Here is a 123,948-nt window from a genome sequence, read left to right on the forward strand (position 1 = left end):
ATGCTAAGACGTTATATCATTAATACCCAAGTCTGTCTCTCTCTCTCCCTCTCTCCCTTTCTCTCACGTGTGAAGTTCTAAGCATCATGAATTGTATGTTTCAGGATCAGCAAAATGCTTTTGGTAACTATGTCTCAATTCCTGGGAGTGAAATTCCATAATGGTTTTGCCACCAAAATGTGGGGGCTTAAGTGAATTTGCAAGTGCCCTCAAATTCATTAGGTAACAAATTGATGGGAATAGCTGTGTGCGCTGTTGTTGTATTCCGCCAGCATCATCCACTTCATCAACTTCATATTCAAGATTATGGACACATGATAGGTACGCATAAACTTTGGTGTTCTGTTGGTAGATCTAGATTGATGGGCCTTATTTTATCCCAGGAATTTGGTAAGACTGAATCGTACCAGCTGTTGTTGAGATGTAGAGGGCGTTTGGATTGTGCGTTTGTGCGTCCACATCCATGTTTTTTCCTTTTTTTTTTTTTTTACCCAGCTGCATGTTTTGACTTTTCAGTAGTGAACAGTGCACGGATGCACTGTTCATAGGTCCCACAAATTTCATAGCAACTTTTTCATTAAAAATGGGTCTCACGGTACTATTCACACATTTAAAAATTATTTTGATACAGTGTTTTCAGTTTTCAATTTTTCGCTTTAGCAAAATAAATTCTATCCAAACGGAGCGAAATGGAAAGAAATATTGAATAAAGTCGACGCTAACGGATTCAGCCAGATTGAAGTTAAATTTGAACCCGAAGGTCTAGGCTTGGAGGTTACAAAATGCAGGGCCTATCTGGTATTCCAGCAAGACATTGAAGACCTAATAAACCAAACTAAGGCTGGGCCTAGCGACTGCATCATCACTCCTTATGATGAGGAAGGTTTTGACGATTCAGAAAAAGATGCCGAAATTAAGCGAAGTTGTCGTGATGACTTTGATGGGGTAGGGGCTAGACCTAGTGCAGAAGCTACCTCTAATGATGTAGACGATTAATCCCACGTTTGGGAAATTGGCTTGGGAATTCAAGCACACAAGAACAAGGTGACTCTGATTGCGAGGAAGAGAAATCCCAGTGAAATTGGTAGCTTTGATGAAATTGGCTGATCAACTTTCTTGTCTTTTGACTTTTTGTAAGTCAATATCTTTTCTCCCTCTTACGGAGCTTGTTGGTAGCTGTATATTTCTTTTTTAAAATTCGTTGAATTTCTTTTCTTTTTATTCTATGACAAGGTTCGTTTTAGTTTGGTAATTTGTTTTCTCATTTCTGCCAGCTACCTCTTACTGGATACGAAGAAGTATTTATTTGGACTTTGTTGAAAAGGAGAAACTATCACGTTGCTAGCTGACGAAAAAGTATGTGGAACTAATTGTATGGTAGTCATTTTTGTTCAATTGTTGGATGGTCATTTTTGTGCAATAGATGCATGGTACTCCAGTGTTGTAAAATCACAGAGAATGAAGAAAATTTGGGCCTCTGTTTCCAAGTGAAGTTAAATTGCAGCAAAGTAGATAAATGATTTGCAAAGCTTTCTTGTCGTGTACAATAGAACTAATGCAACTATTTTATCATTTAGAAGTAGGACAACTATTTTAAAACTTAAAGGACCCTTCTTTTCTCTTTTTTTATTTTGACTTCACACCACACCGCCCATTGTTTGGTTGATTGGAAAGCTGTGGAAATTTTCCTTTTTGGTATTTGTATTTTGTGCTGAGTTTGTCCTTGAATTAGGCCTGAAATAGTTGAATTAGGTTCCTGAGTTCTAACTTGTTTTTCTGGGTCCCAATATAACAAACCTACATAATATCATTATTTTCTGTTTTTATTTTAACAATTTGATTTAAGGACAAAATTTTGTCTAGAAATCCTGATGTGCATGTGTCTATATGACAAGTTAGCTCTGTTGAGTTAATAGAGTAAAGCTATAATATTGATTTCTTTATTTAGAATATTTGCAGTAGATGGATACTATGCTATCAATTATATCATTTGTTCAATTATTGCTGGTCAAAATCATAATTTTAATGTACTCAGTACAAAACTTTTATTTTATTTGTTTTTCCCTGTTATCTATTCACTTCTTTATCAGACTACGATCATCCAACTACCATCCTTGTCAACTCGAAATAAGAAACTTCTCATCGTCTTATTTGTCATTTGGAAACTGATGTCAAGTTGTTCCATCTAGGTGCATTGATGTGGCTGTCCTATATATTGTGTGGATCACGTCCAGATTGGTTGAATCAATACAATTGCATGGAAGCTTGTATTGCTAGCAACTGCCAAAGCTTGAGTGTGTAGAAGTGTGGGCTTTGTCACTGCTACATGACTTCTTATCTGATAATTGGGGTCTCATTTGTCAATTGATGGTTGATAATGGAGAAAGATATAAGCAAAATTGTAATTGTGAAGTAAGACCCTATAGATTTAGAAGCTATGTTGAAGAAGTTCAGCCTAAAAGACTCAGATTACACATTGATTTCATGCTTAAGGACGAGGGGAAAACGAGATGTACAATATCCTCTTGCATTGCTGCCTTCATTACTTTTGAGCTTTTCCTTCTAAGCTACTAGTATGCATCCACCCCCTTGTTTTCTGATTTATTTCAAATAGCTCATTTATTTCCTCTTTTCTTTGTGATTTGATTAAATATTACTTCCCCATGGTGTAACTTCAACTCACAAGTCACATCAGTACTGCCTCATTTGGATTCTTTCAAAATTTCTGTGGATGAATATTTCAACAGTGAGCAGAAATTTATACCAAACTAGTGTATTTCCTATATTTAGCTTTCCTGTCTATCAAATTTTCCAAGGTTGCATACCTACATGAACTTGGGCCTAGTCTTTTTTTTTTTGGATGAATGAAAAATATTATTAAGAAAACACTCAGTACAAAGCCATACGTAGCATAACAATAGCAACAACAGAACAACTAGACATGATATAGACATATTTGAATCAGAGCAAAACTCTCTCTAAAGAAACACTTTCTGGATTTTCTGAATGCAATATTGACTCTTACTAGGACGCCAAATTCAATCACAACACCACCTAGCGTAAAAATTATAGATGTAGTGGGAAACACATTGGTAGGAAACAATTCAGCACGACTGTGCAGGATTCCCTGGCTTCATTTTGAGAAATGAGGGAGAAATTAAGGGCTTCTCCCTCAATTGTCTTTCCTTGGAAAGCTATATGGAGAGCAAAGGCCCCTAGGTGAGTTTTTTTTTTTTGTTGGTGTGTAGCTTGGAATAAGATCCTAACGGCTGATAAGTTGAGATTAAGGGGATTGGATTTTGTGGACTGGTGCATTATGTGCCGACATTGTAGAGAGACGGTGGATCACTTACTTCTTCATTGTGAGATAGCTTATCAGTTATGGAGCTTTGTCTTTAAAACTTTTGGCTTGTCTTGGTTTATACCTAGATTGATCCCAGATTTGCTTTTTGGTTAGTGGAATTGGTTGGGGAAGCATTCGTCTCAGATTTGGAACTTAGCTCCGTCATGCATCCTATAGTGCATTTGGAAGGAATGGAATCGACGGACTTTTGAGGATTTGGATAGTTCCGATGATCAGATGCTTGCTTCTTTTAGTGGGACTCTTTTTGATTGGTCTCGGGCATGGGGACTCACGACTAGTGATTCTCTCCTTTCTTTTCTTAGCTCTCTTTATCTTTTGTAATTATTCTATTGATTGGTTTTCTTTTATGTTTTTTTCCCCTGTTTTCTTCTTCTTGTATTTTCTGAGTTTGCTCTATGTTCTTCATGCATAAAGTAGCCATTCGTATATATAACATTCTTACTTATCAAAAAAAAAAAATTGAGAAATGATAGTGGAATATTCCAACTTTCACATAGAGATATATTCATGCTAGTCTTTGCTAGTCTATGAAATTCCCTCTGGCTGCCATCTTTACACCAATCTCGCATTTCTTCAACTGCTCCTCACTTTAAATATTCCCTCCATGAATTTTGGCATTTCTATGACTCCATAAATGGTGTGTTAAAAATCAAACACCGCCTCTCTCTCTTTCTCTCTCTCTCTCTCTCTCTCTCTGGAATTTTCTTTCTACAAGACTCTCTTGCACAATTAAAGTCCAGCAACAACTTTAGGATGTCGCATAGAGAGAGCAATTTACTGTTACTGGGCTAGAAATATCAAAGTCAGTAACTTAACTGACTTGAACCAAGTATAAATGGGAAGTGATGGTGCTTATTTGGTGTGTGAAGTGTAAGCATTAATTCCTAGTGTGAGTATATATGTCCTTACAAGAGTGAGTGTGGTAAAGTACATTGCATGTGTCTATTGCGCGGAGCAAGTGCAAGTGAGTTGGTGTGTGCATTATAAGAATTTAGTTTTGGAAAAGTGTAAAAGGCAAAAGTTGATGTGTGTGTCTATTGTGTAAGCAAAGTGTGGCGTGTGTCTATGCAGAAGTGTCTTGTCTTTAATTTGAAATCAGAATTTGTTTTGTTCTTCATTACTTCTTGTGGTCTTTCCTCAACATGGTATATAACACCTGCCATGCTAACTTACATAAGGACTAACTTATATAAGGAAGCTTTAAGACTCTTACCTTTTAAACTTTCCAACCCCCATTCAGCAACCTTAGTTCAGTTTGTTTCAGGAGAGTCTATGATGAATCTGTTCATAACTTCACTCCACAATCTTTTTGAGAAACTGCATTCAGAATATAGTTGGTCTCAACATCTGATACTAGGGAACTTACGGTACTGTTAACATCACATTTTTTACTTAGTGAACTAGCTTTCTGAAGGGAGACACCCATCAATCTAGGTACAGCTACTGCTTCTGCCCAAGATGAATAATCACAAACCAGAATAAGATTTATAAGTAAAGGAAAAATAATAAAATAACTTCTCTGTCCAATAAAAACATTTTCCAAATAATAGGTGGTTTCAGAATTTTTCTTGTAGATGAATTCAAAGATTGTTGACTACAACGGATTGATTAGTTTCCACAGAAAGCAATGGATTCTTGGAGATGAAAAGTTTATTTTATCTTACATTAAGTTGCAAAGGTTTAATTTACTGAATGATTAGTCTAAGGCCATTGTCTTGTGAGGTCAATGATAGGGAAGAAGGACCATGGCATGCCTCATTACCTTATCAAGGTGAGAAGGGAAGTCTAAAAATTAGTAGCTCTTGAGCATGTTTACTTGGGTGATAGCTGAGTGTAAGAAGCTTATTATCATTTTCTCATTTTTATTTTTAAGTTTCAAATGATAAAATGGGAAATACTACCTTCTGCTCAATTCTACATACAACATAAGCGACCCATTACATAGTTCCGACATGTATGATATGTTGACAGGATATCATGGATGCATCTGGTGTGACACTGGTTAAATTGGACCTTACAACATTGTATAAATGCCCCTTGGCCTTAATAGGTCTATCTATTTCTCCAATGTCCTGCAGAGGAGGTTTGCTCTTGGGTGATAGCTGAGTGTAAGAAGCTTATTATCATTTTCTCATTTTTATTTTTAAGTTTCAAATGATAAAATGGGAAATACTACCTTCTGCTCAATTCTACATACAACATAAGCGTCCCATTACATAGTTCCGACATGTATGATATGTTGACAGGATATCATGGATGCATCTGGTGTGACACTGGTTAAATTGGACCTTACAGCATTGTATAAATGCCCCTTGGCCTTAATAGGTCTATCTATTTCTCCAATGTCCTCCAGAGGAGGTTTGCTCTGTGTAGAAACCAGAGAATTGGACCTAAGTGGATTCCAGACAAGTGTTTTCCTTCAATACACTTAAAATTTTTTATGAGTGATGTTATGATCATATATATAATATTAAGTAGATTTACTAATTTAATTAAGATTTATTTGGTAGATGATTCTTGATGGTGTTCAAATATTCATGTGTTATTAGATGAAAGTAATTATTTGATACAAATCTATATAATATCTAAAAATTGAAGCGTATCATTTATTACTTCTACGCTCTTGTTGAGCTACATCAGTGTAGCATTTTTGTGCAATTCAGTTCATTTTGGTCCACATTGGCCCTGTTTGGTCCACTTTGGTCTATTCGATCCATTTCGGTACACATACAAATCCATATGACTAAAGTAATGGTTGAAAACCCAAGTTGAATATATTAAATGAACTTATAATTTATCATTTATTCTTTAATTGTGTTATTACCAAGGTTGTCAAAATCGGGATTCTACATCTCTTCGGTCCATTTCAGTACACATACAAATCCATATGACTAAAGTAATGGTTGAATACCTAAGTTGAATATATTGAATGAACTTATAGTTTATCCTTTATTCTTTAATTGTGTTATTACTTATTACTAATCAGAATCATCTTTATTGATGTACTCAGCTCAAACTTTTATTTTATTTATTTAGTTTTACTTGTTAACTATGCAACTGTTTATAGTCTACTAGTGCATCCAAACATGATTCTTGACAATTTGGAATTAGAAACTTCTCATCGTCTAATTTGTCATTCAGAAACCAAGATCAAATAAATGGGCCATGGGATGCTTGTCAGCAGAGATGATTGTCCTACTGCCAATAGTACAGGTTTTGGTGCTACTACCACCACTACACGGTCTTTGGGTGTCTCTGGGATTGAGGCTGATGATGATGATGGAGTGGAACTGGTTTTAGAAACTCAAAAGATCAAAAAAGATCTCACAAAGATCACCTGAAAGCATGTGTGTGTATACATATTCATCTAAACATTTGTTTTTGTGTGTGACTATTTCTCTGTTTGGCTGCAAGGAAACTTGAGGAAAATTAATGTAGAAAGGTTACAAAGCTTTGAATATTATCTTGTTTTGATGTTTTAGTTTTGGGGAATCATATGGGCTTGTTTGGTTTAGTATTTCAAACTTACATTTTTACATTTTAGATAACATTACACACATTTCTACACACTTTTTCACTCACATGTATTTCAAAAAACTACAAAAATCTCATCTCAAACTACTCTACCAAACACCCCCATAATGCTTGACTAACATAGGCTGAAACAGTGGTGCTGGGCTTAGTTCTTGAGTTCTCAACTTTCTGGGTTTCTTTTGAAACATATAAATTTTGTTTTCTTATCCTGTATTTTTCATAGAAACTGGACAAGTGACAAAATTCTAGGGTTTATACTTTCTTATGGTTTTGTTTTCAGAACACATAAGCACAGCTCCAGCAAGCCAGTTGTGTTTGGCTTTGCTAGAAATTTCTTTCCCTAACATAAAATGCAATTTTTTTTTAACTAAGAAAGTATAGCTTATTGTAGGTTATGTTGTTTTTTATATATGTTTTCTGATGGTACCAGTTGGAGCAATGCCAGAAACCTTTGGAGTAGAATATAATTGTTTATTTGGGGACAGTTTGTGGGAAGACCCACATTGTTGTATTGCTTATACACAAGTTGAGTCACTTGATAGGGAAGCACAGGAAGAAGATATGCATCTTTTTGCCCCTGCGGTGGCTCTGGTTCAGCAGGGAAGCTACTATTTACCATGTTGGTTTTGTAATTTGATGTTCAGTTTTGGGCTGTATTTAAGTTTGAGGCAATTTTTCTAGTTTTTATGGATTGTACGTTGCACAGTAATGAAGTTGTGTGCTCCTTGGCTTGGCTGAGGTGGAGGGTCTTCAGGCGGTGAGAAGGGAGCTGGGCTATTGGTTGTTAGTGCTTATGTATGCAATTTCTTATTGTGATTCTAGATTTTGATTAGGGGCTTTCTGATTCTAATTGGTTCAATTTCACCTTGGAAGGGAGTTTGGCATTTAATAAATTGGATCATGATTATATTGTGAGCTCATTACTCCTTGAAAAATATTAACAAAAAAAAAAAAAGGCTGGACAATCAGAAAATACATAAGCATCAATTTCTAGCGTTGAGGTTTCAATTGCTAGAAATTAGTCAACCTTGATTGTGCAAAAGCGTGGGCTTACTCTTCTAACAACATGGTGATATGTAGAGTTTAAGAAAATAATAAGGCATTGTGTGGTCTCTTTATCTGATAATTGGGGTCTCATTCGTCAATTGATGATTGATAATAGCCAAAAAAAAAAAAATGCAAAACTGTAATTATGCAAGACCTAGTAGAACTAAAAGCTCTAAAGAGGAATTTGACCTTTAGAGACTGAGACAACCCCTTGATCCCATTCTTGAAAATGAGGGAAAACAAGTTTTAGAATAACGTTTGCACTACTCACACTGCTGCCTTCATTACTTCTGTGCTCTTCCGTCATAAATTTATATAAAAGATCTCAATTATTTTTTACTTTTCTTTGTGATTTGGTGAGAAATTACTTTTCCATCCCTTTTACCCACATTAACACTGCCTCATTTTTCAAAAATATTTATTTGTTTTAAATTCCTTGTAAATCAATTTTTTCCAAACTTGGATCTGTCCTACATGATTTGTCATTTATTTTTTTATTTGATTTTAGATTTGTGCACTTCTGTTAAGGCTATCACAATTTGATTTTAGATCATATATAGTTTTTGGCCAGTCAAATTTTCTTTGGCATTCTAGCTTACTGATTAATTATTGGTGGGATGTGATGTTCATTATTGAAGATTTGAAGTTTAAGAAATTTTTAAACATGGGAAATTTTTATTGCAAAATGGGCAACCTTACTTCAGAAATAGATAGATTAACATTGCCATATGTATATGCTTTCTATTCTATTGGATAAACATCATAAACACTTAAAACTTATGAGGTTCGTGATGATTGTTGTTTGTAGGTTATAGTTGAATTAGATTGGCACAGATAGAAAAGAAAAATAAATTAGAATATGTGATTGCCAACACTTCACATCGTTTAAGTGGTCATGGCAGTAACATATGAGAGAATCATACTGCTTGTATATATGATCTGTGTGGGATTGGGTACAATGCCGGTGTCTGCTGAAATTTTAATGGGACAATGTCTTGATTTGGGATAGTGTTGATAGATCTCATGCGCATGATTTGACCTATTCTCTATATCTCAACTTGCACTATAAAATAAATTTTCAAAAGTTATATGAGCCCTTATGTATTATTTATTTTTCTTAAACTTAAACAATGGTTTTTTAATTAAGGAAAAATGATAGAATGAGAAGCTTTATACAAACCTCAATGCTAGCAAACCACAGTTTTGGACATTCTTAATGTTCTGGTTCTCTGGTGGGTTTTTAAACACACCTTAGTAAATGAAACAACAAGAGAAACTTTGTTCATAGATGCCCTGACTTTCAATTAATTCCCAAGCATCTTTGTGTTTTCTAGTTTGGTGCTCCCTTTTACTAGACATCAATTAGTTCTTCTTACAGTCATTAAGGATGTCCTTGCTGTAAATTAGAGTTATGCTGATATATTGGCTCTCAAGCTGTCAATTTTTTTGTTTGGGGGGCGAGGGTTGTGCAGATTGTTGTTTACACTGCGTCTCCTGCAGATCATGATTCATGCTCATGTATATGGGCAAATGCCAGTGAATTGAGTGTTATCTTCTGGAGGTGAAGAGGACTTGTTGATGACTGCAGAAATGGTGGTTGGTTCTGCTTCTGCTGATGACTGTGCTGTCCTTTGATGAGTTCAGCTTCTAAGTGGGGAAAGAGGCTTTTCATAGGATGTATTCCAATTGAAGCTACTATTGATAATATGCAGTTGCATTTCAGTCAGTTTGGCCACGCTTTGGACTTGTATCTTCCCATGGTAAAAGTAGTGGATTTGCATCTAGGTTAATTGAGAATGGTGTTGAGGGTTTGCTGATGAATATTACTTACTGCATCTTTTTTCTTGACAACTATTTCAAAATGCTTAAACCATGGCCATGCAGCATGTAATTGGATGTGTTGTTAAACCTTCTTGGGTTTGTTAAGGTTTTATATGGGCTTGCTTGCCGAGAGATACTTTTACCACCTTATCTATATAGCAAAAATTCAAAATTGCACAAGACTATTAATGGCTAAAATCAAGATGTTGAGATGTGACTACAAGGCGGAAAATGAATACATGATTGAACACTTAAAGGTAGCACTATATGGAAAACAAATGAAAAATATTCTGCAAAATTCATCCTGGGATGCAAATTGAAATTTAGTAACTCTTTAGAGGCTTTTCCTGGTGCTAATTGATTGCATGGTTTTTTTGCGTTGCTATTTGCACATCATGTAAATTGATTTTGTACTGTAATTGCGTATGCTTTGTAGTATGTATCACATCCTTTTGGGTGTTGCCCATATGTTTTTGGCTAGACTAATATCATGATGCATTTTTCTTCAGGATGAAAAGAATGACATGTCATAGGGGATTTTGATTTTGTGACATTTGCTGATGAAATTTTAGCTGAGTATGCTTCTCAAAAAGTACATTGGATAATTGGGCAGAGGAGTGTCCTAGATGTCATCATGATATGCCTCTTGTCGGCATTGGGATGTGCTTGGGCCTAATAGGCATTGGGACGTGGGTAGCCGGAGTATCAAAGGAAAGAGCCTCAGAAATTCCTTATTATCTCAGAGAAACTCAAGAATTCTTGGAGAGGTCAAAATAGAGGAAAGCATATGAAGAGTTTGAGAAAAGATGTCAAGTTTAGGTTGATGTTTAAAGGAAGTGGCTACAACTTTATCCTAAATAGAGTTCTCCATTGTAACTGGTTTGTGCCTCGTTTCATCCTTCATGACCTCTGGTTAAAAGTTTGCTAGTGGCTGGGTTTGTGATTGTTTTGTTTGTAAAAACACGATGTTGGGTATGATTAGCACCAATTAGTGCTGTAGTTTAGTCTAAAGACTCGCATGTCTGTGTAGAACTGGGTTGGGATGATATAACACTGTTTTCATGCTGAGAAAGGAGTTTATGTCAGGGTAAATGCCTTTGTTGTAGTGGACTAGCTAAAGTCTCAGTGTTTCAAGTGTTTCTGTTTGTATTGGTGTGTCTCATATGAATAATAATTTCTGAATTATCCAAAATGATAAAAAAACAGGAGTCGTTCACATTTCTTTTGTGTAGATGCAACAATTTTTGAGTCTTGAGGAGTAAGGAGATGCACCTAGACTAGGCGCTTAACACTATAATGTCTTAATATGCTTGATGGTTGCATTTGTCATTGGCTTCCCACTTTAGCACCTTTGTATTTCATCCCTCTTTTGTCATTGTATTTCCCATTTTAGACTAGGAATATAGCTTCTGATGTGCCACACATCAAACCTTGTTCACATGAAAGTCACCATTAAAATGAGGCCATTAGCACTAGGCAATGATTATGAGAGTAGTATATACGAGTTAAGTTTTTCAAGGAATTGCAAACTTCAACAATTCAAAGAACATATGATGCAGGCCAAAAATAAAAGTAACAAGGAAAGTAAAGATAAACCTAAGAATTAGCACTTAGGGTCACTTGGAATCAGCACTTAAGCCGTTAGGAATCAACACCCAACTATTGGAAAATATCCAATCTGAATTTCATTAATCATGTCTATCTTCCGATAAAAATAAACTAGGCTCTTATATAGAGCTAGAGCTCTCAAGAAATAAAGAGATAGTAAAAGATAACAACCAATGAAAACTAATCTTAACTGAACTCAAATACTAATCCCTGTCTAATCTCAAATCTAATCCCTATCCGAATAAAAGTTTACAATTATCCAATTTTCTATGAGATAAATACAAAAATCTGAAAATGTAAATTCTAAAATAACTTTGGTTTTGCTCTTGCGTTAACATAGTTGCATTCTATGTGAGAAAGATTAAATAGCCTATTGGCATTTGAGTGCATATTAATGTTGCATCTTGTGCGTTTGTCATTGTGTTTCCACTTTAGCATGTATGCTCTTCACATCTAAATTTGTTGAAGTTGCTGATGGACACACATTCTCATATCAAATTTCATAATTTTGTAGACTTGTGCAATTATGAGTGGTCAATGAAAAGTGGTGGGTAGAAAAATTAACAATTATGAAATTAGGGTGCAAGTAGGTGTGTCCCTAGAATTTTTCAAATTTGTTTTCTTGGAAGTTACTGTTTGGACCTGATGGAGTTATGGAAGATTAAAATGCTATTACTTTGCAAATTCACCTATTCAAGAATTATTTTATTGGGTTCTCGTGTGAAATCCAATTGAAGTGAAAGGCGTGCCCTTTTAATGGTCTAAGTATGAGTTTTTTGGGTTAAAACAATTTTTAATTTGGGTATTTATTTTATTAGGAGGGGAAAATCTGTAATTTTTGCGAATTAAGGGTATTTTGGCAATTTAGTTGAGTCTAGAATCTTCTAAGGTATTCTAAGTATCTTAGGTTTGTTTACTTTGGGTCCAAGTTAGTATTTACTAACTTGTATTTGTAGTCCTAATACTAGTACGAATCCTATTACTACTAGTACAAGTAAGAGTCTTTATATATATTATGTTCAATTTATTCAAGGAATAGAATGAGTTGATTAATAAAATTTAGTGTTTTGAGCAATAGGCATTTTGGCCTTGTTGTTTCTTTCTCCATCTCTCTATCTCTTCTTTCTTTCTAAGGTTACTATTCATGGGTACTGTTCAAAGCCCCTAAAAAGCCCTAACTTTTCTCTAATTCTTGTTCTTTCTTAACCCTAGACCCACCGCAACTAAACGTAGACAAATTCCTAATTTGTCCTACATCAAGACCACTTTTCCATACTGTGAGAAGAGAGAGAGAAGAAAAACAATTTAGTAGTGAAAAGAGAGAAAAGAAACTGATGGAGATAAAGAAAAGAGCCGTCACTCAATTAGACTATAAATATAGCTTGTGACATGCCACATCAAACATTGTTCACAAGAGAGTCACCTTTAACCATTATCTTCCAAGAAATTGCTCAATTAGTCTAGGAAAATTGACTCATCAAAAAAATTAGTTTAGGAAAATTGCTTCTAACATGCCACATCAAACCTTGTTTACGAGAAAGTCATCAATAAATACAAGGCCATCAACCCTAGGCAATTATTATAAGAGCCGTGATACATGTGGTTAAGATTTTCAAGGAATTTTTCTTAAACTTTTAAAGGACATATGTAGTTGCATCCTATATGAGACAGATTAAGTACGCCTAAGTCTATTGCGCATGTGAATGCAAATTGATGTTTCATTTAGAGTTCTTTCAATAAATAAAGAACTAAAGAACAATCATTTGCCTCAATAATAATACTAATGTTGACTAAATAATTTTTTTTCTTCATGAAAATAAAGTGCAAATAAAATGCTACGAGAGGGTATCTCATGCGCTAGGCGCATACAAGATTTTTTCAAATGCTACATGATGTTATGAGTCCAATTTAAGTATTTAAAAATAAAGGCAAAAATAATAAATGGCTAAACTTTAAGTATGTAAATGGTTTTAACAAAAAGAAAAAAAAAAAAAGAGAATGTAAATGATATATATATTTTTTAGAATAATGTAAATGGTAATTTAATGGAAAGGAAGACTGCTTTGTTGACTTGACAAACCACACATTTTACAAATTTTGAAGTAGTGAATTAAAAAAAGGAAAAAAAAAGAAAAAGAAAAAGCGCGCCAACTCCGACAATTTCTTTTGAGAAATCCTTCAGTCAGGTACTGGTGTAAAGAAGGCATTTTACACCACTAATGATGTGCTGCCACGTCATATATCCATTGACCTTACAATACACTCTTGCACACACAAGTATAACTCAATTAAACCAAAAAAAAAAAATTCTCAACAAACCATCAGACCTGAGAAGCTCCAACGCCTCTCCTCTACCCCGCCGTTGGAGCCGCCGCACACATTGGTCAAGAGCTAGCGTCGCCGCACCGGATTCTCATCAAGGTATCACAAATTTAATGGAATTTTGGGTCCGGCTTCCTTCTCATTCTCTCCTTTTTTTTTTTTTTTTTCGAGACGTGGGTTTGTGATTTTAAGCTCAAAAGAGAGAGTCTTTAAGGTTTTTTCAATAAACCCATTTGATTTTAAGCACAAGGAAGAAAGAGAAATTGAAACAAGCCCATTAGATTTTTTTCTCTCTCTCTCTCTCTTTATTGTTTCCACAGAATTTTTAAGACATGGGTTTTGTGATTTTAAGCACAAAAAAAACAAAGTTCTTGAAGCTTTTGCTGCAAACCCACATCCGTGTCATTTTTTTTTTCTTAATCTTCTTTTCCTTAAATGTGATAGTCATTATCATTAATACGTATTCGAAATCCCAATGTTTCAGTGTTCTTGCTTTTCAATTTAACACCCAATGTTTCACTGTCCTTCATCAAACACATCCCTACAGAAACTATCAGCCACTAAAGAACCATCTCCAGCAAGAACTCTTTTAGGAGCTCAAACATTTGACGTGGAGTGGAAAAATGAATTGGGTTTCAAAGCTCCAACCTTGACCGACGGGGAGGAACCAGTGCGACGGTGCCAGCTCTCGACCGATGTGTGCGGCAGCTCCAGCAGTGGGGTGGAGATGAGAGGCGTTGGAGCTTCTCAGGTCTGATGGGTGTTTGATAATTTTGTGTTTAATTGAGTTATACTTGTGCGTGCAAGAGTGTATTGTAAGATCAATGGAAATATGACGTGGCGGCACTTCATTGGTGGCGTAAAGTGCCCTTCTTTACGCCAGGACCTGACTGAAGGTTCTCTCTCTCGCACTGCAAGTCTGCAATGTCATATTCCTCATGCTAACCTCACCTTTATCTTTATTCTTATTCCCTTTCTTTGCAGCTCAACGCTAAGCTAACCCAATTCTCAATTTTCAACCTCACTTGCTTTCATCTTCTAAGATTTTCCCGTCAGCAACTTTTCAGTTTACGCACAGAAATATAGTTCTTGTTTCTTTTTTTCAAGTGACTGAAATTTTTGGTCATTGATCCAATTTCTTGCATATCCTTCTATGTCCACTCTAACAGCTTCCTCCTCCTTCTCCTCCTCCTCCTCTTCTTCTTCTTCTTCTTCTTTGAAATACGATGTGTTCCTTAGTTTTTGCAGTGTTGACACCTGCAAGAATTTTACAGACCATCTCTACATTGCTTTGAGACAAAAGGGTATTATCACCTTCAGGAATGATGATGAGATACTTGAGCAAGGAAAATATATTTCTTCAGGGCTCTTGAAGGTAATAGAAGAGTCCAAGTATGCAATCATCTTTCTCTCAACAAACTATGCTTCTTCAAGGAGGTGCTTGATTGAACTAGCTAAGATTGTTGAATGCATAGAAGAGACCAAGTTGACAGTTTTGCCCATCTTTTACCACGTTGATGTCTATGATTTACGGAACCAGACAGGTACTCTTGCTGAAGCCTTTGAGAAGCATGAAAAAGATTCCAAGGCTAACAAAGAGGATGTGCAAGCATGGAAAGCTGCTTTGAAAGAAGTGGGCAATATCTCTGGATGGGATTTACATGATAGGTAACATTTGTCTTTCGCTAGAGTACTTTTTGTTCACATTATTATCAATATGGTAATTTTTCTACACTAATAGCTTGTTTGGATGGATGGGGAGTAGAGGGGAGTAGAGCAGAGGGTAAAGCTTTGCTGACATTCCCGTGGAATAACATGACCGATGTTATTTGCTTTTTCTAATCTGATTAACTAGAGAAAATTTCTGTTTGTCCCTTGTATATATATTATGAATTAGGAAATTATAAGCTCAAATTCGACTTTGGTTGAACAGCCTTTGCATTGCATGAGGCATGGTAGTCTATTACTGAATTACTCAATATGAACAAAAAAGAAAAAAAAAAGACTTGGTAATCCACATTATATAAATGATTTGTTGAGTAAATGAAGCTTTGCTTTTTTATAGTTTGCCTCAATTCAAATGCTTTCCTTCTTTTAGCTTAGAATGTCTAATACCTTTCGCACAAAAAAAAAAAAAAAAAAAAAATCACAAAATGGCTTATTCATGTGTAAACAAATTCCTAGTAGATAAACACATTATAACAAATATGTTATTGTTATATTTTGTGTGTGTGCGCATGTGCGTCACTTATACATTTTGCCCCCCTAAACTAAAATCTTGGCTTTGCTAGTTAATAACTATTATCTTGTAACAGGACTCAAGCTAAGTCCTGATCGCGACAGTAGTGTTTTGACATATGCTTAATCATTATGCTTGTAATTTCCAAAGTTTGTAATATGCATGGTCTAATCCCATATAATTCTTCTTTTCGTAGTAGATTTCTCATGTGGTCATACCCATATCATTTTGCATTTGGCTTGCCTCCCATTTAAAACCCTCCCATTCTCTCCCATTTTTATTTTGATGGATGACACATGGCAAATAAATGATATAAAGGTTAAAAAAATGCCATGTCAAACGTAATTTATTTCTCACTACATTCTCCTCTTCTTTGCCTTTCTTTCTTGAGATTACCAAATTTTAATTATGGTAATGATTTAGACCCCAAGTTGTAATTATGGCTAATTCCAATTTTAAGCTAGTCTACCAATTTATAGGCCAATGGTATACATCATTAGCCAATTAACAATATAGCAAGAGCAAGCATGAATAATCAATTGAAAAAATCAATCACTACAAAATAAAGAGCACAATACCACATGATAACACTGCATTTTCATCTAATTCTTGTTTCTTGTAGAATTTCTTCTTTGAGCAGTTAAAATGTTCTGGGCAAATAAATAGGCCAGAAGCATAAATATATAGTAAATAGTTAAATACTTCAATTGGTCTATCTGTTATACCTTTTTCTTATTGTGAAGATAAAAGAAATAGAAAAAAGAAGTATGAAAATTAAAATCTGAGAAACTTACAAAAAATGACATTCAAATTTGTCACACTCTAACTATCAGCTTATCAAAAAAAAAAAAAAAAGGCACACTCTTAGCTCATTAAACTATTACAATTAGAAGGAAACACATGGTTCTCACATAGACTATCCGACATGACAAACAAGTCAAATCTCAATTAGGATGCTATATTATGCACTTTTTAGATTCCCCTTTTGCTCAATGAATTTAGGATTGTATTTTGAATATTTTGTCTCCTATATTTATGCTATATGTTATACAGTCATCAAAACTATTGTTTTGCTATCTTCTTTGCAGGCATGAATCAATAATTATCCAAGAAATCCTTGAAAGGATATCTAGTGAATTGAATCTTATATTTCAAAGTACCATTTCCAAGGAACTTGTAGGAATAGAATCCCCTGTTATGGAAATGTTGGATTTATATTTAGTTGAAGGGTTGGGTGGTGTTCGTTTTGTTGGGATTTGTGGGATGGGTGGAATGGGTAAAACAACTCTTGCACTAGAAATTTACGAAAGAATTTCTGGTAGCTTTGAAGCTAGCAGCTTTATAGCTAATGTAAGAGAAAAAACTAAAAATCATCTTCTAGTTTCTTTACAAGAACAACTTCTTTCTAACATCCTTAAGGGAAGTAGAAAAAATATATCGAATGTTTTTGAGGGGATCAATGTTATAGGGAATAGACTACGTGACAAAAAGGTTCTTATTGTTCTTGACGATGTGGATGGAGATGAACAACTAGAAGCATTAGTTGGGAACCATGATTGGTTTGGTTCAGGGAGTAGAATCATTGTAACAAGTAGAGATAAGCACTTGTTAAAAAGACGTGGTATGAATGATATATATACAGTCAAGGGATTGAATGACAACGATGCTTTGCAGCTTTTTAGTTGGAGAGCTTTCAAGAAACCCTATCCTGAAGAAAATTATGTGGAATTGTCTAAGGACTTGGTGAATTATGCCAATGGCCTTCCTTTGGCTCTTAAGGTTTTAGGTTCTTTGTTGTTTGGAAAAAGAATAGATGAATGGAAAAGTGCCTTATATAAACTAAAACAAGAACCTGATAGAAACATTCTAAATGTACTTCAAATAAGTTTTGATGGTCTCATGTATACCCAAAAGGAATTGTTTTTGGATATTGCATGTTTTTTCAAAGGAAAGAACAAAGATGACATAAGAGATATACTACAAAGTTTTGGTTACTATCCAAACTACAATATTGATGTTCTTATAGACAAATCACTCATAACCATTGATAGAGAGAGAAGTTTGTTGATGCATGAATCTTTGTGGATGCATGATTTGCTACAAGAAATGGGTCAAGAAATTGTTCGTCGTGAATCCCCTGAAGAGCCTGGTCGTCGAAGTAGGTTATGGCTTTATGAGGATGTCCTTCATATATTAAGGAATAATACTGTAAGTTGTCCATTCTAGACCTAAACGTATATAATTATATATATTTTAACAATTTCTTCTAAAGATTTGTCAATTACTCTAATTTCATTGTTCTTGGTTATTAGGGAACAGAGGTAGTTGAAGGCATAGTGCTAAACATGCCTATTGAAGCAAAGGAACACTTGAGTGCTCAAGCCTTCTCAAAGATGAAAAATTTGAGATTTCTTGAAATTGGTTATGTGCATCCTCCACAAGACCTCATTGGAGGTCCTATCCAACTTCCACAGGGCCTTAATTATCTTTCTAACGAGTTACGTGTAATTGATTGGCATGGATATCCTTTAAAATCCATGCCGACCAATTTCCAACCAAATAAACTTGTTGAACTAAGAATGCATTGCAGTGACATCAAACAACTATGGAAAGGAATTATAGTAAGATTTTCACTTATACTGATTCGTATTTCCTGGTTTTTCATTAATGCTTGAGTTAGTCTAATTATTTATTGGTTTATGGTAGATTTTAAACGAGTTAAAACTCATTGACTTGAGTGACTCTCGAAACTTGATTGAGATCCCGGACCTAAGTGGAGCCCCAAATCTTAAGCAATTAATTCTTCGACGTTGTACAAGACTATATAAGATTCATGCATCTATCGGAGATCTCAAACGGCTTATTCGATTGGATTTGAATGGTTGCAAACTTCTCGAAAGCCTTCCTCACAAGATCAGCTTGGAAGCTCTTGAATATTTCGACCTTGGCGGTTGTTCAAAATTGAAGAAGTTTCCAGAGATTGTGGAAAATATGTCATGTTTGTCAAAACTTTGTTTGAGTGAGACTGCTATAAAAGATCCATCATTATTAGTGGAACGCTCAACGGGCCTTATAGACTTGGATTTAAGAGATTGCAAAAACCTTTCTAGTCTCCCTATTGCAATTTGTAGTTTGACGTCTCTAAAAACTCTTAATATATCTGACTGCTCAAAACTTGACAAATTGCCAGAGAACTTGGGAAATATTGAAGGCCTAGAGGAGCTAGATGGGAGTAGGACTGCTATAAAAGAGTTACCTTCGTCTATGGTTCTCTTAAAAAATCTCCAAAATCTCTCTCTCCGTGGATGTAATTTTCTATCATCTAAACCATCAAATGAACTCCTCAATTTTCCTTTATTGCAAAGAAGAAGTCTAGATTCCATGGGCATGTCAATGCTTGCTCTATCAGGCTTGTCCTCTTTGACCAATATGAATCTAAGTTATTGCAATCTACAGGCAGTCCCTGATGTTATTGGTTGTTTGTCCTCTTTAAAAAATTTGAATCTGAAGGGAAATAATTTTGTTTCCCTTCCTGAAGATATCGTTCGACTATCTAAACTAGAAGATCTTTATTTGAGTGGTTGCACTAATCTACGATCACTGCCACAGCTTCCATTAAGTGTTGAATATTTGGGGGCAGAAGGTTGTACCTCACTCGAAACATTACCCTTAAGACCAGAAGAAGATTTTCATCCACATCTTTATCTTCTAAACTGCTTCAAATTAAATGACAATCAGGATTACAGTGGCATGTTCTTAACAATGCTGAGACATTACATTCAGGTCTCTCTCTCTCTCTCTCTCTCTCTCTCTCTCTTTCTCTCTCTCTCAATTCTAATATCTTGATTTGTGTGTTTCAGAGACCAGATTTAGGTCTCCAAAATATTCTTATACCTGGAAGTAGAATTCCGAAATGGTTTAGCCATCAGAGTGAGGGGGTTTCATTGAATCTGCAAGAGCCTCCAGGTTTTATAGGAATTGCTCTATGTGTTGTTTTTGTACTCTGCGAGCATCATCCACTCCAACATCCGGAAAGTTCAGAAAATCATCCAGTTACGCATTTTATTAGTTTTCTCTGTAATGTCAATGGATATAAAGTTCCAGATTTCTTAAGCTTTGGTTTTTCCGAGCAATCTTGCCAGATTGATTCAAATCACCTTTGGATAAAATATTTTTCTATGGAAGGGCTATGGGGCAAGATATTGAGTCAAGTCTATGCTAATGATCAATTGAGTCAGGTTGATGTTGGAATTGAAATTGAAGTTGAAGGTACAGGCTTGGAGGTGAGGAGATGCGGGGCCCGTTTGGTATATGAGCAAGACATTGAAGATCTCAAACAAAATATGGCTGGTTCCTGCAGCTGCAGCATCACTCCTTATGAGGATGATTTAGATGATTCAGCAAAAGATACCATAATTAAGCGAAGTCATGATGACCATGATGGGGATGGGGATGGACCTAGTGGAGAAGTTACCTATAATGAGGTAGATGTACCACACCCAAAGAGGATTCGGCTCCCTAATTTAATTGAAAGATTCATTCCACGTTTGGGAAATTGGATTGGGAATTCAAGCACAAAAGAACAAGGTGACTGATTGCGAGGAAGAGAAATCCAGTGAAATTGGTAGCTTTGATGAATCTGCAAGGCTGATACACTATTTTTCTCTGATTTTCTTTGTAAGTCGCGTCGTCTTTCTTGCTATTCTCTAAACAGAACTTGTTTCTGGCTGTGTATATATTTTTTCTTTTTAATTCCTTGGCATTTCTTTTCTTAAATAGGCCCTGAGTTATTTTTTGTTGTTAATCCAGCAACAAAACTTACTTCATAGCTTGAAGGACTTGCATAAGGGTTTTGTTCTCAGGTATGTGTGTGGGATGTTAACTCTGTATATTTGGCGTGATAGTATTTATCATTTGAAGTTGCTCAGGGCCCAAATTTATCAGGGCCTTCTTAATAGGCATTGAGAATTAGTAATAAATATGATGATGACCCAATGAGTACTGAATATACTTACATACCCAGTTCAAATGGCGTTTTATATACCTTTCAGTTTGCCATGCATGTGGCATTCTCTTCATTATTTCTAAGCCTAGCTGTGTTTTGAATTATCTCATTTTTTGTCAGCAGCCTTAACATTCTATAATATCTTTAACAACTTACATTTTTTTGGTAAAATTCTTCCATACAAATGGGAACTATTTACTTAAGTTTCTACCTCTCTTATATGGTATACATTCCCTGTGTTTCTGCATTAAACTGTATTGGATGGTGGGTTTCTGCAGCTTTGTGACTAATTGGTTTGACTATGTTTCTTAAGGATTCTTATGTATTAAGCTGCTGGACAATTATAATATTTAATCAAGGTAGATTGAGCAAGTGGACATTCTTGCCAATTAAATTATCTGATATTCATGCTGTCAGACTCAAAAATGCTTGTGGCTCAACATACCCTTAATGGAAGGACACTTGTGGTTTGAGTTGCTACCCCAAAGGCAAGTTTGGTTCCTATCTTATAAGAATTCTTTCTTTTCATGGATTACCCTCTTTATGGTATCTCCTATATTGTTCCAAATCTTTGGTTATGATTTTTCTGTTTCCATTGTCTTGTTATAAAATTTTATGCAAAAAAGAAAAAAAAAAAGAACCTGAATACACCATTGTCTTGAAAATTATGTTGCTTGGTGCTTGTGACCAAGTGTTAAGACTAATATCTATGTGGATGAAGTGTTGCCTAATGTCTTCACTTTCAGTATGTTGATCATATAGTGTAACTTGTAAGGAGCTCTTACATGTCTTTCAAATATAGTTATTTTGGCAAAACAACCTGAATACACCCTGTTAACTTATAAATTCACCCTCCATGCTCTTGAAGTTTACTCATTGCTATCAATCATGACCAATTTGTTACAAATATCAATTAAGTTGCCTCTTACCAGAGAACTTTCTTTAATTGTTTTTTAATATTACTATATACTATGTCCATGACAGTGAGTTTATTCAAAAGAGAGTATAAAACATATAATGCTAAAGAAAAGCTAGCCATGAGTGTTCCCCCATTAAGAATACAATAATAAACACAACTTATAAAGAAAAAAGCAGCACAAAATACCAAAATAGTACCACGACCTATGAAGGCATATAATCCCCATGAAGCATCTTAGCAGTAAGTGCACTGCTCTTGGCCAGAAAATCCACCTGCCCTTTACAATAGATTGGACAAATTATGTCCACACTGGCCTGCTTGAAATGTGAATCCATTAAGCCCAAGAGTATAAGCTCAGTATGTTTCTATGCTGAAACTCTGTACTAAGTGATGATCATATTCATTGAAATGTTTCTTTGTCTCATAGGAAACTGGGTTATCACAATATAATTTGTAAGGTTTTATGGCAGACATTCCCTGGGAGTTTCAAGAAAAAACTCCAATTCTCACTTGATAGCCTTTACTGACATCTACACGTTCTCTATAGCAGATCTCCTGTGTCTATTCAAAGCTCAGCGTACAAATGGCTATTTTTCCCGTGGGAGTATCAAGAAAACTCCAATTTTCACTTGATAGTCTTTACTGACATCTACATGTTCTCTTTGGGAGAAATCCTGTGACTATTTTTTTTTTTTTGATAAATAACTTAAGAATTTTATTAAAAATTGAAAGATTGCCAAACCAAGTACATTGGGGATGTACTATGGGGGCACAAATCAGGAAACAAAAGAACAACGGTCAAGAAAAAAAGAAAAGGAAGAACAAGAAAAATGAGTAAAAACCACACTCCATTCAAAGAGAGTGTAAGAAAAAAGACTTAATCTCCAGCAAAGAACGTTCGCAACCTTCAAAGCTTTTAGCATTCATTTCATGCCAAATGCACCAAATCAAGCAATGCGGCACTAATCTCCAAACATCAATGTGACGATGTCGCGCAAACTTTCCTTGCCAAGCCTCAAACAACTCAAGAACAGTATGAGGCATAACCCATTGAATACCAAACAAGCAGAAAACCAAGGACCACAACTCCCAAGCTATGGAGCAATGAAGTAGAAGATAATCCACCGACTCCCCACACCTCTTACACATATAGCACCAGTCAAGCACTATATTCTTCTTTTACGAAGGTTGTCTATTGTTAAGATCTTACCTAAGGAGGCAGACCAAGAAAAGAAAGCCACCCTTGGAGGAACCTTCGATTGCCACCCTGTGACTATTCAAAGCTCAGAGTATAGATGGCTATTTTTCCATTCTAAAACTCAGTCTTGTGGAGGATTATTTTCACACGAGGTCTATTTGATGAAGAATTCCATGCATATATTTCCACAAAACATTTCCTTTTCAGGTTTAATAAGTACCTACACTAATTATCGTAATGATCAGTCCCATGTCATATAATTCGATAATATCTTTTTAAGTTTCTTGATTTTATATTGCCCTACATTGAACTGCATTCTCACTTTTTTATTTTTTTTTATTTTTTTATTTTACATTGAAATGTAGAAATTTGAAGTTGCTTGCAATGAGGAAGGCTTTTACTTTCTAAATTTTCTAACCCCCCATTCAACCAACCTTATTCCAATTTGTTTCAGGATAGTCTCTTAGGCATCTCTTCATAACTTCCCTCCCTAATCTTTTTGACAAACTGCATTTGAAAAATAAATGGTCTGGACTTCCTATGCTTCTGCAGAAAGCACACAGATTATCACCTTGTTCTCCCACTATAAGCTTTTATCCCAAGTATGTAATTTGTTTTTCTTAGCAAGCCAAGTGATGAAGCATGTCTAGGAATGGTGGTACAAAACCAGATTAGCTTCCACCAATCAACCTCAGACAACCTCAATTGAAATTTGATTCTAGGTTTCTTAGCTGGCATAAATGCCCCCCTTGGCAGGAATCCAAATGGGTCTTTCTATGTCTCCAATGTCCACCAGAGGAAGCTTTCTTTGTATAGAAACCAGAGAATTAGACCTAAGTGGCTTCCAGACATAGCTTTTTTCCTTCAATAGACTTGAAACTTTTGCCTTAAGACTACTTTCAACATCATATACCTGCAACCATACCCACAAGATAATATTTTTTTCCATCCTCCACAGTAGATCATATAAACTGTCTTGTTAACTCTTTAAGGTAGAGGAGTTTCCTCGATCCCCAAGAGAATTTTTGAGGGAGTTTATAATCCAAAAGGATAGATCTCAGGAGATTTTTCTCTTGTCCAAGCCACCCCAATTGAGCCAGTTTGAGCAAAAACATTCCATGTATGCGTCATCATTTTGCCTTGTTATAGTCTGCAACTCTCCTGCACCCCAAACCTCCATCACTCTTTGTCGGTATATTGAATTCCAAGCTACTTACTTCATGAGTTATCACTTCAACTCCATAGAATCTGCTAAATTGCTGCTTTATCAGCATAATGACTTTTTTAGGCAGTAAGAAGATGTTAGATCACTTAGATCAGTATATTTATTGTTTATAAAGCACTAAGTATAGCAATTGCAGCCTCCCAGCAAAGGAAAGTTTCTTAGCTCCTCAGAAATTGATTTTTGCATCTCAGATGTAGTTTTCATTGTTTGATTTCATATATTTGTCATTTTATTTAACAAGAAGAGTGATTCTAGCTGAGTCAATATGCATGCATTTGAATTTAGAACAATCTAAACATGATGTTGTAATTACATTTAAGTGCATTTCTAGAACCACTTTTGTCTAATTAGTGTTTTTTTTGGTTTCTAATAGGGAGGACTGAACACTGATGACATAGCAGTTATTGGTGTTGTTGGACTGTGATTGGATTGATAGGACACAAGGATAGCATTTTCATCGATTATGAACTTTAATCCCGGTAATCTTACAAGTATACTTTTAATATGTTGGATATGAACGAATTAAATGTCTAATTTTTTTTTTTCCATAATTGAAAATAAGATAAATATACTGTAATCTAGGAAGTATAGACATGGATACGAATATTGGTATGTGTACGACACAGAGACAGCAATATTTGAAAAATTAGGACACGACATGGAGGTTTTGAATTACCCTAAAAAAATCAAATCCCATGAAGTTTGTACTCAAAACCTTCATAGAGCTTGAAATAATTAGGCTATTAATGAATAAATCAGACTCAGCTAAAAAAGAACCCATATATTTCTATAATTCTAAATCTTTTATTTCCTAGAAGATTCCGGGAAAATGGAGAGGCCTTGCAAAGTGATTGATTATGTAGAAAAAATGAATACTTGAGACGTGAAAGCCGGAGCATCTGTTTCACTTTTTTTCTCTATTCTACTTTTAACTTTTTGAAAAAACATGTAACATTAATCATGTTAACTTTTGATTTTTGATTGAGCTTGTCAGCTGCACATTATATGAGGACTTTTGTTGCTGTTCATTGCTTTCCTCCAAAACGTGGTTGGAGTTAATTTTTGTCCATTTTTTCCCTTAATATAATATGTTTGGATTACAACACACTCACCCTATTGCAATGATCAGGTTAAAGGTTTCCTTAATTACAATTAAAATTTTCCCCAAAGATATGATTGCTCTTGCATCTTTAAACTCTATCCAAGAATCTATTTAATCCTTTTCTTAAATATTCTGTTTCCTCACCTTTGAGCTGAACAATTTTTCATCTAATTGGCATTAGGTATAATACCAACTGATAATCATTTAAACAAAAATTAGGGACTTCAAATCAAGTAAATTATTTTTCTATAAAAATATATACTTTTGATCCATAAAATTTAGCTCATGCTATATACTTATAAGTTCTTACATAGTATGCACATGCACATAATTTTATTATAGATTTCTCTACATGCTGTGTTAGTTTCTTGTACTTGGGCACTAGTCCGGTTTGGTAAAATTCCTCAAAACCAGTAAAAATCAGTCAAAAAACTAAGGTCAATTGGGAACCGAGCACAAACCGATTCTTTGACCGTACCAAATTTTAAAACCGTGGCTATTTCATTGACAATTATGTCACATTCTTAGTGTAATATTGATAGGTTTTTGATAAAATTGGTTGTTTCTTATGTTATTAAATTTTTTTTTTAATTTTTTTTATTTAATATAAGTGATGAATTTTTTTATATGTGCTTTGTCTTTATAGATAACTTAATTTAGAAATTTTAATATGCTATATCAAGTATTAACTATACTTTGAACTTCAGATCTCTTATTGGACGATAAAAGACTTTATTAATTGAGTTAACTAGAACTCACTTGTATCAATTACTAGTCTCATCCACCATTTTCATTTTTCACTTAACTAAAAAAAAAAAAATCATCAAATTTTTTACCCATCATGCAAGTGTACGACTGGTTATTACAAATTCATTGGTCCAAAAATTGAGTCACTTTATTATAAATTAGTCGACCTGAAATTTTTGTGATTAAGGCTTGGTTGTTGTTGTATGGTTTAAGAAAACAGTAATGTTATCTATGACAGGTTGGAAGTGATGCCGGAGGTTGGAGTTCAACTCACAGCAAGTCAAGGAATGAGGACTCTGCTGAAACAATAGCCTTCCTGTTTGGTGATATGGGAACTGCAATACCATACAATACGTTTTTCCGTACACAAGAAGAAAGCATAGCGACGATGAAGTGGATACTCCGTGATATTGAGGCTTTGGGTGACAAGCCAGCTTTTAATATCACATGTTGGGGACATCAGCTATGCAAGAGGATATTCATGGTTTTGGGATCATTTTTTTTTTACTCAGATTGAACATGTTGCATCTAAAGTAGCACACCATGTGTGAATTGGTAATCACGAGTATGACTGGCCTTCACAGCCTTGGAGACCAGAGTGGTCTGGGAATTTATGGGAAGGATGGGGGTGGTGAATGCTGCTTACCCTTCAGCTTTAGGAGAAATTATAAGGTCTTCATGGTGGACAAATGACGTAGTTTATCATTTCATTAAAAGACTTCCACCTATTTAAAATTGTTGAGTTAAAATTTTATTTTAAACAAAAACTAATTACTGACTTAGCAATTTTAAATAAGTGAGAGTCTTTTAATGAAATGATGAACGAGTGACGTGGTGGTTCTGGATAATTTCTCCAGCTATAGGTTCAGAATGCCTGGAAACTCTCTAGAGCCAACTAGAACTTGAGCACCGGACACTAGGAACCTTTACTACTCCTTTGATATAGGGGCAGTACATTTTGTATACGCGTCAACTGAGACCAATTTGCTTTATTTGATACTTGTATTTCGAAACATCTTTCGTAATAAAGGCGGCAATGCTGCTACAGTGCTTTCTTACTGTGTTCAGCGTATTGATACTGTGCTTCAACCCTTTTGTTTATTGAATGGGTATTGTAGCTACGGTGCCTAAAGTGTTTTTTATTTTATTTTATTTTTTTCAGTAATCAGTTTGTGTTTTTTTTTTTCCTTTTAAATATTGATGTAAGCTGACATTTATATTATTATACAGATATAACAAATTTTACAATATTTTTAAAATTATTGACGTGTCAATTTCTTACAAGTCAAAATAAAATAATAAAATAAGATATGAGATTGGGTTTTTTTTTTTTTTTTTCCTTCAGTAATCGGTTTGTGTTTTTTTTTTCTTTTAAATATTGATGTAAGCTGAAATTTATATTGTTATACTGACACAATAAATTTCACAATATTTTCACAATTATTGACGTGCCAATTTCTTACAAGTCGAAATAAAATAATAAGATATGAAACTGTAGTCAACCACAACTGAAAATAAATATTTTAAAAAATGTTACAATACTTATTGTTATCACAATACACTATAACACTGTAGCTACAATAGTGTTTTGGTTTAATTTTCACAATTACTGACGTGTCAATTTTTTACAAGTTGAAACAAAATAATAAAATAAAAATCAGTGTCCATTCGAAGCTTTTTCATATTTGCTTATTTACTTTTTCTTTTTGTCTCAATTTAAAAAATAAAATAAGTGTAAGTTTGTTGTCACATCTTTAATATAAAAATTATATTTTTTTTTAATCTTATATTTAGCAAAAAGCTTTGGGCTTGTTTTGTGTTATTTAAACAATAGTTTTCGTTGTTTAAATAATAGTACACTTATTTTTACAATATTTTTTCACCCACACATTTTTACAATACTTAAATAATGTTACTAAAAATCTCTTACGAAATAGATCTTTTATTGCCAAATGGACATTCAATAATGTGATGATACACAATAAATTTCACAATTGAAAATAAATATTTTTTTAAAAAATGCTACAACACTTATTGTAATTACAATACACTGTAGCACTGTAGCTACAACAGTGCTTTGGTTTAGTTAGTCACTTTTTTTTTTTTTTTCAATAATCAATTTGTGTTTTTTTTTCCTTTTAAATATTGATGTAAGTTGACATTTATATTGTTATACTGACACAACAAATTTCATAATATTTATCACAATTATTGACGTGTCAATTTCTTACAAGTTGAAATAAAATAATAAAAGATGAGACTATAGCCAACTACAACTGAAAAGAAATGTTTAAAAAAAATGTTACAACACTTATTGTTATCACAATATTTTCACAATTTTTGAGATATGAGTTTCTTATAGATAAAAAAAAAAAAAAAAATTTGCTAAGTCCACAACATTTTAACATTAATTTCTACAGTGCCTAAAGTTTTTTTTTCCTAGTAATCGATTTGTGTTTTTTCTTTCTTTTAAATATTTATATAAACTAGCATATATATTGTTATACTGACACAACAAATTTTACAATATTTTTACAATTATTGAGGTATCAATTTCTTACAAGTTGAAAAAAAAAATGATACTGTGACCAACCACAATTGAAAATAAATGTTTTGAGAAAATGTTACAACACTTATTGTTATCACAATATTTTCATAATTGTTGAGATTTCAGCTTCTTATATATCAAATAAAAAATTGCTAAATCCACAACATTTTAACATTAATTTCACAACAAATTATAGGTAAGCTATTATTGATGGATAACACTAAAGCTACAGTGCTTTTGGTTTATTCAACTAGTACTATAGCTACAGTGCCTAAAGTTTTTTATTTAAAATTTTTTTCCCAGTAATTGGTTGGTGTTTTTTTTTCTTTGAAATATTTATGTAAGCTGGCATATATATTGTTATACTAACACAAAAAATTTCACAATATTTTCACAATTATTGATGTGTCAATTTCTTACAAATCAAAATAAAATAATAAAATATGAGACTGTGACTAACCACAACTTAAAATGAATGTTTTGAGAAAATGTTACAACACTTATTATTATCATAATTGTTGAGATCTCAGTTTCTTATAGATCAAATAAAAAAAAAATGCTAAATCCACAACATTTTAACATTAATGTCTACCGTGCCTAAAACTTTTTTTTTCCCAGTAATCAGTTTGTGTTTTTTTTTTTCTTTTAAATATTTATGTAAGCTGGCATATATATTCTTATACAGATACAACAAATTTCACAATATTTTTACAAATATTGAATTATCAATTTCTTACAAGTCGAAATAAAATAATAAAATATGAAACTGTGACCAACCACAACTAAAAATAAATGTTTTGAGAATAACAATGATAATGTTATAAGTTTAAAACCAATAATAACTTGTTATTTAGAATTCGTTCTAAAACTGTTATGAATGTAGCATTTCTCTTAAATAAAATAATAAATATATATATATATATATATATATCTATTCAGATCCTAAAAATGAAAATATTATGATATTTTGTTGTATTCTTATACTTCTTTTTTAATATAATCAAATTGGGTAAGTTAAAATTCACGGTTTCACACACAAAATCTATATTAATTTTCTTACTATTGGGGCAGCACCGCCTTGCACGTGCAGCCAACACTAGTAATGTCTAAAGTATTAATAATTCTTTCTAGGGTGTTGTGTCAATAAAGCTAACTTTTGATGTTCCGTTTGTTACTTCAGTAATATTTTCAGCCCTCTTATCAACTTATACTAATTTTTAATAGATGGACCCTATAATAAATCATTCTTAACAAACATCTTACGGTTACAGTGCCCATACCATTTTCCTTCTTCTAAAGAGGAAAAGGGATTAATAATTCAAATTTGAAATGTTCGGTAGACTAAATTGGCATTTATATTTAAGATACATGAACTAAACTATCACACAAAACATAATGTCTAAAGTATTCATGATTCTTTCAAAAAAGAAAAAGGATTAATGATTCAAAAATTAGAAATGTTCAGTGGACTATATTGGCGTTTATATATAAGATACATGAACTAAACTAACACACAAAACATAATGTCTAAAGTATTAAATATTAATAATTCTTTCAGGAAGAAAAAAAGGATTAATGATTCAAATTAGAAATGTTTAGCAGACTAAATTGGCAATTAATTAAGGGATTAACATATATCTATATATATGTATATAATAATAGGTAAAACTGAGAGAAAATTCAATTAAATATCAAATTGGAATTCAACTAGAGTCCAACTTTGCGCAACGTATCCCATCTAATCTAAATTTTTAAATTTTTGTGCCAAGTGAGTTAATTCAATGTAAAAATTGGATTTCAATTAGATTTTAATTTTGCGACATGTATCCTATCTAATCTAAGTTTTTAAATTTTTGTACAAAATAAGTTAATTTAGTGTAAAAAAAGAGGAGTCTAATATACGTAAACCATAAAAAATAAAATTTTTGAATGACTTTATATTTATGAACCTTTTTCTTTTGTAGAACTAAAAACAATTAAAGTTTATAAGTCAGATATATATATATATATATATATATTAATAAGTAAAACTAAAAAAAAATCCAATTATATTTTAAATTGGAATTCAATTAGAGTATAATTTTGCACTACGTATCCCGTCTAATCAAAATTTTAAAATTTTTGAACCAAGTTAGTTAGTTCAGTGTAATAATTTTATTTCAATTAGAGTTTAATTTACGAAACGTGTTTCATCTAATCGCAATTTTTTTATTTTTGAGCCAAATGAGTTAATTTAGAGTAAAAAACGAGGAGTCCAATATAAATAATTCATAAAAAAAAAAATCATATATCTAACACTATATATAAAATTAGAGGAAGAGAGAGTTTGAATGATTTTATATTTATGAGCCTTTTTTTTTTATAACTAAAAACAATTCATTTGGCACAAAAATCATATATATATATATATATATATATATATATATATATATATATATATTAATAGGTAAACCTTAGAGAAAATCCAATTATATTTTACAATTGAAGTCCAATTTTGCGCCATATGTCTTAAATTATTTATTTTTAGAAAGAGCTTTATTTCTTAATTTTTGAATAAATGTGAGACCATATCATATATATCCATTCAAGTGAGTTAATGTGTACAAAAACCAAAGAGTCTAGACTTATATTTCAATTAGAGTTTAATTTACGAAACGTGTTCCATCGAATCGAAAATTTTTAATTTTTGTGCCAAATGAGTTAATTTAGAGTAAAAAAAAGAGGAGTCCAATATAAATAAATTATAAAAAAATAATCATATATTTAACACTATATATAAAATTAGAGGAAGAGAGAGTTTGAATGATTTAATTATATGAGCCTTTTTTTTTATAACTAAAAACAATTTATTCGGCACAAAAATCATATATATATATATATATTAATAGGTAAACCATAGAGAAAATCCGATTAAATTTTATAATTGAAGTCTAATTTTGCGCCATATGTCCTAAATTATTTATCTTTAGAGAGAGTTTTATTTCTTAATTTTTGAATCAAATGTGGGACCATATCATAAATATCCATTCAAGTGAGTTATTGTGTACAAAAACCAATGAGTCTAGAATTAATGAACATAAAAATATTAAAAAATTTATAATTTACATTTTCTACCTAATAACATTCTTACAAGACTTTTTTAAGGAGTTAAAAAAAAATATAAGAATGACTATCAATAATATTTAAATTATATATGTAAGATTATTATATATACATCTTAATGTGTATCTTTTAGGTATATCCATGCATATGCATGAGGTTATAAGCTAGTTAATAGAGTGACCACAATTCACGCTAGTTGACGCCTCCTGGTATCAGTGGTATCTCCATGATTCAAAGCCTCCCTCCTTTGTTATAACTATAGAATTATCCAAAAAAACTTCAAAACATGTGGTTCTGTTAGAAGACTTTAATCCTAATTACATTGAACGAGTCTTTGGTTAAAGTTCAAAAATTCAATTTAGACTTGCAAAGTAATGGCATCATGGTTTAGCTATTAACTAGCATCACTTTTAGACTATATAACTATTTGCTAAAGACTCATGCTAGATTGAACTAGGAGAAATTGTGTTAATTATCTTGGTAAGTTTCAAATTAGTGTTTTAATAAGATATCTATGGTGAGCCAGACACGATACTTTCTTTGAAGGGGGAAACTAACACTAATCTCATTCTTCTTCTGGTAGTTTTTCGTAATGAATTAATTTCTAACAGGTTTAATCCATCTGGAGACCATAACCACAATTATCAACCACAATTCTAATCCCTAGGGTTTGTTTGAATACTGTTTATTTTGCTAAAACTGAAAACTTATTACTGAAAACACTTTAGCAAAATATTTTTTAAAAGGCAAAACACAGTTCAAGCGTTTTTCAGGTGTTGGCTGGTTCATGAATAGTGCCGTGGGACCAGCAAAAAAAAAATGCAAAATGTAGAAACATCTCTACGCAAACGCATGCCTAGTGTTAGCGTACTTTATGGGTTGGGGGCATTAATTATCTTTACCTAATCAGCTCTCATTATCTTAGAAAAGTCTTTAAGCCAGTAAAATGTTTCAAAAAGTCTTTGGCCCATGACATGGAAAATTAAGGTCTCGTGTCTCCTTAAAAAGAAAAAAAAATTAACGTCTTGTGGGTCGCTCTATTAACTACCGTGAATTGTGGTCTGTGGAACTGTTGTCACTTGTCAAAGGCATGGAAAATTTAATCTATTAACTAGCGTGAATTGTGGTCACTTTATTAACTAACTTATAACCTCATGCATATGCATGGATATACTTAAAAGATACACATTAAGATGCATAATATAATAATCTTACATATATAATTTAAATATTATTGATTGTCATTCTTATACATATTTTTTTAACTCTTTAAAAATTCTTGTAAGAATGTTATTAGGTAGAAAATGTAAATTGTCAATTTTAAAAATACTTTTATGTTCATTAATTCTAGACTCTTTGGTTTTTGTACACAATAATTCACTTCAAAGGATATTTATGATATCCATTCATAAATATCCAAAGACTCATTCAACTTACTAGAATTTCTCCTAGTTCAATCTGGCATGAATCTTTAGCAAATATTTATATAGTCTAAAAGTGATGCAAGTCAATAGCTGAACCATGATGCCATTACTTTACAAGTCTAAATTGAATTTCTGAACTTTAACCAAAGACTCATTCAATGTAATTAGGATTAAAGTCTTCTAACAGAACCACGTGTTTTGAATTTTTTTTGTATAATTCAAGTGCACATTTGGATTGCACTGAAAGGGAAAGCAAATGCACGTCTGCGTTTTTTGTGTGGATCCCGTGCACTGTTTACGGAATCCGCAAGTACTTTTTTTAGCAAAAACAACTTTAAAACTAGTTCACACGGAACTATTCACACATTTAAAAATTATTTTGCTACAGTGTTTTCAGTTTTCAGTAATAAAGCAGTATCCAAATAGACCCCAATAGTTATAACAAAGGAGGGAGGCTTTGAATTATGGAGATACCATTAATACCAGGAGGTGTCAACTAATTGCACTACAAAAATCTTGGCACAGGTTTTGAAGTATATTCGCCTTCAATACAAGTTTTTAAGTTTGAATGAGTTTAGAGAATCAATGATTTTTTTTTTTTTGAAACACATAGAATCAATGACTTGAAAAGAGTAGTGGTATATCATCAAACAATTATATAGCTCAAATGTCACGCTAGTCAATCGTGGTACCATGTGGCCATTACTTTCCAAGTCTAAATTTATTTTACGAACACCAACCAAAGACTCATTGCAACATTATTAGGATTAAAGTCTTCTCTAATAGTACCACACATTTTGAAGTTTGTTTGTGTTTTTTAATTTGATAGTTATAACGCCAGAAAGAAGATTGAAATCCGTAATGTCTCCATTGATAGTTATATCTAACTAATATGTAACCTGTGCTTACGCACATGAATGATGAATTGCAATAGTGCTATTGATGTTAGCTTGGGTTATAAAACATATAAAATATTAGTTCGATCAGGAGATTTGGAAGTACTAAAATAGTTTTATCTTGTAATTTTCATGATATTGGCTACACCAAGTTTCTCATTACACTACTATTATATATATAATTTTGAAAATCACTATTGAATACTACATATACAATATCAATTCACAATCATTGTTTATGAAATTCTACTAAATACAACACAAAAATAAAAGAATAAATTGGATCAAATAATATCTCCTAAATTGAATGGGAATATGTGTATGGGATCGTTCAACTCAATGATAATTTGTTACATTCAGGATCCTAGCATACAAAATATCTAAATAGAAATAGTATAAAAAATATGCACATTAGTTCAAAGAAAAAATAACAGTAAAGATATAAATAATTTAATTTGTATGGAAAACTAACAAAAGCAAAATTCAATTTTGAATCTAATTAAATTTTCTCTAAGTATTGGTTATATATATATATATATATATATATATATATATATATATATATATATATATTAACTAGTTAGTAATGGACTGTATATAGTCATGGTATATATATGTGATTAGGTTTTTTATGGTTTATTTATATTGAACTCCTCATTTTCAACATTGAATTAAATCATTTGGCACAAAAATTAAAAAACTTACATTAGATGAGACATGTGGCTCAAAATTAAACTCTAATTGAATTTCAATTTTTAGACTGAATTAATTATCCAATTAAATTTCAAACTGGAATTCAATTTGAGTTTAATTTTACGTCATGTGTCCTATCTAATCTAACTTTTTAGTTGACACCTCTTGGTATCAGTGGTATCTCCATAATTCAAAGCCTCCCTCCTTTGTTATAACTATTGGGGTCTGTTTGGATACTGCTTTATTACTGAAAACTGAAAACACTGTAGCAAAATAATTTTTAAATGTATGAATAGTGTTGTGTGACCTAGTTTTAAAGTTGTTTTTGCTAAAAAAAGTACTTGCGGGTCCCGCGAACAGTGCACGGGACCCACACAAAAAACGCAAACGTGCATTTGCTTTCCCTTTCAATGTAATCCAAACGTGCACTTGAATTATCCAAAAAAAAAAATTCAAAACATGTGGTTCTGTTAAAAGACTTTAATCCTAATTACATTGAATGAGTCTTTGGTTAAAGTTCAGAAATTCAATTTAGACTTGTAAAGTAATGGCATCATGGTTCAACTATTGACTTGCATCACTTTTAGACTATATAAATATTTGCTAAAGATTCATGCCAGATTGAACTAGGAGAAATTCTAGTAAGTTGAATGAGTCTTTGGATATTTATGAATGGATATCATAAATATCCATTCAAGTGAGTTATTGTGTACAAAAACTAAAGAGTCTAGAATTTTAATTAATATGTATAATCTACTCTAGAAGGTTTCTAATTGACTTTTTATTTATTAACACTTATTAAACGAAGGCTAAATTAAAAATTACACCTCTAGATTTCCTAGGGTACTTTACCAAATATATTTCCTTAAATCGTAACTCTTTTTTAATGATTTAATGGTCTAAATTTTTCCATGTTAACATTCCACTAACAATAATCTTAATTGTTTTGTTTATAATATTATTTTATTATATTAAGAGTATTGTTAGTGGAATGCTGACATGTCAGAATCTAGACCTTTAAATCATAAAAGAGTGGCTAGGATATAAGGAAATTTATTGGTAGAGTATCCTAAGAAATCTAGAAGATATGGATCCAAAAATATATCTCAAATTCCACATAAAATTTCTAAAAAATAGGACACTCTCCTACTAATCCAAGTATTCAAAACAAACTTATCTAAAAAATAAAACTTTTAAAAAAACTTCTCAGTCCACTTTATATTTCCCTTAAGACCACATTTCAACTTTTTTTTTTTTGCTTACTTTATCATGACTCATCGGTTTCTTTTATTTATTTATTTATTTTTGGGAAAATTACAACTTACCCACCTATGGTTTGATCAAAATTTAAGTTGCCTACTTGTAGTTTGAAATTTGACACTTTACCCACCCGAGGTTAACTTAATTAAAGTTTTGTAAACCACTTTTGTCAAAAACATGTAATTTTACTCTACTTTTATGTGTCTCTCCTCCAAAAACACAAAAAAAAAAAACATACAAATACAATATCAAATAAGATAAAAAAGAATCCAGCAGAACACTTACGTCATGAGATTTAAAACCAAAGGTAGGCAACTTAAATTTTGGTCAAACCTTGAGTGGTAAAATGTCAAATTTCAAATCACAAGTAGGTAACTTAAATTTTGATTAAACCATAAGTGGGTAAGTTATAATTTACCTTTTTTTTTGAATTTCCGGTTTCCTTATTTTATTAATCTTACATACACTAGACAAAAGGAAAACCTTTAATATCATTAAGCTAAAATAAAATCTGGGATTAAATTTTAAAAAATTAAGAAACAAACGTCAATTTGACAATAGAATATTGAAAAAAGAATATGCCTAATTATTTATTCAATTCAAAGAAAATCCAATTCTACATAAATGAATAGAGCAACAAAAGAAACCTTCAACTTCTCTCTCTTTTCATTCTTCACTGACTTGAAAAATCCCAAAAGAGAAGAAGAAGAATTCTCTCACACCTTTCATTCTCTTCATCACAACAATCGTTTCTCTCTTTAACCCATCAACCCAATCCGAAGTGTCTCTCTCTCTATAACCCCAACCATTTTAGCCAAATCGGGCGACCCGATCTGAATCCAATGGTCTGAAATCACCTCACCATCCAAGCTCGACTGGCTTGGCATCTACTCTCCCCTGGACACCGGTCACGAAAAATTCATATGCTACGTGATTCTCAACTCCTCCACCACGTGGCAATCTGGGTCGGGTTCTAGTTCCCTCCCTCTCATCAACCTCCGGTCCAACTACTCATTTTGGGTCTTCCAATGGGTGGAGTCCGAAATCGACCCGAAAAAGCATGACCTTGATCACAATTCGTTGCTGGGCATGGCCCATCTGTTGGCGAAGTCGGGTTCAGGTCAACTCGGGTGCCGGAGCAAATCTATCTAGGGTTCACGGAGAATATGGATGAGATGAGGGTGATGTTCTTGACAAGGGATTGCGAGGAGAGGTGAGTGAGGTATGGGGTGAGAGAGGGTAAGCTCAACCACGTGGCGGTGGTCCGTGTGGAGAGGTATGAGAGGGAGAACATGTGCGAGGAGCTGGTGAATTCGAGTGTCGGGTGGAGAGACCCGGGTTGGATTCATGATGGGGTTATGAAGAATTTGAAGAAATGAGTCAAGTATTATTATCAGGTAATTTTTTGTTTTAATTGGGTTTTTAGTTTAGTAAATGATATTTGTAATTTGTCATTAATTTTGGAGCATTGTTAATTGCAAATTTTGGTACTTTAGATTGATCAAAATGATTGTGACTCAATAACTTGACTAAAAGCTACTATCAATTTTGTTATAAATGGAACAAAATCGACTTACAAACTGACGTGACAATGAATGTGATCAATGTCACATCAAGTCATCAACAACATAATGAATATATGGCTTTTGTTGTGGATATGTGTCCAGAAGGAAGCATTGTTGAAGGTGGCATCATCCACAGATTCTTTCTCCTTAGGTTTATATAGACCAATCAGGTATTTGTCGAAAGACTAAATTCCATGTGATAGGATTTGCAATGGATCGGCTTCATTCTCAAAGAGTATCAAGACTGTGTTTACTCCAAGGTCAAGAACCTTAAAATTCTAGACCGAGCGCCATATACTTTGAAGTGTGCGTGACTGGCTTCCACATTGATTCTACACCTGGAGAAGAGTTTTGCCACAAGAACCCTACTGTTGTTCTCTATTTTTGGGTTAAGATTGACTAGTTTTTGTTTGTTGAGTTTAGAGACAGAAGAGCCCATTTCCTAGTAATATCATCCATGGTCAAGTGCTAGGGAGAGAGTAGGAAAAAGAGGGAAGGGGTGGCAAGAAAAAAGTTTCCACCAAAGAGGGGAAAGAGAAGCCAACACCAAGGTGGGCACTAGGGTCTCATCATGCTTATTACCATGCCCATAAATAGGCCTAGGCTTAGCTTGTTTTTTTATCGAGTCCTATTGTTCATGAACCTATTAATGAATATATTTTTAAGGGCTCATCTTATTTGTTAAACAAGATTAAAACTCAAGTATGGTTTGTTTGTACTCAAGACTAAAACTCAATTGCGGTGTCTCCCTGACCGACCGTGAATTCCTTCAAATGTCCCGCCTTCACAAGCTGCTCCAAGTGATCTTTGAATACTCTGCACTGCTCGGTAGTGTGGCCATTTTCTCGATGGTAAGCCACCAAACATATGGCTCGCTCTTTATACATTCAAGGATTTTATGAACCAACTCCTTGAACGTCACATTCACCCCTCTATCTCGGATTTCAGGCTCTTTCGTCTTGGGTTCCCTCCTTGGCCTCTATTGGATGCCCTCGGAATATGGGTCCCTGTTATATTGTGAGGTCGCTGATGCCTTTCCCTTAATTTGCTACCTATCATCCTTTAACCTCTTGTGCTCTTCAATCGTCCTCATAAGTTGATGCATGTTCTTGGGGGGTCGCATTGTTAGGGATTCCCTCAATTCTGACTCCTAAGGGAGTCCCAATCTAAATGTACTTGCTGCAACCTGCTCATTTCCCCTGCCTATCTCATTATATAACTCCCAATACCGATTGGTGTAGGATTGGAACGTCTCTCCGTTACCCATCCTCATAGACAGCAAAGCATCGATAGGCTGAGGGACCTAACTACAAGTGATGAATCGGGCTTCGAATGCCTGGATCAACTTTTCAAAGTTATGTATGGACCCTTTCCTCAGTCCGTTGAACCATCTCATCGCCATGGGCCCGAGGCTGGATAGGAATACCGTACACATCAAATAGTCATTTCAGGAGTACAAGGCCATCATCTGCATATTGTAGCTCACATGTTCCACCGGGTCGGTTTTACCATCGTAGCAAGTAAAAGGCAGTTAGTTGAAACTTCTAGGCATCTTGATGTGCTCTATATCATCGAAGAAGGGTGATCGAGCTGCTCTTCGGAGTGCTTAGCTCATCGCGTCCAAGGCTGCAATGGTTGCCTGCACCTATTCCTACCATGATGCTGCTCCATAGTTTCGTTATACCTCTCTCTTGAGCGTTGTGAATTGATCCGGTGAGATGATTTAGCCAGGTTGCCAACCTTATAGTCGGGGTCGTTGGACGACCCTTCACAGTCCCTCCTCTGACGTTTGCCCCTGATTTCAATCTTCAAACCCCTGACCTGCTTCCGTAAGTTCTCTATCTCGCGGTTCCACTCACTACAATGCGAGTGCCGAGGGACGTTTGACACAGACCTTTCCCCTTGCGACCACCCTGCATCCGAATCAAGTCTCGTCTCATGCCCATCTTGCAAGCGATCCTGTTCACTCTTAGTTCCTTCTCTAGCCTCCTTTAGCCCCTGAACGAGGCCCTAGAATGATTTCCTCCATGGCCTGTTGATCCCTTTACATGTGGCTTCTCTATCTTGGGTGGCAATATACTGGCTTTGGGTCTTCAACTAAGTAGGCGACCTTCACAAATGACGCCAATTGTACAGCCCTGGCCCAAAATCACCTGGTGGACTTTAAGGTCAAGCCCCAAATTTACTTGTATGATGTGGGTAAAAAGTTTTCTACAATGGGAAGTCCTTTTAAGACCAACCTAACAACCCAAGTGAGGGAGCTTGAAACTTAGCCCATTATTCACTACCCTGTATATTTTTCCCAAGGAGGCTCAAGCTTAGAAATGAGCTTCTCCTATCTAGTTGTTCCTGCCAGTTTTCTCTCGTGTATCTCTTTTACCCAACTTTTGCCAACCCCCTTTCTCACTCTTTCACTCTCTATTTATAGACTTCTCTTAGTGGGGCTGTCATGATGATAAATATGGTTTTTCATGTTGGTGGGGCCCTTCTAGAATATATTCCTGGCTAGATGGGGCCCACCTTTTGCGATAGATGTGACTATTTTGAAACTTGTTCTCTATGTTGATTAGTTCTTGACATGCGATCTCCCCCAAGGCACTACCATGCCGAGCAGCGTCCATTTTCAAATATGAGGCCAACTTCTGGGCCGACTCAATGTGTAGCCCATTATCAAGCTCGAGGTTCTCGGTCTATTGAAATTGAGGGGTTAAGCCTCTATGTCATGCCCGTTCATTGTGCTAGGCCCGAATACCATGTTCGTACAGTATATATATCTATAAGGTCATAACCCTTCATGAAAGGGTACATGGATGTCTATAAATTAACCATTTCTGCATATGGTTTCTATCCTCAAGAGATTTCTTCTCTTTGGGACCTATAAATCTGAAGTTATGTGGAGATAAATGTTTCTTGTACTACACATACAAAATTACAAATAGATCACTTGCTTATACAACTAGGCTTTTACAAAATTCTTCAAAAAACCTCCATTTGACTAAGCATTGGATTTGAGTCCAATCTGTCTAAGGCTAGCAACTTTAGGATTTAGATTAAGGTTGCCTTTGAGATAGCTTATATTAGGTATTTTCTTTTACTATATAGCTTATTTTTGGTACTATTCATAGGTCTCATGCACTTTTTGGTACTATTCATGGGCTCCACTATACTATTTTAGCTAACTTTTAGCTTTATTTACAATACTTTTAGTAAAAAATTTTCAGTTTCAGCTAAATAAATTGTTTTCAAACGGGCCCTAATTTTTTTTTTTTTTTTGAAGTGACAAAATTTGTTTTAGCAATAAAGCTACCCCTATAGATTAAGGAAATAGAATTCTTGTAAACAGTTTTTTGAGTATTTATTTATTGGGTAAGTACATATTTAGTCTCTATCTTTTATGCCATATTTTAGTTTTGTCCTTAACTTTTTAAATGTGTGTGTGGGTTCTTTTTATTATTATTATAAAATAGCACAAGGCCCAAGTAAAAAAAGGACAAAGATCTTGGGCCTAATGCTTTATGTTTTAAGGGACTGGGCTTAGTTCACCACAGCTAAGTTGGGTTGATTCCGAACCAAATGGTGCACAAAGGGGATCCTACAACAGATACATACTAACATACAAAGTATAAATACACATTGAGCAGTGAGGAATAGTAAAGGATGATATACGAGGAAGAAAAGTAAAATAAAACATTAGAGATCCTTAGGGTGATATGGGATATTTCATTATTTTCTTAAGTTTTTCATACATCATGCTCACTAGGATGTGTCACAAGGTCCAAATAAGTTCAATAATCACAACCTTAAATTGCTCTTCAGGCCTCTAAGATTTGTGAGGTTTAAATCCTTTTGAATCCAAGTGTATTCTCTAGTGACTATTTAAGGATCCCGGATGGTGTTTTCCCTCCTTTTTCTCCTTTTGAATTCTCACAAAGTTTTCTCAATGATATTTTCCTTCTAATTCACTGTTGCTGAATATCTTCACTATTGGCTGCCCCTCCTTTTATAGTGTCATCCTAGGGTTTTTAGGGTACCATTGATTCCCTCTAATTGCTCCCATGGGTACTAGAACCAATGTTGTGTCAATATTAGTGGCTAGTCCTTTCCTCATTCTTCACTATTTCCCTCTTTTGAGGTTCCCTCTTCAAAAACCCCTAGCTGACTTTCCCGTTCTGGGGGGCTATAGAGGGCTGACCTTTGATCTTTCCTTTTTCAAGGCTTCTAGATTCCACCTTTTCAGGCACACCTTTTGGCTGCTTTCCTTTTTGTTATTTTTTCCAAATGGGTTGATTCCTTTCTATCAAGCTGAAAGATTTCCGGCCACCTTCCTTCATGGTCCATCTTCCTGGTTTCCTCGAGGTACTAGACCCTTATTCATGAGTTATTGGTTCCCAAGTCTTCTGATAATTTTCTGCATCATTAGGTGGCTGATGGGACATATCTGCCTTCGTTCTTCATGTTTTTGGGCATGCCCCCTTGAACTGTCTCAATCCCAACCTGGCCTTGCTGCACATCCTGAGGATCCTAGGCTTTTAGGAATCCCCAAGTATCTTGGTTCAGTTTTCTCCCTAAGCTCCTCAATGATTTTTTTTTTCACCTTTGAGGGCTGGGCTGGACTTCTATCTTTCATTTGTTTTGTGAGGTCCAAAACTTGCCCATTCATAGGCTTGGGTCCCTTCCTATGGACTCTTAATGGTTTTGGGCCCTTTTTATTGAAAGCTCGAATGGTTTCTAGATTTCAATCATTTATATTGTTTTAGGCTTTGATACAACATTGTGATATTTTGGACCTTAACAATGTGTTAATTTGGTCTCTAACCTATTGATATTGTATCAAAATGGTCCTTACCGTTAAGTGATGGATGAAAAATATTAACGTGGCTAACAATTGTGGGTTTTTTTTTTTTTTTTTTGTACAGTACCCAAGCCCAGGTAGAAACAAAGATCCTAAGCCTTATACCTATGGTTTGGTGGACTAGGCTTGGTTCATTGCAGCAGTGTTGGGCTGATCAAGAAGCAAGTTGTGCACAAAACATAATTCCTACAATACACACACATTTATTCATACAAAATTTATACGTATTGTACAGTAAGGAACAATAAAGGAATAATAAAAAGGTAAATAAGAAGCCAGGGATCCTCAGAAAATAAAATGATATTTCATTATATTGAGTTTTAGTACATTGGACCCTTCTTTTCATTGGGATATGTCACAAAGTTCAAATAAGTTCAATAGTCACAGATTTGGATAGCTCTCTATAAACTTCTAAGACCTGTGAGGTTTGAATCCTCTTGAATCCAAGTGTATCCTCTTGTGCCCATCTCGGGATCTCTCACAGTGTTTTTCCCTTTTTCACTTTTTTTGAGATTTAAAGGAGTTTTTCAAAGAGTCTTTGTGCTTTGATGCCTTATTGCTGAATGGTTTTTACTGATGGCTTCACCCCCTTTTATAGTTCATTCCTAGGGTTTTTGGTGTACCATTGATTCCTTCCATTTGCTGCTCTAGGTACCAGAATCAATGTTGTGTTAGTAATATTAGTGGCTGGTCCCTTCCTTATTTTCTCACTATTTTCCCCTTTTGAGGTTTCTCCCCAAAAAGTCCACAGCTGACCTTCCTTTCTTGGGGGGTCCTCGAGCTAACTTTCAATCTTTTCTTCCTAAAGCTTCTAGATGCTCCTTTTCAGACCCATCTTTTTGGCTGCTTCACCTTTTGCCATTTTCTCTAAATGGGCAAATTCCTCTCTATCAGGTGAAAGATCCCCAACCACCTTCCTGCGTTCCCTGAGGTACCAAGCTTCTTTTCATGAAGTGTTGTTTCCTAAGTCATCATTGCTTTTTTGAACCTTAGGCAATTGATGGGACATGTCTATCTTCATTCCTTGTGTCCATGATCATGCTTCCTTGAGCTGTCCTAATCCTAGTTGATCCTTTTTTGCATTTCTCGAGGATCCCAGGTTTCTGGGAGTCCCAAGGTATCCTGGTCTAGTCCTTTTTTGGGCTCCCCAAGAAATTTTTCTCACAAAGGCTGGGCTGAGCTTCCTTTTTCCTTTTCCTTTCTTTTCTAAGGTCCAAAGCTTGCCCATTCATGGGTTTGGGCCTCCTCCTGCTTATTTTAAATGGGCCTTAGTTTGCGGATTAGACCTTGCCTTTCTTTGAGGCCCCCATTAGGTTTTAGATTTCAATATATGTGGTGTTTTGGACCTTAACAAAATACTTGTGATATTTTGAACCTCAACATTTAGCCTTCTGAGCTCGTGGGTTACCTGCAACCCACGCGTGAGTAAACAAGATTATTGCTTTCTTAAGACTCTGTGGTTGGTACTTTTATTTCCTTCGGGGTCCCTTTTTTCCTTCTTATTCTAGGATCCTAGCCCTTCACATTGTCCTCTGGTGTCTTGATTCCATGTATCCCACTTCTTTTGTAACTTCTCATCTTTTCAAGGAACATGGTAGTTGAGGATTAAGTGTCTGGGTAAGCCTCTTCCTCCTCTTTTTACGTTTCCCATAACTCTCATTAATAACCGACAAATAACCTTCCTATAAAATTGAATTTTGGCAACTGGTGAGTATTTCTATGTTTCATCTTCTTCAACTATTTACTTTATGCCATTATTGCCATCACCTCAATCCTTTCCTCTAAGCACCTTTTCATTTTTTGTTTCAAAAAAAAAAAAAAAAAAAACTTTACCGGTACACTCTTTCTTTCTGCTTCCTCTTTCTATTATCTTCTTTTGTTTCCAATCCCTTTGTTTTCTGCTACATTGTTCTTTCATGGCTTTCTTCTCTTCTTCACGAAAAAGGAAGAAGCGTTCACTTACTCCTTCTAAAGGTGAGTGCTCCTCGGCAGGGTCAGTGCAGGGTGAGGTGTAGGAAGTCTCAGATCGCCCAACCTTTTCCTTATGAGACCCTTAGTATACTCCCAGTTTGTTCTTCCCTCAGGTTACTCACAGTGATGCTCCTCCTTCCCCACATGCCTGCGTGTTTTCTGGTCAACTCGGGTTTGCTAGTTTTGCCCAAGTTCCAGACCCAAGGGAAATCCTGAACCTTCAAATCAAGCGAGGATCCCAAGAGGTGGTCACCATCTTCTTTCATTCCTGGGAAGATTATTGGTTGGTCCAGTTGGGTGGATAAGGAGCTATCTAATGGGGGCTTTACCAATTGCTTGGAACGCACTGGGATCCTTAAGTCAGTGGCAATTTCTAGGAACTTGGAAGGTTTTAGGGATGCCAAAGGTCTAAAACATCTGGTGCGCCTTTGGTCTCCCTTTTTTAATACATTTTTCCTTTCTGTTGGTGAACTCACCATTACTTTGGAGGATGTCGTCAATAATTTCCTCCTCCTAGTGTTTGGTGATGAGAACCCCTTTGACATCCAACTCTCCGCCGAGGATTTTAAGGTTGAGAAGCGACACTTCAAGCATTTTGGTGGGCGTATCGCTTCTTTCGGAGGTAAACCAGCCAAGATGGGTAAATGGGTAGTAACCCTTTCTCAAGAAAAGGACAAAACTGTTAACTGTGGTTGAGTAAATTTCTCTTCAGTGAATTTCCTGGCTATAGAATCAAGTCTACATTCTTCCCTTTAGCTATCAAGTTGGCCCAAGGTACCAGGTATCCCTAGCTTTCATGTTCTTAGGTCACGTTTATTCCCAGTTAGACTTGCTCCATGGTGATGAAGTTGAAGGTAATTCTTGCTATGCCATAACTTCGTCTTTTCACTACGCCATTCTCCAAGTGTTTGTGTGGGATCATTCCTCTATCACTTTGGCGAAGTGTAGGAATCTGAAGGTCGTGAAGGATAAGTTCCAAGGATCCCCAGATGTCCTCAAGGGCTTGTGTGACAGTTCTACTGATGGCCACCATATCATTTTTCGTGGGTCTAATCTGAAGGGTGGTAATGTCAATCTCATGGAGTTTTTTGACCAAATGGGGCATTTGCTTGTGATTTTGTCTTATCTTCCTTCTGAAACTCTCTAGGGCACACTTTTGATCTTTGCTGAGGAGATGAAAGCAGCTTCAAGTACTTGGCTTACACCAGCCCTTCATGGCTTCCGGTTCCTTTAATGAGTGGCCCTAAGTGCACTCATTATTCTGCGCATTAGGTGCTTAGGTAGTTCGGCTTTGATCAGGATATCCCACCGGTGTTTAAAGAGGTGGTGTTTTTTCTTCCATCTTTGGATCCATTCCGAAGGCTTTAAGCCTTTTCTTACTGGTCATGGAAGAGCCTTTAGTTTGTGGTGCCAAATTCCTAGGAGACAGTCTTTGCGTCGAGTGACTTTACTGTTTATTGGAGGAAGGTTCAAAAGTCCTTTTTAAACTTTGTTGGTTTAGGTACGATTGGAAGGGTTATTAACCCTGATCTCTTCTCTGCTCACTCTTACAACAAGCATTTATCTCTTCCTACTGTTGGTGTTGTGTCTACTGCTTAAGACTGGTTTTATTTAGTGGCACGCTGCTAGGGGTGGCTGGGTGTCCTATGTCAATGATTTCCCTGCTTATTGGCCAGGGTGTGACCTGATTGTAGGCTCTTCCTTCGGTGTGCCTACTAAAAGAGGGATAGTTAAGGAAATCGGTGTTGTAACTCTTGTGGGTAAGGGTAAGGAGAAAAAGATCAAAAAGAAAACTAGCAAGAGATCCAAAGTTGAGGAGAGTGTTGAAGGTACTAAGGCTGGCCAAGGAACCAAAAGGAGAAAAATTGCTTCAGCTCGCAAGCAGCTTACTATTTCTGAGGACCTTGGGGAAGTGGACCCTTTTATTGTTGGAAAGGAGGTCAGCCATCCTCCCATCCCAAAGATCAGAGTGAAAACTAAGGTAGGGTCTTTTATCCTTTAGATCCCTGTGGGTTCCCTTAAAGGAACTTCTTCTGTAGTTGTTACTTCTTCAGCCCAAGGTTCTTTGGGGTCCCCTGCCATTTTTCCTTAATCTCCCCAAGGACCTTCTGGGCGTACCCATAGTAAGCAAAAGACTGTTGAAGAACCTGTAGAGAGAGAGAGAGAGAGAGAGAGAATGGCAAGGCCTCATTCCTTCTTCTTTCATCCTTTGTTATTTAGTTGCTTGTTGCCTTCTTATTTTATTTCATGGTTTGTTGCTTTGCTGCATTTCTCTTTCTCTTTTCTTGTATTGATGAGTGGTTTCTGTCTTTGTAGTCTAAGCACAAATCCAACCCTAAAGGAGTAACAAGCCCTTCATTTGGTGATGATGTGGTATGATACTTTCCATCTCTCCTTTCTTCTTTCTCTACTTGTCTTTCCTTTTGGGCTTGCCCATTCCTGCTATTGAGTTGCCAATTGTCCCCCCTTTCTTTCCTTTCCTTTGCAAATGGAGGTGCCTCCCCCTATGACTGGTGGTACCTCGCTAGAGGGAGTGGTGGTAACTCAGCTCCCAACTGTCTCTAGTGTGAAGAAGGGACCCCCTAGTGGTGAAGTGGTTGGGGAAGCCAAGCAGGTAGTCAAGGATATCGAATCTATGCAAGTTCCTATCTATTCCGTTGTTTAGGATCCTGAAGCTACTCAGACCCCCATCCCCAAAGATCCCAAATCTAGGCAAACCCCTACCCTAGCTAAAACTGTGATTGCTGAGCAAACTGTTGAACTCATGGTAGCAAAGGAATCCTTTAGGGCCACAACCTCATCTACAAGAACAGGTAGGCCTTATCTTCCCCTTCATTCTTTTCTGAATATATTAGCATCTGCGTTATTCATTTTTCTTGTTTTCTTCCTTTTTAAAGACATTGCTACCCTTTTCTCAGGCAAAACTAGTACCCAGATTGCCCTTAAAGTTGATCCCACCTTGGAGACAGAGGCCTTTGAAGGAGTGTTTTTTTTTTTTTTTTTTTTTTGCTTCAATCACGGGTCAGCCCTTTGTGCCCCTCCCCTCCTTTAGCAATTTTGCCAAAATTTCCTCTCCTTTCTTTCAATGTGAGATGTGTTCTTCTACAGAGTCCTTTGTTGAGTCAAAGGGGTAGAAGGACGAACCCCCCATGATGGCTGAGCTAGCGACTCAAATTTAGGAGGAAGTCTCGCCACGAGAGACTGGTACTTGCTATTTACCCTTTCTTTTTTCTCTCCTTCCCTTTTTTGCTAGCGCCTCTTCCTATTTCATGACCTTATTAATTTTACAGATGTTGAAATGGGCACCAAGGAATTCAAGCTTGTGACTGCTGAGGAAGCTAAAGGACCTCTCCCTGCTGTCTAGGCTGTTGAGGCTCATCCAGGGATCTCCCAGATCACACCGAGGCATGAGGGTCTCTAACTTCCTTAAGAAAAGGACACAACGATGGAGGAAGCCCTAGAGATGACCGTTTCAAATCCCATCTTAGGGCTTCCTACCTTCTTGACCCGTTTTTACTCCCTAGAATTCAACAACCTTCCTGTAAGCCACTTTCATCATTTTGGGCCACCTTTCGTCAACTTCTTGCAATTCTCCGTGCTTGCTGACGGCTTGCCGCTCCTAGAGGGATTGCTTAGAGTTCATGGGGACTTTACTAGTGGGTTTAGGGGAGGTGTGTTCTTGGGGAATATCCTAATGGAGCTCCTCTCTACTGTGCTTGTTTCCTTAAAGGATACGTCTCTCGATTCCTTGTCTGAAGGGAGACTTTTGGAGTGTAGGCGGGATGGTGCAGGATCTCATAGAGGGAAGACTTAATCTATCTTTTTGTTGGAGTACCTTTGGTCTTTGGCTCATGCACTTTTTCAGAGGAAGGCCTTTAGGGACCTTGATGTTGAGATTACTGCTGCTGAGGAAGCTTTGGCCCGTGCTCACAAGGTGTTGTAAACTTGAAGATCAGAAAGCAATAGGCCCTTTCCTCTCTAGCTACTCCCTCTACTTCTGCAGTTCCTTGAGAGGGTTCTTTGCTAGCTGGTCTCATGCCTTAGCTTTTTTGTTGTTGTTGTTGTTTTTTTTAAAGAAATATAGACTGTGTAAGTTGCTTTCCTTTTTTCTAGGTACTTTGTTAATATATATATATATATATATATATATATATATATATATATATATATATATATATATATATTAATGAGAACTTCGATAACTTCTTGCTTCTAGTGATGTGTATTTTCTTTTCTTTTCATGTGCTATCTCCCCTCCCCCCTCCCCCCTTTTCCTTTTGTTTTTTTTTTTGTTTTTTTTTTTTTTTGAGAACTAAGTCCTGAGCCATGGTTCCTGGGGACTCACTTTGTGGCAGGTCCTGGGCCAGGTACTTAAGTGATTGTGCTCCTACATAGGTCCTAGGCTAGGTACTTTGGATACTTATCCTCATCCAAGTCCTAGATCATGGACTAAGTGGGCCCTTTTGTGATAAGTATTGGGATAGGTACTTAGGAGGCTTATTTTCCATCCCAAGTCTTGGTTCATGTACTCAGATTGACTTTGGTGCAAGTCTTGAGCTATGTACTAGAAAAAACATTTTCTCTTCCCTTTTTTTTTTGAATCGAGTATTGACCTAAGTACCCAGCTAGGATCTTGGCCAAACTCAAGCCATGTCATATGTTGCCTTATTTAAGTATGATTGTATAGCTTAATCAAACTTTTGAAAGAAGATTTCAGTGAAATTCCTCATAATAACTTAAAGACATAAGATGAAAGTGGGCCTAGCATTGAGTGGCATTTTCACATGGATTGTAAAGAAAAAGTTGCTGAATAGAGTTCTTAGCAAAACAAACATATGACAAAAGATAATGCCTAATAACTTAAAGGGTGATGAAACAATTAGAGGAATGAAGGATAACAAAAAGGGTCCCTAGTGTACCCAGAATCTTCACGCATAGTACTGCTTCAACCATTTTCCATTTATGGGATCTGCTAGGGAGGTCCCATGCACCTTTGCAAGGTAATAATACCCACTGTTGTGGGCTTCCTTGACAATGTAGGGGCCTTCCCACTTTGGGGCGAACTTGGAAGGTCCTAGGATATTCATTCTTACATGTTCTGCTGCTCTTAGTACCAGCTGTCCCTTTGCGAAGATCCTTGAGCGTACTGCCTGACCATATGCCTTGGCCAATTTCTACTGGTACCTTTGACTTTTCCTCCTTGCCACTTTTCATCTTTCTTCTAGTCCTTCTAAGTCTGCCAGCCTTCCTTTGGCATGTGTGTCATCCGTATCTCCTTGGATCTCTTCGAGTACCATCCTTGGTGTGGGGACAGTTAAATCTACTGGGCTGATCACCTCTGTCCCATAAACAAGGGAGAATGGTGAAAATCTTGTAACTGTCTTCAGGGAGCTCCTATAGGCTTAGAGTACATTTGTTAGGTGATAGCTCCACTTCCCTCCATACTCATGCTTTATTTTCTTCAGGATTTTCAGTATCACCCTATTAGTTGCCTCGGCTTGGCCATTTCCCTGTGGGCAATACAGCGTGGATCTCTTGTGTTTAATGTGGTATGCCTCTATTAGGCTCCTCACATCCTTGTTTACAAACAGGGTACCATTGTCACTGATCAGCCTCTTAAGTATCCCAAATCGTATGATAATGTGCTCACGAATGAAGTTTGAAACTGTTGCTTCGGTTGCCTTCTTTAGAAGGATGACCTCTACCCATTTTGTAAAGTGCTCAGTGGCTGTTAAGATCCATATGTGGGAAGGTGGATTTATAGGCCTTATATGGTTAAGCTCCCAAGTGTGGAAAGGCCATGGGGTAGTCATATCTTGTAGCATATTTGGATGAGTATGTATTGCATCCCCTAATACTTGGCACGCATGACATGCCTTAACCAACTCCTCAAGGTCTTTCTTCATGGTGGGCCAATAATATCCTAATTGCAATAGTTGCCTATAAAGCCTTCTCTTCCTCCCACATTCCCCCAGACGAACTTCCTTTGCTGCGTCCCTGGCTCCCTTGGCCCAAGCATCTCAAAGGATCCCCGTTATACCCTCTTTTGAACAAGATACCATTCTATAGAAATTTCCGGACAACTAGCTTCTTGAGCTGGTAAGCCAACTTCTTGTCAGCTGGTAGGATCCCCTATGTTAGGTATCCTACAAATGGGGTCCTCCAATCTTTTGCAACAAATACAACATAGCTTTCCTCATTTTCTACCGAGAATTAGCAATTTTGACACTTTTCTTGTACAGTTACAGCTTCTTTGTTCATGTTGGGCCAATAATACCCCATACACTGTATTCTCTTGTATAGACTGATTTTCTCTATGACCCCATAGACCTGGTTAAATAATTCCTCTAACTTCAACTTTCCTTCCTTTTCACTGATGCATCTGGACAAGTTCCCTTCGAGTAGCCTTCTGTATAGCTCCCCTTCTATCAAGGCGTAATCCTTCAATTCTTTAATACTTCCCTCACGCTTAGCTTTCCTACTCCTTTCTTTATCTCACTCCTCCAATATTCTTTATCTGGTTCCTCTGGAAACATCCTTCTAAGGGTCTCTATGATAGAATTTTGCAGCTTGCTTACCTTTATCAAGGTGCTTTCTTCCTTAAAAGGTATCTGGGATCCTAGGGTGGCTAGTGCGTCAGCAAACCAGTTTTCACTTCTCTGGGCATACTTCACACTAAAGGTTTAAAATTTCCCTTCTACTTGCTGTGCCCAAGTCCGATAAGATGCTAGCCTTTACTCCCTTAATGCAAAGTCTCCTTTGACTTGGGAGACTACAAGATTGAAATCTCCTAGTACCCTCATGTGCTTGATTCCCATACTGAGTACTATGGCCAGCCTAGTCAAGTATGCCTCGCACTCAGCAGCAATATTCTAGCATGGGAACTCGAGTTTGAAAGATAATGGCACAGTGTCCCCATCATCACAGCTCAGCATGACTTTTATGCCATTCGAGGCTACCGTTGCTGACCCATTAAATCTTGTGGTCCACTTCCTTCCTGGGAGTTCTGCCACTGCCACTTCTCTTGGGATCTCCTCGTTCAGCGGGCACTTTTCTTCTCCGGGGAACTAGGCCAACAGATTTGCTATAACCTGGCTTTTGACAGTCTTGGGGGTTCCTAGACCAATGTCTTATGAAGAGAGTAATACCAGCCTTTATTCTATCCTTCTGGTCAATAAGAGCTGATGGAGGAGTGCCTTTATAGGATAAGACTTGGTCACTAGGAGGATTTGGTGGACTGAAAAGTAATGTTTCAGCCTTTAGGATTTGTAAATAATCACTAAGCATGCTCTCTCTATCTTGGAATACCTGGTTTCTATATCTTTTAAAGCCCTGCTCACATAATAAATGGGCTGCTTATTTCCTTCGTCATCTTCCTAGCCTGAGAGTTTGATGTTAAATATAGCAACAAAGGCCGCCCACTTACTGACGCTTGTAGGGTAGGTAGATGGTTCATGATCTATTGGATTTTTTTGGAAGGCTTCTCGCTGTTCAGGCCCCCAAGTGAACTTAGCTCCCTTTTGCAACAATTTGGATAACTCGTTTGTGACTGAGGCCAAGCTTGGCATGAACCTTTTGATGTAAGAGAGCCTTCCTAAAAACTTTTCAGCTTTCTGATTGTCGTAGGCCTTTTCATGGTTGCAATGGCAATGGCCTTGGCTGGATCCACACTAATACCTCTGTGATGTACTAGGAACCCAAGGAACTTCCCACCAGATACCTCGAAGGTGCATTTCAGGGGGTTCATGTGCAGCTTGTACATCCGACATCTTTCAAAGGCTTGTTTAAGTACTTGGAAGTGTCTTGCCCTGGTCTTTGATTTCACCATAATATCATCTACATAATCTTCAGTTTCTTATGCATTAGATCATGGAAGATGGCCGTCATGGTGTGTTGGTACGTGGCTCCTGCGTTTTTAAGGCCAAAAGGCATCAAGGTGTAATAGAAGTTCCCAATCAGGGTCCTAAATGCTGTCTTTTCTGCATCCTTGGTAGCCATACAGATATGATTATATTTGCTATACCCATCCATAAATGGGAACATAGAACTTCCCATAGTTGAGTCTACAAGGAGATCAATGTTAGGTAAAGGAAATTCATCCTTTGGGCATGCTTTGTTTAAGTTATGAAAATCCATGCAACATCGGATTTGGCCGTTCTTTTTCATCACGGGAACTATATTGGAGAGCCATTTAGGATGCTGGATAGGCTTAATGAACCCTACTGCCAGCAACTTCTTGACTTTTTGAGTGATTTGAGCCTTTATCTTAGTGTGGAAGACCTTAGCTGGTTGGACTATTGGCTTGGTTTCTAGATCTACATTGAGAGAGTGGACTACCAGCCCGGGATCCAAGCCAAGAATCTCATTATATGTCCACGCAAACACATCCACATATCTCTTTAGTAATTCCACTAATTGCTTCTTTTCCCGTGCTGATAGCTGGTTGCTGATAAAAACGGGTTTTGGGGGTCCTAAACCAGCCCCCAGGTTTACTTCTTCCAACTCTTCTTTGGGCTAAATCTATGCTTCATTATCCTGATCCTCCAAGATCTCCTCTTAAGCCAGCATGCAATCTGATGGTCTAGGACCTTTCTGCAAAGCGCATTCAGGTCCTACGCACCTTCATAAGTGATATATCAACCTACCCTCAGGTTCCTGGACTATCACACATTCCCATGATCTTGAGGAGTTGGCTTTCTTCTTTTGCCTGTTTCTGTCCAGGAGGTCCCTCAGGTTCATGGGTACCCCCTTAGGTGCACCTAGGGTTCCTGGTGTGGGACACTCATCATCTGGTGCTAACTCATCATAAAACACTATCACTACAAATTTCACTTCTCCTTTACTGTAGGGATCCTTATGGGCCTCCCATTTAGTCTCCCTTTGACACACTGGTGGTACGTTGAGGGAATGAGGCGATGCTTATAGAGCTAGGGTCGTCCCAACAAAATATGATAAGAGACTTCTGAGTTGATCACATGAAACCGAGTTAGGGCTACTATTAGGCCTACCATTAAGGCCAATTGTAAGTACCCCTCAGTGGACTCTATGGCCCCTCCAAATCCTGTTATTTCCACAAGAGCCCCCAAGATCCTCTTGCCATCCATACTAACATTCTCCAGGGTACTTAGGGCAATGAGGTTGAGTGAAGCCCCTGTGTCTACTAGTGCTTTCCTGATTTGAACACCATTTATGGTGGCTGTCAAATAAAGGGGTCATCAATGATCTGGGTACTTAACCTCTATATCTTCATCCGTGAAATTTATCCTATTAGTTGTTTCCAAGAAAGCCCAACTGGCGTGAGATTCTACCGTGAAACACTCCACCCCTGAGTCTACTGCTATACTCATGAGGGACTTTGTTGTGATCCTCCTTGCCTCTGGTCCATATTTCAGTTGGTTAAATAGTGACCTAAACTTGGGGTTCTTCTGGAGGGTCCTGACTGTGTTTGGATGGAAGGATCCTTTTGACTCTTCTGCCTCCACATCAACCAGTTCCCATGAATTACCATAGCCACTACCCCCTTTCCTCTGTGATTGGCCAAAGGTTTCCTTTGCACCTCTAGTTCCTATTGGGTAAGCTCTAGGGTTCCCTTCCTGAGTTTCTTATGAAAAAGCCTTTGGAAGGTCCAACAATCCTTGGTGGAATGTTTGACATAGTTATGAATTCTGCAATACAAGGGGTTCTTCCTTTCTTCTTCAGTGGGTGCCCAAGACATGGTGAATGGCCTAACGACCCCATCCCCAATCTATTTATCTAGGACATGGTTCAACTCCTCCACAATACATGGGATTACAGGTGGTTCCTTAGTCACTTTTCCTTCAGGCCTCTTCCTCTTTTCTCCCACCGATGCTGTCATGGCCTGGGAAACTAGTACTTTTTTTTATTTATATTTTTATGGTTAATGCTGTCCTTTTGGCTCTCTGTAGTAGGTTGGCGAATTGTGTTATGCATAAGTTCTCCAAATTAAGTTTGTAATCAAAGAGCATGTTGGATATACAGGTCTCTACGAGCTCCTTTTCTTTATGGTCTCCATAACAGTTTAGAGAGACATTCTTGAATCTCTTGATAAACTAGATGGGATCCTCCACTTGCCTTTGCTTCACCATCTAAAGGCTCTGGAAAGTGACTTTGTCCTCACCAGGGTAGTACTTCACATAGAATCTTTCCATCATCTCATCCCAAGTCTTGATGGACCCGGGCCTTAAGGTAGTGTACCATGTATATGCTCTGTCCACTAACGACTTAGCGAATTCTCTCAAACATAGCTCTTTATCCCTTGCATAAGGACCCATCATGTGAATAAATTTGCTCATGTGCTCTATAGCACTCTCGTTCCTTCCATCAAATGGGTGGAATTTTGGGGGTTCCTATTCTTTGGGGTAAAGCTTGTCGAGAAGCTTTGGTGGGAACGAGGGATCCCAAGAAAATGGCTTAAGGACCCCCGAGAGCTTCTCCCTTTCTTATTCAAGAAGGGCATTCACATTTGCTAAAGTGAGATATTGGGGATTGGGTCCCCCTCCTTTTGCTGACCTTCCTTTTGGCTGGACCCTCTCTTGGTTGACTAGGGAAGGAGTGTTGTCTCTAATCTCTTGAGTTCTTCCTTCTTTAAGGAGACGGATCTCTTGCTAGAGGTCCTTCATCATCTCTGCCATTTGGACCATAGGATTTGTCTCTTGCAACTCGCGCCTTTGCCCTCAGACATGCTCGTGTTCTACTAAGGGTACCTCATTCCTTTGCTTGGAAGCCACTTCATTTTCTCACACTGGCTCTGATGTCGCGAGTGGCATGTTGGCACCCTTGCTATTCCTTGGCCTTGGAGCCATGTTTTGTGAAGAGACTGCTTCTTCTCTCTTCTTTTCCTAGTCCCCAACGGAGTTGCCTTAAAATGTGGGTTCTTTTTTTGGACAGTACCCAGGCCCAAGTAGAAACAAGGATCCTGGGCCTTGTGATTTGGTGAACTAGGCTTGGTTCACCGCAACTGTGTTGGGTTGATTACAAACCAAGTTGTGCACAAAACACGATTCCTACAACACATGCACATTTATACATACAAATTATATATATGTATTGTATAGTAAGGAATAGTAAAGGAATAATAAAAAGGTAAATAAGACGTTAGGGATCCTCAAAAAATAAAATGATATTTCATTATATTGAGTTTTAGTACATTGGACCATTCTTTTCACTAGGATGTGTCACAATGTTCAAATAAGTTTAAGAGTCACAGACTTGGATAGCTCTCTATAGACTTCCAAGACTTGTAAGATTTGAATCCCCTTAAATCCAAGTGTATCCTCTAGTACTTGTCTCAGGATCCTTCACAGTGTTTTTCCCTTTCTCTATTTTTTTTGAGATTTAAAGGAGTTTTTTAGAGGGTCTTTGTGCTCTGATTCCTTATTGCTAAATGGTTTTTGCTGATGGCTTCACCCCTTTTATAGTTCATTCCTAGGGTTTTTGGTGTACCACTGATTCCTTTCATTTGCTGCACTAGGTACTAGAACCAATATTGTGTTAGCAACATTGGTGGCTGGTCCTTTCTTTATTTTTTCATTATTTTTCCCTTTTGAGGTTTCCCCCCAAATAGTCCCGAGTTGACCTTCCTTTTTTCTAGGGGGGGGGGGGTTTCCTAGAAGCTGACTTTCAAACTTCTCTTCCCAAAGTTTCTAGATACTCCTTTTTAGACCCACCCTTTTGGCTGCTTCACCTTTTGTCATTTTTTTCAAATGGGCAAATTCCTCTTTGTTAGGTTGAAAGATCCTCAGCCCTTTTCTGAATCATAGGCAACTGATGGGACATGCCTATCTTTGTTCCTTATGTCCATGAGCATGCTCTCTTGAGCTGTCCCAATCCCAACTAATCCTTTTTTTTCATTTCCCGAGGATCCCAGGTTTCTAAAAGTCCCAAGGTATCCTGGTCCAATCCATTTCTGGGCTCCTCAAGAAATTTTTCTCATAAAGGCTGGGCTAAGCTTCCTTTTCCTTTCTTTTCTAAGGCCCAAAGCTTGCCCATTCACGGGTTTGGGTCTCCTCTTGCTTATTTTAAGTGGGCCTTGATTGGCGGATTGGACCTTGCCTTTCTTTAAGGCCTCCCTTAGGTTTTAGATTTCAATATTTGTGATGTTTTGGGCCTTAACACAATACTTGTGATATTTTGGACCTCAACAATAGTCAAAATAAAATATAATTTTCTTAACACATAGATTACCACTTGGATTGCCATGTGGCCTAAATTTAATATTAAAAAAAAAAAAAAAAACAAGTGCACGTGTAAACATATGCTTCAATCTACTTTTTCTTTTCACACTTTCTCATCTTTCGTGCAAATTTTCCTTCGAAATAAAGACATCCAAAAAAAAAAAAAAAATTAAACCAAAGATTAATTCATCTACCAATAAAAAATGTCATTTTCTTCACATTCCAACAACAACCAAGAATCAAATATTGTCAATGCTCATTTCTCAAACTCCTCTCCGGTATTGACTCTTCACCACTTCCCTTAAATCCCAAACCTAGACTCTCTACTCCCAAAAAATGGCACCGATAGAACCAAAAAATGATCCTAATACCACCCACATATCCCTCTCTCTCTCTCTACCTAGACTTCCTATCCTCCACCATTCTTGGGTTTCTGACATGATTTTTCTTGTTAACTTATTTGTTAGCCCACATATATTTGGAAATGGAATGAGTGATAGATACATTGAAGAGGTTTTCTTTTCCCTGTCATTTTGGAATATGGCTGAAAACTTGAATCATGCACGAACATCAAAATATGTGTGCTTATAAATCTCAATGTTGAATACTTTTTTTTTGTCATTCTTTTGTTTTTTAATTGTTGCATTTCTTTATCCTAGACAAATGTTCAAAATTCTTTTCTGCCATATTCCTTTCTTTCTTTAATTTTTTAGTTTTATTTAAGGGGAGAGCCATTGGCATGCGGGGGAGGATGATGAGGAAGGAGGAATGGTTGGAGAGAGAGAGAGAGAGAGAGAGAGAGAGAGAGAGAGGGTGAGGTGGCGGCCTTTGATTAGGTCTTCTTTGGGTGATGACGCTTAAATATTTGGTTTTTTAAATTTTTGTGTCTGTTTGTTTCCAAAGAAAGTGTAAGGAAAGAAGAGAGAAACTATGTTGATGCCCACTTTGGCAAGGAGGCCCAATAACAGGAAAAAGCCTAACGATATGGGAGAAAGGGAGTTAGTAAATTAAGGAAAAAACCATTAAGCTCTAATGACAGGAAAGATGGACCATAGGCCTAAAAAAAAAGAGCAAAAGGGCCTCAAAGAAAGCAAGTGGGCTCAAAAAAGCCCAGAGAAAGAAGTAGTAAACCTATAGGCACTATGAGAGATAGAAAGTAAGCAAGAATGGGCCAAAGAGGCCCAAAGTAAAGAATTAAGTAAGTAAGGCATTGGTGGAAAAGCCCATAAACCTCGAAGGTAAAAGATATGATAATTTGGGCTAGGGAAGCCCAAAAGACTTAACAAAAGCCAATGAGAATGAAGAATTGGAATGGGCCAAAGGAGCCCGAAAGCAATGAAACGGGCCAAGGGAGCCCAAAACAGCATAAGTATCAGCCCAAGGATGATGCTGGGCTACTGGAATTGAGCAAAAGGAAAGCATACAGCAGGCCCAAAAGAGGTCCAGCAAGCACGAGCCAAATAATAGCATGACAGGAATAACAGAATGGCACGACAGAAGTGCTAATTGACTTGCAAAAAGAGCGAGGGATGGATTAGAAAAGGAAAAGCCCGCAATCAAGAAAGGCCCAGCCCAGAAAAGAAGTAAGACATAAAGAATAAAGGCTCAGAGACTCATTCACTTCACAAGAGGTCAAGAACGAGTAGCAGAATGTGTAGATAGGCCCTCAGGTTATGGCAAACGCATGAACAACAGATAAGCCATGGACACACATGGAAGTGGAGCACGTATAAGGCTTAGGTACCACCAACCTGTACCCAATCAATACAAGAGTGGTGGGCCATGGGTCAGAGGTAAGAGAGGGTATGGTTTGGCGGTGGGGGAGAAAAGGAAAGCCTATTCTAGGGTTCCAGCTCAAACTCTTTTGGGGGGAAATGTCCTACTAGGATGACATACCACCAAAAAGAGGGAAAGACGAGTTGGAATCACTAAGTGCATGCCATGAGGGATAGTGAGAGAGAATGCCCACCCTTATCCGAATGGGAATGCCACGGTGAGCAAACAAACAAAATAAGCAAACAAACAAGTAAGTGATGATGGCTGGGCAGCCGACAAACCAATAGGTGGTCTGGGAAGGACACCCACGCCAAGACAATAGCATTTAAGGGATAAAATAGTAAAAACTCAATCATAGCAGGCAGTACAAAAGGGGCCTCAGCTATGCACCACAACAACAGCCATACAGAGCAAGAGAGAATAGAGAGAAAAGAAAGTAAGAAAGGGAGTGAAAGAGCAGAAAACTCAGAAGGAAAAAGAAAGGAATTAGAGAGAAAAAAATGGTGAGTAAACAAGAGAGATGATAGTGGGCATGCACTAATAGGCTATTCCCTTCTCTCCCTCTAAAAGCCTACCATCTAGTAAGGATTAATAAATTTAAGGATAAGCCATTTAGGTCTATTCTCTCAAAGTGGGTAATTTCCGTGGCAGGATCCTCTTGTGAGATTGCCCACATTGAAGAGGGGTTCCCTTCCTGGACTTAACTCCGTAGGAAAATCAAGTATGGTAGATTGACCATTCTTCCCTTTATTTTATTGATTAAGCATTAGTGTGTTTACTTTTCTTTTTCATTATCATCTTATTCACGTGGCATTTATATTTGTTGCATTGCTTCTTCCTCTATTGAGATCATCATTTAGTATTTTTCTATTTTCTGGCTGACAGTAAACATATTTCTTTGTTGCTGTTATATTACACTTGTCTACCATAGTTTGCTACACACACCACGCTATTTCTCTCTTGCTATTTACCTTACATTTGTTGAACTATCACACAAGAACACTTCTTGCTAGATTGGGTACAATGCTTCTATTATATATTGGATGTCTTGATACAACCGTAGCTAGCCTTATATAGAACTTACAAAAGAGACAACAAAACAAAGCATTAAATGCTTCCACCGAAAAGCTATTCTACAAAGTTGCAATTGTTGAAATAATGGAGAAGAAAAGTCAAAGAAAGAAGATATTTACTTCTTAGAACTTAGCCTCTAACGTTATTAATTAGCATTCTTCACAATTTCTCCATACCTTGGTTGTAGTCACACGTGCAAACATTTCTCCGTCCTTGCTTAAAAGCATGTCTTTAATTAAAACGATGTATTATATATATGAAAAATTATTAAGTATTCTCGGAATACCATAAATACGTACTTCTTTTTCTCATATGAATAGTGGGTTCCACCATAAATTTAATTAGTGGGACCTATCATTCATGTGAGAGGAAGGAGTACACATTCATGATATTTCGGGAGTACACAATAATTTCCCTATATATATATATATATATATATATATATATATTGTTTCTTCATATATAAGAAAAATTCGTGAAGTCCATTTTATATAAACCAAGAAAAATATTTTCTTTTATTAGGTCATGTACAATTATTCTTTAAATTATATTAATCATAATTAATATTAATTTCTTAAAGATTTTAAATCAATGTTTTCTGTTAAATAAACTAAAAATTACATATTAGAGTATAACAATAGTTTTAGATAAAATAAAAGATAAAATAAAATGTGTACAAATGAATTAATTTTAGATGGATCAATTAATTAAATAATAAATGTACTTTTTTTTTAAGAATTAAACCCTCGAAGAAATTTATTAAATCATCCAAAGTTGGTTAAAAAAACATAATGAAGTTGTAGTGAAACATCTTTTATTCATACTGTGAGAGCATTAATATATTTTGCGTACTAAGCTAAATTATGGATTAGAGAGTTACCCAACCTACGGGTGTGCAAAAAAGAAATACAAGAAAAAGCTTCTAAGTTTTGCTTAACTAAGGAAATCAAGTGGCCAAAGGAAGAAAATGACTCCTCCTCCCTTCGTAAGGCTGAAATAATCATCTCTGAATCTATCAACAATAACAGAGGGTAGATGGAGTTCAAGAGCGAAAGAGATAGCTCTAACAGCTGCCATCACTTTCATTTCATCTAAGGAAGATGGTAACCTGGTTTTTTCGGACATGGAGGCCATAACCCTTCCCTGGTGGTCACGAACGACTACTCCCAGTCTAGCTTCGTTTGTCTCACGGAACACGGCACCATCAAAGTTGATCTTGAGGATCGTCGGCGGTGGTGGAGTCCAGCTGACCCGCTGTTTTGGCAAAGCACCTGACTGCATTTTTGGGATTGGAAAGGCTTGGGTAAAATTCTGAAGGGTTTGTGAGGCTGAAAGGGACACTTGAGAGAGTGGGAATGGCTTGTTGCTGGTCCGAAGTATATTTCGACGAGACCAAATAGTCCATACCAAGGTAACAAATAGATCTGGTTTTTTCTTCTCCTCTAACACGTAACTTACCAGCTCAAAGAAATTCGAAAATTTCTTTGTCCTTCGAAACAACCACATCGAGTCAGCCTCCCAAATGGCCGAAAGTTCTTGGCAGTCCCACAATGCATGATGGACATCTTCAGTGGCCACTCGACAATGACCGCTTACATCCTCGGCAATTACCTTTCGAGCAACCAGGTTCTTCTTTACAGGAATCACTTCTCTACTTGCTCTCCACATGAAGTTTTTAACCTTATTTGGCACTAAGAGGCTCGAGAGTTTTTTCCATATACTTCGACCATCACCTTGATGAGAGAAAGTCGACGAATAGGCACCATTTGCCGTATGAGGCCAAACAAGCTTTTCTTCGACATAGTTGGAGCTAAGTGGAATCTTGAGAATAAGGTCTACCTCCAACGGGGCAAAAAAGCCTTTTAAGGATATCTATATCCCAGGATCTGGGTTGCTGGTCAATAAGGGTGTCCACTGTAGCTTCATGCATGCCTTCAAGAATAGGGGACAAAATATTTGGGTGGTTTAGCGAAGGGAGCCACGGGGTATCCCAAATTTTAATTGAATCACTCCACCCTACTGTCCAACGTGCACCTTGTCTGAGGACCTCCCTACCTTGGAGTATACTTCGCCATGCATACGACACACTAGAACACTCCGGGGCATCCATGAATGAACATGTAGGGAAAAACCTACTCTTGAATATTGTGAAAGAGGGACGGCTTATTTTGTAAAAGACGCCAAGGCTTGCTTGGCTAGAAGTGCATCATTAAAAATAGCCAAGTCTTTAAATCCCACACTTCCATTAGCCTTTGATTGATAAAGAGAGTCTCATTTCACCTAATGAATCTTACATCTCTCTCCTTGTTGTCCCCATCAAAACTTTTGAATAAGGCTTTCAATATCATTGCACAAACCCAAGGGAAGTTTGAAATAACTCATCGTATAAGTGGGGATTGCTTAAACCACAGTTTTGATTAAAATCCTCCTTCCGGCTTGTAATAATAATTTTTCCTCCCACCCTTGCATCTTCCTCCACACTTTTTCCTTTATGAAATTAAAGCTTGCTTTTTTCCTCCTCCCCACAAAAGATGGCAAACCCAAATACTTTTCATATTGCTTTATTTCTGGCACCCCCAAAGCTTGTTTAATGTGTTCTCTTTTTGCCTCAAAGGTATTCTTGTTAAAGAAAAATGGTGGTTTTGTTTCCGTTGATATGTTGTTTGGAACAACCGCCATAGACTTCTAAGATATCAAGAATTTTCTGACATTTCTCTTCCATGGCCCTACAAAATAAAAGACTATCATCTACAAAAAGAAGATGCATTAGTCTTGGGCTATTTCTACAAAGAGCATAACCCTTAATATCACCCCGACTAGCTGCTTGTGAAATATGGTCATGAAGCCCTTCAGTACATAACAAGAAGAGAAAGGGAGATAAAGGGTCTCCTTATCTAATACCGCGAGATGGTGTGGTCATGCCTATTGGTTCTCCATTGATTAAAATGGAGTAAGATACTGTTGTAACACAAGTCATCATCAATCTCACCCATCGATCATCAAAACCCATCTTCCTCATAACGGCTTCCAAATATGGCCACTCTACTTTGTCATAAGCTTTACTCATATCAAGCTTAATAGCCATATAATCATCTTTTCCTGTATGCCTCTACATATTGTGTAAGGATTCGAAAGTTACCAAAATATTATTTGAGATTAGGCTACTTTTAGTAAAAGCACTTTGATGTTCAGTAATAATATTTGGTAAAATCCTTTTAAGCCTATTTGCTAATACCTTAGAAAAATTTTTGTACAACACATTATAAAGGCTAATAGGCCGGAACTCTGAAACATACTCCGGATTTTTGACCTTAGGAATGAGAGTAACAAAAGTATGATTAAGGTTAGCAGGCAAAGAGGCAGAATTGAGGAAGTGTTGGACCAAAGAAGTTACCTCATCACCAACCAAATCCCAATAATTCTGGTAAAACGGGGGGGGGGGGGGGGGGGGGGGCATTTGCTTGATAGCTTCCTGGACTTCCCAAGAATTAAAGGCAGCAACCAACTGGGAATTCATCTCCTCATTGATGGTGGTACTAATAAATGTACTTCATATGCCTTAACGTATATAGAATAATGTAACTGATCAAGAAACAACACATGTAATGTCATGTATAAGATAAATATATAATGGTAAATATAAATGAAAAACTTTTCTTTTGTTTACGGAGGAATAAAGTAGAGTCTATCCCACGGTTTGAACCATAAAAATCATAGCTTCTTTGCTTTATATGGAAAAAACAAATCCGTATATTCATACACTTTCTAGCTCTCTAGACGCATAATGAAAAATAGTTTCTTTTGGGGGAAAAAAGGAGTTTTATTACATGGATTTACTTATATATTTTTATGAACATATATATAAATGCTTCTGAAGTTAGAGTTATATATGACAAAAAATTAAAAATTAATGAAAATAAAAGAGACAAAAATACTTTAAATGAGTGTTTGTACATTTCTTTATATGAAGGGGGTCCTTTAATAATATTAATATATAATTTAAAAGTTTTATTAATAAAAAATAGGGGGAGGGTAAGAAATTGCCCCTGGCACGCCTTCCTTTTACCCAGTGACAATCACTGAATGCAGGTACAAAGAAATGGATATGGGTTGGTATAGCCATAGGTGTCATTCCTCTAGTTGTAATTTTCTTCTGCATCTTGTGCCACCTATCAAGAAGGAGAAATGTAATTCTTCAAGGTAAATGCTTCACATAGTAACATTCAGAATTTCGAAAGTATTCAGAATTTCGAGATGATCTCTAAAGCTCTGTATTGATCTAAATAGCGGAGAAGGATGCAAAGAGTGACGTGGAATGCTTGAGTTTATGAACTCTGATACGTTGACCACTGTCAATGAGCTTCAAAATGATAGAAAGCAGGGGAATGATTTGAGAATATTCAGTTATAAATGCATCATGTCTGCGACAAATAACTTCTCATTAGAAAACAAGCTTGGAGAGGGAGGCTTTGGACTTGTTTATAAGGTTAGGTCTACAAACCTATTTGATGAAAGATGTTTTGATTGAATTGTTCAACATTGGTATGATGACTTATTGATTCTTTCATCAGGGAATATTTTCACAAGGGCAAGAAATAGCTATAAAGAGACTTTCAACAAATTCAGGACAAGGAATGTTAGAGTTCAAAAATCAGTTGATACTTATATCTGAACTCCAACATATGAATCTTGTTCAACTTCTAGGTTTCTGCATTCATGGAGAAGAGAGAATGTTAATCTATGAATACATGCCAAACAAAAGCTTGGATTACTTTCTCTTTGGTTAGGAAGACGTTCACTTTTAACACTTGATTTTCTTTTTTTCTTTTTTCCATCAAGTAATTTGTTGATGTATATGATTTTGCTCGAAGCAAATTACTAGTCTTATTCTACAATTTATATCTTATAGATTCAACCAAAAGCAAAATGTTAGATTGGCCTACACGTTTTAGCATAATTGAAGGAATTGCTCAAGGATTGCTTTACCTCCACAAGTACTCAAGATTGAGAGTAATCCATAGAGATTTGAAAGCTAGTAATATTCTCCAAGATGAAAATATGAACCCCAAAATATCTGATTTTGGTATGGCAAGAATTTTCCAACAAAATGAATTGGAAGCAAATACTAGGAGGGTTGTGGGGACATAGTAAGTAAACTAATTCATACCTTCTTATATTTGTTTCACTTTCTATGCTAAATATTATTGTTTCCATATAATGATGTTAGACTTAAAACTTGTTTTATGATTTGATGTTAGTGGATATATGTCTCCTGAGTACGCCATGGAAGGAGTTTTCTCTATAAAATTCGATGTCTACAGTTTTGGAGTTCTATTGCTGGAAATCGTGAGTGGTAGGAAAAGCAACAATTTCTACCACACTAAGCACTTGGTCAATCTTGTTGGATATGTACGTGAAAAATTAATCAACTTGGATGATTTTGTGATATTTATTGTGAGTATCTCTAACACTCTGTTATCTTGTTTCAGGCGTGGGAATTATGGAAAGAAGATGCCATGTTAGACTTAATGGATCCAACACTTAGTGATTCATTCATCATGGATCAGATGCTTCAATGCATCCATGTTGGTCTCCTATGCGTAGGAGATAGTGCAATTGATCGACCAACAATGTCAGATGTTATAGCTATATTGGCAAATGATAGTTTGACACTACCTTCCCCTGAAAAACCCATATTTTCTATTGCTAGAAAAGCAATTGAAGCACATATATGTGAGAAAGAATCAGAAAATTATTCAATAAATGGTTTATCCATTTCCAATATGGTTGCACGATAAAGGCATTATTGTATAATAACTATATACTTATGAGGAAGTCTTCAAGGTGCGCTTCTTTCCAAATTGTACCTTTATGGAGACTAAACATTCTAGTAGTGGCTCTCATGCATGGAATAGCATCTTGCATGGAAGGGAGGTATTACTTGGGGGCTGCCAATGGAGAATTGGGAATGGGAAGGCAATGGGTATATGGCAAGATAATTGGCTACCAAGAAAAAATATGCCATAAGTTCAATCCCCTTGTGTGGAATCAATGGCTGATGCTGAGGTGGAGGTTTTGATTAAGGAAAACATAAGGCAGTGGGATCATGGTCTGATTGAAGGTTTGTTCACTCATGAGGAAGCTGAATTAATCAAATCAATTCCACTCTCTAGATGTGAGGCAGAGGATACCTTATTTTGGCCTTTCACTAGCAGTGGAGTCTATTCTAGTAAGTCGGGTTACAGATTTTTGAAAGCTGAAGAACAGACTGTGTGGGATGAAGAACAAAGAGAGCTTGATAAGGTATTGTGGCGGACACTTTGGTCCCTTCAGGTGCCAAACAAAATCAAGAATTTGGTGTGGAGGGCTTGCAGGAACTCTTTACCAACTAAGGATGATTTGGTGAGGCGAACTATCATCAAAAGTTCGATATGTGACCGCTGCAAACAGGTAACCGAATCAGCTTTGCATGCTCTCTGGTCTTGTGGTGAACTGGACGTGGTGTGGGAAGAAGAACCGTTTCAACATTGTCGGAGAAGACACACCTTTGTGGATTTTAAGAAGTTGCTTTCATGGCTCATTACAACTGATCACAACTTGGAGTTGTTCTCAACTTCGGTGTGGTTAATCTGGACACAAAGGATCCAGGTGCGCATGAGCCAACAAAACATAAATCTCCATCAGATTCCGTCGTCGGCAAAGGAGCATGTGGCTGAGTTTGCAAGGTCCCAACCTACGCCTATCATCACTTGGCCAAGTCTCACTTCAGTTCGGGCTTTGTGGCATCCACCAAATCCAACTGTGATGAAGATCAATTGTGATGGCGCTATTTTTAAGGAGCAGAAAACATCAGGTATTGGTGTCGTGATCAGGGACAGCAACGGTTCAATCATGGCTTCAATGTCTAAACTTTTGCCACAGCGGTACGCACCCCTGGAGATTGAAGCTTTGGCCGCCTCAACAGCATTGGAGTTTGCAGCTGAGTTGGGCTTTAGTCAAGCAGTTCTGGAATCAGACTCGCAGGTGTTGATAAATGCCTTGAAGAACAAACATCCCTTACCTGTCATCCTTTGGTCTTTTAATTGAGGACATTGGATGTAATGCTAGCTTGTTTAATCAATTACTCTACTCTCATGTAAAGAGAGAGGGTAATAAAGTAGCGCATAATTTAGTGAGACATTCAATAAGTATCTCTGATTTTTCGATGTGGATGGAGTCTATTCCACCACCCATTGTTTCTTTTGTGTTAGCTGATATGACTGGTGTTTCTTAATAAAGTTAACTGTATTTCCTTCTAAAAAAAATTATATACTTATGAGTATGTTAATGCTGGTTTTTTGATAATTATCCATTAAATAGTTCCAATGAACTAATTTTTTTATTAAATATTTATTACAATACATACTCAAATCCAAATAAATAATTACTGAAATTTCTATTTTATCACATAGATTCCCTTAATACAGACACAAAGGAATTTTTATTAAATTTGATTGTGAAAGTTGACATTAAACTTTGTATGAATTTTCCAATTTCTCATTTCCCAATTCCATACCAAAAAAAAAAAAAAATCCCTTTAATTACACAACTTTTGTGAGGGTTGCACAAAGCCGTCACCAAAATATCTTTTTGAGAATAAAAGATTGCCATCAAATGTGGATCTGAAAAAATTATATCTAGACAACTAGACCCGTTACCTCACCCGAACAAAAAAAAAAAAGGTATCGATTGTATTTTTTTTGGATCATAAAAAATGGGTTGACTTGAACCCGAGTAAGTTGGATCGGGTCAAGACCTATGTGTTGACCAAATTTTCAGCACACTTTTCATTTTGAGTTATTATTATTATCAATTCTAAATTTATACTAACTTCATTTTTTATTTTCTTGTTTTTTTTCCTCAACTAAACAAATAAGTTTTTCATCATTCTACTTTCCAACCCTCCCAACCAATTAGACCTCTTTTATTATTCCCTTTTTTTATTCCTTCGCCATTTTTTAAATGTTAAAGTCAGATAAAGAAGACAGAAAGAAAGACAGTACAAGATAGAGAATAAAAAAAAAAAATATATATATATATATATATATATATATATATATATATATATATATATATATATGCATGTTGCTAGCAAATATACGTAAGCACTACTCAAGTGACATGATTTTTTTTTTTTTTTTTTTTTGGGTTGCATTTTAGCTCACAGGATGTTGGTGTTTTTTGTGCATTTTTGGCGAGTAGTGATACGTATTTTGCATTTTGAGCCCTTCAAGATGGCCCTTTAATGTGACGGAATGAACCCGGAATGAAGCTAGGACTTGAGATTGCCTTTTAATTGTAATTTTGCTACTGTTGAAGTAAACATAGATGCTAAAGTTATTGTTGATGTCTTAGCTAACCCATACTGATTAGGTGAAGAAGAAGCATAGCTACAAGTCAATTCTCTTTTGTATATATACAAAATACAAGTCGTTTATACTGTATATTTTCTATTACTTATACTGATTTGGTGCCAGATGTATGCAGATTATTGGTTGATTCTTTTAGCTAAAATCATCCCCCAATGCAAGCACCAGAGCCTATGTACAGGCCTATCCGCATCATCACACGTTAACAAGTGCCCACATATATGCATGTGCCAACCATTAGCACACTTGATGCCATGTGTCACCACCACGTGTCACTACTCAAATCTACATGATCATCGTGAAATCAAGAACATGATTAAAAACTATCAAGCTAAACCTAATTATAAATAATAATAATAATTAAGATAAGAATACCTTCATAATCAAACATATCTCACCACTCAGGGTGGAGCCAAAAATTTTAGTTTGGGGGGCTACTTTGTGATGCTAATATATTAGTTAAGACAAATCTCTACATATACACACACACATAAATTAATTTACTAAGAGAATTTATCATTTTCTAAATTTTAATGAGTATATAAAAGTCATGTATTTCTTCTATTAGACATGTACAAAAATTTATCATTTTCTACATTGTTTAATTTGTTAAACCTCTTAAATTACATTATTTTAATATAATTTCTCTTTCTTTTAAGAGCACCATTGAAATGACTCAAAATTTAGGGGGGGCAACTTCAATTTTTACATGCTACATTTGTTAAAATGTAAATAATATATATACTATAAAACAATTTTTTTAAAATTTTGGGGGGGCCTTGGCCCCCACTCTTGTGTGTGGCTCCGCCATTGCTCACCACCGTACACCCTTAGTGCAGTGGTCACTCCACAAATATAAATGCTTATGGGATATGGGGTAAGGACCGAGATTTAAGTCTCCAAGAAGGAGTTTTACACACATATACATTTAGATTATATTAGAATATAAATTTTATCTTGTATCAAAAAAAAAAAAATCTCAAATATATGAGTTCCACTCTCAATAACTTCAACTAGTAAAAAATATTACAAGAAAAAGACAAACCCCTAATGAAAACAATCTCCAAAGTACAAACAAACTTCCGAGCATTACTTAATAGCTAGTGAACAAGTCTTTGCGAATCTACAAATTTCTGGTTACGTCAAATCTTCTTTCAGAGCTTCAACGCTCAATCTGAACAATATTAGAATGAGGCGAGCTCAATAAGTATATCTATCTATAATATACACTGGAATAGGATCAAGTTAACTATTGGAAGTCTTTTTATAAAGGAGATCATAATAGAGCTTACAACATATCAGACTATAAATTTATCAATGGAATAGTAACATGCTTAATAAATGATAGATATTTACCGAGAAAATTGATTTAGAATACATATTTTTTGAATGATAGAACAAACTTTTGTTGGCAGAAACTATCATAATGGATAGAGACACAATAGACTCCCCCATTGGTTGGGGCACTAGACTCTTAAGGGCATAAATATATCATAAATAGACTCCCTATATACGGGTATACATACTTCAGCAAAAACAAATATACGGGTATACATACTCCCCTGATAGCGGCATATAGAGCATTGGTTTCAAAGGCCAATAAATTGAACCCTGTTGGCTTTGATAAAATCACAAAACTTCCATCCAACATATTCAAAAGACATGTCCAAAATTCTCAAATCATCAAATCAAGTGAAAATTCACAATTTCAATGTTACATCATTTACATGTCCTCACTATTAGACTTTGGATACTTGGTTCACAGAGTGCTTGATCCCAAGATATATAAAGGAAGTTTTTAAATAAGATTATCTTAAAATAATATTATAAAATTTTCAAACAACATAATATAAGTTCATTGCCTTCACAATAAATTTGATATTGGAAACCTTGTAGACAGTTGAAAACCGATAAGCGTATTATACATAACAAACTTAGATACAGCACCTTATGCATTGTATTTTAGATTTCCTTTCTAAATTTAAGTTATGTGGCTATTTTGAAAGAGACACTTAATGAAATTAAAACCACATTCTCCATTTTCCATGGTGTGAGAAAACCCAGTCTCTTCTCTTCCTCTTTTGTTGAACTCAAGGAGCAACTCTCACAAAATCTATGGTTTCCAATATCCTGGGTTTCTATCAATACAAGTAAAATTTTGTTCTTTTCATTTTGTTATTGGTTTTCGTTTCTTAGTTTAGATTAGAGTGATCAAAATGATAGTGACACAATATAAGTTGACCAAAGACTAACTAAGACAATGAATGCGATGTCACATCAATAACATAATAAATTGTTAATGGGTGCTTGATTGCACTCGTTAAAGAAGAATTGAGTGAGTCCTGTTAACAAATATCCTTAAGGCATTTGTTAATGAATCATTTCAAGAAAGTTTTAATAACTTTATGAGAAATATAAAAAGTAGTAAAAAAATTTAATTGTTTTTCTTTTTCTTTTCCCATAAAAGTTACTAAAACTAGTTCATTAACAAATGCCCTTGAGGTATATATTAACATGTTCCATTAAAAAAAAAAAACTCCCTTAACTTGAATGTTGTGCAACTACCTAAAAAAAACTTATCAATTTCAATAAAAAAAATTAAAAAAAAAAAACTCAAACTTAACCAGTACACTTTGGCACTCGTTAACTAGATGCTAAAGAAATTTATGAAATGTAAAATTTAGTTACAATTCATTAATTGTTATACCGTAGATTCTCAAATTAAATTTAATATTGTGGTTTCATTGACGAATGAACTATATGATTGAATTTAATTGTCTTTAGAAAAGATAACACTACTTTTGTAATAGTAGTTAATCTAGTTACGTGGTTGAATTTAGTTGAAGAACTTAATTTGTACCAAAGTTTTGCCCATTTATGAATTACTTTTTTGTTTCATGTCTAAAAAAGAATAATAGTTTCTAAGATTATGCAGTAAATTTTGTAGTAGGTGTAGAATCACTCTTTTGTTTTGTATTGAAAATTTGGACACGTCAATTTGTAAAGCTTGTATGGTAAATTTTTTGGTAGTTGCACGATCGCTTAATTCATATTTCATATTAGTTTGGATTTTATTTTAGCATTTTCTTCATTGTGACCTTGTAATCATAGAATCTCATTTGCATGATCGTGTCTAAGAAAGAATTTTATGAATGTCCTAGTTTGAGTGCCTATAGATTTCATGGTGATCCATAGTTACAAAAAGTGCTTTGATATACCACTGGCTCGATTGTTTGTTCATACGTATAATATCTAATTAGATGCATGATTAAACTCGGTAAAGTGTACTCATTTAACTCTGGCGGTGTTTATGCTTAATCCCATATATTTTGTTCATAACTGGCCCCAAACCCCCCCCCCCCCCAAAAAAAGACATCTCTAGTATGTTTAAAAATTATTTAAATTTGAGTCAATTTTATATAATATCTAAAAATTGAAGCATAACATTTATTATTGCTACACTTCTATTGCACTATATTAGCGTAGCATTTCAGTCTATTTAGCCCACTTTAATCCAGTTTGGTCCATTTCAGTCTCCTTTGGTCCATTTTGGTCTGATCCACTTCAGCCCATTGGAGATGCTTTGGGAGGAAAGACTTGGGTATAAAAATGAGCTATTTCCATTGTATTAAAAACTGGACTAGAACATCTGATTCAACTAAGAATCGGGCACTAGTCCGATATGGTAAAATTCCTATAAAAATCGGTCAAAAAATTGTGTTGAACTAGGAATCAGGCACAAACCGATTCTTGGACTGTACCAATTTTTAAAAACATGGTTATTTCATTGATAATTATATCACATTCTTAGCATAATATTGATAGGTTTTTGATAAAATTTAGTGTTTCTTATGTTATTAAAGTTTTTTTTTAATATAAGTGATGAATTTGTTTATATGTGCTTCATCTTTATACGTATTTCAAAACATAATGTCTGAAGTATTAATAATTCTTTTAAGGGTGTTGTGTCAATAAAGCTAGCTTTTGATGTTCTGCTTGTCACTTCAGTAATATTTTCAATCCTCTTATCAATTTATACTAATTTTTATTAAGTGGACCCTATAATAAATCATCCTTAACAAACACCTTAAGATGCCCGTTACTATTTTCCTTCTTTCAAAGAGGAAAAGGGATTAATGATTCAAATCAGAAATGTTCAGTGGACTAAATTGGCATTTACATATAAAATACATGAACTAAACTATCACACAAAACATAACGTCTAAAGTAAACATGATTCTTTCAAAAAGGAAAAAGGATTAATGATTCAAAAATTAGAAATGTTCAGTGGACTAAATTGGCATTTAAGTGCTTGTGAGGTGTTGGGGAGGAGGCAAGGGTCAGGGTTCAAGTCTTCAGAGGGAGCTTCACACACATATACACTTAGATTAGGCTAGAGTAGAATTCTATCTTGTATCAAAAAAAATAAATAAATAATTTTTTCAAGAAGAAAAAAAGGATTAATGATTCAAATTAGAAATGTTTAGCGGACTAAGGGATTAACATATAATAATAATAATAATAATAATAATAATAATAATAATAATAATAATAATAATAATTGTGGGGAGTAAAGGGACCTGAGCAGGTATTTGGGCCTTTGGGCTTTGTTAAGAAGGGCCAGTTCGTTCTTGACTAAAGGCCTTTAGGACTGCGAGTCGGCTCACAAGCCGAGGGTTCGAGGATTCATCCGAGGAAGAATCTCTCCTCAGACAAACCCGTGATGACTTGGAGATTCGCTAAAAAGATCAAGGCGGAGTTCTGGAAAGACTGTTGGTTAAGAGGGAGATCTCTGTACCCTCTAAACGCACTGGTATGAGAGAAATATCTCAGGGAAAAAGCTGCTACCTCCACATTGAAGACCCTGCACCTACCTCCCTGGCCGCATTAATGGGGAAGTGACCCTTAAACAGTAGAATTGAACCTCCTGGATATTATTTAAAGGCTTCAAGAGAGAGAAAAAGGGGGGGGCGGAGTTAGAAAAGCAAGGACTAAGAATTGTAACCTTCAAAGAAGAAAGAGAAATAATATAGAAATTGTCTTTGGCTCACGTCCGAGGAGATTCCTTTGTCATATTTACTTATTATTTGCGAGTATTGTAACACTCCGGCCTGTCTGTCCAATTTCCAACACCCCTAAACTAGATTTCAAATCCACCCTCTACAAATTTCATTGTTTAAGGTTCATTGGGCCTGAGCCCACGTTTGTCTTTGGGGTCCAGGCGCAATTGTGCGCTTACAATTGGCACCGTTTGTGGGAAATCTAGTGAAAAAGGAGTTGGAACACCATGGCAGGCTTAGGCTCACATCATGCAGAATCTTAGGGATCGCAACCTGAGGACCTTTTCAAGCGTCTGGAGCGCCGGAGGGATTGAGAGGGTAGCGTTCACACCGAGTATCCTAGAGCCAGTCATACTCATGGTGGAGGCCCTACCACCCATGAAGATGGTGCCAAAGTCATGCAGAAGGAAATTAATCATCTTAAGAGGAAGCTACGCTGCACCAGACAGAGGCGTTCACCATCCTCATCCAATCCTTCTTCGGGGGAAGCCTAAGGAAGTGGCTACAGTTTGAGGTCATGGTCACCCCCCAGCAAAACGTCCTCTTGTGAGGAGGATGGCCCACTAGGTCATAAGCACAAGAAGCTCCCCTCCAGGGGCTTAGGAAACAATGCTATGAGCTGGGCGCTACACCAACTCTCCAAATCACCCTTCTCACGAAGAATTGAGAATGGGAGACTCCCTAGGAGGTTCACCCAGCCCACCTTCACCATTTATAATGGCCGGACCGATCCGGTAGAACATGTGAGTCACTTTAACCAGAGAATGGCGGTGCATTCTCACAATGAGACCTTGATGTGCAAAGTCTTCCCCTCCAGCTTGGGACCTGTGGCTATGAGGTGGTTCAATGGCCTTAAATCAGGGTCTGTAGGTTCGTTTGGGGAGCTTACTAGAGCATTAACGTCACGGTTTATTACATGCAGCAGATTTTCTCGACCATTGGACTCACTGCTATCTATGGCAATGAGGGAGGGCGAGACGTTGAAAGCATACTCCAACCGGTATTGGGAGATGTTTAATGAGATAGATGGTGATTTTGATGAGGTGGTAATCAATACCTTTAAAGTTGGCATTCCTACTGACCATGATTTGAGGAAGTCCTTGACCAAAAAGCCCGTACGAAGTGTACATCGCCTCATGGACCGTATCGATGAATACAAAAGGGTAGAGGAAGACCAACAGCAGCAAAATGGTAAGGCGAAGGTTATCCCGCAGGAGAGAAGGGATTTCAGGTCGGACAAATATCATAACAACAAGCTAAGAAGAGATTACTCCGGGCAGTCTGGCTCGGCAGCACCTCAGACTGTTAATACTGTATTCCGAGAACCAGTACACCAACTACTGGAGAAAGTCCGTAAGGATCCCTACTTCAAGTGGCCAAGTAAGATGGTGGGGGACCCTGAGAAGAGGAATCAGAATCTCTTTTGTCAGTACCATTAGGACGTGGGTCATACTACCGAGAATTGTCGAACCCTCTGGAACCACTTGGAGCAGCTTGTCAGTGAAGGAAAACTGAAGCAGCACCTCTACCAACCTAACGGGCAGGGCAGTCAGTCCGGCTCGAATAATCAGAAGAATAAATCATCTCGGCAGCCCATAGGAACGATTCATGTTATCTTCACTGCACCTGGCAGGACCGGCTCATGTCCCACCAGGGTAATGGCAGTTTCGCACTCTCAGGCCGATGATGGGGGCTACAAGCCGAAGAGGATGAGGGTGAATGCGCCTGTTTTGGGATTTTCGGAGGAGGATAAGGTTGGGACTATCCAACCCCATGACGACGCCCTAGTGGTCACTCTAAGGATAGGGAATTATGATGTGAAAAGGGTGATGGTTGATCAAGGCAGCGGCACGGATATCATGTATCCTGATTTATTCAAGGGGCTAGGGTTGAAGCTGGAGGATCTTACTCCTTATGACTCGCCGCTTATAAGCTTTGAAGGTAAAGCTGTCATACCGCAAGGACAGATCCGTTTGCCCGTGCAATTTGGCTCGGAGACGGTTGAGGTGGACTTTATTACAGTTGACCCATATTCCCCATACACGACCATCCTTGCTAGGCCGTGGTTGCACGCTTTGGGTGCTGTCTCCTCCACCTTGCATGTTAAGGTTAAGTTCCTTTCGGGGGAATGCATTGAAGAGATTCTTGGCAGCCAATCAGTTGCCAGAAAATGCATATCGGCTGCAGTGCTGCATCAGGCCGAAGCAGAGTCCTCGACCTCGGTAGAGAAAGACTTATAGCAATTAATGACTCTGGATGCGCCCGACGCGGTGGCAGCAGAGGAGGCCATATGCGAAGATTTAGAGAAGTTTCTGATAGCGGATGATCCTGAAAGGTTCTTTCAAATGGGCATACATTTACCACACCAGAAGAAGATGGATTTGTTGAAGTTTCTGAAGGACAACATTGATGTTTTTGCATGGGATCCCTATGAGGCTCCGGGGGTAGATCCAAACTTCATTTGTCATCATTTGAATGTCAATCCCGCCATTGCTCCTAGAAGGCAGCCACCTTGGCGTGCCTCCAAGGAACATTTTGAGGCTGTCAAAGAGGAAGTGCTCAAGCTCAAGAGGGCTGGGGCTATTAAAGAAGTTTTCTACCTAGAATGGTTAGCGCATACGATCGTGGTGAAAAAGAAGAATGGAACGTGGAGAGTATGTGTGAACTTCACAGATTTAAATAAGGCATGCCCAAAGGATTCGTTCCCGATGCCACGCATCGATCAGCTTGTGGACGCCACGGTCGGACATCCTCAGATGAACTTTTTGGATGCCTTTCAGGGTTATCATCAAATTCCATTGGTGGTGGAGGATCAAGAGAAAACTACTTTTATTACTCCAACAGGGAACTATCACTACAAAATAATGCCATTCGGATTGAAGAACGCTAGGGCTACCTATCAAAGGATGATGACCAGAATGTTCGAATTATAACTTGGGAAGACCATTGAGGTATATGTGGATGATATGGTGGTGAAGAGTAAAACAATACTTTCACACGTTAAAGATCTGGACGACATCTTTCAAGTGCTTAGGAAGTACAAGCTGCGCCTTAAAGCTTCAAAGTGTTCTTTTGGTGTAGGTTCTGGAAAGTTTCTAGGTTATATGGTTACTTATAGAGGGATAGAGGTGAACCTGGCACAGGTCAGAGCTATTCAAACCTTACAACCACCTCAGAATCCAAAGGAAGTCCAGAAATTGACTGGAATGATCGCTGCTCTTAGCAGGTTCATCTCTCGGTTAGCTGATCGATGCCAGCCTTTCTTCCAACTGTTGAATAAGTGGAGGGGGTTTCAATGGTCCAAGGAGTGCGTTGTAGCCTTCCAACAACTTAAGGAATATCTTTCCCGGCCACCTATCATGTCCCGACCTAAAGTAGATGAAGTCTTGTTTGCATATGTGGCAGTGGTCGTTCATGCGGTCAGCCTAGTACTCATAAGGGATGACGGTGGGGTGCAAAGACCGGTCTACTACGTTAGTAAATCCTTAAATGAACCCGAGGTGCGTTACCTACTTCTAGAGAAAGCACTTTTGGCCATAGTTCATGCCATGCGGAAGCTGCCTCACTATTTCCAATCCCACACCGTCGTAGTTCTAACCCAACTGCCTCTCAAGTCAGTGTTGCACAGTGCGGACTACTCTAGAAGGGTGGCCAAGTAGGGAATCATTTTGGGAGCTTTTGATATTAAATGCATACCGCGCACCTCGGTGAAGGGCCAGGTTCTTGCAGATTTGATGGCGGAATTCGCGGAACCATTGTTGGAAGAGATTGTGATGGAATCGCACATGGATGAAAAATTAGTTGGCGTGATCACGCGCACAGAACCTCCTACTTGGACAGTATTCGTTGATGGGGCAGCTAACCAAAAGGGCTCTGGTATCGGACTTGTCCTGATATCTCCCGAGGGAATCACCTTCGAAAAATATTTGAGATTGGCGTTCTCGGCTACTAATAACGAGGTCGAGTACGAAGCAGTCTTGGTCGGCATGAGCATGATATATAGAATGGGTGGAAAGTGAGTTCACATGCTCTCGGATTCTCAGTTAGTGGTCGGCCAGGTCACAGGAACCATGGAGGCTAGGGATCCAAGAATGCAAGAATACTTGGCCCAGGTCAAACGTCTGCAAGCTAAATTTGATTCTTTTATCCTATCTCACGTTTCTAGAAATAGAAACACACATGCAAATTCTTTGGCTACCTTCGCGACATCCTCGGCTCAGTGTCCGCCTAGGATTATCCTTGTAGAGGACCTACTAAAGCCAACTCTTATCACTGTCAGTGTCAGCCTACTAGAGCCAACTCTTATCACTGTCAGTGCAGCCCGTATCCATCTGATAAGGCCTGGACCTAGTTGGATCGACCCGGTGATATCTTTTCTGAAAAACGACATCCTTCCCGAGGACAAGTCTGAAGCAGATAAGATTCGTCGAAAGGCACCGCGTTTCTGGTTGTCCGAGGATCAGAAACTGTACAAATGGTCCTTCTCTGGACCATACTTGTTATGTGTGCACCCCAAATCAATGGAGGCACTTTTGGAAGAACTGCATGAGGGAATTTGTGGAAGCCACACTGGGGAAAGGTCCCTAGCTCATAGGGCCTTGACTCAGGGGTATTAGTGGCCCAATATGCAGAGGGAAGCTCAGGACTATGCAAGAAAATGTGACCAGTGCCAGAGGTTTGCCCCTAATATTCATCAACCCGGAGGAGTTCTCAATCCCCTCTCCAGCCCTTGGCCTTTTGCTCAATGGGGATTGGACATAGTAGGACCATTCCCGAGGGCTGTAGGAAACAAAAGGTGGTTGCTCGTGGCGACCGACTACTTCACTAAATGGGTCGAGGCTGAGCCCCTAGCAAATATTAGGGACGTCGATTCCAAGAAGTTTATCTAGAAGAACATCATTACTAGATTCGGGGTACCACACATACTTATATTGGACAATGGCGTTCAATTTGATAGTAGAGCTTTTAAGAAATATTGTGGTGACATGGGCATCATAAATAGATACTCCACTCCAGCTTATCCTTAGGGAAATGGGCAAGCCGAAGTCGTTAACAAGGTTATAGTCAGTGGGCTCAAGAAAAGGTTAGACGATGCGAAAGGCAGATGGGTAGAAGAACTACCACATGTTTTATGGACGTATCGAACTACGCCGCGCAGATCCACTGGAGAAACTCCATTCTCTATGACTTATGGAGTCGAGGCGGTGATACCTTTAGAGTCTGGTTTCCCCACACTAAGGACGAGTTCTTTTAGTACTGAAAATAACAACGGCCTCCTGGAGAGGAGCCTGGATTTAGTTGACGAACAGCGAGAGGCAGCGATGGTCCAAATGGCTTATTATCAGCAGAAGCTTAAACGAGGGTATGATGCCCATGTGAAGTTGAGGCCCCTCGCGCCTGGGGATCTGGTACTGACGAAAGTCGTGGGCACTGCTAAAAACCCAGCTTGGGGTAAGTTATGACCAAACTGGGAAGGGCCTTATCGCATTGTTTCTGTAGCAGGCATAGGGTCGTATCGGCTAGCTGATCTAGATGAAAAAATTGTACAACGCCCATGGAATTTAAACAACCTTCAAATGTATTATTATTAATAAAAGATGTTTTTGTTGATTCGTAGTTCAAGTTATGGATGTATATAGGCCTACAAATTATGAACCACTAAGTATCAAACAGAAACTTGGTTAATTATGGTCCTTGGACCACATACCTAGTGAAAATTGATATCTTATTATTTGTTAAACAGAACCTTAGTTATGCCGGGTCCTCGGACCTTCTACTTTGGGAAAATTAACATCTTATTCTACTGTTTCTAAGTATCAAACAGAAACTTGGTTAAGTATGGTCCTCGGACCACATGCCTAGTGGAAATTGAGATCTTATTATTTGTCAAACAGAACCTTAGTTATGCCGGGTCCTCGGACCTTCTACTTTGGGGAAATTAACATCTCAAGCTACTGTTTCTAAGTATCAAACAGAAACTTGGTTAAGTATGGTCCTTGGACCACATACCTAGTAGAAATTGATATCTTATTATTTGTTAAATAGAACCTTAGTTATGCCGGGTCCTCGGACCTTCTACTTTGGGGAAATTAACATCTTATTCTATTATTTCTAAGTATCAAACAGAGACTTGGTTAAGTATGGTCCTCGGACCACATGCCTAGTGGAAATTGATATCTTATTATTTGTTAAACAGAACCTTAGTTATGCCGGGTCCTCGGACCTTCTACTTTGGGGAAATTAACATCTTATTCTACTGTTTCTAAGTATCAAACAGAAACTTGGTTAAGTATGGTCCTTGGACCACATGCCTAGTGGAAATTGATATCTTATTATTTGTTAAACAGAACCTTAGTTATGCCGGGTCCTCGGACCTTCTACTTTGGGGAAATTAACATCTTAAGCTACCGTTTCTAAATATCAAACAGAAACTTGGTTAAGTATGGTCCTCGGACCACATACCTAGTGGAAATTGATATCTTATTATTTGTTAAACAGAACCTTAGTTATGCCGGGTCCTCAGACCTTCTACTTTGGGGAAATTAACATCTTAAGCTACTGTTCTTAAGTATCAAACAGAAACTTGGTTAAGAATGGTCCTCGGACCACATACCTAGTGAAAATTGATATCTTATTATTTGTTAAACAAAACCTTAGTTATGCCTGGTCCTCGGACCTTCTACTTTGGGGAAATTAACATCTTAAGCTACTATTTCTAAGTATCAAACAGAAACTTGGTTAAGTACGGTCCTCGGACCACATACCTAGTGGAAATTGATATCTTACTATTTGTTAAACAGAAACCTTAGTTATGCCGAGTCCTCGGACCTTCTACTTTAGAAGAATTAAAGTCTTAAGTTACTATTATTAAATGTCAAACATAAATTTGGGTAAGTATGGCCCTTAGACCACATGCCTTGTGGAAATTGATATCTGATCATTTGTTAAATAGAACCATGGCTAAATTGAATCTTAAGTTGTACATCTTTAAGTATTAGGCAGAAATTTGGTAAGGTAGGGTCCTCGGACCCCACACTTTACTAAAATTAGCGTCTCAGGTTACAAAGTCTAAGTTTCACAGGGTTTTCAAAGTGAGGTACTGTTTACCATCTAAACCAAGTTTGTTCTTGTCAGGTTCTTGAACGCTTTACTTTGCAAGACAAGTATGTGCGTAGTTGTTTAAAGTTGTAATTGTTCAACTGCTGAAATTGGACTTATTTATCTTATCTGTCTTTCGCTGTGTTCTGATGAGAACTTTTATGGTAAGCATAAAGATGACAAGATGAAATAAACACAACTCAGATGAAAATCAAATAAAAGTGTCTTTCATTAATTATCTTGGTATACATCATTACATGGAAAGTTTTAAGTACAGAGAAAAAGAAGCCCTAGACTCGGCCCTAAGCTTTCAAAAGGGGGTCTTGCTGAGAAGTACTGGTAGCCTCAGTGTCTTTTAATTCCAGCTCAAAGGAAGACAAAACTTGTTTTCCTTTGTCCTTTGTAGTGGTTGGAGGGATGATTTGGCTTAGGCCCTTCTCGGCACCCTCACTCCCTTCCTTCTCTTTATTGGAACCTGAAGGTTCTGTAGGATCAGGGATGAGCTCTGGGATCACAAGAGGAAGAGCAGGAGGAGCTGCCTTAGGGGGAGGAGCAACAGCAGGAGCCTCTTCTATCTCCTGTATGTCAAGGGGAAGCCAAACGTTCTCGGGCTTCCTCAGCTCAGAAGCTGAAGGAACCCCTGCTACGTTTAAGGCTTCCCCCCAGACCTGCTGACAGTATTCTTAGCACAAGGCCGCGAAAGCCTCTGTTAGCTGGTCCTCTGTTACAGCTACCCCTTCCTTATAACTCGCCTGCTTCGCAGCCTCTAATGAATGCTTGAAGGTGCGAGCTTCCTCCTTCATCCGCGCAAGCTCCTTCTCCAAGTCAGAGCGTTCCTTCTGAGCTTTGGAGAGCTCATCATCCTTTTGGTGAAGAAGCTTGCGTTGCCCCTCCATTTGAGTCCTCATTGTTCTCAGACTGGCTTCGGCACCATATTTTTCTCTTTTTAGATCGGCCAGCTGAGAGGTGAGATTCCCGTTTTCTGCTAAGGCCTGGCCTAGGGACTTCTCTGTCTCCATCCGGATCTCCTGCTCCATTCCAGCCCTTTTCCGAGAATCCTCCACGAACTTCTCAGCAACGAAAACCTCTTGAATGGCCTGTGACAAAGTATCAGGGGGTTAAATGCAGTAAAACATTTACAAATAGCCAGATATTATAAAGAGCGAAATGTACTTGAGAAGTAAAACTTACCAGGGCTAAGTCCTTTTTTAAAGAAAGGAACAGCTGAGGCTGGCTCATTTTTTCCAAGGCTTCCATATCCTTGGGCAACAGAAGGGGACGTTCCAACGCATCGGCCAGGTGGAGGGCATGGCCTTGTTGGAACGCCCTGATGTTAGACTGGAGGGGGATTGGTGCTCCATCCAGTCCAAGTTCGGGAGACCACATGGTCGGTGCTCGGCGCATTTCCGCCATGTCCCGAATCTCCCCACTCTCAACTGAACGAGCACGTCCTTTGCCCTTGTCCAGCTTCTGCTGCTGAGCTTGCTGTGGCTGCTATTTCAGCTTCTTTTGTTTTTTGCCACCAGCCTCCTCGGTCTCGCCCTTTCTCTTCTTCTTGGGCTCCTTAACGGGAGGCTTAGGATCATTTGGGGGAGGGGGTGGTGGCAAGGACGGGGGAACTTGAGATCCCCCCGCTCCTTTCTTGGCGACTATTTCGCCTCTCTTATTTAGAAGGCCTTTAAGCTTATCCATGTCTTTGTCCTCGGAACTTCCGTCAGGACGTGCAATTATTAGACCTGCAATCCCGGAGGCCTCGGCGGGCTCTTCTTCCTCGTCAGAAAGGACGACAAACTGGCTTCCTCGGGGTCTTTCGACGTCCTCGAGCTGAAACTGGTCTATCTCCTCGTCCAACATGTGCGACGAGGACACTTGCTCCTTCGGGATAGCGGTTGCCTAAAAGTGCGTTGAGAGAGGGATCGCCGCGATGGGTCGCGTGTATAGAATGGTGTGGAGGTCGTCGGGGATGTCGTGGTCAACAAGAAAATTTGATCTTGCTACGTTTATTCTCCTACGCCTCCTATCCCCCGTGACAATCACGTTCTCTATCTCCTGGAAATCCGAGGATATAGGGTCGTACCCTAGTATTAGGTGAGCCGCTCTAAGTTGCAAATCTTCACTCACGAAAACTTCTGAGCGTAGTACGCGGTTTAGGTCAGCGACGTTGCAGTGGCTTAGGCGTGGGCACACGTGTTGTTTATCTGCAAGGAAAGACACCAAAGAAGGCAAATATGGTCAGATTTGTAATGCATGTGACGAATCGAAGTTAAACAGTTTGTAAAAGTAAATAAGCATTAAAGATTTTTAGATGGAGTTGCAAGGTTGGGAAATTAGATCCTAAAGAGTCACACCTAGATCTCTCCATTCGACTGGACAGTGGGGGCCGTCGTGCCAGTTGCCTGAGGCGATGAGGTAGTCGTCCTTCATGCCTTTATTAGACTTGGACAGACAAGAAATTAACCTAACTATACTGGACCGGGATTTGATGTAATAGCCTACGCTTCTAAGCTTGTGGCATTCATACATGAAGACAACATCATGCCAAGTAAGGTTCAAGCCCATCTGCTCATTTAGAGCGTCGACACTTCCTAAGACCCTAAATACATTGGGTGCGCACTGATCAGGGCACAACCTATGGTTGCGAAGGTACTCCCTAGTTACGCTTCTCATAGGGAGGGTCATCCCACCTTCTATGAAGGCAATCATAGGGATGATAACCTCTCCCATCTTCCTAGAACCACCTACGGCTTCCGCCGGACAGTATTTCAAGCCTATGTCGCTGGGAATCTGGTATTAGGCCCTAAAGCCTTCCATCCCATCGGCGGTATTGACTAAACACTTAAATCTACCCATCTATGAAAAAAAAAGGGCAAGTTTTAAGAAGGAAAGCGGTCAAGAAGTGAGCCGAGGATAGAATCCGAGGATAAAGGAGTAAAAGAAAAAATAGGAACTTACGAGTTTGTAGTTATGCGAGTTTCCCCGGGTTTCTGCAGAGAAAAGGCAATGGCTGATGTTTTGATGTGATTAAGTTCTGAAGAAATAAATGAAGGCGCATATTTCCAAAGCGTTATGACGTGCGGGAAATGGCCTCGAAATTGCATTCGTCCCGCCCAAATTTTCGGGGGGCGACAAGGACCGTTGGATGTTCATCTCACCGTTGAACGTGGGGAACAAGGTGTAACTTGCGGTCATAAATGTGCGCATTTTGAAATTCAAAGCGCTAGACGACATCTTCTAGGGAACGAAACGATTTCCACACGCGTGGTGAGGTACGAAACGTGTGGGGGAAGTTTGGTCGGATTAAAACCCTATTTTCCTCCTCGGAAGAGGAAAAATAAAGTTTTGAGGGGCTATTGTGGGGAGTAAGGTATTTGGGCCTTTGGGCTCTGTTAAGAAGGGCCAGTTCATTCTTGACTAAAGGCCTTTAGGACTGCGAGTCGGCCCACAAGTCGGGGGTCCAAGGATTCATCCAAGGAAGAATTCCTCCTTGGACAGACCCGTGATGACTTAGAGATTCGCCAAAAAGATCAAGGCGGAGTTCTGGAAAGACTGTTGGTTAAGAGGGAGATCTCTATACCCTCTAGACTCACCGGTATGAGAGAAATATTTCAGGGAAAAAGCTGCTACCTCCACATTGAAGACCCTGCACCTACCTCCCTAGCCGCATTAATGGGGAAGTGACCCCTAAACAGTAGAATTGAACCTCCTGGATATTATTTAAAGGCTTCAAGAGAGAGAAAAGGGGGGGAGGAGTTAGAAAAGCAAGGACTAAGAATTGTAACCTTCAAAGAAGAAAGAGAAATAATATAGAAATTGTCTTCGGCTCACGTCCGAGGAGATTCCTTTGTCATATTTACTTATAATTTGCGAATACTATAACACTCCGGCTTGTCTGTCCAATTTCCAACACCCCTAAACTAGATTTCAAATCTACCCTCTACAAATTTCATTGTTTAAGGCTCATTGAGCCTAAGCCCACGTTTGTCTTTGGGGTCCAGGCGCAATTGTGCGCTTACAATAATAATAATAATAATAATAATAATAATAATAATAATAATAATAATAATAATAATAGGTAAAGTTGAGAGAAAATCCAATTAGATTTCAAATTGAAATTTAATTAGAGTCTAATTTTGCACCACATATCTCATCTAATCTAAGTTTTTAAATTTTTGTGCCAAGTGAGTTAATTCAATGTAAAAATTTGATTTCAATTAGAGTTTAATTTTATGACATGTGTCCAATCTAATTTAAGTTTTTTAATTTTTGTACCAAACGAGTTAATTTAGTATAAACAACAAGGAGTCCAATATAAGTAAACCATAAAAAACTTAATTTTTAAATGATTTTATATTTATAAGCCCTTTTTTTTTAAGAACTAAAAACAATTTAAGTTTATAAGTCATCTAAATATATATATCTAAGTTTTTAAATTTTTGTGCCAAGTAAATTAATTCAATGTAAAAATTTGATTTCAATTAGAGTTTAATTTTACGACATGTGTCCAATCTAATTTAAGTTTTTTAATTTTTGTACCAAATGAGTTAATTTATTGTAAAAAATGAGGAGTCCAATATAAGTAAACCATAAAAAACTTATTTTTTGAATGATTTTATATTTATGAGCCCTTTTTTTTTTTAGAACTAAAAACAATTCAAGTTTATAAGTCATATATATATATATATATATACATGCACACATATATAAGTAAAGCTAAGAGAAAATCTAATTAGTTTTTAAATTGGAATTCAATTAGAGTCTAATTTTGCACCACGCGTCCCATCTAATAAAAAATTTTAAAATTTTGAACCAAGTTAGTTAATTTAATATAAAAATTGGATTTCAATTGGAGTTTAATTTTATGGCACATGTTTCATCTAATCGAAATTTTTTAATTTTTGTGCCAAATGAGTTAATTTAGAGTAGAAAACGAAAAGTCTAATATAAATAAATCATAAAAAAACATAATCATATATCTAACACTATATATAAAACTAGAGAAAGAGAGATTTTGAATGATTTTATATTTATGAGCCTTTTTTATAACTAAAAACAATTCATTTGGCACAAAAAATTATATATATATATATATATATATATATATATATATTAATAGATAAAGCTTAGAGTAAATCCAATTAAATTCTACAATTGAAGTCCAATTTTGCGACATGTGTCCTAAATTATTTATTTTTAGAGAAAGTTTTATTTCTTAATTTTGGAATCAAATGTGGGACCATATCATAAATATCCATTCAAATGAGTTATTGTGTACAAAATCTAAAGGATCTAGAATAAATAAATCGTAAAAAAAAAAAAAAAAGTGTCTTTAAAAAAAAATTGACAATTTACATTTTATACCTAATAATATCCTTACAAATTTTTTTTTAAAGAGTTAATAAAATATAAAAATGACTATCAATAGTATTTAAATTTTATATATATAAATTATATTATACATCTTATTATATATCTTTAAGTGTATACATGCATGAAGTTAATTACAAGCTAGTATCCCATCAAAAAAAAAAAAAAAAATTACAAGCTAGTAATATGTAATGAAAGAGGCATAAGCTTAAATACAAGAACGATAACCAAAAGAGATCATACAGCTAACTTACGAAACGTACAACATGCTCAATATATGTAGAAGGCCATGGATGGGTAAAGTAAGATTCCTCTGGCAATTATGCATCACTAAGCAAAGGCACCTTTTCATACCCTTCCAACTCTCTAAACCTCCGAGGAAAGATGAACCGACCACCAAACTTCTGCTGCAAGTAAATGATCAATGCAAAAACCAAACCACCAAGAGGGATTGCAACATCCCAAGCAGGGGAATAAAAATCTGAACCAGGATTTGCATATATGTATGACCCATCATACTGGCGACAATAATTGTGAGCCCTGTAAAGATCATATGCATGAGGTAGCAATCTGACTAGAGTGTTTCCCATGTAGAATCCACAAGAGAGAGCTCTCTCTCTGGAGTTCCAAAACAGGTTCAGCAGTACTTGAGGCAAAAGAAAACCATCCAAGACCAAGCCAGCATAAGATTTCAAGTCACACCAAAGAGAACGCGGATTGGTATCCATCACAACATCATTTTCATTATTACCCCAGTTGGCTATCACAGCGACTAAAGCCCCAGCTGCACATAATGGTAAAACAACAAAGAGAACCCTCTTCTCAGCAATCCACAAAGCCTTCTGATTACCATCACCCCTTCTTGCGGACCATGTTCTATGCAAAAGACGGAATTGAAATAAGAAAGCTACCATTCCAACCACCCTTACAATTAACTCATTTGCTTCAATCCATCCACCACTGTCAAAGGATTTACTTCTCCCACGAGAATTTCTCAGGTACAAGGCTTCAAAGTTGAGCACAAGAGGTATCATGTGACCCAGAGTGAGAATTGATAGCATGACAAGTGAGGTGAAGGGAAGCACATGCGGGTGCCTTTTGACATGAAAGAGTTGGAGTCCCACAAACACACATGAAAGTGTTGTGGAGATAAGTACCATGATGATTTCTGCATCCATCCTCCAAATGGAGGCTTCATCACTGTAATAAGCATATGCAGAAAAGTCTAGAACTTCAAAGTAAAGATGATCGGACTTGACCCTTGTGCTTTCAATGCTTCCCTTGATTCGACCAGCATTCCTTTTATTTGTTGGAGGGAACTCAATTTTGACAAGAATCTTACAATCTAGAGAATCATTTGAGTCAAGAGTTCTACAGCCTACCATACACAAGCTTCCTGTTTCAGCATCATACAACCCTTCAGCTAAGATCTCAAACCTCTCATATGGTGTTGAAGATTTGTTGAATGGAGAGATCATAGAGTTCACTGTGATACCTATGTGGTAGCTGATATTGACTGGACCACTGCTGTTGAAATTCGCTGGCTCTTCAGACTCCACATAGCTTGAGTACTGATAGAGCTGATTATCAACAGAGATTGGGGCAGAATAACCCCAACCTATATTTCCTTTGGAATTTTTCACTGACATGCCGAATCTCATTTCATAAGAAAACGCATTTGGGTACGCTTTCCCTCTGGTTTTAGCAGGATTTGAGCAAGAATTCCTCGCTATGTCAATCTTGGAATACTCATACTTCGCACTAGACACACCAGCATCCCCTTGCATATAATTCCTATCACTTTGAAACATGATCTTATCGAAGTAACCAGATTCATTCCCAGCCTTGACACTCCAAATTTGCCCCACCATGCTACTAGCACCTCTGATTGACCAGACTGCAGGGAACCTCAAGGTCAACATGGTTGAACAATCACCAAGATGAGCATCAGAAAAAGATTGTGTCATGCCCAAAAACCGACAAGCAACAATACAGAGCTGATTCTTGCTCTCATCCCATGATCCTTCCCCAACAAGAGTCATTTTGGGACTGAAATGCCGGTAATAATCAATATAGCTCCCGTTAGCAAACTCCACCAGGACTTGCATCCTTTCTTTATCATCAGAACATTCAATTTCACTCAAAGACATAAGATTTGGCACATATCCGATACTCTTATCCAAAGGATTGCTGCAGTTCTTTGCAGAAACGCATCCCCATGAATATTTCAAATTGAATTGATTGACTGCCCTTGCAACTATTGAACAGAAACTGCGTGTTTGCAGAGAACTAAGTGACAAGCCTTTTGGAAGATGATCACTTCCACCAGAACAACGATCTTTGGAATCATCGGAAACATATGAGTACTTGTAATTCATTTGAGGAAACAACAACATGGAAATTGGAACAAAGTAGGAATCTTCATTATCAGAACTCAGACTCTCTAAAGTCCCAGTAACCAAACTAGTAATATTAGTTGACTTTGTGAGATTAGAGAGCTTCAGAACAGCAAAAAGCTTGAGCAAATAATCTTCTTTGGAGTAAGTAAAACCTGTTCCAACCGCACAAAGGTTCCCCTTTGATTCTGACCAGTAACCTTGTAGTCTAAAAGTTACTGAATTTCTTCGACGCCTATCTTGGTAGTAGATATTTGAGACTTGAAATGTCAAACTCAGTTCAACCTTGAACAAGCCTGGGATATCAGTTTCATGAACAGCTCTGGTGCGAAGTGAAATGGAGTTTGAGAAAGTGGGAGAGCAAGAATATGAGTTTTGGGTGAGGAGTTCATCACCACCAGTGTAGTAACCATTATGGGTTCGAGGAAGTGGCAATTTTGATAGTGGAAATTCTTTGGAGTTGGAGCCTGCGACAGTTGAAGAACAGTGCTCATAGTAAGTATCTTGAGAGGCAGCGGAAGTGACAGAGATGAAAAGGAAGGTGGTGGAAAGAAAGAAAAGGATGAGAAACCATGGCAGTGAGTGCCATCTTGGTGAAGAGTTGGTCATTGCGGAGGTGTTCATGGCCTTAGTAATTGCTTCTTTCTTGTAGAAAAAAGAAGGATGAACAAGAGCAACACTGCTGTGCGAAGACTTGACTACACACTCATCTATATATATATATATATATATATATAATAGGTAAAGCTATAAGAAAATCTAATTAGATTTCAAATTGAAATCCAATTAGAGTCTCATTTTACGCCATGTGTCCTAGTAAATCTAAGTTTTTAAATTTTTGTGCCATGTGAGTTACTTCAATGTAAAAATTGGATTTCAATTAGAGTTTAATTTTGCGACATGTGTCTCATCTAATCTAACTTTCTAAATTTTTGTACCAAATGAGTTAATTTAGTTTAAAAAACAAGGAGTCCAATATAAGTAAATCATAAAAAAAAAAAACACAATTTTTGAATGATTTTATATTTATGAGCCTTTTTCTTTGTAGAACTAAAAACAATTCAAGTTTATAAGTCATATATATATATATATATATATATATATATATATATATATATATATATATATATTAATAGGTAAAATTTAGAGAAAATCCAATTAGATTCTATAATTGACGTCAAATTTTGTGTCATGTGTCCTAAATTATTTATTTTTAGAGAAAGTTTTATTTCTTAATTTTAGAATCAAATGTGGAACCATATCATAAATATTCATTCAAGTGAGTTATTGTATACAAAAACCAAAGAGTCTAGGATTAATGAACATAAAAATATTTAAAAAATGAATAATTTACATTTTCTACCTAATAACATTCTTACAAGATTTTTTAAAGAGTTAAAAAAGAAATATAAGAATGACTATCAATAATATTTAAATTATATATGTAAGATTATTATACTTTGCATCTTAATGTGTATCTTTCAAGTATATCCATGCATATGCATGAAGTTAGGCAAAATTTGCTAAATAGCATCTTTTTAGAAAAATATTGGATGAATAGCATGCGGATGAAACTATTTAGTTAATTTCACTGTTTTTGGAACTTGAGTTTGTTAAACTCAAGTTCCAACCCAAAATCGTGTTTCCCGAACTCCATTTCATCTTGGGTAGGTCGTCTGAGGTGGAATTAAAAAAAACAAGAAAGTGGAATTCAAGTCTAGGTAACTCGAGTTCCATTTTAATGGAACCTCGAGTTTGCTAAACTCGGGTATTTACCAAACTAGAACTTGAGTTTAGAAAACTTGAGTTCCGCCTGTTTTTTTTTTTTTTTTATTCCACGTTAGACGACCTACCCAAGAGGAAATCGAGTTTGGGAAACTCGATTTTGGGTTGAAACAAACTCGAGTTCCAAAAACAACCCGACTTACTAAATAGTTTTATCCGCATGCTATTTGGCTAATATTTTATTAAAAAGATGCTGTTCAACAAATTTTGCCCATGAGATTATAAGCTAGTTAATAGAGTGACCACAATTCATGCTAGTTAATAGATTAAATTTTCCAAGCCTTTGGCAAGTGACAATAGTTCCACAAACCTCAATTCACGCTAGTTAATAGAGTGACCCACAAGATTTTAATTTTGTCTTTTTAAGGAGACACAAGACCTTAATTTTCCATGTCATGGGCCAAAGATTTTTTGAAACATTTTACTGGCTTAAAGTCTTTTCTAAGATAATGAGAGCTAATAAGGTAAAAAAAATAAAAAAAAAATTTAAAGCCCCCAACCCATAAAGTACGCTAACACTAGGGATTAGAATTGTGTTGTGGCTGATAATCGTGGTTATGGTTTTCCGCTGGGTTGAACTAGTTAGAAATGAATTCATTACGAAAAACCGCTGGAAGAAGAATGAGATTAGTGTTAGTTTCCTCCCTTCAAAGAAAGTATTGTGTCTAGCTCACCATAGATATCTTATTAAAACACTAAATAGAAAATTACGAGGATAATTAACACAATTTCTCCATTTCAATCTAGCATGAATCTTTAGCAAATAGTTATATAGTCTAAAAGTGATGCTAGTCAATAGTTGAACAATGATGCCATTACTTTGCAAGTCCAAATTGAATTTCTGAACTTTAACCAAAGTCTCGTTCAATGTAATTAGGATTAAAATCTTCTTACAGAATCACATGTTTTGAAGTTTTTTTTGGATAATTCAATAGTTATAACAAATGAGGGAGGCTTTGAATCATGGAGATACCACTAATACTAGGAGGTGTCAACTAAATATGCTACAAAAATCTTGGCACAGGTTTTGAAGTATATTCTCCTTTAATACAAGTTTTTAAGTTTGAATGAGTTTAGAGAATCAATGATTTCTTCTTCTTTTTTTGAAACACATAGAATCAATGACTTGAATAGAGTAGTTGTATATCATCAAACAATTATATAGATTAAATGTCACGCTAGTCAATAATGGTACCATATGGCCATTACTTTCCAAGTCTAAATTTATTTTACTAACACAAACCAAAGACTCATTGCAACATTATTAGGATTAAAGTCTTCTCTAATAGTACCACACATTTGAAATGTCTATCTATTTAGCATGTAACATGTGCTTACGCAAAGGAATGATGAATTGTATTGGTGCTATTGATATTAGCTTGGGTTAAAAAAATATATAGAATATTAGTTCGATTAGAAGATTTGGAGGTGTTAAAATAGTTTTTTCTTGCGATTTTCATGATATTGGCTATGCCAAGTTTCTCATTACACTACTATTATATATATAATTTTGAAAATCACTATTGAATACTACATGTACAATATCGATTCACAATCACTATTTGTAAAATTCTACTAAATACAACACAAAAATAAAAGAGTAAATTGGATCCAATAGTATCTCCTAAATTGAATAGGAATATGTGCATGAGATCGTTCTACTCAATTATAATTTGTTACGTTCAAGATCCTGGCATACAAAATATCTAAATAGAAACAATATAAAAAATATGCTCATTAGTTCAAAGAAAAAATGACAATAAAAATATACATAATTTAATTTATATGGAAAACTAACAAAAGCGAAATTCAATTTTGACTCTAATTAAATTTTCTCTAAGTATTGGCTATATGTATATGCTATTAGGTTTTTTATGGTTTATTTATAGTGAACTCCTCATTTTCTACATTGAATTAACTCATTTGGCACAAAAATTAAAAAATTTACATTAGATGAGACATGTGGCACAAAATTAAATTCTAATTGAATTTCAATTTTTAGACTGAATTAATGAACATGGCACGACAATTTAAAAACTTAGATTAGATATGATACATAATGCAAAATTATACTCTAATTGAATTCCAGTTTGAAAACTAATTGGATTTATACATACATACATAAAGCAACTTAACACTAAATAAATTTTAATTTAGGTTTCATTAAATTTCCTTGAACAAAAATTAATATGTATATTCTACTTTAGAAGGTTTCTAATTGACTTTTTATTTATTAATACTTATTAAACGAAGGCTAAATTAAAAATTAAACCTTTAACTTTGACTTAATTTTTAATTATGTTCTTTAAGTTTTACTCTTGATCATTTCAATCCTTTAACTTTCATTTGTTTTCATTGTATTCCTTCCATCTAATCCACATTGGATGATATTAAACTAATAGCAAGATTGGACAATATTGACGGAATGACTAAACTGAAAACATATTTAAGTTAAGGATTGAAAAAAAAAACTTAAATGACTAATTTGAAAATAAGTTAAAGTTGGAGGATGTAATTTGGAGTTTAAACTTGTTTATATAAAAATAAAATTTCTTGATCATTACATGGGATGTGAATAGGTAGAAAACTAGATATGTAATTACAATCCATTTTTATTTTTATTTTGTTTGAGAAAAAGTAATGGATGGTGTATAACTAACTCGGTTATCATGATTGCTACGCATTTGATAATTGCCATACACTTAGTTATCAATTATGCAATCTACATCAAATAAGTATTATATAGTGTAAAAGTTTAGGATTATAACTTTCCAAGTTTTTGAAATTTTCAAACAATAACCGAAAGACTTTGGAAGTTTTGAATAATGAACAAAGACTTGGTGAGATGTTAACAAGATTAAAGACTTCTAATGGTGTCATTCGTTTTCATGATTAGAGGTATCTGGCTATCAATGACTTAAAAAGAGTTGCAATTATTTTCTCCCACAAAAAAAAATTTAAGAGATAAGTGTACTAATTAAACTTTTCTTACTTGTTATTTATGAAAACTCTGTCTTCCCCATAAGTCCACTCCCCCTAGTAAATTATTAAAATATTACAAATGTATGTATGCATATATAGAAGCTCCACTAACCACAATTCACACTAGTTAATAGAGTGACCTAGAAGATTTTAATTTTGTCTTTTTGAGGAGACACGAGACCTTAATTTTCCATGTCATGGGCCAAAGACTTTTTGAAACATTTTACTGGCTTAAAGTCCTTTCTAAGATAATGAGAGCTGATAAGGTAAAGAAAATTAAAGCCCCCAACCCATAAAGTACGCTAACACTAGGGATTAGAATTGTGTTGTGGCAAATAATCGTGGTTATGGTCTCCCACTGGGTTGAATAGGTTAGAAATTAATTCATTACCAAAAACCACTGGAAGAAGAATGAGACTAGTGTTAGTTTTCTCCATTCAAAGAAAGTATTGTGTTTGGCTCACCATATATATCTTATTTAAACACTAATTTGAAACTCACCAGGATAATTAACACAATTTCTCCTAGTTCAATCTAGCATGAATCTTTAGCAAATAGTTATATAGTCTAAAAGTGATGTTAGTCAATAGCTGAACCATGATGCCATTACTTTGCAAGTCTAAATTGAATTTATGAACTTTAACCAAAGATTGACTCAATGTAATTGGGATTAAAGTCTTCTAACAGAACCACATGTTTTGAAGTTTTTTTGGATAATTCAATAGTTATAACAAATGAGGGAGGCTTTGAATCATGGAGATACCACTGATACCAGGAGGTGTCAACTAATTGCGCTACAAAAATCTTGGCGCAGGTTTTGAAGTATATTCCCCTTTAATGCATGTTTTCAAGTTTGAATGAGTTTAGAGAATCAATGTTTTTTTTTTTTTGAAACACATAGAATCAATGACTTGGAAAGAGTAGTTGTATATCATCAAACAATTATGTAGCTCAAATGTCATGCTAGTCGATAGTGGTACCATGTGGCCATTACTTTCCAAATATAAATTTATTTTACAAACACCAACCAAAGACTCATTGCAACATTATTAGGATTAAAGTCTTCTCTAATCGTACCACACATTTTGAAGTTTGTTTGTGTTTTTTAATTCAATAGTTATAACAGAAGAGGGAAGATTGAAATCCATAATGTCTCCATTGATAGTTATATCTAGTTAGTATGTCGTGTTTACGCACATGAATGATGAATTGTAATGGTGCTATTGATGTTAGCTTGGGTTATAAAACATATTGCATTAGGTTTTAAGACTTTAGGAACTAAATGTATTAGAACTACAATTTGTATTATGTTGGGAAACCGTGATCAAAACATAGAGTCTAGTTTAGGCTTGCTCAAAGTGTGTTTATTTGTAAAATTGGTATCAAGTGATTGCAGAATTTATTGGACAAAATCTACAAGGCTCTATCGATCGAACCACGGGCAAATTTATTTTTTAGCAGAATTTCCAATTCAGCCTAAGCCCGTTTAGGGTTTTGTGTTTTACTCTAAGAGGGCGTTTGGATAGCCAAAACGTGCGTCCACGTCCAATTTTTTTTTTTTTTTAACGCGTGTTTGTTACTGTTCATTGGCCATGAACAGTAATTTTAGGCCAATGAACAGTAGCTTTTGGCATGAACAGTGTTTTTTACCCATTTAAAAATTATTTTGCTACAGTGTTTTCAGTTTTCAGCAATAAGTTCTATCCAAACGGACCCTAAGTATAAAAGGAAAAACTCTAGCTACGTTTTTGAGTTCTTTTGATGGTTGTGTGTTGAATTTTTTGTAAGATCTAGAGGTGTATACCTTCATACACACACTTAGGGTTATCAAGATTAAGATTCGTGTCAAGAGCTTGATGATCTCTTCAATTGTTGCTTAAAGAACTTAAAGAAGATCTGAAACCTTTGAGTGGAGTTTCAAAGTCACAAGTAGGAGAACTTGTGGTTGTAGCAAATCAAAGAAAGAAGTAGTCCGTGGACTCGGAGCTGTCACGTGGTCATAGTAGTAAGGTTTCTACTCGAGGTAACAATAGGATGTTAGTGGTCTAAGTTCTATTGTACAAACTTCAATTCTTTTATAGTGGATTTGCATTTTACCTTGAGGATAGTTAGGTTAAATCCTCCCCAGGTTTTTTACTAGTTAGGTTTTCTTGGGTTATCATATCATTGTGTTCTTTATATTTCCACATTATTTACATGATATGATTTTATTGTGTTAACCTAGATCTGAATAATTTATCTAAGTAATCACTTGACTAAATAACTATGTTAAACAACTTGTGTGAATGGGTCTAAAAAGTACATATAGAATATTAGTTCGATCAAAAGATTTAGAGGTACTAAAATAGTTTTTTCTTGAAATTTTCATGATATTGGCTATGCCAAGTTTCTCATTACACTACTATTATATATATAATTTTAAAAATCACTATTGAATACTATACTATATATACAATATCAATTTACAATTATTGTTCGTAAAATTCTACTAAATACAACATAAAATAAAAGAATAAATTGGATTCAATAGTATCTCTTAAATTGAATGACAATATTTGCATGGGATCGTTCAGCTCAATTATAATTCGTTACGTTCAGGATCCTGACATACAATTTATCTAAATAGAAACTGTGGGGTGAGCAGTTTGGTAAAGTAGCATTGCCACGTGTCGTGCCATACATCGAGGAAGCAAGGGCAATTCCAAAGAGATCCCACCCTTGGATGGGGGATCACGTCAGCAGTACACCACCAGAGGAGGACGTACTGTAGAGAAATGGACTAAGAGAGAGGGTTAGCCCTGACATGCTTAGGGGATGGTAGTTGCCACCTCATTTAATACATCCCACCAAATATCCTAGCCGCATTTACGTGGAGAAGATCCTTGAACAATGCTGCCTTGGTTGCCGCATCTCACAGGGGTTCTGGGAAGATGCCTAATGGAACCAGCACTGGAGTGGTGGCCTGCATGATCAACAAATGAAAGGCCACGATCATCTAAAGAGGTCTATATAAGGTAAAAGGTCCTTGAGAGGGGGGGATCGGAAAAATTACAGAAGAAGCACTGTAGCACAAAGAACTAAAACTTGTAAACAAGTCCCATAGCGATATATTCAAGAATCAATCTCCTTGGACTTCGCCGAGGAGAATTTTCTTTTGTGATATTGTGGATGCCATTTATTTTTCCTTGCTTTCTTGCTATTTTTGGCCCATAGCGAATGTTATCTAACCCATAGAAGCCTAGTCTTACAACCCACTCTCAACAAATTCATTGTGTTGGGTTATTTGGGCCTTGGTCCTCCAATCAGTTGGGCTTAGGAAAAAAATCCGGCCCTTACAGAAGCAATATAAAAAATATGCTCATTAGTTTAAAGAAAAAATAACAGTAAAAATATAAATAATTTAATTTGTCTGGAAAACTAACAAAAGCAAAATTCAATTTTGAATCTAATTAAATTTTCTCCAAGAATTGGTTATATTTATTACCTAGTTAGTAATGGAATATATATAGTCATGTATATATATGTGATTAGGTTTTTTACGGTTTATTTATATTGAACTCCTCATTTTCTACATTGAATTAACTCATTTGGCACAAAAATGAAAAAAACTTACATAAAATGAGACATGTAGTGCAAAATTAAACACTAATTGAATTTCTTCTTCTTTTTTGAGAAATAATTACAACATGCTGCTAACCCTACAGCTCGAACCCTTTTTCCCCTAGACCCCCAAGTACTTTCTACATGGGGAGGTGCCAATTCAGCTACAAAGCCTTTGGCGAATTTCAGTTTTTTAGATTGAATTAATTAACATGACATAAAAGTTTAAAAACTTAGATTAGATGGAACACATGACTCAAAATTATACTCTAATTGAATTCTAGATTTAAATCTAATTGAATTTTTATATATATATATATATATATATATATATATATATATATATATATATATATATAAATATAAAAAGCAACCTAACACTAAATCAATTTTAATTTAGGTTTCATTAAATTTCCTTGAACAAATTTTAATTAATATGTATACTCTACTATAGAAGGTTTCTAATTGACTTTTTATTTATTAATACTTATTAAACGAAGGCCAAATTAAAATTACACCTCTAACTTTGACTTAATTTTTAGTTCGATTATTTAAATTTTACTCTTTATCATTTCAGTCATTTAACTTTCATTTATTTTCATTGTATTCCTTCCATCTAATCCACATTGGACCATATTAAACTAATAGCAAGATTGGACAATATTGACAGAATGACTAAACTAAAAGCATATTTAAGTTAGGGATTGAAAAAAAAAAAAAAAAACCTTAAATGACTAATTTGAAAACAAGTTAAAGTTGGAGGATGTAATTTGGAGTTTAAACTTGTTTATATAAAAATAAAATTTCTTGATCATTATGTGGGATGTGAATGGGTAGAAAACCAGATATGTAATTACAGTCCTTTTTTTTGTGTAGGCGGGGGGGGGGGGGGGTGTAAACAGAATTTTATTCCAAAGTCTTGAATGTTAAGTCGATGATAAAGAGATCTTAGAGGTCAAATCTTGGGAATCGAATCGTGCTTCGAATAAATAGGCTGATAGGCAAAGGATAATAAATAGTTGACAGTTATTGTTAGATCCAAACATACCGGCGCGGTTAGTAGACACACAAGCCCCACCACATGGAGGGAAAAAATGTGGATTTTTCTCAACCAATAAAAAAGTAAAATAAATGAAATACTAATAAATAAGGAAAATATATGTGTACATTGCTTTTTTTTTCCTTTAACTATAGATGAAATTGTAAATATGTTTTTCTACACCATGCTAAGTGATATCTTTCTTTAATTATTCATAACCCAAAAAAAAAAAAATTATAGTCCATTTTTATTTCTATTTTATTTGAGAAAAAGTAATATATGATTAAAACTTGGATATTATGATTGCTACAAATTTGATAATTACCATATACTTAGTTATCAATTATGCAATCTACATCAAACAATTATTATATAGTCCAAAATTTTAAGATTATAGCTTTCCAAGTTTTTGAAATTTTCAAAAAACAACCAAAAGACTTTGGAAGTTTTGCACAATGAAAAAAGGCAAAGACTTGGTGATATGTTAACAAGATTAAAGACTTCCCATTTGTTTTCATGATTAAAGGTTTCTGGCGTATCAATAACTTAAAAAGAACTACAATTATTTTCTCTCACAAAAAGTTTTAAGAGATAAAGCTACTAATTAAACTTTTCTTACTTGTTATTTTGGAAAACTCTGTCTTCCCCATAAGTTCATTCCTCCTAGTAAATTATTAAAATATTACAAATGTATGTTTGCATATTTAGAAAAAGCTAGTCCATGTTACGAAAGAGCAATCCAAAAATTCATGACTATACCATTACTAAATTGGACCCTCTAGACGTTAACATTTTATGTTCAACTTTTATTAAGATTTTTTTTTTTTTTTGCTGAGATTATTAAGAAATTTTCTGCTATTACAATTGTGAGGACACAATTTACACTCAGACCCAATCGAGTGAAGGGTGCAGACCCAAATAGCCTTATACAATAAAATTTGTAGAGCGTGAGCTTGAAATCTAGGTTTTATGGATATTGAATAACAAGTATGGTGGGCTAAATCGCCAATACATGCACAATGAAATGATTTTATGACAAAAACTCTCCTCGGACTTAAGCCGGGGATCAATTATATTCCCCTTTCTTCTTTCAACAATAGATTATATTTGAAGGTGGTGCGTACAGTGTTTTTCTCTTTCTTTTTCTCGATCTCCCTTCTTGAATGCCACCATTTTCCTTTTATATTATCTTCCTTCTTCCCACCATCTTCCACGTATGGAGCAGATCACCAATCTAGATATTTGTCTCATCCACAGTCTTCTTGAAGTCCTCAAACAATAGCTGTAACACTACCACCACTGTTCAGAGGTCATTTCCCCATTAATGCGATCAGAGAGGTAGGTGCAGAGTCTTTAATGCGATGGTAACAGCTTTCTCTAAGATATTTCTTATTCACTCCTTCTCCCTGTGCTCATGTGGAACATATCCTCCCTCCTCAGACCTTTTAGAATTCCCTTACATACATCAAGGTGTATGATACAACCTTTACTTCATAGAGCTGAGGAGATTGCCCTCCTCGGACCATTTTCACCAACTTCTCTCGTAATAATTTGCTTGTGGGCTTTTATATCCAGTATAGTTATTATCACTAAGACCTCCTCGGACGAGTTAATATCCTCAGACTAAGCCCAAGGCCCACAAACATATTCTGACTCTTTTGCCCCCACAACAATGATCTCAGATACAATATTCCTAACAGTGTTTTTCATAAGTGCTTCCACTCTGGTAATGTAAACTTCCCTTCAAACCAATGGCTTACTGGCTATTTTTATTTGTGCATTTGGCATGTGCCTAAATTATAATGCTTTAATTAATGATTATGCCAAGAGGATGCCTTTGTCTTATTTGCTTGGTCCTTTACAATATGCTAAATGTGTAGCATAATATCATAATAATAATAAGTTAATTATTTCCATAAACTGATGGTCCTAAATAGGCAAAGACATTTCCTAAAAATGAAAAGAAAAAAAATATATATACATAATATAAATTAATAAAAATTTATCCACTACAGGTATAGGACTGAGTGAATTGAAATCTAAATTATCTTTTTTTATGGGATTATTACTATTTTTGAAAAATAGTAGATAGGATTATTATGATATTTGATTAATTATAAGGAGTTTTTTTATATATACCTAATCTGTATAACCTGATTTTCTGACTTTTTAATGTTGTTTCCCTTTAAAAAAAAAAAAAGGACTTCTAATGATGTCCCATCTAATCAAAATTTTAGAATTTTTGAACCAAGTTAATTAGTTTAGTGTAAAAATTAAATTTCGATTAGAGGTTAATTTTACAACACGTGTTCTATCTAATCAAAGTTTTTAAATGTTTGTGCCAAATGAGTTAATTTAGAGTAGAAAACGAGTAGTCTAATATAAATAAATCATAAAAAAAATCATATATCTAACACTATTTATGAAATTAGAAGAAGATAGAGTTTTAATGATTTTATATTTATGAGCCTTTTTTTTATAACTAAAAAAAATTCATTTGGCACAAAACTTATATATATATATATATATATATATATATATATATATATATATATATATATATATATATTTAAACCTTAAAGAAAATCCAATTAGATTTTACAATTGAAGTCCCATTTTGCTCCATGTGTCATAAATTATTTCCTTTTGGAGAGTGTTTTATTTCTTAATTTTTGAATCAAATGTGGGACTATATCATAAATATCCATTCAAGTGAGTTATTGTATACAAAAACCAAAGAGTCTAGAATAAATGAATATAAAAATAATTTAAAAATTGACAATTTACATTTTCTACCTAATAACATTCTTACAAGACTTTTTAAAGAGTTAAAAAAAATATAAGAATGACTATCAATAATATTTAAATTATATATGTAAGATTATCTATACATCTTAATGTGTATCTTTTAAGTATATCTATGCATATGCATGAGGTTACAAGCTAGTTAATACAGCGACCACAATTCATGCTAGTTAATAGATTAAATTTTCCATGCGTTTGACAAGTGATAAGAGTTCCACTAACCAAAATTCACGCTAGTTAATAGAGTGACCCACAAGACTTTAATTTTGCCTTTTTGAGGAGACACAAGACCTTAATTTCCATGTCGTAGGCCAAAGACGTTTTGAAACATTTTACTGGCTTAAAGTCTTTTCTAAGATAATGAGAGCTGATAAGGTAAAGAAAATTAAAGCCCCCAACCCATAAAGTACGCTAACACTAGGGATTAGAATTGTGTTGTGGTTGATAATCGTGGTTATGGTCTCCCACTGGGTTGAACCGCTGGAAAAAGAACACGAGATTAGTGTTAGTTTTCTCCATTCAAAGAAATTATTGTGTTTGGCCCACCATAGATATCTTATTAAAACACGGGTTGAACCGTTGGAAGAAGAACACGAGATTAGTGTTAGTTTTCTCCATTCAAAGAAATTATTGTGTTTGGCCCACCATATATATCTTATTAAAACACTAATTTGAAACTTACTAGGATAATTAACACAATTCTCCTAGTTCAATCTAGCATGAATCTTTAGCAAATAGTTATATAGTGTAAAAGTGATGCTAGTCAATAGCTAAACCGTGATGCCATTACTTTGCAAGTCTAAACTGAATTTTTGAACTTTAACCAAAGACTGATTCAATGTAATTAGGATTAAAGTCTTCTAATAGGTCCACATGTTTTGAAGTTTTTTTTTAATAATTCAGTAGTTATAACAAATGAGGGAGGCTTTGAATCATGGAGATACCACTGATACCAGGAGATGTCAACTAATTGTGCTACAAAAATATTGGCATAGGAATTGAAGTATATTCTTCTTTAATACAAGTTTTAAAGTTTGAATGAATTTAGTGAATCAATGATTTTATTTATTTATGTACATTTTTAGACCCTTTAAAACACCAGTTGTTTAACTTAGTTATTTAGCCAAGTGATTACTTAGTCAAATTAAACAGATTTAGGTTAACACAAATATATCATATCATTGTAAAGTGCGGAAATATAAAGAACACAACAATATGATAACGCAGGAAAACCAAACTGGTAAAAAACCTAGAGATGATTTAACCTAGCTACCCTCAAGGTAAAACAAATTCACTATGAAAGAATTGAAATTTACACAATAGCGATTTAGACCACTAACATCCTATTACTACCTCGAGTATGAAACTTACTACTACGACCACATGACAACTCCGAGTCCACAGACTACTTCTTTCTTGGATTCCCAACAAGCACAAGCACTCCCGCTTGTATATCTTTAAGCTCTTGAATCTGCAACTAAATTGATCACCAAGCTCTTGACATCAATCTAGATCTTGATAACCCTAATTGTATGTGAAGGCAAACACCTCTAGATCTCACAAGAGATTCACACACACAGCATAAAGAGCAACCTCAAAATGTGGCTAGGGTTTTCCCTTTTGTACTTAAGACAAAACATAAAACCCTACACGTCAAACCAGGCTTGGGCTGAGTTGGAAAATTCTGTAGAAAAACAATCTGCACGAGCTTTGATCAATCAAGTCTAATTTTCGATCAATCAAGCAAGACAGATTTACACAGTAAATCCTACTATGCACTCGTTTCCAACTTTACACTCAAACATACTTTGAGCAAGTCTAAAACAAGACCAAACGTTTTGATCATGAGTTGCCAACATTACAAATTGAAATTCTAATACATTTAAACCTAAAGTCTTAGAACCCAACAATTTATTTTTTTTGAAACACATAGAATCAATGACTTGAAAAGAGTAGTTGTATATTATCAAACAATTATATAGCTCAAATGTCACACTAGTCAATAGTGGTACCATGTGGCCATTACTTTCCAAATCTAAATTTATTTTACGAACACCAACCAAAGACTCGTTGTAACATTATTAGGGTTAAAGTCTTCTCTAGTAGTACCACACATTTTGAAGTTTGTTTGTGTTTTTTAATTCAATAGTTATAATGGAAGAGTAAAGATTGAAAACCGTAATGTCTCCATTGATAGTTATATCTAATTAGTATGTAACCTGTGCTTACGCACAAGAATGATGAATTGTAATGATGCTATTGATGTTAGCTTGCGTTATAAAACATATAGAATATTAGTTTGACCCGAAGATTTGGAGGTACTAAAATAATTTTTTCTTGCAATTTTCATGATATCGGCTACGCCAAGTTTCTCATTATACTACTATTATATATATAATTTTGAAAATCACTATTGAATACTACATATACAATATCAATTCACAGTCACTATTCATAAAATTCTACTAAATACAACACAAAAAGAAAAGAATAAATTTTATCCAATAGTATCTCCTAAATTAAATGGGAATATGTGCATGGGATCGTTCAACTCAATTATAACTTTTTACATTCAAGATCCTGGCATACAAAATATCTAAATAGAAACAATATAAAAAAATATGCTCACTAGTTCAAAGAAAAAATAATAGTAAAAATATAAATAATTTAATATGTATGGAAAACTAACAAAAGCAAAATTCAATTTTGAATCTAATTAGATTCCAATTTGAAATCTAATTGGATATATATATATATATATATATATAAAGCAACCTAACACTAAATCAATTTTAATTTAGGTTTCATTATATTTCCTTGAACAAATTTTAATTTATATGTATATTCTACTATAGAAGGTTTCTAATTGAATTTTTATTTATTAATACTTATTAAACGAAGGATAAATTAAAAATTACACCTCTAATTTTGACTTAATTTTTTAATTCGATTCTTTAAGTTTTACTCTTAATCATTTCAATCCTTTAACTTCCATTTGTTTTCATTGTATTCCTTCCATTTAATCCACATTGGACCATTTAAACTAATAGCAAGATTGGACAATATTGATAGAATGACTAAACTGAAAACATATTTAAGTTAAGGATTTAAAAAAAAAAAAAAACTTAAATGACTAATTTGAAAATAAGTTAAAGTTTGAGGATGTAATTTGGAGTTTAAACTTGTTTATATAAAAATAAATTTCTTGATCATTATGTGGGATGTGAATGGGTAAAAAACTAGATATGTGATTATAGTCTTCTTCTTCTTTTTTTTGGGTGTAAACAGATTATGATTCTAAAGTCTTGAATGTTAAGTTGGTGATAAAGAGATCATAGAGGCCAACTCCAAGATCTTGGGAATCGAATTGTGTTTAGAATAAATAGGCTGATAGGCAAATGATAATAAATAGTTGACAGTTATTGTTAGATCCAAACACACCGACGCGGTTAGGAGCCACACAAGCCCCACCACATGGAGGGAAAAAATGTGGAATTTTCTCAACCAATACTAAAGTAATATTAATGAAATACTAATAAATAAGGAAAATATGTGTAAATTGCTTTCTTTCTTTCTTTTTTTTCCTTTAACTATAGATGAAATTGTAAATATGTTTTTCTACACCATGCTAAGTGATATCTTTCTTAAATTATTCATGACCAAAAAAAAAATTACAGTCCATTTTTATTTCTATTTTATTTGAGAAAAAGTAATGGATGATGTAAAACTAACTTGGATATCATAATTGCTATACATTTGATAATAGCCATATACTTAGTTATCAATTATGCAATCTACATCAAACAATTATTATATAGTCCAAAAAACTTTAAGATTATAGCTTTCCAAGTTTTTTAAATTTTCAAACAAAAACCAAAAGACTTTGGAAGTTTTGCACAATGAACAAAGACTTGGTGAGATGTTAACAAGATTGACTTCTAATGGTGTCATTCGTTTTCATGATTAAATGTATCTGGCGTATCAATAACTTAAAAGGAACTGCTATTATTTTCTCCCAATAAAAAATTTAAGAGATAAAGCTACTAATTAAACTTTTCTTACTTGTTATTTTGACAAACTTTGTCTTCCCCATAAGTTCACTCCCCCTAGTAAATTATTAAAATATTACAAATGTATGTTTGCATATTTAGAAAAAGCTAGTCCATGTTACGAAAGAGCAATCCAAAAATTCATGACTATACCATTACTAAATTGGACCCTCTAGATGTTATCATTTATGTTCAACTTTTATTAAGATTTTTTTTTTTTTTTTTGGCTGAGATTATTAAGAAATTTTCTACTATTACAAAGATCTTAGATACAATATTCCTAAGGGTGTTTTTCATAAGTGCTTCGACTCTGTTAATGTAAACTTCCCTTTAAACCAATTACTTATTGGCTATTTTTATTTGTGCAATTGGCATGTGCCTAAATTATAATTATTTAATTAATAATTATGCCAAGAGGATGCCTTTGTCTTATTTTCTGGGTCCTTGACAATATGCTAAATGTGTAGTATAAATGTCATAATAATAAGTTAATTATTTCCATAAACTAATGGTCTTAAATAGGCAAAGACATTTCCTAGAAAAGAAAAAAAAAAATATATATATATATATATATGTACACATAATCTACATTAATAAAAATTTATCCACTACAGGCATCGGACTGAGTGAATTGAAATCTAAAGTATTTTTTTTATGGGATTATTATTATTTTTGAAAAATAGTAGATAGGATTATTATGATACTTGATTAATTATAAGGAGTTTTTATATATACCTAATCCAGATAACCTGATTTTCTAACTTTTGAATGGTGTTTCCCTTTAAAAAACGGGACTTCTAAAGATGTTCCATCTAATCAAAATTTTAAAATTTTTGAACAAAGTTAATTAGTTCAGTGTAAAAATTAAATTTCGATTAGAATTTAATTTTACGACACATGTTTCATTTAATCAAAGTTTTTAAATTTTTGTGCCAAATGAGTTAATTTAGAGTGGAAAACGAGTAGTCCAATATAAATAAATCATAAAAAAAATAATCATATATCTAATACTATATATAAAATTAGAGGAAGAGAGAGTTTTAATGATTTTATATTTGTGAGCCTATTTTTTTAACTAAAAAAAATTGATTTGACACAAAAATTATATATATATATATAATTGGTGAAACTGAAAGAAACTCAAATTAAAATTCCAAATTAGAGTTTCAATTTTGCACCATGTATCCTAAATTATTTATTTTTAAAGAGTTTTATTTCTTAATTTTAGAATTAAATGTGGGACCACATCATAAATATTCATCCAAGTGAGTTATTAAATACAAAAACCAAAGAGTCTAAAATAAATAAATCGTAAAAAAAAATGTGTTTCACAATAATTTAAAAAAAAAACATAGACAATTTACATTTTATACTTAATAATATCCTTACAAAATCTTTTAAAGAGTTAACAAAATATAAAAATCACTATCAATAGTATTTAAATTTTATATATATATATATATGAATTATATTATGCATCTTATTATATATCTTTAATTATATCCATGCATATGCATGAAGTTACAAACTAGTATATATTAATAGTTAAACCTTAGAGAAAATCCAATTAGATTTTACAATTGAAGTCCAATTTTGCGCCATTTATCATAAATTATTTATTTTTGGAGAATGTTTTATTTCTTAATTTTTGAATCAAATGTTGGACCATATCATAAATATCCGTTCAAGTGAGTTATTGTATACAAAAACCAAAGAGTCCAGAATTAATAAATATAGATATATTTTAAAAGACTTTTTAAAGAGTTAAAAAAATATAAGAATGACTATCAATAATATTTAAATTATATATGTAAGATTATTATACTATACATCTTAATGTGTATTTTTTAAGTATATCCATGCATCTGCATGATGTTAAAAGCTAGTTAATAGAGTGACCACAACTCACGCTAGTTAATATATTAAAGTTTCCATGCCTTTGACAAGTGACAACAATTCCACAGACCAAAATTCACGCTAGTTAATAGAGTGACCCACAAGACTTTAATTTTGTCTTTTTGACGAGACATGAGACCTTAATTTTCCATGTCATAGGCCAAAGACTTTTTGAAACATTTTACTCGCTTAAAGTCTTTTCTAAGATAATGAGAGCCGATAAGGTAAAGAAAATTAAAGCCCCCAACCCATAAAGTACGCTAACACTAGGGATTAGAATTGTGTTGTGGCTAATAGTTGTGGTTATGGTCTCCCATTGGGTTGAACCGGTTAAGTCCATTTTTATTTTTATTTTATTTGAGAAAAAAGTAATGGATGATGTAAAACTGAAGATTGCTACACATTTGGTAATTGTCATACACTTAGTTATCAATTATGCAATCTACATCAAACAATTATTATATAGTCCAAAATTTTAAGATTATAACTTTCCAAGTTTTTGAAATTTTCAAACATTAACCAAAAGACTTTGGAAGTGGCTGATAATTGTGGTTATGGTCTCCTGTTGGGTTGAACCAGTTACAGTCCATTTTTATTTTTATTTTATTTGAGTAAAAGTATTGGTTGATGTAAAACTAAAGATTGCTACACATTTGGTAATTGCCATACACTTAGTTATCAATTGTGCAAACTACATCAAAAAATTATTATATAGTCCAAAATTTTAAGATTATAACTTTCCAAGTTCTTGAAATTTTCAAACAATAACCAAAAGACTTTGGAAGTTTTAAATGATGAAAAAGACTTGGTGAGATGTTAACAAGATTAAAGACTTCTAATGGTGTCATTTGTTTTCATGATTAAAGTTATCTAGCGTATCAATGACTTAAAAAAAAAAAAAAAAAAAAAAAAAAAAAGCTGCAATTATTTTCTCCCACAAAAAATTTTAAGAGATAAGGCTACTAATTAAACTTTTCTTATTTGTTATTTTGGAAAACTCTATCTTCCCCATAAGTCCTCTCCCTTTAGTAAATTATTAAACTATTACAAATGTATGTATGCATATTTAGAAAAAGCTAGTCCATGTTACGAAAGAGCAATCCAAAAATTCATGACTATACCATTACTAAATTGGACCCTCTAGACGTTATCATTTTATGTTCAACTTTTATTTAAGATTTTTTTTTTTTTGCTGAGATTATTAAGAAATTTTCTGCTATTATCTTAGATACAATATTCTCCTAAGGGTGTTTTTCATAAGTGCTTCCACTCTGGTAATGTAAACTTCCCTTTAAACCAATTGCTTACTGGCTATTTGTATTTGTGCATTTGGCATGTGCGTAAATTATAATGCTTTAATTAATAATTATGACAAGAGGATGCCGTTGTCTTATTTGCTGGGTCCTTGACAATATGCTAAATGTGTAGCATAAATTTCATAATAATAAGTTAATTATTTCCATAAACTGATGGTCCTAAATAGACAAAGATGTTTCCTAAAAAGGAAAAGAAAAAAAAAATATATATATATATACATAATATATATATTAATAAAATTTTATTCACTACAGGTATCGGACTGAGTGAATTGAAATCTAAAGTATTTTTTTTATGGGATTATTGTTATTTTTGAAAAATAGTAGATAGGATTATTATGATACTTGATTAATTATAAGAAGTTTTTTATATATACCTAATTCGGATAACCTGATTTTCTGACTTTCTAATGGCGTTTCCCTTAAAAAAAATGGACTTCTAATGATGTCACACGTGTTCAAGGTTAAAGGAATCTAGCATATGAATGATATAAAACCTATTCAGATAACATGATTGCTACATATTAATTGGTTTCTACAAAATTTGTTTATAAATCTACAATTTGCACCAAACAATTCTTCTATAGTCCAAAATTCCAAGACTACAACAAACAAAGGAAAAAAAATTCCAAGACTTGAATTTTCAAGGTCTTTGGATGTTCCATAAAATGATCAAAGACTTGTCAAAACTTGAAACTCTAACATAATTAAAGTCTTCTAATGTCTTCTAATGGTGTTTACCTCAACAACAAAAAAGGACTTGTAATAGTATCACACGTTTTCAAGGTTGAAGGAATGGGAAAATTATTAGGTACTCTCGAAGTACCATAAATGCGCACTCCTTCTTTTCACATGAATGGTGGGATCCACCATGAATTTAATTAGTGGGACCCACCATTCATGTGAAAGGAGGGAGTACGCATTTATAATACTCCGGGAGTACACAATAATTTTCCGAAGGAATGTGACATATGAATGACATAAAACTTATTTAGATAACATGATTATTGCATGTTAATCAGTTTCCACATATTTTGTCTATAACTCTACAATATGCGTCAAACAATTCTTATATGGTCCAAAATTCGAAAACTATAGCAAACAAAGAAAAAAAGCATATTTGCCGAGATCCATGGTTACAAGAAGTGCTTTTTAAACTACTGGATCGATTGTTTGTTCATATGTCATTTGATATCTAATTAGCTGTATGATTAAACTCATATGATAAACTATTTTTGCCGAGATCGCATGGTTTGAAGTTTACTCTAGGCTTAACGCCATATATTTTGTTCATAGTTGGGCCAAGCTCCAAAAAAAAAAAAAAAAAAAAAACATCTAGTATGAGTGAAAAAATTATTTAAACTTAAAGTATATTTGGCATCAGTTTCAGCTTTTAATTTTTAGTTTTTATGTACAGTTTTTTAAAACCTCACTTTTTCAGTTTTTTCTCACTTTTTCAAAATTTTTCAAGGTAAAAATATACTTTAGATATTTTCAGCAAAAAGCGAGATAAGTTGTTCTCAAACAAATACTTATATCTTCCGTTTAGAAATAGCTTATTTAGCTAAAATTGAAAACTTTTAACTGAAAATGTAGAAAATATATATATATATATATATATAAAATATTTAAAAAAATAAAGTTAAAAGCTAGTTGAATGGTATAGTGGAACCCATGAATAATACCAAAAAGTATAATAAGACTCATGAATAATACCAAAAAAAAGCTAAAAACACAAATAAGTTGAACTTTTCATCACATCCCAAACAAACTCTTGAAGTCTTTTTTTTTTTTAGTAAACAATAACACTTATTACAACACATACAAAAATAGTAATAATAATGTTTTAAAACGGATTTATAATACCTTACATAACCAGAGTACAACTACAAAATGGCCTAACTTTTGTAGCTGTAGACTGGGGTTATAAAGTGGACACTAAACACACACAACCAATATGGGATAAAACATTCTTTTTTTTTTTAGTAAACAGTAATACTTATTAAAATACACACGAAAATAGTAATAATAGTGTTTTAAATTAGGCTTATAATACATCACATAACCAGAGTACAACTACAAAAGGGCCTAATCTTTGTAGTTATAGATTGAGAAACTCTTAAAGTCACTTTATTACAAAAAATTAAGTCACGTTACACCCAAAAATTTTGTGACCAAGGTTTTGTTGTTGTATAGTATGAAAAGACAATAATGTTATCTATGACATGTTGGAAGTGATGCTGGTGGTTGGAGTTCAATTCACAGCTTTGTGTCAAGGAATGACGACTCTGACGAAACAATAGCTTTCCCGTTTGGTGACATGGGAACTGCAACACCATACTCTACGTTTTTCCATACACAAGAGGAAAGCATAGCGACCATGAAGTGGATACACCGTGATATTGAGGTTTTTGGTGAAAAGCCAGCGTTTAATTCACATATTGGGGACATCAGCTATGCAAGAGGATATTCATGGTTGGGATCATTTTTTTACTCAGATCGAGCCTGTTGCATCCAAGTAGCATACCATGTGTGCATTGGTAATCATGAGTATGACTGGCCTTCACAGCCTTGGAGACCTGAGTGGTCTGTGGGAATTTATGGAAAGGATAGGGGTGGTGAATGCGGCGTACCCTTCAGCTTTAGGTTCAGAATGCCTGGAAACTCTTTAGAGCCAACTGGAACCGGAGCCCCGGACACTAGGAACCTTTACTACTCATTTGATATGGGGGCAGTACATTTTGTATACATATCAACTGAGACCAATATAGTTTTTTAAAGCATGATTTGGAGTCAGTTAATAGAAACAAAACCCCTTTTGTGGTAGTTCAAGGGCACCGGCCGATGTATACAACAAGCAATGAAACTAGAGAAGCCCCATTGAGAGAGAAGATGCTTGAGCACTTGGAACCTTTGTTTGTGAAAAACAAGGTCACCCTTGCATTGTGGGGTCATGTCCATAGATATGGGAAGTTTTGTCCAATGAATAACTTCACTTGTGGAAGCAAGGGCTTGGATGGGGTGGATTGGGAGGCATTTCCAGTCCATATTGTAATTGGGATGGCAGGACAGGACAGGCAACCCATCTGGGAGCCTAGACCTGACTGCCCGAATGATCCAATTTTCCCACAAACAAAGCGCTCTTTGTACCGTGGGAGTGAGTTTGGGTACACTAGATTGGTTGCTACAAAGGAGAAGCTTCAGCTTTCCTATGTAGGGAACCATGATGGAGAAGTGCATGATATGGTGGAGATTCTAGCATCTGGACAAGTTCTCAGTGGCAGTGGAGCTAGTGCTTTTGATGGTGCTGGTGCCAGGGGCAAGGCGGCTCAGTCCATTGTTGGTTGAGGGAGCGATCGTGTTAGTGCTTGTGGCTTTTGTAAGCTAGGTTCTCGGTTTCATTTCCCGTTCCCGGAAAGAGGCTACTTCAAAAAATAGCTGGACTCCCGTGAAGATGACAAAAGATGTTTGAACTTGAAATTGCATTGAAGCACATTGTTTAGTTTCCAAAATCTGGTTCATCTGTATTTCTGAAGTAACTGCAATTATGCAGTTTTCCTTATGTAATTTATGCTATTTAACACTGTATAAAGGGTTTTATATAGTTGAAAGTCATATCCTTTGTCAAATAAATGTTCAATTGTCATGGAATAATTTATTGATGCATGAATATGATCTTATCTTACCATTTTGTGCCATTGGAGGAAGTAGTGTTGTATTTCTGTTGATTAATTCTGTGAGTACTCTTATATGGAGAAAAGATATATTATTTTCATATTGGAGATGAGCATCTCTAATTGAGGAACTGTGGTAACTCCCCTGAATTCCAGATCTTACACTGTGAGTTGATTCCCCTCATTTTTAGGATAATCCATATGAGCAAACTGCAATATCCTTAATAGAGAAAATCCCAGAATCTGCATGTTAAAATCCTTCTTCATTTTCATTGTTTATTTATTTATTTTTTTATTTTATACCTTTTCCTTTTCTTTTACTGAGATAATTTAGGATTACTCTACGAACATCATCCTCCTCGCTCCCAAAATCCAGTTATTCTTCTTGAAGTGCCTTCCAATTATTTTTTTTCCTATCATTGTAAATTGAATGGCTAGGAGAATTATGGATGCAATTCTTGCTTCTTCGATAGGGGGTTTATAATACAAGAAAAAGACACCGAGCACAACCACAGCACAAACCTGAGCACGTTTGAAATAATATGTATTAATTTCTTAGGAGATAAGTAGTTTGTAGGCATTCAAGTGGTCCTTTAGGCTTATAGAACATCATATGCTTGTAACTTTATTTAATTATTTCCTTGTGTTCTTATTTCAATCAAGTATTTAAGTTTGATGCAATGATTAGTGGTTGGGACCCTTTTTTTCTTATTTTCATGGTTTTAGAAACATGTTGCTTTGTTTGGTAATCAAATGTTGAAACAATCTTCAGCTTCACTACATGACGTAGTAAAAGCATGATTATTTTTTCTTTCTTTCTTTCGTTTTATTGCTATAAGAAACATGATATTCTTTCTTTTTCTCTATCCCTTTTTTCTAAAGGTTGGCTAAGTATCCTAACCAAACTGATAGGTACAGGTGCTCCGAGAAAGTGGAATGGTATGCTACTAACTAAACTAAAGTTCACTGTTAGTTATTTAATCCAAATTAACTGTTCTGGACCAAATTACTTGCGTTTTTGAAATGGAACTGGGTTTGCTTTATGTTACATTTACAACATTCATAAATGACTCTTTTTTGTTTTTTTTGTTGAGATTATTCATAAATGACTCATTAATTTTGGATTTGGAACAGTTCTATTTAATCAACAAATGGGGGGTTTTGTTTTGTTTTGTGTGTGGCATTTATAGAAATAAATAGAGGAATTAACAATTAAGGGAATCCTAGTATATAAAAAAGTATTTCAGGGCCTTTTAGTGGCAGTTAAAAAACAAATATTTTTAGCAATGCTATCAACATAATTTTTTTTTTTTTGGCCAAAGGACTTGTAGCTGAATTGACACCTCCCCATGTACAAAGTGTTTAGTGGTTCAGGGGGGAAACAGTTCGAGGTGCGGGATTAGCAACATGTTGTAATTATCTCTTAAAAATATATAATTTTTTTTTTTTTACAACTTACTAAGGTGATAAACTATGATTGAAACAACATTTTTTTTAAACAAGCCAATAATTGTACCACTTTATTTATTTATTTATTTACAGATATACACTAAGTGTATATGTATATGTGTATGAAACTCTCTCCTATAGACTTAAACTCTGACCCTTACTCCCACACCTCACAAGCACTTATATTTATGGAGTGACTATCGAACCAAGAGTCTACATCAATCAAAAGTCATCTCGCCAAGAATCTAATAACTCAACTAGTTAGCATATACCATCTCAAAAAAAAAAAAAAACTAGCTGGCATATGCTTTAGTAACATATTATGTCGTCAAGAATTACAAAATTTTTTATATTATACTTATTTCTCTCAAATGCAGCACATTGCAGTTGGCTAGTTACATGGCATATTAAGGTTAACAATAGTCTAAATACACAAATTTTCATACCTTTTTTCACACTTTTCAGGTGGCATATTATAATTTTTATTATTAAACTTAAAATAAAATTGGAATTTATTTTGTAAATAATGCTGCACTAATCACATCTTAACAAGTCATGAAAAAAATATGTTTCTAGCATTGCTTCCAAGTAAATCACCAGATAATGTGGCCCTCACATAACACCATTCAAACAAAAAAACAAAAAAAAAAAGGCCCAGGTCCAAGTCATGCATTTCAGCCAAAAATCCAGAGGTCCCAAAAGACTAAAGGGCCAAAGCCCATTGAGTAAACACTTTCATACTATTTAAAAGTCCAAGTGCACTTTTTATGGTAGAAATATAAATGGAAATGTGCATGATAAAATTCCAACCCTAGTATTAGCTGCTGCTGCCCAGAAATAAGAGTCAGACAAGGGGGCTGCTTGACCATAGGATACCTTCACCACACCTCTGTTTCCTCTATATATTCCATCGGAACTAACTAATCCAAACTCCAAAGTAATTACTTCCACTTCCACCACTTTTGTTTAACAACCATAAATTGGTCCCAATCCTAGACACTCTCAGTCTCGGAGTATCCCAACCTAACTTAGCCCCTCGTTTAAATCTTTCCCATTTCACACCCTAGATTACAATTCATGACCCTCAATCATATCACAGATTATCAACTTTTTTGAGTTCCAATCTTTCACCAAGACTTCAATCAATTAAGCTTAATAACAAAAAACTTGCAGAGTCATCATTTGGGTGACAATAGTACGACATAGATAGATGAATACCTAAAATTTTTCAAGTTAAAATTCTGGGATTCCTAAGTTTTCTGAAAATTTAAGAGAAACCCATCTGGGTATACATGTATGTAAATGGAAATTCTATTTCATCAAGAAAGAAAAAAAAAAGGAAATTCTATGCAATCAGTGGCAATAAAAGAGGGTGAGAGAGATAGAAAGCACACCTTTGAAGGAAACAAGGGTTGCTGAAGAAGTTAAACAATCTGTGCCATTGAAGAAGGGGGGGAACGCCGTGTGTTTGATTGTGTTTGTGAGAGAGAATGTGAGAGTGAATTTGGCAAAGAAAAGTGTCTAGGAATCCAGTCTTTTGACCTTTTATTGCACACGTGGCACTGCTTATGTGACTTTTATCCATTTCTTTTCCTGATTGGATGTGAATTTCAGTTTTGTTACTCAAAATTAAATTAATACTACCATTTTCTATGGGAGGTATATTCTTTATTATTCTATATAAATGCAGGAATCTTAGGCCAATTTGAAAAAAATCCCAATTCATTCATACTATTCTCGCCTACTCAAAATCTAAGGTACTTTCTTCATAGAACTCATTCAAAGTAGGGACTTTCTTCTCTTGGGTCCACGATGGTGAATACTCAATAGGAAATTTTTTATCACTACCATAGACACAGACTTGCGATATTCATCTCATATATCTTGAAATCTCCCTCCATGTATGTAATAATCTTATTATAACTATTCTTGTTCCTCTTAAATCACATCCTACATACTCCCTTACATGGAATTTTCCCTTTAGCATTTGTATTAGCTCCTTAGCTTATCATTTTCTTATCACTTTCATACTACCCAAGGCATACTTTTGTTACCTCTTTTTGAAATTCCTATGAAAATTGTGTTCATAACCATATAATTTACCCATGTCTCGAATTTTATTTGCCACTCTAACCCATAAGCACAATTTTGTGCTCGATGCAATGCCATTAAACATTTTGACACCTACTCCTCGATTATCCTTGGACATAACTAATTTTTGACAAAGTTTGAGAAAATCAACATAATGGTCTAGCTGTTAATAATAGTAAAATAATATTATAAATTTTGAAAAAATTTCCTTGATCAATACTTCTGGAATAGAACAAAGTTTTTTACAATAGACTTAATCCTAAGGGTACGTTTGGTACATTGTGATGATTATTACATGAGAATATGAATAAGTATTATAAGGAATACATTAAGTTGGAATGTAATAAGTATTACTATTCATTAATTTGGTGACCATTTAAGTATAGAATCCTGAATATATATGCATCCACAATTTAGTAGAGTATAAAAAGAAGGTATAATTAAATCATTTTTAAGTCAAATTTCCTAAAATGCTCTTATTTTTGGGTGTTCAAAATAGAGCTAATAATTAACAACAAGGAAAATTTATTTTCTTTCCTTTTGAAGATGTGGCAACTAATGGTTAGGGGTGGCAAAATTTGACACGACCTGCGAACCCGACACGACACGACACGAAATTAGCAAGTTATGGGTTGAGGCTTAACGGGTTCATGTCATATTCGGATTGACACGACTAACCCGTTTAATAAATGGGTTGGGTTAGTGTTGAACACATAGAACCCGTTTGACCTGTTTAATTAAATGATATTTTACCAATATACCCTTCAAACTCTAGGTATATAAACTTATTAGTTGTTGTGATTTATTTTCTTTGACATATTGTGATTGATTATTTGTGATATTGGGATATGCTTTAATTTTGAATGATTATTTGTGATGCAGTTACTCGTTAGTTCTGAATTTTATATTAAAAATATTTATTTGTTTGTTTTTTCATTATTTTTTATTTTTTATTTTGATAAAATCTGATAAACAGGTCGACACGACTGACCCGTTTAATAAATGGGTCGTGTTAGGGTTGAGGAATTTTGACCCGTTTAATAAACATGTCGGGTTAGTGTTAACCTATGTAGTCGAATACTCATGACTTGACACGACACGAACCCGACACGCGAACACGAATTGCCACCCCTACTAATGGTTTTTAAAGAAATTTTTTTATAAGTTATTACATAAGGTGAAGGAATAAATATTCAGTACTTTGAATAAGGAATAGTTATTCCTCATTTTGAAAAATAGCTATTCGAATAACTATTCATTGTAATAAAAACATAACTAAACAACCGAATAGTTATACCATAAGAATATCTATTACATTACAGTGTTTATTACAGTCTACCAAACGTGTCCTAAATTTACTACTATCTCATGCACTCCAATTAATTAAAGCTTCAATGCTCCTCATACATTAATAGCAAACCATTGGAGATATTGTGAAAAACCAACACAATAAGACTTCATATTTAGCTATTGCTCAACACGAATTTAAATTTGAACGACTCGGAGTTTAGTTCAATTTAATTTTAACACAAACTGCTACCTTTAGGTAAAAATAAGACTTCTTTCTTATTATAAAAATAAAAAAAATAAAAAAAAAAAAGAAGAAGAAGAAAAAGATACACATTTTTTTTATAGAAAAAACAACTAGCCATAAGCTAAATTCTCATTGGTCGTTAAGATAAATTACACAGGAATGGGTATGATTGACATAACCTGATCAAAAGATAATATATATTCACATAAAATGAAACCCAAAATTGGGTCATGTAGCCACACCAATCATTTATTCTTTTTATGCTAGCTATACCACAATAGCAAATATAAAATATATGCCAAAAATTCTTGTAATTCAATGACATCCATTGATCTTCTTTACAAGGAGAACTGAGGTTCATAATTTTAAACTTTCACCTCCTTCTTTCATTTCAATAAAACAAATCTCTGCTCGCCATTTATTTATAACAATTGAATTATTAAAATAAAATAAAATAAAAAAACCCCACGAGAAAAGATATATGTTATGTCTACAACATTTTCACAACACTTTTACATCAAATACTAAGTAATAAGTTGTTATTGGTTATTACGGATGGACAAAAAAGTAATTTAGGTTTTACATCAAATACTAAGTAATAAGTTGTTATTGGTTATTACGGATGGACAAAAAAGTAATTTAGGTTGTAAATTCAAATTATAACTAATAATAACTTACTACTTATGATTTGTTGTGAAAATATTGTGAAAGATGAAATTGTTGTAAATGTAACACTCCTATTATAATAGTAATGAATCCTTCATTTTTCTATCATCAACCTATACCACCACAAGCTGATCCACAAGCACCTCCATGAGGTCGATGTCCATCATCAGGTTTTTCGATCCAAGCTTTATCTTCACCACAAGCAAATATGACCATTGATATAATTGGGATGGACATGATAATCATGCCCAACAAAAGTAGGCCACTCGAGCTCCCCAACAAAACACCTGCATCAGCAAGAACACCCAAACCTCTAGCCATTTTTTCGTTTCTTGTTCTCTATTGCTTATTAGCTGTGGAAGTTTTAACCTGTATATATAGTACCGCAACATTTCATACGTCATCAAGTACGAAACTTGAAAGATCAGTGTAGTACAAATTGTATTTTAGCTAGTTTTCAACACTGGCGCCTTACTTGTATGTGGGAGTGGTCCCCTCACTTGTAAAAAAAAAATTATACATGCAAAAAAAATTATATAAATAATTATTTTAAACTAATATGTTCTGTGACTACCCTGACTTAAAAAAAATGTGTATATATATATACTTTTAAAGAATATATTATATACTAAATTAATCTATTTTGGTCACCCTAATAAAAATGTTGAACAACTTTACTTGAGAATAATAAGAATTTGAGTTCAATAAATAGTTTCTAAGAGTTAGGCCCTTTTGGATATACACTATTATCTGTTTCTTTAAGACCTTCTCCCCTCTCCCTGTATGTATGTTAAAAATACTTAGTTTACTCAAAAGAAAAAGCAGTGGTTAATCCCACAATGGAAAAATGAGTGTGAATTATAGAGATTTAAAACATGTATTGTATATCTAAGAGTTAAACCCTTTTGGATATACATCACTATCAGTTTCTTTAAAACATTCTCTCATCTCTCCGTGTGTGTATGTTAAAGATACTTAGTATTCTAAAACAAAATTCAATAAATATAACAGTAATGCTAAGCTGTTACTAATTCTAATTCCGATCCAATATTGACATGTTTTACCCAGCAATAACAGACAAACAACTTGTTACATAAGATCTGTTATGAAATTGTTGTGGTCACTTTATTATTCTCATATCAGCATTTTCAATTTGCATTTTATCTTTTATTAGTCTATTTTTTGTTTTTTATTCTCTTTGTTAGTATAAAAAATTGTAATATTTCATGTATTTACGTATATTTTTTATGACGTTGATATATTCAAATTGTCTTTTTATTAAATTTTGTATAATTTAAGTTTCTTAATTACCATCCTAAAAAATTTTTTTAAAGTCACCACTGGTTTTCAAAGCTTTTATTTATTTATTTTTAAGACAAGAAAAAATTGCTTCACAATAGACTAAAGAATGGAGTAAACACCACATGAATATTGTTAAAAATCAAGCACTGTCTCTCTCTAGAAGTTTCAAATGTTTCTCCTTCAGTGTTCGTTTGGAAACAGTTTATTTAGCTGAAACTAAAAACTTTTTACTGAAAGTGTAGAAAAAAAAAGTTAAAAAATAAGCTGAATAGTACACTGTAACCTATGAATAATATCAAAAAGTGCAGTGAAACTCATGAATAGTAGCAAAAATAAGCTAAAATTAACAATAAGCTACAACTTTAAGCACTTCCCAAATGCACACTTAGTGTCCGTTTAGTACAGCTCATTTAGCTGAAACTGAAAACTTCTTACTGAAAGTGTAGAAAAAAAAAAGTTGGATAGTACACTGTGACTTATTAATAGTATCAAAAAGTATAATATGACTTACGAATAATAGCAAAAACAAGCTGAAAGTGGAGATAAGCGGAAAAATGAAGCTCATCCCAAACACACATTTAATCTCTCCATTCAGAATTCTCTAGAGTTTACTTGCATAATTTAATTTCAACCACGTGTTTATAAAATAGCCTAGAAGCTCGTAGGAAAATACTTGCTGATAGAAAGGTTTAGAGATTTCAAAGTCGGTTTGCTAACCAACTTATAGAGTCTGTTTGGATACCGCTTGTTACTGAAAATTAAAAAATGAAAACACTATAGGAAAATAATTTTTAAATGTGTGAATAGTACGTACCGTGAGACCCATTTTTAATGAAAATTTTACTGAAAAAAGAGGTTTATAGGTCCCGTGAATAGTGCACGGGACCCACTGACAAATGCACTTTTTAGTCTTGGGCGTGATATTTTAGCTACTGTTGCTGTGGGTCCCACAAACTACAAACGCCAGCGGCAAAGGTTGATTTAAAACGCATTATCCAAACTTGTACGTAATCTATAATAAATACTTGCTGATAGAAAGGTTTAGGGATTTTAAAGTTGGTTTGCTAACCAACTTTTAATCCATAATAAATGAGTTGTGTGGAATGATGTGCTCATGTGTGGAATGATGTGAAGTGTCATAAAGAACTAACGTGTGTGAGGTGGTGTGAGGTGATGCGAAGCAGGGGTGAAGTGAAGTGTTCAACAAATGTTTATTCTTTACATCTTATGAAATGAATACCCGTCTTCGTTGTGGTTTAGAAAAAAAGATTAGGAAAATTGGTTTCGCATTTTCATAACATTTCTTATTTAAGTCTTGACACATTATGCATGAAAATTTGGTTGAATTATTCATGTGTTATGCTCAATTTAGAACAAAAGTAATTTGATCAAGAGTCTTGTAACTCAACTAACATCTCTTAATAATTATTAATTATCAAAAATAAAAAATTGACTCCACATCTCAAACTTCAATAAATTGTTTATCTTTTGTTTACAGGTGTTTCGTTGAAATTTTTAGCCTCATTTTATTTATAGAGCATTGACCATAAAATGTAATTACTTGAAACAAATTGGAACCTGGAAGTGTCAAATATTTAACATAGCATATATTCTGTTCCGAGTTGCATATGGATTTGGTATCTAAGATTCTTATAAATGACTATCTTTCTCCGTAGTGGGGTTTGCGGAAAAAAAGAAAAAAAGAAAATTGGTTTCCCATTTTCACTATATTTCTTATTTAAGCTGGCCAATGTGAAGTCTGTGGCTTGAATTCAACATAAACCATGATTGCTTTGAAGTGGCATATAAGACTTGGAGTCTATTCCAAGTGCAAATCTATTTCCTAATTGTTTTAGGAATTACAATTCTATTCCTTGAAAGAATTGTATCTTCACCGACTTAATATCATATATAAGCAGTGTGTTGCGGCAATTGAAGAGTGTGGAAATAGAGTGTGTGTGTGAGAAAAAGGCTCTCTGTTCGTTTGGTTATTTGAGATTTGTGGGTTGCAATTTGGAATAGTGAGAGAAATTTGTTACCGCTTGGTTTTGGTTCTGTGGTTTGGTGATTAGCTCTCTCTTGGTGCGTTGCAACTTTTGGATTTGATTTGTGGCTCTCTCTTTGGTTTGTGTGCAATTCGTATTTGGTATTTGTGAACCTTTGGTTCTTTGGTTCGTATTTGGTTCTTTGGTTTGTGTTTGTGAGAGAGAGCTATTTGGGTGTATTTGGGATTTGGATTTGTGAGAGTGCCTCTACAACAATTTGTATTGTCCCAAATTTGAAATAGTGAAATTTGTTCGTTGTCGCCCGTGGATGTAGGCTATTGCTGAACCACGTAAATCTTAGTGTTTTTTGTGTCTATTTTCTTTTGTATTAATTTTCTTCGTTCCTATTGTTAGTTTGAAGATCTTTCACAAAGCCTAAAATATTTTCACAATCAATCTTGGTAATTTGAGTTTCCGCTATTTTACGCAAAGTCGTGCAAGGAAAGTTGGCTGAGTTTTTTTTTATGCTTTGCTGTTTGGAACAACTTTAAGGAGATTTGAAAGAGAGAGGTAAAAAAAAAAACAAAAAAAAAAAAAAAAAAAAAGATATCTTTGTATGTCAAAAATCCTTGTTAAAGTTGTAATGTATTAAAAATTGAAATTGACTTACCTCAATTATGCAAATTTGGAAAAAGACTTCAATAAATTACTTTTTCTTTGGATAAGATTAAATAAATTACTTTCATTTTGTTTACAGGCATCTCGTTGAAATTTCTAGCCTAATTTTATTTATAGAGTATTGAAAAATTTAATGAAATTTACAGGCATCTTGTTTTACATTCCTATGAAATTTGTGTTCATAATATTCAGTCCCCTTTTATTAATCAACATCAAGCCATATAAATAGATGGCTTTACAAGATAAAGCTAACATTTAAATTCAAAAGAAACCTAATCTTTATCTACTACAAGTAGATAAGATTTATTCAAATACTAAGCTAACAATTTATCCTATCATTATCTAATAACCCAACTCTTAATAAAATCTTAAATAAAAAAATTAAATAAAAACTAGGCACGTAACATATTCCCTTGCTTCAAATTTTATTTTGCAACTCTAACCCTTAAGCACAATTTTGTGCTCGATACAATGCCATTAAAACATTTTGACACCTCCTCCTTGATTATCCTTGGACATAACTGGAATTGTGTTTACAGAGCTTCAATCCACATTTAGAGATTCATTGTTGCTCTTCAAAAAAAAAAATTGTAAAAAACAAAGATTGTTGGATCTTAATTTTAAGGGTTAACTCTCTAATATGATGAGGAATTTTGTTTTAAAGAGTCTATTGAAGATGCTCATAAAGAGATATATATAAATATTCATCAATTACTTAAGAAATAACTACTTATTGTAATAAAAATATAACCAAATAACTGAATAGTTGATTCACATAAATAACCATTCTATTATAAAATAGACAAATTTGGCTACAAAGCAAAATTTTCAAAAGATTAAAAATCAATAGCTATGTCACCAATAAAATGTTTAAATTTCAAGTTTTTATAATTTAAAATTATACATAAAAAATGAGTTTATAAATCGAATAGGAAATAACCTATTTGCACAAAGTTTGACAAATGTGTTAAGAATAATAAGAACATGCAATCCAACAGTTAAATAAAAATATTAGATATGCGTGCAAAGCTTAAAGAGAAGAAAAAAAAAAAAAAAAAAAAAAAAAAAAGGGAATAATCCGAATGTAAGACAAATGACACTTGGCTTGTAAGAAATCTAACTGTGTTTAATATTCCACATTAAACATACAAATTCTCTTCCCAGTTAACTAACATTGACTTATGTTTGGCATCTCTCTCAAAATGCATTTCATAACTTATAAGGAAGTGAAATGCAATTTGCAAAAAAATTGAGATGTTTGGCACTTTTTTCGAGTTCCATGACATGCACTTTTAGCTTAATACATTTTGCAATTTTCATTTCCTAGAATCAAAATGGAAATCCCTAAAACCAATGATTCTCATTTTTCATTCATGTGTTATTCCTATCCTCTATTACCACATCTCTCTCTCTCTCTCTCTCTCTCTCTCTCTCTCTCTCTCTCTCTTCCCCATTATTTCTTCTCATGGTCTCTATCTCTTTGAGTTCCTACGCAACTTTGGTTTGTCATTAGGCAATGAGTTTGGAGAATTTGACGTTGCCAACAAGCTCAAACCAATGTCATTTGAGAGAGCTCAAGGTCCGACAAATGGTATCAGGGCCAATTGTTGAATCGTGAGTAGTGTCATTCCACTTCAAAACCAATTGGTGATAAGGAAGATACACTCAAATCTTTTATGGCATTCGATATCACACCACGTGGGTCTATTTTTAGAGTGGTTGTAGGGAGTCAAATTGGAGGGCTCAAGTACTTTAGGAAGATTAAGCTTGAAGAGTCTTTTTGGTATTCGTGTACTTCAACTTATTCATTAGTGGATCGATTTCGACTTGGAGGGTCACGGAGAGGTTTTTTGCCGAATTCTTCGGTTTCCTCTTCGATAACACATTTTGGTGTTATCTTGTGTTTACATCTCTCTTTCCTTACTCTTTAAGCTTTTTATTTATTTTTGCTTGCTTGTGGTTATGGCTTAGAGTGTAGTTCCAATTTCATTGTGTTACACTTACTGTTATTCCGCACTTAGTTAAGTAGGGTAAAAGCAATTTAGCCGTAATTTTTAAATGGAGGCCTAAACAAGCATGAGTGTTTTCACATTAATTAAGCTTTCAACACTAAATCCAATTTAACTCATTGTGCTTCCATAACGTTGTCCTTTTCTTCATCCACTTTTACGTTGTATTATCTTTTGATTAAAATGGTTATGACATTTTTACAATATGTAATAAACTATTTATGTTAACATGCGCCAACTTGCCAGTAAAAAGTTGGGACAACTTCTGTAGGGAAAAGCTTTTGCCCTTATTTTTTAAAATACCTGGCACAATGTCCCTATTTTGAAACTATTAAGCACCTTGTCCCTTTTTTGAAACTCGTTTTTTAGAAAATTGATAATCAAAAAATCGAGTTCTAGGTAAGTTTTTGCAACATTGAAGGAGCACCCTTATTTTTTAAACTATCTAGCATAATGTCCCTGTTTTGAAACTATTAAGCACCTTGTCCCTTTTTTGAAACTATTAAGCACCTTGTCCCTTTTTTGAAACTCGATTTTTAGAAAATTGATAATCATAAAATCAAGTTCTAGGTAAGTTTTTGCAACACTGAAGGAGCACCCGTGACTTTTCCCAATTTAAAAAATCCAACTAAAACTCGATTTTACTGAAATCGAGTTCCAAGGAAAAACTTACCTAAAACTCGATAATCATAAAATCGAGTTACATTGAAACTCGATTTTATAAAAATCGAGTTTAAAAACAGAGACACGGTGCTTAATAATTTCTAAATAGGGAAAATTTGCTAGATATTTTTAAAAAATAAGGTCAAAAGCCCCATTTCCCCCAACTTCTACACTTAAACTTTTCTTTACTCGAATTATATCTCACTCTATCAATCCATCTTCTTCAAACTCCTATCCCACACTTCCGCATTCCTATTTTAGTTTCTTTTCACATGTGTCCCTTTATATATATATATAAATAATGTCAGATAGTTATGACATGTATTTATTTTAAATTTAAATTCAGCTTCTCTTTAAAAAAAATTGTAATTTTTTTTTCAAATTCTAGTCTCTATGCATAGGCTTGGGGTGGATAGATATTTGAATATGAAATATAATCATTATCATTGAAATTTACAAAATTATAAATCAAAAGATGGGGATATAAATAAGCACTATCTTACGGTTCTCCATAATTTTTATTTTTATTTTTATAAAAAAATTCTCAATATATTTATTTTACTTAATTATCAAAGCCTCTTGTTTCCCTGATTTTAGTTCAAATAAGTGATGG

At 35.1% G+C, this 123,948-nt stretch overlaps 1 long non-coding RNA gene and 3 pseudogenes across 2 annotated transcripts; all 4 read left to right on the forward strand.

The window, feature by feature from the left end:
* The first annotated feature begins 653 nt into the window (after positions 1-653).
* On the forward strand, positions 654-10,961 carry LOC142627697 (uncharacterized). 2 transcript variants are annotated; one of them, XR_012842926.1, is made up of 5 exons: positions 654-1,133; positions 1,275-1,356; positions 2,190-2,573; positions 6,506-9,705; positions 10,276-10,961. It is a non-coding gene; the product is annotated as an uncharacterized LOC142627697 (long non-coding RNA). The 2 variants fall into 2 exon arrangements; XR_012842927.1 differs by lacking the exon at positions 10,276-10,961 and adding an exon at positions 5,336-5,472 and having other exon boundaries at positions 6,506-7,833.
* Positions 10,962-13,882: 2,921 nt separating this feature from the next.
* On the forward strand, positions 13,883-25,837 carry LOC142627695 (TMV resistance protein N-like; annotated as a pseudogene).
* LOC142629220 (putative inactive purple acid phosphatase 9) lies at positions 23,582-110,756 on the forward strand (annotated as a pseudogene).
* LOC142627810 (G-type lectin S-receptor-like serine/threonine-protein kinase At1g11330) lies at positions 63,427-65,284 on the forward strand (annotated as a pseudogene).
* Positions 110,757-123,948: the final 13,192 nt, after the last annotated feature.

The sequence above is a fragment of the Castanea sativa genome, chromosome 3 (assembly GCF_040712315.1).
Source record: "Castanea sativa cultivar Marrone di Chiusa Pesio chromosome 3, ASM4071231v1".
Classification (NCBI taxonomy): Eukaryota; Viridiplantae; Streptophyta; class Magnoliopsida; order Fagales; family Fagaceae; genus Castanea; species Castanea sativa.